Below are 144,179 nucleotides of genomic sequence, written 5' to 3'. Positions count from 1 at the left end.
CTGTGCCAGATGATTTCTGCAGATGGGAGTGTGGAGGGTGGCCCAGTGTCTGCAAACTCTTCTTTTACTCTCCTCCCTCTTAACCCTTACTCACTTGGCAGGATGAGCAGATGGCTTGGGAGCGGGAGTGTCATGGCCACCAAGTAGAGGGGGGCTGCTATGCACTGGTTGTGGTGTACCTGCTAGGCAAGGTATATGTGGCCACTGCAGGTGACACCAGGTATGGAGGAGAAGGGCTTTAAAAGTGGCTACAAGGGACCATACTCTCTAGGATGGGGGGATAGAAGAGTGAGGTGGTGGGGTTCAAAGTCAAATATTGGACTTGGCATGGTGGCACATGCCTGTAATCCCAGAAACTCAGGAGGCTGAGGTAGGAGGATCACAAGCTCAAAATCAACCTCAGTACTTTAGTGAGACCCTATATTAAACTGGGTCTCAAAATAAAATCAAAAGGGCTGGGGATGTAGCTCAGTGCTAAAGCTGCCCTGGGTTCAATCCCCAGTACTTTAAAAAAATAAAATATAATATTTAAAGAAACCCCAAAGATTGAAGGAGCTTGGAGGACCATAGATATAAAGAAAGGCCTGATATATCCACAAGGAGAGGAAAGATGGAGTCCTGGATAAGGGGTCCTAAGTGGAAGGCCTTTTCCCTCTGGAATTATCCATGAAGGGGGCTGAGGAGAGCCAGGTCTTTTCTGTCTCTGGGCAGGGCCATCATTGTCTGGAATGGTAAAATCATTCCAATGTTCCGGGAGTTTACCCCGGAGACTGAGCACCAGCGTCTTCAGCTGCTTGTAAGTTGGAACCAAAATTTCTACCCCCATTGTTTACTGGTTCTTGTGCCTCTCTGCACTCTTGTCCCTGAGAATACCCCCCCCAACCCTACTCTCTCTCTCTCTCTCTCACACACACCACCACCACCACCACCACCACCACCAGCAAACACAGAACACTCCCTACTGGGAGCTTCTTGGGAAGGCGGCTGTGTGGGCTGTTGAGTGCAGGGCTGAGCCCAGGGGATAATGCTACAGGAAGGAGCCTGAGCTGGCTTGGAGCACCCACTGTGGCCCCAGCTGAGGAAGGAAGTAAAATCATAGGTGGGGGAGGGAACAGAAAAGGCCCCTGGGCTCTGGAACTGGACTGCCTGGATACTGAATCCTGGTTTGTTGTTCTCTGCTAATTATGTGACCTTTGGCAATTCCTTAACCTCTGTGTGCAGTTATAGTTCCTAACCCATGGGTTGTTTTGAAGAGTAACTGAGTTAATATGTGTATCAGAATAGTGTGTAGCATGTGGAACTATACTTAAAGGTCTGCTATAATAAATAACATCTAGCCAATACAGTGTGGTGCACCTGTGATTCCTGTAACTCGGGAGCCCGAGGCAGGAAGAGCATAAGTTCAAAGACAGCCTCAAAAAATTAGCAAGACCCTGTCTCAGAATAAAAATTAAAAAGGGCTGGGGATGTAGCTCAGTGGTAAAGCACCCCTCAGTTTAATCCCCATTACTGCAAAAGAAGAGAAAAATAACATAATCTATATATTGTACCAGGGTATGCTGTGAGTGCAACACCCTCTGGCCCTTTGCTCTGTTTGGCCATTCTCAACCCCAGGGCTTCCTGAAACCAGAGCTACTGGGTGGTGAATTCACCCACCTTGAGTTCCCCTGCAGAGCTCAGCCCAAGGAGCCCGGGCAGAGGATGCTGTACTGGGACCAGAACATGACTGGCTGGTAACACTTCCCTCAGAGCTGGGTCGTTCCCATGGCAACCCAACCAGTCCCTCACCAGTAGCAAGATGGAAGCTGAAGGCTGGCCCAAACTGGGAGTTGGGGAATGGGGCCCTTCTAAGGGTTTGTGTGCTTGTGTGCAGCTCCTAGAAGAGAGGGGGCTTTGATGCCTAGGTGATACATCTACTCCCCCCCTCCCCATGGCTACAAAAAGATCGAGCTGGAGGACCTCAGGTTTCCTCTGGTCTGTGGGGAGGGCAAAAAGGTAAACTCCACAGTAGAGGTGGGAGAGGGCAGGAGGACCCACCACAATTTGTCTAGGGAGGTGGAGGTTCTACCTGAGGGTAGGTGTGGGAGGGCTGTGTGGTTTCAGAGAGCCTGGCAGAGGACTAAATAGAAGTCCCCCTCAATGTTTCCCTCAGGCCCGAGTGATGGCCACTATTGGGGTAACCCGGGGATTGGGAGACTACAACCTTAATGTCTGCAGATCCACCCTGCCCATCAAGCCTTTCCTCTCCTTCTTCCCTGAGGTGAGCTGTATGGGGGCCTCCTTAACTATACCTTCCCTCCTCTGTGGGTCTCAAGCTGGCTTTCATTCAGGGTCCTATTATCCCCAAGCTCCCTGTCCAGCAAACCCCACACCTCAATCCTCCCTATACTCTTTCCCCACCAGTTTCAAGTGTATAACCTGACACAGTATGAGCACTGCCCAGACGATGTGCTAGTCCTAGGAACAGATGGCCTATGGGATGTCACCAATGATTGTGAGGTAGCTGCCACTGTGGACAGGGTGCTGTTGGTCTATAAACCCAATGACCCCAGTAGGTAGGGGTTCCATGGCATGATGGTAAGGGGATGGCACTGGCAAAGGAAAGGGCAAAGGGAAGCAATGCTTGGTGACCTCATGTGGGCCTCTGTGTCTATTTTTTTATATACATGAATGTGCACATGTGCTCCTGGCAGGTATACAGCTCTGGCCCAAGCTCTGGTCCTGGGGGCCCAGGGCACCCCCTGGGATTGTGGCTGGCATCTCTCTAACAACAAGCTGGGTTCTGGGAATGACATCTCGGTCTTTGTCATCCCTCTGGGAGGGCCGGGCAGTTACTCCTGAGGGGCTCAGTCCATCACTCCCACCACCATCTAGCCTCTCCATGCTTACCCTCTCTCAGCCCAAATTCTGCAGTTGCCTCCCTTTAGTGGCAGTTTAACCAAAAAAGGGATATCTACTAGACCCAGAATTACAGCTCTTGGCAAATAAACCTGGTGGATAAAGGTGTGTGTCTTTATTTGCTTTGATTAGAAACTGAAAGTTAAGGAAAAGTTATGTGCCATGGTGGAAAGGACATCAGAACAGCCCAAAAAATGAATTTTTTTCCAGGTTCTTCTTTCTGCCCTCTCCTCTCCTCAATCCACTCACTTGCCCTGAGTGTTCTCAGACACTTCTGTAGCTTCATCCATCTGCTGATGTTTCTTCCATGTTGGGGTCTCTTCCCAAATCTTTCCTGAGCTTTAGATTCAAACATACCAGTCATCTCCCAAACATTTCCATGAAAGCCCACTGGCACTTCACCTCAACACATCTCAATCCACTATTTTCCCCATAGCATGTTTCTTCTCTTACTTCATCTTCTCAAAGGGCATCAGCTTGGCTGCTCAAATTAGAAATCTTGGAGTTGGCAACCCTTTAATTTCCTCTTCATCATGCTAATCAATAACTAATACCATCATGTGCTATATGATGACAATGAACTGCATTTATGATGGTATACAACATATAGCCTTGGTGTGTAGTAGGCTATGCCTTCTCAGTTTGTGTAAGTACACTCTATGATGTTTACACAACAATAAAATTGCCTAATGATGCATTTCTTATATCCCCATAATTAAGTGATGCATAACTGTATTGTTGAATATATACATTTATGTATCTGTGTGTGTGTGTGTGTGTGTGTGTACCTTTTCCCACATATCTTCACTCCCACTGTCACCTCCTTAGTTTTTCATTATATTAGTTTCCTAACTCTAGCAGCTCCTTGCTGCACCTGAGTAAAATTCACAGTCAACTCCTGGGCATGGCATATAAGGACCTTCATGGTCTATCTCCTGTTTCCTTCTCCAGCCTCATCTTCCGTCACCTTCACTGTCTTCTGGGGAGTTCTCATGACTCTGTAGGCCTGCAGTAGCTTCAACTTGTTATTTAAAATATACACATCAACCTAATTTGAATTCTTCATTTGTTCTTCAGGGCTGGGCATCCCACAGCTAATGCATTCTCTCCACCCCCCAACAGCAAATGCCTCCTGTATGGCCACCTGCAAGAGTTGTCCATATAGGGAGTGGCAATTAAGAGCAAGGTCTCTAGAGTCCATTGGTTTGAATTCTAGGACCAGACCCAACATCAACTCTGCAATCTCTCTGAGCCCTCATTTGTTTTCTCAGTAAAATGGAGATAACACTACTAGGCCATCAGGTTATTATGAGGACTGAAATACTTAACGTACATAGAGTCAGGTTCCATAAGAGTTAGATATCTTGAGATTGTCTATATTCCTCATTTAGACTGTAAATTATTTGAAGGCATAAATCAATCTTCAGCACATAGCTCTCACTTCATATGAGTGAACTATTGAGTGGATTAAGAGGCCTGGGGACCAAACTGGTCTTGAACTCAGTTTGCTCATTTACCAAATGTGTTGCCTATACTTCAGATCTTTAAAGTCTGTAAGACTTCTAACATGCATCCATTCGGCAAATATTTCTTGAAAACCGATCATTTGCCACACACTGTGCTAGATGAGGGGAGGGGAAGACAGGAGGAGCACGGTAGCCATCAGAAGACAGCACCAGCATTGTAGTCACACAGGCCTGACTGTATAAATTCTTGCTATCAGAAATCTCAAACATTTGCTAAGCTGCATCTTCAAACCTCAGTTTCCTTACAGGCAAAAGGTTATGGGTATACTTCCTCTGAAAGGATTGTGACAAGTATTTAAAAGGTTGAGTTATGTAGTTCCTAGAATACACAAGTTAATAAAATGTTGATAGATTTTCTCCTTCTTTGCCCACCTCCTCAGTCATTTTTACAAGGAAGATCTACATGTAGGTAAATACGGTATGTAACAAATCATAAGAGGCTAAGTGTCACTAATGGCACAATAATACAATAGGAGTGGGAACTGTATTCTCGGTTGGTGATCCAGAAGCACTTCCAAGAGTACCCTTGGAGAAGTAGGTAGGAATTGGAATCAGGGAAATTCCAGGCAGTGGAAGGAAGGGAATACGAGGCAGAACAGTGATCTTGGTCTGCAGGTCCCAGAAGGTCCTGGAGGACCTTCAGACTAGGAATGAAGTCAGGCTATGCTTGCTCCGCAAGGATTCTAGTGGCAGAGAGTGGTCTTCTGCACACACCACATCCCACTCCATCTCCCGCGTGGGCTCCCGGGTTTCCCTGTCCTGCCTCCCGCGACCGCCCAGGTGGGGCAGGAGCAGGTGCTGTTTGGCCGCGGGAGGGCAGCAGCTGCCCTCCCTGAGGCCACCCCAAGCGCCTCTCAACTTTCCCGACGCCCATCTGCCCCTAGGGGCTGGAAGGCGGGGCAGAGGCCGAGTCCTCCGGGGTCCCACCCACTCCGGTCACCGCCCACTCCTCTGCAGTCCTGGCAGCTCACTGCGACTCTCCTTCCAGCCTCTCCCCCAGCCCGGGACAGGCGCCCCCAATCCTCCAGCCGCAGCCAAGGCGACCTGTGGCCGCCTGGGGCTGGGGCCGGTGATGGGCCAAGGGCCGCCACCGGGCCGACCCTCCCCCTGCTGGCCCGCCCTCCCCGCCCTGGCGCTGAAGGAGGGCGGGGCGGGCCCCGGCCCCTAGGGTCAGTCTCAGACTCCAGCACCGGCCCGCGCACCTGGAGGCGATAGAGCGGAAGGTACTGGGGTCAGGGCAGGGGGAGAAGGGTGTCCCAGTTCCCGGGAGAACACTTTCCTCCTCTCCACTCGCAGGGAGCTCAGGCGGGGTAGGCGAGGGGGCTTTGGCCGGAGTGCGGACCGCGTTCCCTCCCCTTGGAAGGGCTGCGCTGGGGTCAGGCCTGCTGGGCTCCTCCCTGAACTGCAGCGAGGGGCCCCGGGAGCGGCCTGGCAGGGGCTCTCTTTTGCTGAGGTCCAGAACAGAGCCCTTTCCCTTCCCTCCGGGCTTCCTTGAGTCTCCTCCGCGGAATAAGGGGGCGGCCTTGATCTCCCTCCCTGGCTAGCCCAGAGGCCCTGGCTAGTCCAGGCTGGATGGCCCAGCGCGGACCTGGCCTGGGCTGCTGGGCATGGGCTGGGAGTTCTCCCAGGCCCGGATGGTGGAATGGCTCTAATAAGGGCACAGTGTGACCCTTGGGGGCTGCCACTGCTCGGTGGAGGTTGGAGGACGCTGCCATCGACAGTCCTTGGAGATTGCCTGGGGTAGGGGAGACCCGGAAGGATCCAGCCCGTGTGTGTTAGTGTGTTTGTTCATGTGAGTGTGTGAAGAAATCTACCCTCCACACTCCCCAGCTAGGCTAAAGATTTATTTTAGGGGTGTCGGCTGGGGAGTCCGGGGCACAGAGTTCTCTCAGTTCTGGCTTTAAAGTTGAGAAAGAGATGTCACTGAAGAGTGAGTCTTTCCCAAACTTCAGGGGGAGTGAGCCTGGTAGGAGGCCCACTGGATCTTCAGGAAAATCAAGAGAATGAGCTACATATCCACATATCTTGTCTCAGGGGAGGAGCCAGAAGTTCCAGGCTCCTCCATTCCAGCTCCACTTCAGTCTCTGCGTGGGGTTTAGTTGCACCTTTTAGGGTCAGTGGGGCAGTTCCTCTGTGGCAGTCTCTCACAGGGAACTGTTGTTCATGCCCTCTTGCCTTGGGCCTTGTGTCCTGGCCTGGCCCGGGCTGCTTGCTCTTCTGACCCAACCAGAGCCTGGAGGGAAAGTCTTCTGAGCTGTGGGTTCCTGGTCACTTAATTCTTGCCCTTGTCCTGAAGTTCTGGCCTCTGCCTCCCACCATCTGGTGCCAGTTGCCTTGCTGGGGGATGGCAGTGGTGCACTCTTGCCTAAGTGACTGGTAGATCAGTAGTGATTGCTCTGTATCCGCACTGCCTGGGTGGGAGTTAACCCAGTCCGTGTTTACACAGCTGAATGAGTTGAACTAATGGGAGTAGGTGGGGGAGTTGGAAGAAATCCTAGAGTCAGTCACCTAGGTAGACAGGGATGTGCTGGCAGGGCACATCTTCCCTGTCATTTGCGGAATCAGGAAGAGCCCCTTTGTGATCTGGAGAGTGGCTCCTATAAATTCTCAGTGACTCATATCCTCTTCCCCCACATCCCAGTTTTCTGAATGTGTAAGTGGAGGAGAGGGAGGGGCCACCTAGCATCCCACTGTAGAAGAGAAACAGCCTGGGGCTGGAGTATCCTGCTTCCCAAAAAGCAGACCCAGGCTATATAGTGTGAAGTGGTGGGATGCAGGAACTAGAAGAGCTCAGCCCAGCATGACAGGATGTGGGACTGAGGAAAACCTAGGTTTGAGGCAGAGATCAGGTTACTTACCATACTCTGTGCTCCCTGCCTAGTTGGTGCAGGCACTGGTCCTCATTTGTCATTTCTTTTGTGGCTCCTCCCAGCCCAGGCTCTAGCTCCCTCGCTCTTCCCAACAGCCTAGATTTCATTTGAGCTCCAGAGCCCACCCTCTCTTTCTCCCTGACTGCAGCGCTGGGGAATCTAGCTGGGTTGAGTTTGGCTTCCCTCCCTGGGGAAGGAGGAAGTGAGGGGAGCTGTGAAGGTGTGATGAACTGCAGGTGTGATTAACTGCTTGTTCATGTGTGTTGGTGACTAGGGACAAATGCTAACACTGGGAAGCTGACTCCTTGCCCTGAGTCACAGGGAGGGGTGGGCAGGGCATAAAAGTGAGCTGGATAGAGGGAGGAAGGGGCTGTTCCAGAGTGGGTAAAGGTGATTCCCTAGTGGATTATTCTGTCGCTCTGCTGTGGTGGATGAGTGACTCCCTATAGTGTAGTCATTGTCCCCTACTGAGGGCGGAGTAACCTAGTGTTGCCACCAGGCCCAGGATGAAGTGGGGAGGAAGGCAGGCTGCCTGAATGTGAGTTGTGGGCACTGCCTGGACTGAACCTCCTTTGTGTGACTCCAGGCTTTGGGGACCGACCGGGTGGGATGGGTCAGAGAAGCTGCTGGCTGCTGCCTCTGTCTTTTGTCTGGGCTTTCCTCCTCCTGCTCTTCTTTACACATCTGAGGTGACATGTAGAAAGGCAGAGACTCTGAAGGCATACATCCCTGCTTTGAGTGCTGTCCTTGACACTCTGATTATCTAACCCTTAGTGTTTTTCCTTGTTGGTCAAAATGGGAAGTGCACCATTCACCTAAAAAGCCACTGGAACCTGAGGGAAATAATTTTTGTCAAAATACCCAACAAAGAGAGGGCACCTGGGGGCTTTATAAATATTCCTTCTCTTACCTATCAGTCACCCAGTAAGTGGTTCTGCTAGTATCTGGTTTTGTACAGGGACTCCTTGTTTGTGACTAGGCAGGCATGACTCAAGCTGAGGGACAATCTGTTCTAGATTACACCTTAGCAATTATTAAACCTTAAATGTATCAAAATCTTGTTACAAATGAAGTCTGTCTCATGACTCCAATATGCAAAGCAGATAAAAGCTGGCTCTTTTGGAGGCATCCCTGAACACCTTGCTGAATGTTTCCCCTCAGTTGAGTGGACAACATTGAAAGTCATGTTTTCTGGTTCCCAAGTGGGTTCTTCCACCTCCCACTGCTATATTTTAACCCATTGGAGAAGACCTGTCCCTGCCCCAGAAATTAGGAATCTTAAACTCTATTTCCTACAGAATTGGTGCTTGGCAAGAATGTGCCGAAACAACCCCCTTTTCTGTTTTCTCTTTCTTTGCCCAGGTTTGTGAAGAGGTTTTGGAGGCCACAGAGCAGTTTCTGGACTACTATTTTTTTTGTTTGTTTGTTTTTTCTCCCAAATCCCTAATGCCTCTTGTTTGCCCATCCCAGCCATGGCTGCAATAAAAAAGAAGCTGGTGGCTGTGGGGGATGGAGCCTGTGGAAAGACCTGCCTCCTCATCGTCTTCAGCACAGATCAGTTTCCAGAGGTCTACTTCCCTACTGTCTTTGAGAACTACATTGCAGACATTGAGGTGGACGGCAAGCAGGTAAGGCCAAGAGCCCTTTTCCATCCTGCCTTAGAACCCTGTTCCTGGTCACGTAGTATGTCCTTCCTTACCACCCACTCACATCTTTTTTTTATTTTCCTGTGGGAACAAGTAAAATTTGAGAAATGAAACTGCTCTTTTAGAAAACCTGGATATAGTCACATGTGGTGTTACATGCCCATCATGCCAGCTACTCAGGAGGCTGAAGCAGGAAGATTGATCACAAGTTTGAGGTCAGTGTAGGCAACTTATCCAGACCCTATCTAAAATAAAAAGGGCTGGAGTGTGGCTTATTGGTAGAATACTTGCCTAGCATGTGTGAGGCTCTGAGTTAATACCCAGTACCCAAAGAAAACCTGGATATATTTTTTGGTTCTACCACATACTCACTTTGTAATCAGGGCCAAATCCCTTTGCTTCAGGGTTTAAACTCCCCACCGCCACAAAATGGTGATGATGGCATGACTTACCCCAAAGGAGTGTGAGGATTAAAGTGGTATTCATGATAGCAATTCATTTGAGATCACAAAAGTCAAACACATTTTAGTGATTTTTGTGGGAGAGGGATTACTAGGGGTTGAACCCAGCAGCACTTTGCCACTGAACTACATCCCCAGCCCTTTTTACTTTTTTAAACAAATTGAGACAGCATCTTGTTAAGTTGCCCAGGATGACCTTGAACTTTTCGATTCTTCTGCCTCAGCCTCCCTCATTGCTGGTTTATAGGTATGCACCAGTACATCCAGTTTACATCTTAGATCATTTAAGAAAAACTCATCTGAGTTTGTTGTGACTGTGATTAATATGGTGCCTGGCACACAGAAGGACCAGTGGTTTGAGAGGATCTCTGGGTAGCATGTTGGGGCCCTTGGGGTCAGCTATGCATTGCCCGTTTGTCAGGTGGAGCTGGCTTTGTGGAACACAGCAGGGCAAGAAGACTATGACTGTCTGTGGCTCCTCTCCTATCCTGACACAGATGTCATCCTCATGTGCATCTCCATTTACAGCCCTGACAGCCTGGGTGAGGACTTTGAAGAGAGGAGGTGGAGACCCTTTGGAGTCAGCCATTTCTGAGGCTGTGGGGATGGAGTCACAAGGGCCACTCAGGCCCTGCTGGCTCTTTTGTTGTGGCATCTCCGGTGTTTGGAAGGGCTTGGGGGAGGATACGCTACAAGGGATGGAGTTTTGAGGTATGAAGGAGACCATCAGCCTCAGACTTCTATGGGAAGGAAGACCAGGGCTCACGTGCTAAAGCTGAGGTACCTGTTGGGACATGTCTGTGCAGAAAACGTTCATGAGAAGTGGACTCCGGAGGTGAAGCACTTCTGCCCCAACATGCCCATCATCTTAGTGGGAAATAAGAAGGACTTGAGGCAAGATGAGCATACCAGGAGAGAGCTGGCTAAGATGAAGAAGGTGGGTGGGGCTACGTGATGGGGAACTTTGGGGAGGAAGGTGCCCTCTGAGGGGTTTCAGGCTGGGGCAGAAAGGAGCTCTCTCTCCAGCCAACTGTCCTGTGTTAAGCAGTGATAGTGATATCTACCTCTTTCTTTCCCATGTGTGTGCCCTGCTAAGAACCAGAAGAAACCTCAGTATCAAATCAGATGATCAGAGAATGAAGTGACTTGTCCAAGGTCGCTTGGCATTTTCATTTATTCCAGTTTATTATTCTGTCTTTGGAATTGGGGCTACTAAGATGAATAAGGAAGTCCTTGTCCACAGGGAGACAGGTTATGTTTCACTTGGGGTATGCAGACTGCGCCATCAGGGTACCTGGGGAGGAAGGGCATCATCAATGTCTGAAGAAAGGCTTAGGGCATGAGGGAGCTGGCTTATTCAGGGTCTCACTTAGTGGCCCACTGACCAGAGGAAGAGTTTATTACAGGAAGCTGCCAGGGTATGGAATAGAGACTATCTTGAGAGGATAATTATATAAGGCAGGTATTAAACTGGGACGGCAGGCAGAGGATGGGTTCGAGGGGTGATGGAGAAGGTAGGTCATTTAGGAGGTAGCCGACACACATTCAGGCAAATCATATGTGTACCATAGGGTCTGCGACTAGGTGGGAGAGGAGGGGCTAGTCTGGGAACAACTTTGAATGTAAACATGAGGTTTAGATACCTGCCTGGGGCAGCCAGGGCCTGGATGCTTTGTGGGCTCAGGGCTGGAGGAGTTACTATACTTATGGGTGATGAGGTGAGAGGTGCACCTAGCCACCAGCTTCCTCTGCCTTATCTTCTGTCTTCTCAGGATCCTGTTCGATCTGAGGAAGGCTGGAATATGGCAAATCATATCAGTGCCTTTGGCTACCTTGAGTGCTCTGCCAAAGCCAAGGAGGGAGTGCTGGAGGTTTTCAAGATGGCCACTTGAGCTGGCCTCCAGGTCTGCAACAATAAGTGCTGGAGGGGCTAGATCATTCTCTAAGATCCCCACGGCTCCGGATGCCCCTTTCCTTCACAGGGGCTTAGGGATCACCCACCCACACTTGAGCTCCACCCTTAGGACTCCATGCTGAAGGCTCCTTTTTCCAGTTCCCTCTTGCCCAGGACTGCATCATTTCCCTAGCCCCCAGAATGGTGGCGGGCCTGCCCTCCCTCCCTGTCCTCTGGGAGCTGGGTCTGTGCCCTGCCTTTCTTGAGCAGTCCCTCAACCTGCTGCCTTGGTCCAGGGGTAGGGCTCTTGCTCCCTTTGGCCTTCCCCAGAGGATGGTCACACACCAGCACTTTATATACTTCTGGCTCAGAGGAGCATTTCTAAGGTTGGTGGATTGGAGTTTCTCCTTTGGGCAGGGGCCTTGTCTCTGACTGCACTTGTTGGGGGGCATGAATAAAGGCCACAGGTTCCAACACATTTGTGGCAGCTTTCTGTTTCCTTTGTTTGGTTCCTATCTTGGCTGCAAGCCCAGAGTACAATCTCTCTCTTCATTTCCAAGTTGCTTGCCAGACTGGCCCCCTGTTGGCAAAGGCATGACTAGGGTGGAAGGGTGGAATCTTAGAGCAGAGATGAGATCATGCCTGGCTCGGTCTGTGAGACAAGTGAGGAGCATGGTCTCTAGCCTGGACTAAACTTAGAAAACGGTCGGTGGCTTCCCTGCCTATTGAGTTTTCTCCCCTGGACATGGAGGCTGTGAGGAGATGTGGCCTTGGACTGGGTGTGACAGTCTCACCCTCTTGCATGTCAGCTTGGGGAGAAAGGAAGCTGGGGCCAAGCTGAGGTGACATGATCAAGAGGCTTTTGCATAGAACAAGATTTTTTTTCAGAGTTTTTCTTCCTCGCCCTTCCCCCATAACAATGCTAACAAGCAGCTTGATGTGTTATTCTTCCCAGCAGGGGAAGGGGTGGAATGGCTGGTTTGTAAACACCCTCCCCCAGCCTTCCTGTCCCTTAGAGGGGCAGCTCAGCTGGGTTCTGGTTCAGGGTTGGGTGCAGCGGGCTAAGGCTTGGCTTGGTGTGAGAAGGCAGGCAGCTGTGTCTTCAGAGCTCATTCCTCCACTCAGGCTCCACTTGCAGGGACAGGCCCCCTTCACTCTCCTGCTCCTGGTGGAGGTAGTCATGACCATGGGGCCCTAGAAAGAAAGGACGTATGCTTTGTCTTCTTTACCTTCTCTTTCACCACTGTCCCCTGCCTGGCCCACCCTGGCCCAGCCATACCTGAGATAGAGGGGCTGAGCCTGCTCAGATCTTGAAGTAAGTTCTGTCCGTTCTATAGGTCCAGTTGGGCAGGAAAGGGACACCCTGTATACACTCCATTTTCTTTACAGAACTCCAGGAATCTGTGGGGTACAGAGGTGTTGGCACACAGAGCTGCGCAGGCCTGGATGAGGAGTACCATCACAGGCTGGAGGCCAGGCCTGGGCCTGCCACATCTGAGCCTTGGTTGCTAAAGCTCTGAATGTCAGCTCACTTACAAATAAGATGGAGGTTTTATGAAGATTAACTGATCCTGAGGATTGAGCCATAAGCAGGTACTAATAAAGATATACCTGCCTAAGCTGGGACTTGTGGCCACCAAGAGGGATTACAGGGCAGCAATGCTCAAGCTTTCCAGTCAGGGTCATGGCCCAAGGGAAGGGGGTTGCCCACTATGATGAGCAAAGCTTTGGCCTGGGTCACAGCCATGTTGAACCTCTGGAAGGAAGAAGAGGTGTGGTCATGGGAAGGAAGGGCCAGAGGAAGGAAGAATTCCTGCCACACCCACCAGCCCTCCAACCTTGGGGTTCTTAAGGAAACCCAGGTTAAAGTGCACAAAAGCAGCTGGCTGCTTTGCACAGTAGAGATCAGGACCACACTGTGTTCTTGGCCTTGGAATTCTTCCATAGAGCCCACCTAGAAGAGATAGAGGAAGAGCATGAGAATAGGTGGGTTCAAGGGGAACTTAAGGGGAAATGTCTGCCCCATGGAGCTTGAGCTGCAAGGAGGGTACACTGGGCAATTGTCGATCAGTGGGCGAGTGCCACAGCCCGGCTGGCTGGGCAAAATAACCAGGGGGTGACGAACAACTTGTGTACCTTGATACAGCAGGAGTAGGAGCCGTTTATTGTAGGACAGGAGTGGTATTTATACATTCCACACAGCTTATCTTAATTAGCATAAAATAGATACAGCAGTCAACCAATAAATAATCTCCAAACTTAATGGTTCGCTGGCCTTACTTCACAAACCACTCCCTCTGGCATTTTGCCAGGCGCCATCCAGACTTGTTTACAGACTCTAACATTTCTCTGGCAAAATGCCAGGTGATATCCTGACTTGTTTACAGACTCTAACATGTGAGTGCTGCCACAGGGGACAGGAGGCATGCTGTGGAAGCACAAATCTCAAGATTGAAGCCAGCTCTGGGATCGGGCCTGTAAAGCCATCAGAACAAAGCAAACAGTGTTGCAAAGAACACAGTAACCACAAACAGTGTTTCTGAAACTTTCTGGAGATAATCAGCAAGTACTTGTTAAGACTATAGAACCTTGGGCCCTAACCCAGACCTCCTGATCAGAATTTTTCAAGGCAGAGGTCTCCAAATCTCAAAAGAGTAGGTTTCAGGCTTGTACCTGAGGAGATGTAAAAAATACTAGTGCCCTGGCTCAGCTTCCCCCCATAGCAGTGTTAATTGGCTGGAAGGAGCCCTGGCAGTTTTAAAAGCCCTCCAAGTGATTTTTCTGTGTACTAAGAGCTTCAAATCACCACCTCAGAGCAAGTGGTAAGCTACTGAGGGTGGAGATGAGGCAACAATATCACATGACAGGCGGGAGTAGGCTGTGGCATTTGGACTTCATTCTTAGGGCAGGTTTGAGTCTTTGCCCTATCACAGTGATGTGGGAGCTTGTTAAACATGCAGGCTTTCTGATTCCATGCCAGAACTATAAACTGGAGCTCTGAGGAGCAACAGGCTGGAGAAAAACCCAGTTCTGTCCCAAGGCAGTGGAGGTAGGACAGGGACATGGGCCAGACTAAAGCAGTGGCATAGGAGCTGAGGTCTCTGATTTGGGAAAAAGAAGGGTACAAAGGTGAGAGTGAATGTGGAGTAGTGTGTCACCTTCAAGTCCTTTATGTCATCCAGTCCCCAAAGCTCCCTGTCAAGTTTGGTGATGCAATAATGGCGTTTTTTTTCACCTGGAGGGAAGGGAAAGGCATCTTTTTCTTATTGAGTCACCTCAATTCAAGAGGAACCAGGCAGGAAGGAGGCCAAGGAGCTAGGGAGCAAAGAGGGAGGAGGCAGCTGACCTCTGCACTCTTCTGAGATATAGGGCCAGCAGAAGCCAGAGGTGTTCGAGAGGTATCACCTGGGGGAGGACCCATCCTTGCTGGGAACTGAGGGCCTGACCTGCTTCCAGTATGGTGAGATGATTCCAACACTTGGTGGGCTCAGGCGGGCTTTCTTCTTCTTAGAGGAAGGGGCCAGGAGCAGCTTCAGGTAGGAGGTCACCGTGGCAGCTTCTTCAGGGTTGGAGAAGAATGGGCTATTGCCCTCACACTCATCTTTGCCCATCACACCATGAAAGATGATAGGAAATCCCTGGTCACAGGGTCAGAAGAAACCCTCAGCTGGACTTCCCTGCTTCCCTTCCCTCCCAGTCCAAAAACCTTGCAGGGAATAAGGAAGCTCAGGCCAAGGTGACAACTGGAGGGAACCCTGGTGTCCAGTCGAGCCTTTTCCTACCTTCAGTAAACAGTCAAGATATGGGGGTGGGGGCCTGAGCCCTGCTCTGTCCAGCCTCACCTGTTGAGGCAGACCCTCCCAGCAGCAGATGCACTCTCAATCCACCACATCTGCACAGGCCTGCAGCTCTCCATCATAGTAGAGCTGGTTGGGAATGTCCAGGATGGTGGGATGGGACCTGGGAGGAAGGAGGGAGGGAGAGCTAGACCAAGACCTGCATTACTTTTGTCCTGCCCTGGGGGGACAGGTTTTAGGCCCACACATGACCATCTTGCTTCCTGCTTCCTGCATAGCAGGACACATTCACCTGCAAACTCTCCTGCCAGGCATTGCACACCACATAAAGCAGAACTTGTGGGTCTATAGGGATCTAGTGACCAGTGAAATTATTATTATTTTTTTCAAATTACTTTTAAAAACAAAGATTTGCCAGGCATGGTGGTGCATGCCTGCAATCCCAGTGGCTTGGGAGGCAGAGGCAGGAGGATGACCAGTTCAAAGCCAGCCTCAGCAAAAAGCAAGGCACTGAAGCAACTCAGTAAGACCCTGTCTCTAAAAAAGACAAAAATAGGCCTGGAGATGTGGCTCAGTGGTCACATGCCCAGTTCAATCCCTGGCACACCCTACCCCTCAAAGAAAAAAAAAAAAAAGAAAAGAAACCAAGAAACTAGGGACTCAGCTTTCAATTTTGCCAGGGAAGGGCAGTGCAAAAACAATGTATCACTTCCCATTACCCTTATTTGATATAATATGTTAAATCCAAAAATAAAAGAAGTAATGACACAATAACATTTACTTTCTGCAACTGTCCTATATGGTACTCATCCAAGCATTTTTAATGTCTAAACTTATTCAGTAAAAGAAGTATATAAACAGGGTGTGGTTCTGTGTGCTTGTAGGTCCAGCTAGCCATTCAGGAGGCTGAGGCAGGAGGACTGCCTGAGGCCAGCCTGGGCAACAAAGAGACTCTTAAAAAAACAAAACAAAACAGGGCTGGGGATGTAACTCAGTGGTAGAATTTTTGCCTAGCTTGTGTGAGAGCCTGGGTTCAATCCCCACCACTGCAAAACAAACAACCCTGCCTAGCCCTCTAATTTGATAATGTTTATGAAAAACTATTCATTTTCTCATTTCTCCTTGCATTGCTTAGAAATGCCATCTGAGACAGACATCAGAAACATCCTTGTGTCTGACCACCCCCATATCTAGATAATCTCACTAGTACAGAATGAAACCACTAGCTAAAGGAGGCCTCTGACCTTCCAGTCTATAGTCCTTTCTGCATCACAGAGGTGCAGAGCACCAGTAATGAGGAATGCAGACCAGAGCCTCCTGCTGGGGCATAGTGGGTGCAAAGGCATGAGTTAGCAGTGGAAAGAGATGAGGGTGTGGGGATACCTGTAGTTGCGTAACAGCTTGGTTATGAACTGAGGGTCATAGCCATCAGGGCCCTTTTTGTACAAGACATTGTAGGTGAGCAGCCGTTCCAGCAGCGAGTACCCCAGCCCATACTTCTGTGTCAGTGGGGACCACAGCAGAGGTCCCAACTGTTGCGGGTCTCCAGCCAGCACCAGCTGCCCTCCTGAATTGCCTATTTCCTTAACTTCCATCAGTCCTAGAAGGCAAGGGTGGTATGAGGAGAAAGGTAAGTGGTGGGATCTCCCCATGCAGGGTGGCACACCTGCAGCCCACCCTGAGCCACTCACGTGCTATGGCCACCAGACTCTCAGGTTCCATGCAGTGGCCAGCATCATCAATGAAGATGTGTGTGAAGTGATCGATGGGAAACTGGGCCGACACCAACCTGGGAGGTGTCAGGCCAGGCTGGTCATCCCCAGGCACCCAACTACCAAACCTGAATGCTCACCCAATCTGGTCCCTCACTCACCCACTGAGAACCCTTCCCCATCTTCCCAGCCCACTACCCTTTTATTTACAAACACACTCCCCACCTGCTGGCCGTGATGAGAGTGGTAATTAAGATGAGGTATTCCTGCAGTTCCTTCTTGGCAGGAAACGCATACTCCCCCTTTTTCGCATCCCCATTAAACTAGGGCTGTGGATTGTGAAGCAACATGAGACATCAGCTTGGCTCTACCAATTCCCACCCTCACTCTGGCAATGGGCCACTTTATAGACAAGGAAACTGAGGCCTAGGGAGGGTTCTCACCCACCCAAGGGTTAGGATCCAAGTCTCCCTAGTTTTCTGGTTTACCCTTAGTGTCTCCCAGACATCTGCCATCCCTTGACCCTCTGCACTTCCCTTACCTTAATGTCCTCAGGTACCATGTGGATGTCCCTGCTTGAGGCCAGGAGGCAGTAGATGGAGCTGGGCAGGTGGACCCGGAGCCGCTGACAGAGAAGGTCAGCACCTGAGTTGGACAGAGCACAGGCTAGGATATGAGCTTCAGGCAAGTGCTTCACCACCTGAGATGCGGACAGGTAGAGTGTGGGAAGCACCTTCACAAACTCTGGTGACTCACACTGGGGCAGTGCAGCATCTGCCTCCCACAGCTAAGGGAGGCAGTGATATAAAAGACAAGTTCTATCCTGGAGCCCTGCTACTCAAATTAACACTTTGACGTGGGACAACAACTGCAATAAACACACAAGTCTATGAAGACCAAAATGCAAAAGGTCACTCCAAGAGCCACACAGTGCCCAACCTACCGAACAGTGCTCAACAGCCACATTGACTCTAGCACCCCACCTCTAAAAAAAATTGTAGTTGTAGATGGACAGAATGCCTTTATTTTATCCATTTATTTTTATGTGATGCTAAGGATTGAACCCAGTGCCTCACCCATACTAGGCAAGTGCTCTGCCACTGAGCTACAGCCCCAGCCCTCCCCACCTCCTTTTGATGGCTGCTGAGAAGTAAGAACTTTCAGGGTGATGAAAGAAAGCAGAATTTGGCCAGAACCATTCCACCTGGGGGAGTCAAGGAAATAGGTCCCAGGTTTATAATCAAGCCTCACCTGCTTAATGGCCTCCACTAATGTGATGGTCTTGCCAGTGCCTGGAGGCCCAAAGATGATGTAGGGGGCTAGACGTGTGGTGCCCATAACAATGTGCTTTGTGGCCTGCAGATGCTCTGGGTTTGACTCCAGACTCCGGTCATACAGCCTGGCAGGGAGGCCAGAAATCCGAACTTCAACTTATCTAGCATCCCAGAGGCCTCTAGGACTCCATCCCCAATGCCCACAACCCAACCAGCCTTGGAGTCCCCTGCCCTCAGTCTCACTTGAGCTTCGCTTCTGAAGGCAGCAGCGGGACCCCACGGGAGGCCACAGGAAAAAGCATGGACCACAGCAGCCAGCGCCCTGTCAGTTCCAGGGCCTGATGCTGGAACCACAAGGGCTGGCGGTTTAAGGTGAAGTTCACCTTGAAGGTCAGCCCATCCACAAATCGGCTCAGGAGGCTTTGGATAGGGAGAAAGGTAGAGGAGCTCCAGTTAGGTGGGCCAGGCAGTAAAAAGCCAGGACCTCCCTCCAACTTCCTCTGCTCCACTCCCTCTTTCCAAGACTTCCATAAAAGCTCTCTCTAGCTCAAAGTTCCCTGGAAGAAAAGTCCCTGCCCTGTGCTTGGGATCCACTCATCTTAGGAGAAAGCCTCTCGTCTCCCCTGGCCTGAGGGAGAAGACTGAAGAAGCATTCCCCCCACACCCACCTCATGGAAAACCTCAGTTTGACACAGTCCAGTTCTACCTTGTGCACGAAGCCCTTATAGGTGATGGGGTCCTCCTGGTGTGTCTCAGAGGACAGAAGGGCAAACAGGTGGTCTCCCCACAGAACTGAGGGACAGCTCTCAGTCACACCAGGAACCTACAGGGTGTAAACTTTAGCAAGCTTCTGTCCCAAGCATGGTCACTGAAGGACCCAACCCCCAGGCTCTCCAGACCTCTGAGGGATGAAACCTGAGGCTCTGGCCTTCTAACCCAAGACTCAGAGAACTGCGTTTTCCCTGTTCCCCTTCCTCTCCCACCAGACAGGAGTTGTGGGGAGAGGAAGGAGACAACTTTCCCAAGCTGTTCATAGGTGCAGAACTCCAGGGTGCTAGTTTAAGACCTGGCAGCTGCTTCCCACTCTACTCAGCTGCCCTCTCATCAGCTCAGTTCTATACTGCCTTTAAAATCTTGTTAAAACTCATCTTCTATAGTCATCTTGCCCTGATCATCCTTGTTCTCTCTTCCCACCTGCATTTGTGTGCAGAAATTCATTCTCATGGGTAATTCTGGTCTAAGGTACACACATTCAAAATCTGTGAGCTAGAAAGGGCCCTAAGAATTATCCAGTCTAGCTCAAAGCTTTTTAGATAAGGGAACTATGGCTCAGAGAAAGCAAGGCTCTTGCCCAAGATCACACAGCGAGTAGTAGCAAAGTCTAGATTAAAATCCCAATGTCCTTCTCTGACACCATTTTGGACAAAAGATGCCCACCCTACCCCTTGCTGACCTCTCTGGGACAGGAACCATTTCATCCTTCTTCTAGGTTTGCCCTGTATTTAGGAATGGCCTATACAGGTTGGCTAACTTGAGCCTGCCCTCTCTGCACCTGATCTGAGCCCCAATCTCCAGTGTGAGCAGGCTGGGGTTCTGGTTGACAGGTTCCCAGGTCATGGGCACCGATTCCAGGTCATAGTGCCGGATGTCATGCTCCATCCGCAGCTCCTCTAGGTACAGCAGCAGAGTTTCACCTCATAGTTCCTCCACATCAGGGCTGTCTCCAGCTGGGCCCTGGCAATGATGTTTGGGAGAGGAAGTGGGAAGGGCAGGAAAGGGACAGGTCAAGCACCCCCATCACCAGGAGTATCTACCCTCTCCCATTTGCAACTAGGAACACACCAGGAAGCAGAGATGACCAGAAGGACAGAGAAATGGATGGGATAAGAGGCCTTGAAAAAGGGAGCCCCAACTCTTATTTCCTCTGATGTCCTTGACCCAACCTCAGACCTGACTTGAGTATCCATGGTAAACCTTATGGTGGAAACATTCTCCCCCAGATCCTCCTTCCATGACTCACACCCTAACCTCATTCAAATGTCATTCTCTGTTCAAATGTCACCTCCTCAAAGAGGCCAGGACTGACTGCTCTCTGTAAAACATCACCAATTCATCCCCTTGTCCTGCTTTGGTTTTACTTTAGCATTATGTGAGTTATTCAAAGCACTCACAACAATATGGAATGTACAATATAAAATAAAAGAAATGATCAGTGCTCACTGTTCCCCACCAGAATGGGCAAGACCCATTTGGAACAGCACCTGGCAAGTGGGCATGCTCAGCCAAGGTGAAGGATTAGAGCCTGGGAGGCTGGACAGACATCCAAAGAAACAGGAAGAGGCCAGCAGGGAGAGAGAAGACGGGAGTGTGGTACCGAGGGGAGGCACTTACTTTATCTCAGAAATTTCTTTTGGGGCAGTGAAGACACTTGTTCCCTGAAGAAGGATGGGGAGCAGCTGCCTGAGGTGTGGGGGTGGGTAGTCTGTCCCCAGTGCCATACTTAGCTTCAAGTCATAGCCTTTAGTACTGCAGAAGTGGGGGGAAATGCTGTCATAAACATTGAACTTGTCACCTTCAAAAATCTGGGAATGCCCCTCCATGGAGGATGCACAAGGACCTCTGTGATGCCATTGCCAAAGGGTGGTCGGCAGCTTCTGCCCAAGGACATGGAGCTCACTAGCTCATGGGGCTGCTCTGTCCAAGGCTGGACCAATTTTGGAAAACCCAATACTTGGAATATTTAAAAAATATTATTTATAATACATTTTCATTATTAAAAAAGAATCTGGCAAAAAAATTATAATAACATTTTTACCATCCTGGGACAGCCAATGTTAATTTTGGGGGGTATGCAGGCTTCCAGATTATATTATATGTGTATATATATAGTTATTGTTTTGGGGTACCAGAAATTGAACCCAGGGGCACTTTACCACTCAGCCACATCCCCAGCCAGCCCTTTTTAATTTTGGTTTTGAGACAGGGTCTCAGTATTTGCTTAGGGCCTCACAAAGTTGCTGAGGCTGGCTTCAAACTTGTAATTCTTCTGCCTCAGCCTCCTAAGTCACTGGGATTATAGGCATATGCCACTGCACCTCGCACCTATATATTGTTAACAAAAAGTGAACAATTATCTAACTGTGAAGGTCCTACAGTATTTTGTAACTAGCTAGCTATGTCGAAAGGATGTTTACACATGAGTCAACTTGCATGACATGTCCAGCATAGGAAAATTTATGGAGACAGAGATAAAGTGAGTGGCTGATAAGCACTGAGCAGGTGAGTAAGTGATAAAAGGGTGGTAGCTGAAGGGTATTGGGTCTCTCCTTTGGCATAATAAAATGTTCTAAAACTGACTGTAATGATGATTGCACATATCTATAAACATACTAAAAATCACTGACCTGTATAATATGCGAATTATTTCAGTAAAGTTGTTTTAAAAAATAGAGAGATCTGGGTGTGGCAGTGCATGCCAATAATCCCAGCACCTCAGGAGGCTGAGACAGAGGATCAAAAGTTAAAGGCCAGTCTCAGCAACTTAGCAAGACCCTGTCTCAAAATAAAAAGGACTGGGGCTATAGCTCAGTGGTAAATTGTCCCTGATTTCAATTCCCAGTACCACAAATTTTTGTTTAATTTAAAAAGAGAAGAGAGGGGGCTGGGTAGAACATGGGCTTAGCATGCATGATTTTTATCCCCAATGCTATGAGAGAGAGAGAGAGAGGTGTGTCGGTCTATAATGGGCTGCCTGATAATCCATTACACAGTGAAAACACTTCTTAAAAAAAATGTTTTCATACTGTCCTTGGACCTGCTACTCTCCTGAAATTTGCTTCCTAGGCAAAAAAAGGTTCTGAGCCCAGAGGAGGGTCAGGTCTTTCTCCTTCCTCTATCTGGTGGGTCAACACAGGGTTTCTAGTGATACAGGTGCACTTGAAGGGAGTCATGGGCTTCAATTGTGCATCCAGATGGCTGTGGGTGATGGCAGCCAAGAAATGGTAAATGTAGAAAGTGCTAGCTCCTTCTGAACCTGACTCCCCAGGTCCCAGCAGCTCCCAGAGCACCATGGCTGGGAAGTAGCCCACAAAGCTGGTCTTACAGTGCACATGCAACTCATAGCATTCACCTGCAGGAAGAAGGCTGAGTGAATGGGAGGGGGGAGGAAAGGCAGGGACCCTCCCACCAACATGCTGACCCCGACACTCACCCAGTCGGCCCCATCCCGAGAGAAGACCACTGGACAGCCAGAGTGTGTGCTCCAAAGCTGCAGCCCTGCTAGGACAAGCCCTGCCCACTAGAGTTCTTCCCTTTGGAAAGCTACTCACCTGGGCCCGGTGGGCAGGGAAGCTCCTGGTCACCATCGTAGAAGGCAAAATGGGGTGTCCGGCAGAGTAGAAATAGGTGAGTGAAGGTAACAGGTTATTTTCCTCTGTTTTGGAGCCTCAGGGTCAGCACCTTTGTGCAGTTCAAATCCAGGTGGATAAGGAGCTGCCCCTCTCGTGTTTCATGTGGCCCCTGGACTTACATGTCTACCCCATGCTTCCCTTGAAGATACTCAGCCCTGGGTAGAGTGGGAGTCAAGGGTGGGGGCCAGGGCAGGAGCGGCCTGGGCTGGGGGATGCCCTGGGGAGAGTGCCAGCCATGCTCCCACTAAGCCCCACACCTGCTTCCCCCATTCCTTAAGGAAGAGGCCTCCCCACAACCTGAGCAAACTACTCTTTTCTTGGCTAGACAGCCCTTCCCCCATGCCCTGAGCACCCCTCACCAGCAATTGTGTGTGCATGAACAAACACACACATGAATACACACCTGTTATCAACGTTCTTGGCTAGCAGTGACTTGCGGTGCTTGCTGATATCTGAGCTCAGCTTCATTCTCCTCTTTTCTGGGAGCCGCGAGTCAGTTCAGCAGTTGAGTTTGAAGAACTTGACCCAAGTCTTGGTGACGTAGGCCAGATTTGCAATCTTCATTCCATACAGCATGAAGGTGAAGTCAGGGGCGGGAATCCCAAAGCTGCCAGAAGAAGAGGAGACAGGTAATTGAGGAGAAGGCAGGGCCAGGAGACGGGTGTGGGGGGAGGGGGGGTCAAGGGTCTCTGAGGGTCATTCTGTCCTGGACACACCAGCTCTGCCGCAGAGCAGGCTGGGGTTCAGGGACACAGAGATTCAGGCTGGGGACAGGAGAAATTTTTAACGTCTTGAGGCAAGGCAATGGGACTTCCCAAGGCAAAATAAAACTGGTTTAAATAGCACATTGTGGGTTATGCACTTCTGAGGAGAAAACCCCACTGTGGGCTGTTGATTGGGAGGACTTAGTGAAGAGACATAAAGAAACAGATTTTTTTGGAGGGTGGGGGTGGGGAGCGAACTTTGGGACAGGGAAAAAAACCCAAACAACAACAACCAAAAAAAAAAAAAACAGTGGAAAGACTTAAGGCCAATGGGGAGCCAAATAAGTTGATTGAGAGGAGTAGATATGGGGTCCTGCCTGTGGGTGAGAGAGGGGATGAGAGAGAGAGTAGAGATGTCCAGAGTGTGGGCAGCATGGCTGATGAGAGAGGAGTTTCACCCGGAAGTCAAAGGGTGCAGGTGGGACCCAAGCAGGAAGGGAAAGATCAGATAGCTTTGTGCCTAGAGAGGTGAAGACAGGGAAAACTGGTCAGCGGGACAATGACCTCAAGGTTCAGCGTCTGGAATTCAGTTTAGTCAACTCAACAAGCACTTACAGAGGTCTATTAGGTGCCAGGCAGTGTGCTAGATGCTGGGGGTTCCAAGATGCAAGAGGCCCAAACCCTGCCTTGAGAAGCACTTAGTCTGAGCCAGAGATTGCAGTGTGTGACTGCAGTGCAACCTCTGAGGCTCCCAGGGCAGCCTAGGGGAGGGGACAGGTCTCCCAAAGATAAATGGGCACTACCCAGGCAAAAGAGGGAGGGCACAGTGAGTCAAGGTGAGGGGTGTGACCTCGATACTTGGGCCGTTACTGCTCTGGGAGCCTCGCTTCCCTCCGTTATGAAATGGAAATGACAAGGCTTGCCTCTTTTAAAGGTTGTTGTGAGCCTCACCCAAGATAATAGCATTGCGGCAAGCCACTTAGCCCAGCACCTGGCAAATAGGAGACCTCAGGAATAGTGAGTGATGATTAGTATCACATACAGTTTGGTTGCACTAAAGTGAGAATTGTGAGGGGAGTGGCAGGAGGCAGCAGAGGTAGGCAGGGACCAGATCAAGCATTTTTGACCCTGAATGCCAGAAGTCCTTCACTCCCCTTTCCTGGTACACCCCAGGAGCCCAAGGACACTCCCACGTGTGGTGTACTTGATGGACACGTTCAAGATCGAGGTGACAGACACCCTCCCTTGATGTTTTGTAGGGATGGAAAGCAAATCTTCATTCCTAAGAATTATGGTAATCCCTATTAACTCTTGAAGCTAAATCAGCATGGTCACTTTCTAGGGCATATGATAAGATTGCTGATGGCTAGGAACAGTTCCCTGGTGCCCCCTGCCTGTAACTCTGCCCCTATCCTTCACCCCAGGCAAACGAGAGCAGTATCATTCAGAAAACTGTGAATTGGCTATAATTTGTTTTAAAAAGATAATCATTTGAAAGCATAATGGAAAATGATCAATAAATGTTAGCTACTATTATTAGTATTTATATTAGTAGTAATAGTAGTACTAATAGTGGCAGTAGTAGGAGTAGTAACAGCTTACTTTCAGCCCTGATCAGAGACTACCCTGCTGTTACAGAACCACTGCAGTTGGTGGGTTTTAAGCAGGGGAGTGGCAAGAACATATTTGCATTTCAGATCACTCTGGCATCAGGATTGGAGGATGGATTTGCTGGAGGCAAGACTGTAGGTTAGGAGACCAGTTAGAAGGAGGCCATTGCAATTGTCTGGTTAAAAGAAAAAAGGCCTCAACAAGGTAGTAATAGGAACAGAAGAGGGGCCATATCCATCAGATTTAGAATGTCAATTAGCAGAATTAGGTAACTACCAGGAGGGACAATAGAGGTTGGAAAGAGGAAGGAGTCTAGGATACCCAGATCAATGGCTTGGCTTTGGGAAACATCCCTGAGACAGGAGGCAAAGAAAGGAGGAGGAGGTGGTGGAGGAACAGACCATGACATTTGGATTTGGACATGCTGGGTTTGAGATTCCTCTGGTCCAAAGGCAGCTCTGCCTCCATGAGTCAGAAATTGAGAATTCAGGCCAAAGTCAGTGTCAGTGCCTAATGTTAGGGAGTCCTCAAGTGGTACTTATGACCCAGAAAGTGTTTGGGATCTTTCCAGGAAGGAAGGGAAAACAGAAGAAACCCTCAATAGAGGGAGGAGAATCAGGAAATTTCTCAAAATTATATGTCAGGACCAAATGAGGGGACCAGTAATAAAAGAACTGGAATCTAGAGACCATCAGGAACTTTACCCAGGGCTCCTGAGTCTTTTAATCACCAGGTTCATGGGTTGGGACACAAACTAAAATTCTTACAAAAGCCAGGTATCTTAACACCCATAGCCCCAGCCCACAGCGTCTGCAGTCCCATTTCTGAGTCATTCCTGTAGGAATGACTATATGTCATGGTGTAAGAAACCAACAGTGCAGGCACTTTGAAATGTGGCTTTGGGCTCCTCAATCAGTGCTGGGAAAAAAGGGGGCTTTGTGGGACTGAACAAAATGGAAACAGCATGCCTGCCTTACAGGGGAACAACTGCTCCCCACCCCCAGCCACCATGTGGCCAGCAGAGGACAGAGGCCCAAGATTATCTGATCTTCTGTCTTTTGGGACAAGACAAAATTGAAATTTTAATGTGAAATTTATTTTTGGAAACTTCTGCATGAGCACAGAGGTATACAGAACTCATATTTACAACTTCTAGTATCAATGTGAGCCCTTAAATACTTTTCAAATAATTTTCTCTTACTCCTTCTCAAATTAATTTATCCCTGGTATAAAGTGATAGCCATTGTTATTATTTTTTAAATCACAAACTTAATATTATTGTTTTCTTTTTTTTGGGGGGGGGGGCTAAACACTAAACCACATCCCAAGCCCTTTTTATTTTGAGACAAGCTCTCACTAAATTGCTAAGGGCCTCACTAAGTTGCTAGCTTTGAACTTGTGGCTCTCCTGCCTTACCCTCTTGAGCTGCTAAGATTTCAGGTGCATCTGGAAACACATTATTGTTGAAACCCCCACACTTTGTGTTACATACATCTAGTCACCTAGGTTTCTAGGGATAACTTTCTAGCCAAGACTGAAAACCTTGGTTTTTAAATTTATTAAAAAATACACATTTTTAGCCAGATACTAAAGTTCAATTCCCACTACCCTCCAAACAAACAAACAAACATTTTTTAATATTAAAAAATATTTTGTATGTCAAGAAGTAGGATAAACAGGGCCTAAGGGTCTAGCTCAGTGGTAGAGCACTTGCCTAGTGCCCAAGGGTCTGGGTTACATCTCCAGCAATGAAAAAAAAGTAATATAAACAAATTCAACAGATAAAAACCAAAAAATATTGAAATGCAGTTGACAAAGGGTTAAGTTTAATTTATAAACTGACAAGGTGAGCAATTCGATAGAAAAATCGAATATTTAATTTGAAGAACAAATTTAGGTGACCAAAAGAGTATGAATATGCCCCAAATGTAGAGAAATGCAAACTAAAATAAAAATGAGATCTTGTTTTATTCCAATTAGGCTGATAAAAGTGAAAAACAGTTCTAATATTACTTGCTATTATGGTTTATGGAAAAGTGAACTGATGCATTGCTGGTAGAAATGTAAAGTATTATGAGCTTTTTGGGGGTAGTACTATGGAAACATTTATGATCAATAAAAATACAGGGATCCTAGCCAAGCATGAGGAGAACTAGTAGTCCCAGTTACTCCTTACCTTGAGGGAAGAGGATCACTGAAGCCCAAGGGTTTGAGGGCATCCCAGTTAAATAAAATAAAATACAGGTATCCTATTAAAAAACTAGATTAAAAACAAAGCAAAAACAAATATATATATATATATATATATATATATATATATATATATATATATATATATATATATATATATATGTATTCTTAAGATCCAGAACCCATTCCTAGGAAAGTATCCCACAGAAAGAAAAATATCAATGCGTAAGACCACATGCACAGGTATACTGACGTCATCCACATTTATTTTCATACTGGAAATGAAACCAATGTCCATTAATGTAATGGTGGCTGACTAACCTGTAAACACGCACACTGTGGAATATTATGCAGTCATTATGAAGAATGCATCACAACCAGTCACACAGCTAAAACTTTAAAGGATGTCAACAGCAAACACTGACAAGAAACCTGGGGCTCTCATTGCACTGTTGGTTGGCATGCAAAATCGTACAATCACTTTGGAGAAAGATATGATGGTTTCCTGAAAACTAAACATATACCTACCCTGTATGACTCATTAATTCTGCTCCTACATCTATCTCTAAAAGAAATTACAATTTATGCCCACAAAACAATTTTATTTGTTCAATATGTTCATAGCAGCTAGATTCAAAATAACCTCAAAAAAAGGCAGAACTGGGGATGTGGCTCAAGTGGTAGCGCACTCACCTGGCATGCGTGCAGCCGGGGTTCGATCCTCAGCACCACATACAAACAAAGATGTTGTGTCCGCCAAAAACTATAAAAATTAATATTAAATTTCTCTCTCTCTCTCTCTCTCTCTCTCTCTCTCTCTCTCTCTCTCTCATAAAAAAAGGCAAAAATAGGAACAGATACACAATACAGAACTCATTTATAATCATTCAATGGAACTCAGTGAGAAAAGGAAATACTGGTACACACATCATGGTGAATCTCAAAAATATTACCCTTAGGGGCTGGGGTTGTGCCTTAGCCCTAGAGCGCTTGCCTCTCACATGTAAGGTTCTATCTTCAGCATCACATAAAATAAATAAATAAAGATACTGTTTTGATCTACAACTAAAATAAATAGATAGATAGATAGATAGATTAAATAAATAAAACCAACTGATGATTAAGACAATGAAATTGGATAACAACAAGAAAATATTATGCTGAGTGCAAGATGCCTTACACAAAAGAGTACAAAGTATAAGATTCTATTATATGAAGTTAATTAGTGGGAAAAATCAGAGCAAGGGTTGCCTCTGGGTGGGTAAACGTGAAGACTGACTAGGAAAGGATATGAGGGACCTTCTGGGGTGAATAGATGCTCTGTATCTCCATCTGGGGGATTTAAGTGTTACATTCTATGAGTTTGCAAACTCTGTCCACTTTGCTGAATGTAAATTTTACTAAAAAGAAAAAAAGTGGCTCGGTGGTAGAGTGCTTGTTTAGCATGCAAGTGGCCTTGTGTTTGAACCCCAGTGCTACAATTTAAAATAAAAAAGAAGAACCCTGATGGGCATGATGGTACACACCTGTAATCCTGAGGCTCAGGAAGCTGAGGCAGAAGGATCCCAAGTTCAAGGCCAGCCTGGGCAACTCAACAAGACCCTAAGCAACTTAGCCAGAGCCTCTGAGTTCAATCACACTACGAAAAAAAAAGAAGAGAGAGAGAGAGAGAGAGAGAGAGAGAGAGAGAGAGAGAGAGAAAGGGATTGAGAGAGAGAGAGAGAGAGAGAGAGAGAGAAAGGGAGAGGGAGAGAAAAGCAGGGAGAAAACCACAATAAAATTTGAACTCTCAATGATAATCATGCCTATGTGTTAAGGGGAAAATTATAGTTATAAATTACTTAGAAATGCATCATGAAAGACTAAGATAGAGGGATAGATTGATAAGCAGACATGTAAAATGCTAATTAAGAAAAGTGAGGCATGTGCTTATAACTCTGTAGCCCCAGCTACTAGGAGACTGAGGCAGAAAGATTGCAAGTTCAAGTCTGCTTAGGCAATTTAGCAAGATCCTGCTTCAAAATAAAATTTTTAAAAAGGGCTGAGGATGTAGCGTAGTGGTAGAATACAAATGTGCAAGGCTCTGGGTTCAATCCCCAGTACCAGGAAAAAAAAAGAGAGGTAAGAAAAGCAAAGTGAGATGTTGAAAATATGCATCACATAATCCCTTTTTATTCTATCTTATTTATTTATTTGGTAGTGCTGGGACCATATCCAGACCTGCATGCTGGGCAAGCACTATACACCAGAGGCACATCTGCAACCCCATAATCCCTTTTTAATAAAAACAATGATCAAAAAAATACCCTGGTTGATACTACCTGAGTGTAGAGTAGAATGTGAAAATGGAAATGGGATGTGAGACGCTGAGAGGCCCACAATAAAAAGCATATATGAGGTTCATAGGTGTAAAATAAGTATGAATGCATAAGGAGATAAATGAATGGTCAGTCACCAAAAGTGTTAAAACAGCACATTTAAACAGGACAAATGCCTAAGATAAAATGATAAAGGCCTTCATCCCCTCACTGCAAACTGCTTGCTTAACTGAGAGGTAAATCAAACAAATTTCATTTTTTGTACATATATAAAAATAGATTTTTTTACACACACACACACACAATGAGATTATACATCTACCATACTATTCTGCAGAAGACCTCCACCAACATGGTGCCCTTCCATGACCCCACCCTTTAGAGGCTCTTGGTTCTTTTGAACAGCTGCAGAGGAGAGCAGGATATAAACACATGTGATGTGTTTATTTCTGCAGTAATACACAGTTAAGCTGCCTATAATTTTTTGGATTTTCAAAACATTACAATCATTATCCTTGCACAAAAATCTTTGTACTTACAGGCAAATATAACCAACAAATTCCTTGAAGTAGAACTCCTGGGTCAAAGAGACTTTACAACTTAGATAATAAGTTCTACCAAGATGCTCTCTAAACAGATTGTACAAATTTCTGTTCTAACAAGAGTTTGAGAATGCCCTTTTCCAAGTCTCTAATCCCAGAAATTTTCAATTTGTAAAATTTTGTACATTCTGGTAACAAAAATTGGTAGCTTCTTTAAGTTTGTATTTCTCTAACACTAATATAGTCAATGATCTTTCCTTCTGCCTATCAGTCATTTGTATTTCTTCTGCAAACTGCCTGCTCATATCCTTTGCTCATTTTTTGAGGACTTCTTGACTGTTGTCTTTACCTCTGGCTTTGCATCCCTTCTCTGACTCATCCCCTAAATAGGCAGGATCATCAAACACAAATCCAATCATTTCTTTTCCCAATTCACAACTCCACACTCTACAAAATTAAATCTAACTTTTTTTTTTTTTTGGTACTGGGGATTGAACTATTGAACTCAGGGGCACTCAACCACTGAGCCACATCCCCAGCCCTATTTTGTATTTTATTTAGAGACAGGGTCTCACTGAGTTGCTTAGCACCTCACTGTTGCTGAGGCTGGCTTTGAACTCCAGATTCTCCTGCCTCAGCTTCCAGAGCCGCCGTTTCATAAGACACACTCAGATCTTCCATGATAACAATGATAAATACAACATACTCCTCCTCCTCATGAACAGAAAACTTTTCCGCCCCACCCACCAGTACTGGAGATTGAACCCAGGGGCACTTTACCAAAGACCTACATTCCCTACAATTACTGACAATGATGGCATACTATTCCCTCTTACCTATTCTCCTGTAAGCATTTAATGAGCATCTACTATATTCAAAGTCTATGCTGAGAACTGAAGGCAGATGCAAATATGCTCAAAGATAGAAAATCTGAAGTCAGACAGAGGGCTCGCCTGTAAGCCTAGTGGCTCATGAGGCTCAGGCAGGAAGACTGCAAGTTCAAGGCCAGCCTCAGCAAATCAACAAGATCCTGTCTCAAAAAATAAAAAAAGAGCTGGGGACACAGCTCAGTGGTAAAGCACCCCTGGGTTCAATCCCCAGGACAAATGAAATAAATAAAAAAAAGAGTAGAAGGGCTGGGGATGTGGCTCAAGCGGTAGTGCGTTTGCCTGGCATACGCAGGACGCTGGGTTCGATCCTAAACACCACATAAAAATAAAAAATAAAGACATCGTGTCCACCTAAAACTAAAAAAATAAATGTTAAAAAAAATGAGTAGGAAAGTTCTCTTTAATCAAAACAGAAATCTCTCCTCCTGGTGGGCCGGAAGGGAAGGTCTACAAGGTCTATTTTTCTTTTTGGAGTGACAAAGGAGAATAACATTCTTCCCTTGACAGTCTGTAAAAAATTCAAGAATATAAAAACTACCTTGTCCTCTCTGTTTTTTTTTTTTTTTTTTCTCTTTTTAGGGCAAACGTTTCTGTTTCTTTGACTGGGTCTTATAATAGGATATGAACCTCCTCCTCCTCCTCCTCGTCCTCCTCCTCCTCCTCCTCCTCCTCCTCCTCCTCCTCCTTGATGTACTGAAATTTTATCTATCCTTCAAGCCCGAGGTCATTGTCACCATCTACATCACATTCTAATATTTAAAGGGAGTACTATCTTATTTGCATAAAAAACAAGTGCATACAATATATCACTGAGAGGAAGAGCAAAACAGGAGAGCCCTGGATTCTACCCCAAGCACTGCAAAATAAATAAATAGTGCTCATGGTAGTCTCAGCTACTTAGGAGGCTAAAGGCAGAGAATGACTTAAGCCCAGGAATATGAGGCCTGCCTGAATTGAGACCCCATCTCAGCAGCAACAACAGAAGCCTAAAAATTACTTTAAAAAATCCCCCAATTCACCCATCCATGGTTTTCAGTTTGCAATCCAACAGAGCTGGTTTTCTCCCTATAGTGAAACATATTGTCTATCTTCAGTTTAAAGTGTCAAAGACTCTCCTTGATGAAATGACAGCCAAACTCCTCTGAACCCTATTCTAGACTATCTCAGTTTTAGCTACAAGTCTAAGTTGGCTGAGTGAGAATTCTCTCACACTTGATATAAAATCACACTTCACAGCTGAAGATCAGTTCCTTATTCTCCACCTTTGATATATAAGTATTTGGTCTGCCTTTAATAAGAATCCTATAGGTCATTTTACTAAGATTCCCACCTCTGCAACTCTTGATGTTTCCTCTTGGTAAATTCCTATACACTGACCCCTTCATCTGCTCACTGACTATAAATCCCCAGCTGTGCTTGGCAGTGTTTGAAGATGAGATCGGATGTCTCTCCCCTTCTGCAACAGTTCTATTGCCAAAGAAGTAGCTAACCTGTATTTAAAGCCATGTACTTTGTGAAAACAAACTAATTCATGTATAGAAAGTATTGATATGAAGTGATCCAAAGGTAATTGCTTTCTTTCTTTTGTTTTTATACTGAGGATTGAACCCAGGGGAGTTTTGCTCCTACATCCCCAGTTCTTTTTATTTTTTGAGACAGTGTCTCACTAACTTGCTGAGGCTAGCCTCAAAATTGCCATCATCCTGCCTCAGCCTGCCGAGTTGGTGGAATTACAAGTGTGGCCCAAAGTGTGTGGCCTCCAGCCTTTTACTATCTCTATTATCATTCTTTTAATTTTATCATATAGCATAGTATATTGCATAAGTTGATATTATATGCATATCACAGCCTTTATTGCTCCCCTTGGGATTGTGTATTTTTTCTTCTTTGAAATCCCTAAAGTGCCTAGCACCCTATGAGGGCATGCAGCAGTCCTTGTCATTTTTGTCCCTTCCCCAGATGATGCTCACACCCATTAATATTCCTCTAAAAACGTGACATCCATTATGAAAAACAATATTCCAGATATGATCTATTTGGTCAATATGAATCCCTACCTCCTCGCCCACCCCAAACCGTATTCCTATTAAGTCAGTCTAAGACCTGCACAAAACCATGGCAGCCTTATCTCACCCATCTTGGCCTTTCCGTCGGCTACAATGCAGTCTTTTTCAGGAGACTGTTCTTAAGCCCCCAATATTATTTCTGTATTTATTTGTACAATTCTTCATATGCATTCCTGTTAAACTGTTTCTTGGTTTTCTGCCCAAGGCAGCAGCCTGTTGATAGAGGTGTTTTAGAGGTGGTTTGACAGAAGTCTTTTTGATTTTCACTTGGGTGGTAACAGGAAAAGGAGACCAAATACCTTTAAGCCATAGGGTAAAAGGGGCCTCTAGGAGGCTGTCCCTGGCCCTGGTCTCCGTGGAGAAGCCACAGGTGCTAATGGAGGTTTGGTGCCTACATAGTTTGTCCCCTTTTCTCTATACAGGGCTCACTGAGATTTTCCTTCCTACAGTGGGTCTCCCAGACAGTGGACTCCCAGGACCGCAGCCCCTCAACACTCAGGGGGCGGTGCCCGACAAGCCCCCGCAGGCAGACAGCGCCTTTCCTGCCCTCACATGAGGCTGGGCCCCTAGGCAGGCGCCCCTCCCCCACGGTGAGCACTGTGCCGGGCCACCGACAGCGCATGAGCACTGGACCCCGTTCTGGGCCAGGTCCGGGGGTAAGGGGCGGGCTGCCCTCGAGGCTCTCCATGGAAACTCCGCACAGGGGCCTGACCCTTGAAGAACGATTGGGCTCTGGGCGGGTTTGGGACCTAAGTCAGCTGCAGCTGGACTAGGGCAGATCATCCAGCACCTCCCCCAGACTGGCAGAGATGTAAACCAGCATGCCAGCCAAGTGGTTGTCACGCCCCCTCCCCCATATTCCCTGCTCTGGCTTAGATACAGGGAGGAAGGCATGAGTCAAAGAAGTTTGGGGTGAAAGAACTAGGAGTCTCTGAGATAAAGGTGCGTTTATGTGGGAGAGAGGGACAAGGGGTTCTGCCAGGACAAACAGTCATTTTCTTCACCGCACAGGCTTCATTATGTTGAAAGGCTGGTGATTGTTACCCTTGAGCCACATATTTGGGCACTTAATTACACTTCAGTCTGTATTGCTCTTTAATTGCTAGTATATTTAAGTAAGGGTTGCCCCTTAAAAAAAAATAAAATTAGGTCCCTGAGAGAAAAGTACATAACATAACAATGTTAGGCAATAAATGGTTAACAGCAACAGCTTCAGTACCAGGAAAAGAAACTGTTTAGAAGAATAAAGGGGTGGAGCTACCACCAAAACAAATATAACAAGCCTTTTGCGTGTTTATCCTCTAGAAAGAAATAACAGAAACCCACAATAGGATGGGATAATGATAATTAAATAAAAAAATAAATCAAATATACAAATACACCATAAAGAAGTTCCAAATACATCACAGCTTGTGTTGTTCTCAAGTAGTTTTCCATAGGAGACCACACAATCTAACCTAGTGTGAGGAAATGTCCAGAACCCAAGTCATTCTCCAGCTCTGCTAACCATGTACCTTCTTCCAGGCCAACAGTATAGGAAAGCCAGGAAAAAGGAATAACAGGCTTTAGCAACAGGAAATGTAATGTCAGTGAGAATCAAACCACAAGGATGGGGAAGATTAAGCAGGGGAAAACATTATGTTGTAGAAATTGATTATGCAAAGTAGAGAAAAACCTGGGAGTGCAGCCAAAGATTTTACCCTTTTTTTTTCCTCCCCCAACTACTCGGTAAAGCCCCAGAGGAGTACGGATGATGAACAAAAAATTGCTATTGCTTACCATCTCAAAAACTTAACCTACTATCTACCATACCCAAACCCAAGGTCTTGCTCAATTCTGACCAGCAAATCTAAGTCCCCATTACTTTTGAACACATAACCTTCTTTCTCTGGGAAAACCTATCTTCTGGATGTCCTTAATTCAATTGTTTTGTAGTTAAAATTGGTAAAAATTTTGTTACTATGTGGCTTTGTTACAGTGGAACTTTTTAAAAATCAGTTTCATCTGGAAAGTCTACTTCAGGTGAAATTGTAATTGTTATTTTCACACAGGGGGCTCTAGATGTCTAGAATGTTTTTTGTTATAGCACAGATCACTCTACTTCAGGTGAAGGAAAACCCCACCCACAAACTAAATGGCCTCATTCAGGGTCAAATATTACCTTCTTAAAACTAAAACTGGGGGCTGGGGTTGTGGCTCAGTGGTAGAGCACTTGCCTATCATGTTTGAGGCACTGGGTTTCATCCCTGGCACTGTACAGGCTTCATTCATTAAAGGCTGGTGATTCTTACCCTTGAGCCACATATTTGTGCGTTTAGTTACACATAAAAATTAAATCAAGGTATTGTGTCCATCTAAAACTAAAAAAACAAAAACAAACTAAAACTGAGTGTCACCAGATTAAAGGACTTTTTCAATTTTGAAGCATGCACAGAGCACTGAGGGCACTATCATTTGGAGGATCCCAGATTCATTGTAATATCATTTACATTGCACAAGCCAATGATAGAGAAACCTCAATAACTGCCACAAATACATAATACTGAGGTGAGAGGTTTTCAGGTCAATATAAAAACCCACCACATGGAAAAATCCAGACAGCTTCTTTCATTAAGTTTTCACTTTTCACATCCAGCTGCTGCAGAGCCTTCCTTAAATCTATTTGCACTTCAAAGTAGTTACAGTTTATTTTAGTGAGTCCAAACAGCACTGAAGACAGTTTGAAAATTAACTTTGGCAAACATTACTAATGGAGTAAATCTCCTAATAACACTGCTTTGCAGGTAGAAGCTTTGTTTTTTCATTATTCGAACTGTTACTTGGTTTGAATAATTCAGAATTTATTCTCCAATCTTTTTCAAACTATACTCCCTAAGGCAACTAGAAATAGCTCTTAAACCTAAAATACTGAAATTGGTCAGTCTACCATAGACCAAAGGAGAAGCTGCAACAGTTGAGCCTCATTGTTCCAGGTTCCTGTATTTACAAACTCATGTATTTAGTAAAATTTATGTGGAACCCAGTCTGGCTCACATCATCTTTCAGTAATCTTCTGGTCCTTCATGGACATGTAGAGCAGTGGAACATTGGCAAGTTCCCAGTTACACACGTTCCCAACTGAGGCACAGCACTGTGATGCTCTTCCTTGTTTTAGCCCTCATATTATAAAAAGTGTCCTTTTCTGCCTGTTTTAGCCCTCATATTATTAAAAAGTTGTCCTTTTCATGAAACATTTGATGCTTTTTTGCCACTTTGTGCTTTTTGCTGCTTAAAATGGTCCCAAAGGATAGTGCTGAGTACTGTTTAGTGTTCCTAAGTACAGGAAGGCTTTCCAGTGAAAATTCCTCAGATTAGCTTTATTCAGGCACAAGTCATAGTATTCACCCATTCCAAGTCCACAGACATTATAAAATATAACTACTGTGAATAATGAGAATCACCTGTATATCCATATACATAACAGAATACTTTTATCATTGGTACTGTGGATTAAACCCAAGGGAGTTTTACCAGTGAGCTACATATGCAGTTCTTTTTTTTTTTTTTTTGACAGGTTCTTACTAAATTGCTGAGATTACAGGCATGTACAATTGTGCCCAGCAACAGAATACTTTTTTAAAATATTTTTTTTAGTTGTAGGTGTACACAATATCTTTATTTTTATGTGGTGCTGAGGATCAAACTCAGAGGCTCACATGTGCTAGGTGAGTGCTCTACTGCTAAGCCACAAACCCAGCCCCCCAATCTTTCTTTGATTTTCCTCAGGGTAGATTGCCAAACAACTTGAAGGTGGTTATGAGTTTCTGATTCACTTATAGTTTCTTTTTATTTTTTGGTCAAAGGGATTGAACTCAGGGGTACTCTACCACTGAGTCACATTCTCAGCCCTATACTGTATTTTATTTAGAGACAGGGTCTCACTCAGTTGTGTAGAGCCTCGCTTTTGCTGAGGCTGGCTTTGAACTCTGGATCCTCCTGAGCTGCTGGGATTACAGGCATGCACCACCATGCCTGGCATCAACTTGGTAGTTCTATATAGAAATTTAAATTAATAAATTGGCATTCAAATGTATAAATTGGTCTTTTCTGAATTTAGAATGTGTCAAAGTTTGCCAAGTTATCTCATGAACTTAGATGATTCTAGCATCTAGAGCTTTGGTTGATTATAAAACAGAACTGGCACTAGAACTAGGCAAACAATAGAGACAAACATGAAGGCTCAGATGAAACAAATAGCCTTCAGCAGTGTCATTTCAAACCCAGATATAGAGGTGAGGCCTCATAGGAAACTCCTTTATGGAAAGATTTGGCCCAGGATACCATAGGGTGATTTCATCAGTGTGTGCTAAAACAGGCACAATTTAAGCAATTATTCTGCTGAAGAAGGTTAAGAAAGTCAGGGGGGTCTCTGCATGAGTTGACAAGGGGGGGTTGATTTCCTAGCATTTACACAAGCAACGGGTTTTAGATAGCCTGAGATTTCAATTTTTAAAGTCTTTCTGGAATAAGGAAATCAATAAGATAGTTTGGATAGGCTGACAAGGTTTATCAAGTTAAAGGCAAGAATGTTTGAAAGTGTTTGCAGCACAAGAATGAAATACATTAAATGTCCCTCAAAAAGGTGGGAATTTGAAATGACCTTGGGTGGAAGGTGAAGAAAATCCCTCTGGTCCTCTGTTGGGAAACAGGATAAAAAGTCTTTCCCACAGGTCATCAGTAGCTAAGCCAGACCCGGAGAATAGGAAAGCAGCATTTAAAGTTAAGGCAATGTGAAATATTACCCAAATTCCATTATGCCATCCATAATGGGTAGAGAAGATAACTTTTCCTTTTGGGCATTAATATAAATCTCAAACAAAACCTTTGACTCGCTGGTAGCTTTTGGGTAGAGAGTGATCCCTACTTTGCTAACACATACAACAACAACAACAAAAAAGCTGTCTTTCCAAGTCTTTGATATTTACTGCATTTATAATAGTTGAAAGTAGGGCTCTTTCTGCAAGCAACCAGAAGTGATCTGTAAGAATGATTTCTTACTCAGGTGACCTAGAAAATCTTACAAAATCATCCAAGAGATTTAAATCTGCATATTCACTTTAAGAATACCATTAAACTGCTCAAACCATCAAGGATATGACTATTCAAAAAGCCATCAAGTATCTGAAAGTTGTCACTTTAAAGATATTCTGGTATTACAGTGAAGTTGGTAGGTGTGCTCAGGCCAAACAGTGGGGCTGAACACAGGGTTGGTGGCCCAAACAGAATGAAATTTTGTTGATATGCTCAGAGATACAGAAAGTAGCTGGGTCCAGTTGTGCACACCTGTAATGTCAGAGGCTTGGGAGGCTGAGTCAGGAGGATTGCCGAGTTCAAACCAGCCTCAACAATATAGTGAAGCCCTAAGCAACTCAGTGAGGCCCTGTCTCTAAATATAATACAAAATAAGGCTGGGGATGTGGCTCAGTGGTTCAGTGCTCCTGATTTCAATCCCTGGCACCCCCCACAGCATCCCCAAAATGCAGAAAGTAATGCTGAACTTTAGGTGAAGATTCTTAGATCACTGAACAGATCCAGGTGAACAAAGCACCCAACATGTATTGCTGCACACCAGAGTTCATGGTCAGATTAACCTAATTATAAACTTTACTACAGAGATGAAAAGGAACAAACTATTCCTAAATCAAAAGAGGAAGTTGTACAGAAGAAAAACATATCCCAGAAGAAATAATAGAAAGTTAAAACAAGATCAAATACATTGAATTTCTTATCTGGAGAAGAAAGGTTGAAGAGATGCATCGAAAAAGAGAGAGGCTCAGTCACTTTTAGAACAAAATTGGAATATTTCTATTGAACTACCGGATACAGAAGATAGTGTGATATGAATGGATAGTATGAATGACAAATAATATAAATATATTTTATTTGAAATAAACAAAAATTCTTACACAGCATTCACTTGGAAATAAACTCTTGCTTGACTGTATTACTGAGCAAAGACAGAGCTGAAGCACAAACACCCATCTTATTTGACATGTATTTGGAGACAGGTAGAAAGAACTACTTGGATTTTAAAAAACTGACCTTCCCTTAAGGCCTGCTCATAGAAGTGTAAACAATGTAAATAAATCCACCATTACCAGTTGTCCTATCATATCTATGTCACCTGTGTTTTCTGAGATCAGATACATACCTGCTAATATACCTGGGAAGGGTTGCTATATCACAGTTACACTTTATTTCTTGGCAGGCAGGATTGAGGAAGAGTAATTTGGAACAAGTTTTACATCCTATTTAGAAAACACTAGTATTCCCTTAAATAATAGGTCACAGTACAAAGATACTGCCTGGAAGTTATCTTTTCACTTTGGTTCATCTTACGTTTTTGTGATTTACAGAGTTGATTCATTTGCCTAGAGTATAATCCTGCCACAAAGTGTTAAAGCATAAGATATGTATTATTTCTTCAGCATCTGCATTTTCAAGTTTTATACTCTACTACATCCACAGTATGTCCGTAGTTCTTGGATACTTAAAAAATAATACATGAATAAAACTCTTCTAAAAATGCAGATGTCTATAACTACAATGGTACTAAGTGGGAAGAAGACAATGAGGGAATAAAGAAAGCAAACATATTTTATGGGCAGGCCTTGCGCCAGCAGCTTCCAGTTACCCACACCAAAATTGACTGGAACAAGATACTCAGCTACAAGTTTGGCAAAGAAATGCAGAATACTTAAAGGCTGACTGTAGGATTCTTCAGTATGTAGAAAGAAAAGGATTCAACATGTGGTCATATGATAAATAAGTGATTTATAAACAAGAGTGATATTTTGCCAGGGCTTTCAAAGTTAACAGATTTTTGTAGCCTCATGAAATACTGTTGAACCTATAGCATTGACTTCATCTTTTTGTGTTCTGTGCCTTGTATTTTTCTGTTATCACTGCATCTACTTGTAAATCTTTTTTTTCCTTTTTGTTAATTCTGCTACAATTAGTGTTGAAGAAAGATCCATCTATCCTGGGGTCATTATACTCTTTAGAAAATTTTCCTAGCCATGAAGTTCTGTTACTGATTTAGACAGATAATATGCTTAGTACTTTTACCCTTTGCTCCAAAGCACTTCTGGTATTTCAGTGCTATTGACTGATCCACCAACAGCCAAGGAGGCTCTGCTACAAATTGTAGCTAAATGGAAGACACATTCATCCTTCTCCCTCTGACTGCTTTGATCATCATTTATAGCATCTCATAACTATAGTTTTCAAAAGTTTGAACTGAGGCTTTTCAAGTCCATTTGAGGGGGGCAAAGGAAGTTTTCTGGAAATTCCATGACAGCCAGCTTCTCTGGGGGGCACTCATTTTTAAATTAAAAGACAGGATAGATTATATTATTCCTAGTGAGCTCCTCTTCAATTTCAGAAGTGAGCCAAGAAGATAATCTATATTGTTTAAACTAGAGCTATGGTCTCTTCCAAACTTGAATTTCAAGCAGAATGCCAGATTAAAAGGTCTGACTGAACAGCACAGGCATTCAAGTTAAAAGGGAGAAAGGTCTAACACATATATTAACAGAAAAATATGGCACTAGGATCTATAAAAAATTCGTTCCAAGTCTTACCTGATATTCATTTTCTGCACTCTCTATGTTTTTAATAAACTCCTTGGCAGTTTGGACTTCATTCTAATGGAGAAAGAGGAAGAAAAACCTGAATGAATTATTTGGTTCCTTGTTTATTGGTTGAGTACAGAAAAAGGGGTTCTCTGCCACTGAGTACAGCCCTTTTTCTAAATTTTTAGACATGGTTTCACTAGGCCATCAAGGCTGGCCTTGAGCTTGCATTTCTCCTGCCTCTAGATTCTGGAGTTTCAGGGATTATAGGTGTGTGTCACTGAAGCAAGCAGTGCTTATATATTTAAAAATTTATTTATGCTGGATACAATGGCAACTCCAGAGGCTAAGGCAAAAGGATCAAAACTGCAAGGCCAGCGTTGGCAACTTAGCAAAACCCTGCCTCAAAATAAAAATTTTGAAAATAAATACAAGTGGCTGGAGATAATAGTTCAATGATAGAGCAAATCCCTGGCCTCAATCTCTAGTACCACAACAAACAAGCAAGCACTAAGTAAAAAGATGCTTAAAACTTGATCCATATTAACTAACTCTGGTATGATAATTCCTAGTTTACCAGCATTCCAATGAATATTACCTACTTGGATTCTTAGAATTATCCTGTGAAATAGATAGTTTATTATCATCACCTTCATTCTGCAGACAAAAAAAGAATCCTCTCAAATGATATGACCAAAATTATACAGCTTTTGAATGATAAAAATAGAATCTGAATCCAGGTCTTCACCAAAACTAAGAACCAGACAAACAAACTCCATGTACTTTCCAGTCTATCACAATATGGCCTGAAAAGGTAATTACTGTGTCTTTGAATCTTAATGCCCTGAAAAATATTTTTGCTTTAAGATGAAATAAACAGGGGTGGGGTTGTAGCTCAGCAATAGAGAGCTTGACTCACACACAAGACCCTGGGTTCGATCCTCAGCACCACATAAAAATAAATAAGTGGAATAAATGTGTTGTGTCCAACTACAACTAAAATAAATATTTAAAAAAAGATGAAATGAACAATGCTATCAGGGCCACACCCCAGGACCTTGGCTTGCTAAGAAAGTACTCTGCCACTGAGTTACATTCCAGCTCGATGTCTGAATTTTCCACTCTTTTAAAAAAAAAAATAAATATTTTTTTAGTTGTATATGGACACAATACCTTTATTTTATTTGTTTATTGTATGCGGTGCCAGGGATCAAACCTGGTGCCTCACACATTCTAGGCAAATGCTCTACCATTGAGCCACAGCCCCAGCCCTGCCTTTTCCACTCTTACTCTCATGCTTCTACAATACAGTTTCTTAGAAACTTCATGATGTGCAGTGACTTTATCGCCGTGAGGGTTACAGACTCTATGAAGCTGATATGAGAATCCAGCTGACTTTTATTAAGGCAGATATTACACAATTTGCGAAGACATAAATTAATGTTAATCTTTTATTTATTTATTTATTTATTTATTTTTATTTATTTATTGCTTTGGAAAGTTATCACCCACAAAAAAAAAAAAAATGTTTCTATTGCTCGATGTTGTGGTGCATGCCTATGATCCCAGCAACCTGGAAGGCAGAGGCAGAAGGATCACAAGTTTGAGGCCAGACACAGCAAGGCCCTAAGCAACTTATCGAGATGGTGTCTCAAAAAAAGGGGGGTGGGGTGGGGATATGATGCAGTGGTTAAGTGCTTCTCCTGGGTTCAGTCCCTAGTGGGGGAAAGGGTATACTCATACATTACTGTTGGGACTGCAAATTGGTACAACCACTCTGGAAAGCAGTATGGAGATTCCTCAGAAAACTTGGAATGGAACCATCATTTGACCCAGTTATCCCACTCCTTGGCAATGTTCCAGAGGACTTAAAATCAGCATACTAGAGTGACATGGCCACATCAATGTTCATGGCAGCTCAATTAACTAACTAAGCTATGGAACTAACCTAGGTGCACTTCAACAAATAATGAATGGATAAAGAAAACTCAATACATATACATAATGGAATAATACTCAGCCATGAAGAAGAATGAAATTATGGTATTTGCCAGTAAATGGATGGAACTGAAGACTACCAAGCTAAGTGAAATAAGCCAATACCAAAAAATGAAAGGCCAAGTGTTCTGATATGTGGATGCTGACTCACAACTGTGGGGGTGGGGGCAGAGGTTCACTGAATGGGAGGAGGGAGTCGGCTGGGAATAGGGGAAGGGAGGAGATTTAAGAATGGGAAAGACAGTAGAATAGATCGGACATAACTTTCCTATGTTCATATATGAATACACGACCAGGGTAACTCCACATCATGTACAACCATAAGAATGGGAAGTTATGCTCCAGGTACGTATAAGTCAAAATACATTCTATTGTCATATATAACTAAACAAACAAACAAAACAACAACAAATAATGGATGGATTGCACTCCAGACCAAAACAAAACGTTTAAAAGTAAAAAAGACAAAAGTGAAAAAGACATCAAATATTGTATACTCACCAAAACAGTTACTAAATCTTATACATCTTTATGACTAATCAACTGAACATTGCCATCTTCATAATAGTGAACTGTGTGAGGAAGTATTTGATCAAGTTTATGTTTATGTTTAGTTCATATAGAATCCTATTACTTAATGCACAGATTCATGCTTTAGGCTATCTTTTAAGTTCACAATCCATGTTTAGCAATTCTGAATAATTAACACAATCAATGATAATTCATAGTGGTATTAAAGTAAAATTCACAGAATATTTAAGTTTAAGAATTTTTTTTTAATATTTATTTTTTAGTTGTTGTTGGACACAATATCTTTATTTATTTATTTATATTTTGAGAAAGGGAGATAGATTGATAGAGAGAGAGAGAGAGAGAGAGAGAGAGAGAGAGAGAGAGAGATTGATTTATTTTTTAATATTTATTTTTTAGTTTTCAGCAGACACAACAACTTTGTTTGTATGTGGTGCTGAAGATCTAACCCGGGCCACACGCATGCCAGTTGAGCACACTACCACTTAAGCCACATCCCCAGCCCCATTTTTTATTTATTTTTATGTGGTGCTGGGGATCAAACCCAGTGCCCCACATGTGCTAGGCAAGTGCTCTACCACTAAGCCGCAACCGCAGCCCAATTTAAGAATTCTTTGGGCTTGATGGTGTATGCCTGTATTCCCAGTGACCTGAGAGGCTAATGCAAGAGGATGAAAAATTTGAGGCCAGTATTAGCAACTTAATGAGACCTTGTCTCAAAAAAATTAAAAGGGCTGGATATAATTCATTGGTAAAGTGAACCTGAGTTCAATATTGTACAAAAGAAAGAAGAAACAAAACCTCTTTCCTTACCAGATAAAATTTAACTTCAAACAACATTTGTGTGGGGCTGTAGCTCAGTGGTAGCATGCTCACCTAGCATGCATGAAGCACTGGGTTCAATCCTCAGCACCACATAAAAATAAAGAAAATAAAGTCCATCAACAACTAAAAAAAATATTTAAAAACAAACAAAAATAAAAACAAAAAAAAATTTGTGTTTTTGATTCCAGGCACTGGGCCAGACATTGTGACGACAAAGATAAAAAAGATTCCACTTTAGAAACATTAAAAATAATAAAAATCATGAAAAATTAGTTTCTTTCTTAAAACCAAGGAGTTTTAATGGATCCTAATACTTAACACGTGCATGAGACATGGCCATACAAATATCATCAATATGCAGGAGGTACATAGATCTGACTGGCAGTAAAAACCTAATTGGGAGTTAAAAGAAAATCACTGAAAACCAAATATTTGATGGGAAATTACACTATAAAAATAAGTGTGACATAGTCTAGATGCAGTAGCACATACTTGTAAACCCAGGAACTCTGGAGTGTGAGGCAGAAGGATCTTGAGTTCAAAGTCAGACTCAGCAATTTAGCAAGGCCCTAAGAAACTCAGCAAGACCCTGTCTCTAATAAAATAAATCATTGAATTGCTTAGAGCCTTCATTTTGCTGAGGCTGGCTTTGAACTCTAGATCCTCCTACCTCAGTCTCCTGAGCCACTGGGATTACAGGTATGTGCCACTGTGTCTTGCTAGGCCTAAATATCTAAAAGTCTCTTTCAAATAATTTCCATTGTGACTTTTAAAAGATAATAAAAATGAAATAAGCCTTCTCCCAAAGTGTGACCAGACATTCTATATTAAAAAAGTATATATGTATAGGGCTGGGGATATAGCTTAGTTGGTAGAGTGCTTGCCTTGCATGTATAAGACCCTGGGTTCAATCCCCAGCACCCCCCTTCCAAACACACACACAAGTATAAAACAGGGCTGGGGTTTTGGCTAAGCAATGGAGAGCTGGCATCACACATGTGAGGCACTGAGTTTGCTCCTCAGCACCACATAAAAAAAAATAACAAGCAAAGAGTATTCTCTACATAATTATCTTTATCAACCCAAAATAGATCTCTGTTTAACTACCTCCCCAGGAAGGCTTTTATTTCTACTCACTTCCATCCACCTCTCTTTGCATCTGCATATAATTTAGTACTTATTTTAATTCTAGAAAAAAGACCAACTTGCATGTTTATTTTAAAATGTGAAGTTTTATTTATTTAGGCAGTGCTGGAGATTGAACCCAGGGTCTTATGCATATTAGGCAAGCACTGAGTCATACTCCCAAACCAAAAATGTAAACTTTTTATCATGATCAATGAACATGTTGGAATCTTACCTGAATCTTGAGTACTCCAACCACCTAGGCTGTAGGTGGTGTAATAGTGAACTTCCACTCTGATTTCCAACGACCATTCCTATTAAAACATACACATACAGTGCTGCAGAATTAGAAAGAGGCACAAGAAATAGGTGATTTACCACTGAGGACATAAGTTGAAAAACATTTTGAGGGGTTGGGGAGGAGGGGACGAGTCATTTCCAATTTGATAAACCCAAGGCATACTCAAACCTAAGTCTGGAACCAAGTGGCCTGACCATAATCATTTTCTAAATCATCTGGATTTCCACTTTTCCTTAGTTTGCTTTGAAGTGATCCATGCCCATCCTGTTCATGGTAGGCTCTTCTGAAAATGGACAGGCTGCTGAGTTACATAATCAACTCAAGTATTACTAACACTTACCCAAGTAAAACTCAATAATTTCAATTTCAACTTTATATTAATCATTTGTTCTCACTCAATATAAAAGTAGTTTTTAAAAAGATATGGCTATAGAATCTTAGAATTGGAGCTGGGTGTGGTGACACATTCCTTTAATCTCAGTGACTCACAAGACTAAGACAGAAGGACTGCAATTTCAAGACCAGCCTCAGCACCTTTGTGAGACCCTGTGTCAAAATAAAAAAAAAAAAATAACAAGAAGTATAGATGTAGCTCAGTGGTAAAGCACCCCTCAGTTCAATCCCACATATTGGGGAGAAAACAAAACAAAAAAACAAAACCCCCAAACCAAATTAGAATTGGAAGGAATCTAAATAATGTCTAAATTCATAGATGGAGAACTAAAATCTTGTAAGTAAAAAAATGTACCCTGCTGAGGCAGGAGAATCAGAAGTTCAAAGCTACCCTCAGGAACTTAGCAAGACCCTCAGCAACCTAGTGAAACCCTGTCTCAAAAATAAAAAGGACTAGGATGTATGATAAATTAATAAATGTTGGGAGCAGCAAATGAATTATATAATCCTTGATCTGTCCGGCGATGTCCCTCCTGGGAACTCTCTGCTCAAAGGCCTAGATTTGAGACTGCCCAGCTGCTGTGGCAATGCCCTGTTCAAAGGGAAATTCCATGCTAGCCAGGGACTTATCAGTTCTTAACCTTGGGTTCTAATTACAGCTGTTCACAGTTGGAGAATTATGGGCACAAGCTGATAGTTCTAATTGGGTTGTTTATACCCTCCACTTTGGTTCTTTTTATCTTTAAGAAAATTTCTCACAATGAATCTTTTTGATGTTAAAACCTATATAATAAACATGCTGAACTGGCTCTGGGTTGTCCATCCCTCATCAGGGGATGGAGAACCATGGGGCCCCATCTTTTTCTCTATTTGTCTTGTCTTCATCTCCTTATCACCTGGTCTGGTATCTGAATTAACTGCTGAGCAGTTTGCAGCAAAAAAAAAAAATTCTCAAAATAGATAAAAATTGCTGATTTCTCTACAAAATAATTAGATGGAAACAAAACAGAATATCTATTTCTTGCCAGAAGTTTTTAGGCTGAGACTGGTGTCTTTCAATACATGCAATAATAGTCTGTTGCCCATCTATACTTTTAGCATAAACCTATTGGGGAAAAAAATCAGACTAGAAAAACATAATTAATCTAAATAATATACAATGCACATAAGCAGTGTGTTAAATCCTTGAGACAGATAGAATAAGCAAAACATAGCACTCACAACCAGATCCTGCTAAATTCTTAAATATATATATATATATTTAGTTGTAGGTGGACACAATACCCTTATTTTATTTTTTAATGTGGTGCTGAAGATTGAACCCAGTACCCCGTGTATGCTAGACGAGCACTCTACTTCTGAGCCACAACCCCAGCCCTAGATTCTGTTAAATTCTAACAGAGACAGAGGTACAATGAATAGAGGAAAATATTGCTCCTGGCTTAGAGTTTAATGGAGGTGCCATTTAAGCTGAGCTTTACAAAGCAGATAAGATTCTGATAAGCAGAGACTGAGAATAAAGACCAATAAACAGCTCAGGCATGAAATCAAGGATTTGTTAAGTGAATGGCAATTAGGTCATCAGGTTAGAGGGTATGTGTAAAGTAGACTAGTGGGAGAAAGAATTGTAGATTTAGACCATACAGTAGTATATATAAGTAAAAACTTTGGATCTCATTCTGCAGGAAGCAGAAAGAGAGTAAAACAACATGACCAAAACTATTATTTTGGGAGATTATGACCAGCATTATTATTTTTGGAGAATGACCAATACTGTTATACAGGAAAAAATGGAAGAAAAGCTGGAGGCTGGTAAGAAGACCACATAAATTAATTTAGGTCATAATCTAGGGTATTATCAAATGGTAATGAAAAGGAAGGGTTGCAGACAGAATGCATAAGTTTAGCAATATATTGTAACTGAAGGGTTAAACAAACAAACAAAGTATTTGTACATCTGGATAACTAGGAAGATGGTGGTATCAGTAACAAACTGGGAAATCTAGATGGAAATGTCTAGCCAGTAGTTACAGAAACACCAACTCTTCCTTACAGTAGAAATAAATGGAAACAATTACTAGGGAATGCAAAGAAGCCATCGAATTTTAGAGTTCACATAATGTTTTCACATATTATCTTCTATTTGCTCTAATAAAACTGGTAAAACTACAACAAAATAAAACAAAAGGCATGTTTATCATCCACAAAAGGTAAAGCTGAAGTTCATAAGGGTTTCTGTCCAAGGTCTCTTAAGAGAATAAGTGGTGAAGACAAAACCCAAACATATTGTTTTTCTAACACTAAGTCTGTGTTACTTTCCCTATATTTAGTGGGCTATGAACTTTCAAGAGTATTTTAAAAGTTTTGGGATATTAGAAAATTAGAGACAAAGTAAAAAGAATTAATTGGTATTGATAATAGCAGTCTAAGCAAAAGATCATTTCTATTTTCTGGGCTCAGTATGAAACAGCCACAGAAGTCAAGGACCACAAAAATGGTCACTGGATCAAGTGATTCAGGAACCATTAATACTGTCAGAGAGCACTTTCTATAGGATGGAGACTAAAGGAAAACTCAAAGGCTCATAAGTGGATAAGTAATGAGGACATGACACTAGTAGGGAAAGAAGGCCCAATGATTTGGAGGGTAAGGAAGAAAACAGAGGAGAAACAGCAAGATGAAGAGAAACAACTCAGAGGTATTATCATGATTAAAGTTTTATCTCAAGTAAAGAAAAAATAAGAACATTTCTAAGTAATGAGAATTATATAAGAAGAGAAAACAAAGTCATATGAAATTGTCTTAAAGTACACAGGATAGTATAAAACCAAGAGTAAGAACCTTTCTTTCTCAAATTCAAGTATAACGGAAAAGTTTTAGAAAGAAAGAAAGAAAGAAAGAAAGAAAGAAAGAAAGAAAGAAAGAAAGAAAGAAAGAAAGAAATCTACCATTTAGGCAGGCCTTACTTTGTGCCACTGTTTTAAGCATTGTAAATGCATCATTAACTCATTTAATCTTCACATCAATACTATGTGGTAAGAAATAATTCCATTTTAAATGAGAAAACAGACATAGAACTATTAAGTCATTTACCTAAGCTCACACAGCTAGTTAGGTGGCAGGGTTAAGACTCAAACCAGTTATTAAAGTTTAAATGTAAGTGCTCTTAACTAACTTTCTATATTGCTATTTAACTCATCATCATCACATATTTAAAATAGTCTAGTTAATATATTGATTTTGAGAATTGCTTAGAGATTAGATTTTCAGCATTCTCATTAAAAAAAAAAACCTGTTAGTTAATACATGTTAATTAGCTCAGTTTAGCCATTCCACAGTGTATACATATTTCAAAACATCATGATTTTATTAATTCATGTAAGTTTAAAATACAATAATAAAAAATTATTAAACATTCTGAGGCTGGTGATACAGCTCAGCTGGTAGAGTCCTTGTTTCACATGCACAAAACCCTAGGTTCAATTCACAGCACCACCAAAACAAACAAACAAACAAATAAAAAATTAAACATTCTATACATATTTTTTCTTGTCACAATATTATAAAGGGGAAATCATGTTAGAGCCAAATTTATCAGTTAGAGCCCAAGAGATGGTAAAAAATAAAATAAAATTACTCTGGGTTTCTAAAGTTTATTTCAAAACAGTTTTGATTATCTAGTGAAAAATATATTAACTATGCAGAAGTAGATTTTTATATAAATGCCTATGCCAAAAAGACACAAATGTGGACAACAAATCTCTCAACAATTTTAACATATTTCCCTAAGTCTAAGTTAAAGTATTTAAAAACTTAATTTTTGATATAAGGCAATTTTTTCATAAGTAAATAAGATAAATATGAAATATAACATACAGAAATTCAAAATTATTATGCATTGTGATTTTATAAAGAAAATTTTCATGTATTTATACTCCTTTAAAAAATGATTTAGGGGGCTGGGGTTGTGGCTCAGTGGTAGAACGCTTGCCTAGTATGTGTGAGGCACTGGGTTCGATTCTCAGCAACACATATAAATAAATAAATAAGTGAATGAATGAATAAATAAATGCCCACTGACAACTAAAAAAATATTTTAAAAAAGATTTAGGGAATAAAATACAGAGACCATAACTAAGGAAGAAGTGATGTTTGGTTGGCCAAAATTCCCAAGCGAAATGGTAAATGTAAGAAATATAACACTTTGATAATGAAACAGGCAGACAGATACTTAACAGTAGAGAAGCCGTTGGAATAATGATATTTCACATAGGCTCTTAAAGCATTGTCACAGGATTCTCTCCAAGACTTCAAACCTCCATCTACTTCCTCTCATTGAAGGTCACTTGCTTCTTTCCGTAAGTGATCAAACTTAAAGGAAATTTTGTTTCTTGGATCTAAAAATCGGCTATTACCCAGGTCACCATGCTCTGTAATTAAGACCTTCCAAAGAAGAATTAAAATTATGAGTAACTATAAAAAATATAGTTATCACATTTTGCAAAACAAGTAAATAAAATTGAGGAAAGCAGTTTTTCATTAAGTCAAATTTCTCTTTCATATTGATTTTTCCAATTCTCATTTTTATTCTTATGAAAACATTATATTTATGGTAAGTCAACTTTATCCTACAAATTGCCCCCCTCCTAAACACCCATCATTTCTTGGTTGGTCTAATAGTTATGTAAGTACTTTTGAAAACTTTAGTATTCTTTTTTCTATATTTTATGAAAAATTTTCAGAGTCATTATACTGAACATTTAAAAATATATAAAGGTAAAAATGTCCTATGTCCCAAATATCAAATTCCTAAAGGAATTTAAAGTAGCCTACATTTCAGTTTGAATGCTTTTATTTCCCCATTGAATAAAAATGTCTCCTGTTATTCCTACCAAAAAGAATTATAGACAGCTGGAAAACCTTTAAGTTCTTTTGATTTTCTCTCTTCATATTAGGGGCAGCTCTCTCTCTCTCTCTCTCTCTCTCTCTCTCTCTCTCTCTCTCTCTCTCTCTCTCCTTGTCAAAGATAACAACTAGTATCAGCAGAAAGAGAAAAGAATTTCCTAATGTGTAGAATATTTTTAAAAACTTTGAAAATCAAGACATAGATTTATTCAGCACTTAATTCATACATCTGCTTTGGTTTCTATCATCTCAACTATGTGTCAGGCATAGTCTATCTAATGGGTGTATTTTTTTCATATATTTTTTGGATCTTTTGAAAATATGTGAAAAGGCCATTTATTGGGCATGTAAGCTGGAAATAAGCCTACTTTCCTTTGTGAGGGCTCATAGTGCTCCACACACTGGTCCGGATATTTGTGGTTCGGAACACCAACCACAACCAGCCCCATCACCATGGTAACCTGGCCACCCTCACGTGCACATTGTGTTCCTTTTCTTTCTGATTTTTGTCAGTGAACTTTTAGCCCATTGGATGCCACTTGTAAGTGTGTTGCTTGCTCACTGAATTATAATGGCCCTCAGCTAAATTTACTAGGTAACAGACTATGCATAAAAGGCTTTCTTATGCAATAATAATGTGGAACAAATTCTGTGAAACTGGTCACCAGAGGCCTCTTTTTGACTTTGTCACCACAACCTCCTTAGCTCTTCAGTGGGCTTTGGCTGGACCGAGTGAGCCCACAGCCATTGAGTACTCTTCTTCCTAAAACGAAAAAGTAAAGTGTGTGTGTGTGTGTGTGTGTGTGTGTGTGTGTGTGTGTGTGTGTGTGTGTGTCTGTCTGTCTGTCTGTCTGTGGGTATTTTTGTATAATTTTAAAAAATCATGGATACTTTGAAGTCAATTAATACTGCCACCAGGTTAAAAAATCCCAGCAATAAAGGTGCCTCTGAAAAAAACATACTACTACACAAATCATACAGATGCTTTTTTAAGTAGGTGCTACTCAAGTTTTATAATGTTGCTCACTGTCATCATATAACTATGCTGAACCCTTTTTTTGGATATAAGAAATACCATAAGTAACATTCCCTATTATATATTAGGTGTCTTATCAGTACTTGTTAACTGAATGCATGTATTTTCTTAAACTTTTATGGCATGGTATTAAAAGGATATTAGTACCAATGACCAAGAAATAAACAAAAAAATCCCTGAAATCTTTAATAATCTCATAGTTATTTTTAACATTCAGTTGGTAATTAAATTCAGCCTACAAAGAAAAAGCATGAAGTTGACTCTTTCATTTAAATTCTCAAAATTTAGCACAACATTCTCCCTCATATCTGGATCATGTACCCACTATGAAACCAACGAATACCAATTAATGAATGGCTTATGATTTAGGATTTACCATTTTCTGAGTGGACCTTCCTTGAAAAAAGTCAGTGCAAAAGCATTTAACATTAACAAAGTATTATAGCCTCTTATATAAGTATTAAAATAAGTCTTAAAAGACCTATAATGAACTCCCTTCCCTCACTGCTAATATTAGTTATTTGTATGTCCATTCTGTTTCTTGATTTAGTACCTCAAAAGTTTATCAATCTTGTGAATTTTTCCAAGAATCACCTCTTGACTGCATTGATATAAATTGTATTTTTTATTTATTTCTGCTTAATTTTTATTATTTCTTCTGTTTTTCTGTTATTTTGCTAACTTGCTGTTCTTTTGCTAACTTTCTGAGATAAATACTTAACTCATTGTTGTTTAACCATTCTTCTTTAATATGAGCATTTTCTCAGACAACTACTTTTGTTAAAATCAACAGATTTTATATTTTTAGTTGCAGAATTTGTAAGGAAGAAAGTAATTTGTAGTTAATTCTATTGTGCCTTGTGATAGCTGATTTTAGGTGCCTAGATATTTGGTTATATATTGTGTCTGAGTATCTGAGGGTTATTCTAGATAAAATAAACATTTAAATTGGCAAAATTAGTACAGCAATATACCCTCTTCTATGTGGGTGGCCTCATCTAATCTACTAGAGACCTGAATAGACTTAAAAGAATGAGTAATAAAGAAATCTTTCTCTGTTTGTATTTGAAGTGAGGTGTCAGTCTTCTGCATTTGGATTATGACTCTCACTGGAACTCAGATCATGAGCTCTCAGGAGAAAGCCTCAGTCTGGCCTTCAGACTCAGACTGGAACTATATAATTATAGGTCTCCAACTTGTCCAGTACAGATTTTGGACATCTTAGCCTCCATAACTGTATGAACCAATTCCCTTATAGTTAATGTATTTTTAAATGTCTCTATTTGTGTGTGCATACTATTAGTTTAGCTTCTCTAGAGACACCAGATTAATACTCCCATACAAGATACACCTGTTATACAGATAAGTTATTTGAATTCATGAAAAGTAAACTTTCATTTTTATGTACCAGCTACAAAGCTAACAGATAAAATTTTCAAATAATAGCTCTTATAATAGAATAAAATATCATGTACTTTGGACTGAATCATCTAAAATAAGAAGACTCCTCAGGAGAAAATTATACTATTAAGAGAAATTGAAGTTCTAAGAACAAGATACTATTTTTGTGATTATCAGATTTAATATTTTCTGAAGGGCTATGTTAATTCCCCACAGGAAGTTAGCAAAATTACAATCAAATCAAGCAGCCTGTATTGACAAGATAATTTTTAAAATAACATACGAAATTCAAAAGGTTAAGAAAATCAGTAACATAATCTTTAAAGAAGCACAAGTATTTGCTTCTCTAGTTGTTATCATTTACTACAAACCTGCAGCAATTAATGATATTTGCATAAGGATAGAGAAATAGATTGATGGAAAAGATGAGATTGTTCAGAAGCAAGACCATTTATACCCTTGGTTTACAACAAGTGACATTAGAGTAATGGAGAGTGTAGACAATGGAGAATTGGGGCAAAGTGGATGAATGATACTGAACAATTAAAGACACCTATATGGAAAAAAATCAACCTCAATCCCTACTTCATATTCAAAATACAAATCAATACTTGCAGGCTTTCATACCTCTTAACTAAACATATTTATTAAAGTTCTGATAATGTAAACATATATCTTTATGACCTTAGGTAGAAAAAAGACTTCTTAAATAGAACACATATGTTACTAATCATACAGGGAAGGGATAACACACTTTAACCACATTTAACTCAGATTCATCAAAAGCCACCTCAAAGAAGAAAAAAATTAACTTTCAGAAGTGGAGATGGATGTGACACATATAACAAAATTATTCATATCCAGAATATATGTAGGACACCTAAACCTTCAATAGGAAAAAAGGTATCAAAACCCTAATAGAAGAAGATGGGGGTATGCATAGGGGATACAGCTCAGTAGTAGAGTGTTTGCCTAGCATGAGCAAGGCCTGGGTTTGATCTATGTTGTACAAAATAAAGAAAAAAATACAAGCACTTCACATTTAAATAGCCAATATACATACGAAGGTGCTCTAACTCTTTAGGAAATAAGGAAATGCAACTCAGACAATATTGAAAACTATTATCCACTAACCAGTCAGCAAAATTATTATCAAATATTGATGATAATTTGGAGCAATAGGAACATTCTTACACTGCTGTTGGAGCATTAAATGGCACAAATTCACAATTTCATACATACGTGAGTCACATGAGATTCTATTCAGCAACAGATCACATATATGACAGTGATCCCATAAGATTATAATGAAGCTAGCCAGGTGCAGTGGTGCACACCTACAATTCGAGCTAATAGGAGGACTGAAGTTTTGAAACCAGCCTAGGCAGCTTAGCAAGACAATGTTTTAATTTTTTTAAGTAATAACAATAAAAGGCTGTACATGTAGCTTGGTGGTAGAGAATCCTTGGCTTTAATCCCTAGTACCACCAAAAAAGATTATAATCTAACTGAAAAAAATCCTTAATACATAATGAAGTCGTAGCTGTCTTGACATCAACATGATACTCATGTGTTTGTGGTGATCTTAGTATAAACAAACTTACAGTTCTTCCAGTCATATCAAAGTATAGCACATACAATTCTGAAAAGTGAATAACATTTGATAATTATAATGAGCATGTATGTTATTCATTTGTATATTTGTTCTCCCATACTTTTTTTTAATTTTGGAGTCTTGCTACTTATTTTAAAAGTGCATAACCAGGTGTGGTGTTATCCACATATAGTCACAGCATTTTGGAAAATGAGAAAGGGGGATTGCTAAAGCAAAAAGATTACTTTAATCCAGGGGATTGGTGACAGTCAAAGTAGGACCCCATCTCTTAAAAATCAAACATGGCAAGTTTACTATAAAATAATATGCAATAACAGGCCACAGTGGGCCACAGTATGTGATTATCTAATATTATCTATTTCTGTGTATGTATTCTTTATGATGTTCAAACAAGGACAAAATCACCTAACAATCTGTCAGAATGTGTCTTATCATGAACATATACATATATATTCTTTACAGTTAAGCATTTAATACAGTAGACATTGGTCAAATATGGATAATGCACATCTACAATGTAGCTCCACTGAATTGATACAGGCTCTAAAGAGTATAAAACACAGGCCAGAGTTAAAATATTTAGTATAAAAATGACAATTATCTTAATTTTTTTAATCCATCATGTGTTGCAATGATTATATATTTATTAGGCTGAATAAAATATATCATTAAAATCAACTTTATCTCTGTCTACTTAATTTTAAATGTAGCTTGGAAAAAATAAATTATATATATATATTTCACATTATATTCTATTACATATCACTATTTGAGAGACATTACTTACATGTATACTTGAAGACATGCACCAGGAAGATTGTAAGTAACATTATTAGTTATAATTCCCAAACTGGAAATTATTACTAGAGTGTAATAATATATTGTGGCATATTCATACAACATGTAGCAAAAAATAACATTAATAATAAAAACATGGATCTATCTTCAAAATATTATTAACATAATGAAGCCAGATTAAAAAAATAAAAACACATATGATTGAACTCATTCTAATCTCTTTAAAAAGTTCAAAATCAGACAAACCTAACTATGGTATTTAGGGACACCTTATTAGATGAGAAAATCATAAAAAAATCAGTGACTACCATAAAAGTGGGGTATCTTTTAAAGAGATATGCTGAGAAAATTGCTGACAGTGTGCTAACTTCAACACACACCATGCTCAGTGATGGTTAAATACTGGTGTTCTGTAAATTGTATATTTTTTATTTATATACATTTTCTGATTGGGTTACAATTCACCATAAAGAGGACTTAAAAAAGAATCATCAGGCACAAAAAAAAGAAGGGTAAAGTTATCAATAAAATAAGTCTAAATGGTCATTCTAGTACCCAGTTCCAAGAAAAAAGGACAATTTTCAAATTCTGTAAGGGTATAGCAGAATACACCCATAACACCAGGTTCTCAGAAGAAGAATGAGGTAGGAGGATCAAAATTCAAGGTCAGAATCAGAAACTCAGTGAGACTCTGTCTCAAAATTAAAAAAAAAAAAAGTAAAAATTAACAAAGAGTTTGGGATACAGCTCAAGGGTACAGTGCTCCTGAATTAAATGCACACACACACACACACACACACACACACACACAAACACAAATATAAACACTGTCACAGCTTCAGAGACAGAGAACCTCCTCCAAGACTGGGGGTTAGGGAGAAAAAAGAATGGATGATATACAAGTAGCAGTGAAATATTTCCAGATTTTAATAGTAATACTAAAAGCTAAACAACACTAATTTCCAAAACAGAATTCAACATTCAAACAAATTATCAATGACTTGTCATAGTAACATACTCCTATATACACCAAGGTAAAAAATCTTATCTCCCATATATTCTTTCTCATTAAGCTTATGTGGGTTCTGCTATTGTAAAATGAATATAAATATTAATAAAAGAAAAATCTGGAATATAAGAAATGAAGAAACCATTATGGGAGAATGGCCAAAAGAATGCCCAGAATGAAATGAAGGAAAATTACAGGATGAGAACTATTTAATAAACAAAAATATCACCAGTCCACATTTAGGTCAGAAAAATAGAAATATCACCAGTCCACATTCAGGTCAGAAGGCCCTGGAAGAAACTGTCTCAGAAAAGAAAATTGATACAACGACTGAGGGAACTAAAAATCTTGAGAGAATATTTGGAAAACTGGTAGAGAGTTTGAGAATCAAAACATAGAAAACTATACAAACAAGAAAACAAGGTAATTTTCTAATCAAAAACTTCCTCCAGAGCCAATCTTGAGCAACTTAAGAGGTATAATACCTCCAACTCTTAGCAGGCACTACAAACGTGCATGTGACAATGTCCCAAATAGCGTAAAACTGAATATAATCTAAAGTACTTCACCAAAAATTTCCCAAGGTTTTTAAAATGTTTCTGTGGGAATGTATATTAATTCTATTAAAAATATTAATAAATTAATAGAAATTGGTTTTATACTTCAAAAAAATGGTCAAATTTCTTACACACATTTTATAAGCAAAAGGTATACCACAATTGTTGAGTTCTACAATATAATATTTGCCAAGCACCTAGAAAACAAGCACAACATATGAATGCTACCTAATAGGACTAAAGCAAAGGACAAGGATTAGATGCTAGTCTTGGTTTTGCTCTAACATATCCTGAAGAAGAAACAAATATGTACCTGAACATGAAGATGATTTGTCAATACTACCTACACGTAAATACTATTTGCTACCACAAAGTAGTAATGGGCATATATTGCTTTATGTTTGCCAACAACATAGACCTACCTGGTAACTGAACTCACACTTCATGATAGAAGTACTATCTAAGCATTTCTCCCTTTGCCTTTAATTCAGGTCAGAGTTCATTACCACCACTCAGCACACTTCTACATTGATTTTGTCTCCTTACAGAATTGGACTACACATGTCAGAAGATCAGTTTAATACTTTAGAACCTGGTGCACCAATGAGATGACAATCATTCCACCCAGTGTTTTAAAAAGCATGGCTTAAAATTTGCCCTAAGGGAGCCAATGTCCACTTTTAAGAATCAGGACATTAGAAAATCTGAAATTCGGAATGCCTGAGAAAATGTTTTTACCTTTAAAACACACTACTGCATTCATTTTCTAGGAACTTAATGTATGAAGAATTATATTCCAGGTGCAGTCTTTTTCTCTCCTGAATCCCTCCTGGGGACAACATATGGATCGCAGCAGAGTTTGAGAAAGGACTGCGACCTGAATCCAGTTTTATGACCACAACCAACCCTTCCTTCCAGGACCCGCCAAAAAATCAAAACAAATCAAAACATACCAAATCGAGAAAATGCCCTCCAGGACCAACAGGCAGCAGAGTCCCTGCCGCCAGCCACAGGGACATGGCTGAGCCTTGGCTGAGAGCAGGGAGGACCCTGCTTCCTGTATGACTTCAGGGACGGACAGGCACCCCGCCCTCTGTGGGCCAGCCAGGTCCCTCCCCCAGGTCTCTGGTGGCTGCCGGCCCAGCACTAACCTTCTGGAGCCCCAGGACCAGCAACCCCCACCATTTCTGATGGTTCTCTTTGCTGAAGCTTTCCGACCTCCGCTGCACCAGTTGCATGGCCAAGGTACCCACAGTGGAGCTGGGGCAGCCCGTGGGCCAAGCCGGGCCAGGATGGTGGCCAAGCCGCGGCAGGCCGGTGGCCAAACAGGCAGAGCGCAGGCCACATGTGTCGCAGGCCACCGCCTCCAGCCTGGGTCGTGACTGTGGCCAAGGAGTTCAGGGCTTCTTCCTGCGCCCAACTGGCCCTCGCCTCCCAGGAAGCACGGGAACCCTGAACTCCAGCCGCCTGCAGGGCCCTCTATTATGCGGAGCTGGGTTTCTCTGACTCCTGCTTTTTCTGGGCCCCTAGCCCCACCAGTGTCCCTCGGACTTCACCTCCTTTCTTATTCCGCTGCAGGCCACGGCGGGCTGTGGGTGGAAGCAGCAGCTCCTCTGCTCCTATCCCTTTCCCTGCACTCCAGACAGGCAATGGCCCACCTGCGTCACCTCTAGAGGGCCAATGCCACAGACTGAACGCGCAGAGGGCAGGAGCATGCCACCAGGACATGCACAGCATGAACCCCCCTTGGGCAGCCACCCAGAGCTTTGGGGAGAAGCCAAGCTCCAGGGCGCAGATGCAGAGACTCAGCCCACGCTGCCTGGAGAGGCCCCACATGGAGCATACCTGCAACAGAGCGAACCAGGCTGTGGCCAGACTGAGTGTGGCTGTGTATTCGGCCTCTGGGGAACTTTTCAGGGACTGTTTCAGACTCAAGGAGGATAAGTGCTCTGGGCCCCATGGCCAGTTCTGCTGTGGTGTGAACTGGTCAATATAATCAATGCCATAGGCATAGGTTATAGACTATAGGAATAAGATAAGATGATATAGAGAAGGAACGGTAAGACATAAATTCATAGACAAGTTCAAAGGAGTAAGCCTTAGTAGTGAAATCATGTAACTATAATACATAGCATTTAAACCAAAGGATATGCTCCAACAAGAGAGGCTTAATTTAAGACTTATGTTTCAATTCCAAGATCTGGTGGCCCCTTGGTTTGGGCCTTTGTGAAAGGTGGCACATTATTAAGGGAGAAAATATTGAAGGGATTTCTCCCACCTCAAGTAAAAGGAGAATATAGAGGGGAGGGAGGAGGAAAAGGTGGAGGAGGAGGAGATGATGATGATGATGATGATGATGATGATGATGGAGGAGGAGATTGGTATTTCCCAATCTATTTTTCAAACCATGCTTCCAAACACCTCAGGACTTTTTACTAGGCCTCATCTCCTGAAGATTTGTTACAATTCCCTGTACCACCCTCGGACCAAGATTTTGTATTACACAGAACTTTTGGGAACACTTATCCAAATTTTAAGTCAAGATTACTAAACTCTTGAGTAAAAAATAATTATGATATTTCTAAAGTTTGAAGCTAACACAGAGCCAGATGCTGGATCATGTAGAAACATTATTACATAGAAATGTACAGATCAGGCATATAAATGTTAAAAGCTTCTCTTCATTAATTTAAGCATCTGTGAACAATCTCTGAAGAGTAGTAGTTTTTCCACTCAATGAATAGAAATCTCAAGGAAAATTTCTCTTTCAGACAATATAGGTATGGAGAAACAATATAGGTATGGATATGTGTCCTGAGGGCCATTGCAAGTGAGTAATCTGTACATTTCCGTTTTGGTGATGGAGTGTTCTGTGTACTTTGCCAGTAGAATGTCTAACACCATGAATCCCACCTTCATTTCCTCAGATCCTAATCTTTTTGTGCAACCAATTCTTTAGTGAATGCTCAAAAAGGGCATATATTATTAAAGCCTGCATCCAAAGATCACTGTGAGAAGTGAAATAGGCAAGTGCTCTGGATATGACTTGAGATAATAGTAAATAGCAACACAGTGTATTCTTCACAGTTAGGATGGTGATTGTGATAATCATGATTTATGAAATTTCTCTGTATAATTATGATAACAGATTATTGTTTGGCTGCATAAGAATAACATCTTATTTTGGAGCACATTGCGATTGTTTTGTTACACAATTCTGTACAAATATTATTCAGAGCTTTATCCAATTTTGAATTTTATGAGTAGCTGAGACTAATATTTATATACCAATCTTTTTGGGCTGATCAAGTGGCCAAACTTTGATCCAGTCTTCTTGCTTCCTTCCCAGGAGACAATCAGAGGAATAGGAAACACTAGGAAGTGTAGAGTGGAAAAGAGGACATTAGAAGCAGCCCTGCACAGGGGCTATGTCCAGTCTCCTGGGCCACTGTATGGGAAAGGGACATGCCTGAATGAATATGGAAGTCCTATTTAATAATGGGCATGAAAAAAAGTAAAGAGTGTAAGGTAACTTGGTGATAGGGAGTAAGGAAAATAAGACCTAGAAACATACTAGAGCTACACCATGAAAGGTCTTGAATGCCTGCTGGAAAGGGTGTTATTCAGGCAAGGGGTCTCACTGAAGGTCCATGAGCCAGGGAGGCTTAGAGGAAGGTTGTTTCAGAAGGGAATATTAAGGGAACTTGTGAGTGGACAGGAGTAGTGATGGGAAGAACTACTTCAAGCCAAAAAGTTTCTGCATGTGGCTTTTCTGGTGATGAAGCCCCACAACAACCACTGCTGAGTTTCTAGTTCCTGGACTTGAAGAGATATTCTGATGTCATTGACCTTGTGATGTGGAGAAGTGAAACTAAAGTATATAGATAGTTGTGGCTTCATGGGAAAAGTACTGGGACAAGGATTGGAGAGACCTGGCTGGGAGTGTCCTGAGTTGGAAGATTTCCCTCTCCTAGGTTGTTTTTTTTTTCCATCTGGTAAAACAAAGCAAGCGAGATGTATTAGGTTGAGCATTTTACTCCAAACTAGGAGCACTAGGAAAGACTTAAAATACAGCTTCAAGGGGTCTGTAAATTCCTGAAGTTGCATAAAATTTGGTCTATAGCTTTCCCAGTTTCTTTGCTCCACTGAAATGCCCTCTGCTGGAGGTGAGCCTTCTTCCCCGATTTTCCATGAATTTTATGTGCTCTTCCCATAGCACAGATCACACCCAGTATTGATGTTTTTTAACTCCTCAGAGACCATAATCCCTTCTCAGTAGGTGTACCTGTTTGCCCCCACTTCTGACTTTAGAGCTCATATACACATGTGTGTGAATCTGTAAATTTAGGGATGGAATTGAGTTCTGTCTAGGTAGGTGCTATGAGCATCCCTTTCTCTTTCCATTTGTTCCCTTTTAGCTCTTTTTCTGGTTTGCTGTATACAAATGAATATTGCTCTGTAGTTCTAGAATAATGAAGTAACTGAATTTTGTAGGCCAAGCAGAAATTGCTTAGGGACCTCTTGCTAGTTGATTTTAAATTGCATTCTCATTTATCACTCTATTTAATTAAGTGGTAGTTCATTCTCAGGACCCTCATCCTAAGAATCTTCCTCAATATCATATTTATTTCACTCTTGAATCTCCTAACATTTGGAGAAATAAAATGTTATTATCTTTTCCTAAAAAGTAAACTTAGGGCCTTTGTGTCTGCTGCTGCCCTTTGGAGCCACTTAGTGGTCATACATTTCCATGCAGTTTGCCTTCAGCTGCTGTAATTAAGCTGGAAAGGCCTTCAGTTTTTTATGCTTCATCACTAGCTTGGAGTCAAAAAATGAACATGTTTGAAAACACGCAATCTCACAGGTTGTCACTCAGCTCTTCTGAAGTCATTATTTCTTTCCTCTTTTGAACTATCATGCCTTCCATGGACAAGTCCTTCAGAACTGAATAGGGTATGGCCCCTTCCCTTGAGGAAGTTAGAGTCTAGCATGAAGAAAAATAAGTAATTAAACTATTATAGATAAAAGTTCTTGTAGGTATGCAGAAATAATTAAACTCCTTGTTATTATGCAGGTAAAACTATAAATCCCTCCATGATGTGTCTGACAATTTGTGCCTTAGGTTTAGTAAGTTAGCCAGGAACTTTTCTTCACTAAAAAGGGAGTGGTGTGGCAATGATTTAGCAACTATGAAATGATGAATCCACAAGGAGAAGGATGCCCTTGGGGAGCACAATAGAGTCACTGATTTATGCTGCATTGGCAAAGAGGTTTAGGTAGGAGCCTCCATTGAAAAGAGATCTATGTGAGAGGAACCTGTTTAGATGAGTAATTCAGAACCTTGGTCCTGCAAGTCTCTGCCTCATGTGTAAAATCTTCTTACATCCAGAAGTCACAAAGAATTAGAGACAAACCCTTTAAAACCCTTGTATGAGTATCAAAACTACCATAGTCTTAACTGCATCACAGGCACTGTGCTAAATTGTTTACTTATGCTCTTATTTAACCTATGTGATAACTCTAGATTTCTAGTATTTTTATCCTTCATTTTACAGATGAGGAAATTAAAACTCATAATGATCAGATAAATTCCCTTCTACATGTACAGCCCTTAAGTGATATCACCAGAACTAAACTACAGGTCTATCTGCTATCCTCCTGGTGAATGGGAGATTACAAGTAAATCTAATACCAAGAGATGTGTATAATGTCATTTTAATGATAGAAAAAAATGCCCAGGTGAAAGAGAGAGAGCTCAAGCCTTTAGCCACACAATGAGTTATTTGCTGATCTTTTCAGAAATGTAGCTAGGATTCTACCTCTTAGTCATTTCTTCTGCTACCTACAGACTTTCATGGTTTTAGCAGGAAGCTGGCTCATTTTTCCCCTGGTAATTGTTTCATTGTGTTACCAGGAGGTAAGTTCACCATTTTCAGATGAACTAAGTGCCACAGTGCCTCTGAGTGCAACCCAGAGGGAGATCCAGTGCCTGTCTACGACAAAATGTCCTGCAGATTCCTGGGAATGAGTCAGAAATGGCTAAGGTATTTGCCTTACTTGGTTCATGAACTCAATAGTTCTCAATTTATCTTGTTCAATGTGAGTGTGGAGAGTGAATGTGAGAACTCTTGGTGAAATCCTTTTTTATATTTAATTTAGAGACAGGGTCTCACTGAAGTGCTTTACTGAATGAAGCATTACCCTATTTCACTCTGGAAATTTATAGTGTCTGGTGAATAGGGCACAATTCCCAGGCTAGTGTTTGATGTCTTTCACCATTCTCAGCTTTCTATTTTTATTTTCCTTCCAGCAATCGTCAATTCCCTTCTGCTGGGGAACAGAAGATTTCACAGACATACTCCTTCTCATCCCTAAGGGTACAACTACAGAAGCGATTTGCTATATCTAGAGTGCCTAATTTGTTTGTTTCTCATAAATGTTGTCCATCATCTAATAACATTCTTCAAATATTACTATTAAGTACCAAAAAAGACATTCAAATGTTTCTTCAACATTATATGTATTTCTCTATCATTTATTCCACAAATATAATTCAGTGCTAACTCTGTGCAAGTAATTATGCTTGGCATTAAATGTCAATATATAGTTCACATTGGAATTATGATGGAAGCCAGAAATGGTGGCATACACCTGTAATCCTAGCAGCTCAGTAGCCTGACACAGGAGGATCACAAGCTCAAAGCTAGCCTCAGCAAAGTGAGGCACTAAGTAACTCAGTGAGACAAAGTCTCTAAAAAAGATAAAATATGGCTTAGGGGATGTGGCTTGGAGGTTGAGTGGCTCTGAGTTCAATCCTGCCTCATCTCCAAATATCCCCAGGACAGAAATATCAAATCACCCTTTTTAGTGAAGCACTATAACTCTCTTTATTCCTGTCAAGTGTCTTGTCAGAGTGATACTGTTGGTGTATGAATGCCAAAGGATCCTGGCTTTGATTTTTTCTTTCTCTTCCCCTTAATCAGATTTCCCTGTTCTTTCATACATGACCTTGTCTTTCACCTTTAAAACAGCAGAACTCTTCCTGTTCCTGAAAATAGTCAGCAATGGCAAGCCCTTGGGACATGGCCCGCTGTTTGTGGTTTAATGGCTTTAATATTATGTTCATAGGAAAGGAACTGGGAAACTGTGTGGTGGAAATTTGATCAAATTTGGGGGAAAAAAAAGCAAATGAAGTTTTCAGAGCCAATCCTACAGAGATGGGTAGAGTCTGTAAACAAGTCAAGATGGCGCCTGGCATTTTGCCAGAGGGAGTAGTTTGTGAAGTAACACCAACAAGCTATTAAGCATGGACATTCCTTATTGGCTAACTGCTGTATCTAGTTTATGTTAATTAAGATAAGCTGTGTGTAATGTATATATACCCCTCTTGTCGTACAATAAATGGCTGCCACTCAATGTATACATGTTTTTTGTCACCTCCCAGTTATGTTGCTGCAGCCAGACTGCAGCAAGAGATGAATTCCACTCACAAATAGAAAAAGCACTCACTTGGTGGTGCAATAATGTATTTACTGATTCCCATTCCTATAACCAAAACACTGCCTTTTGTTCTTAGAATGCTACACAAAATTTAAAGAGAGAAAGCAGGATGGCTATACGTTTAGTTGGTAGTTTCACAACCCTGTGTGGCCACTGTGATGATGACATTGATGATGGTGATGATGTCAATGATGATGATTTGCATTCTGATTACAAAAAAAGTGGTTCAAACAGGTTGAGACTTTTTTTTCTTATCAGGGATTGAACTAAGGGGTGTCTAAATGCTGAGACACATCTGTGTAGGGCCACATTAAGTTGCTGAGGCTAGCCTTGAACTTACAACTCTCCTGCCTCAGACTCCCAAGTCAACTTGCCAGCCCCTGAGAAGGGGACATACTGGTTTTCCCTGTTCTCTCCTTGAGAAGATAAAACAGACATGCTATCCCTCTTCTCCCTCTGAGAGACAGAAAAACAGCTTGCCTGTCTTTTTTTCCCAAGAAACAAACTTGCTTTCTCTAAGATCAATGGATGCTTACTATATCAGTCAAGATTAAAGCCACCCCTAGTGTGCGGCCACGATTCTAGCGTATAAAATGTTACATTCAAGGAGGATTTGGGGCTTCTCTCCACCCTTACTGCTGCTGTCACTCTCTTTTTTGCAGAACAGCCTTGTCAGCTCCTGATAATAAACCAGCTTCTTATCCCAGGTGTGTGTGATTAGTCCTGCACAACCATTGTATCTGGTTTTCAAGCTCTTAGAAAGTGGCTGCTATTACATAGAGATGTATATATGAGTTATATCCATACATTAACTTTCCTCTGTATTCCTATGCTGTTAAAAATATTATTCTTCCTTCACATTCAAATTCACATGTTAGCTCCTCATTGAAGGTTTCCATGACCTTTCAAAAGTAGGAAAACCTGGGCCCCAGAGTCTGGCAGTGTGGTCTATCTTGCTGACTTTTTTCAGGGCTCATTCTTTTGGGCCTCCAGTTGCCCAAGTGCACCTAGATGAGGTTGGGCTGGGGAGGCTCCCAGGACCAATCCGGCCTGGCAGTTGACCCTTTCATTTTTACCATGGAGTGGGCTCTTGATGCTGAGCACGAGACCAAGTCCTTTAGCACTCACTCCTGCATTTTCATTTTCTCTCCCTTCTCCAGGACCAGCCTTGATTTTCCTTGCTGGCCTTCTATGAATCTGTACAGAATGGAGCCAGAGCTAGATAGCTCCCATACCATCTCACTAGGGGTAAGATCTACAGAGTGTGTGCCCATCAGGTAAGAGGACAACAAGGGGCAACTTGGGGTGAATTTTATAATAGTAAACTTCCTGAGCAGGGAATTGGATACAACTCATTCTTTGGGGGGTTGCAACTTCAGTCACCTAGAAGGCTGTGGATTAGCTGCCCAAGGGTCAGGTGCCATCATTTGTGCTGGAGATGGAGCTTGCTTCATTCACCAATATATATTTATTAAGCACCCTACCATGTGCTAGAACACGAGTCATCTTTTAAGTGTACACTGGTGAACAACAAAGGTTTTACTCCTTTGATTTTCATGCCCATCGAGAATTGGCGAGAAAAGTTTCTGAGTTATCACAGCTGTGTGGAAGAGGGGGCTGGGGGTCACACACCTTTTCTGTCGCCGATCTCACTGCCCTTTAGATCCACCAAAAGTTGATGAAGTAGATTTTTCCAAGATGATGACCTCCTGTTTCCTCATGTCCAGTGAGGAGGAGGGAACTGGGCTATTTCTCTCCTAAGTCCAAACATCAGTCCTGGGTCTGGTGCCCTGTGGAGACGCAGTTCACAGTCTGGTGTGCTTTATCTCCATAGGATCTGAGACTCTGCATCTCTACACTGCCAGATCTCTGCAGGGCTCAATTCCTCCCATGTGTGGCGAGTTGCTGTTCTGCGGGCAGGGTTCTGCGCATGGAGGAACTCGGAATTTCTCGAGTTATGGACTGCGTTTTTGACCTGCCGCTGTTTAAATTCCTGTCACAGGCTCCATGAAGCTTAAATTTGTAGGTGGGGGCTCCTATGAGGGGGAGCGTCTGTTCACTAAATCAGGGTCATGCCAGCAACGAGTTCTCCTCTAATCCTCCATCCAAGAGTAGTTTGTTGAAATCAAACCTGCCTGTTGTTCTTAGAGGAGAAGACCCTTGTGGCTCATCCAGTGGTGTTTGTGTCATGTAGCCCCTAAACTCACATCTACCAATGCCTGAGCAGTTGAGTCTGATTTGCCATCAAGCATGAAAGAAAAGGCCAAGGTGATTGTGACCACTCTGCATTCCATGCCTGTGGGAATTGAAGTGCCCTATAGGAACAGTCCCCTAGGTCTAAAATGTGTATTGACTAAATAGATCAGGGGTTAGATTCTGAAGGCTGACCCTCAGGTGGCACCTACCAATTCATGGTCCAGTGACCCTTGTGGTGTGTGAGAGGAAGTGGGCATCTGCAGACCCAGTGGCTAAATAGGGGCATGCAGTCCCTCAGAAAAGCTGATCCCTACTCCATTGCTCTGCCTCTAGGCTCAGATGTGGCCTGGACCAGTGCTTGAAACAGCAATGCTTCCTCTTTCTTAGGAGAGTCATCCCTGGAAGGTGAGAAGATGAGATGGAAAAGTCACTATACTTTGGGATTTTATGGCTTTACTAATAAAGTGCATGTGTAGAAAAATTCAGAGAGAAATCATAGGAATCTAACAGTGTCATGTCTACCCTGGAGCCATAGGACATGATCCTGTCTTGCCTAAATTTCCCCTACTGGGAAAAATATTAAAAGCAGAATGACTGAATTGATAAGGTAATCTATGTAAAAGAAGGAACGAACCCAGCCATATGCTCAAAACTTATAAATCAACCTTTATTATAGACACTTCAATGCCATTTGTTAGACACTTCAATATTTTACATGATTTTCAATGTACATTGTACCAAAATTTCTATAACTAAGTAACTATGTACATAAAAGTAATACTTCCTGTTTCACTTTGCCTCTCAGAAGCAGCAGATTCACATATTTTGTGAAAGTAACATTAATAAGTTAACTGTTGAGGACCAAACTCTAAATGTGCTTACCTTCTGAAACAATGATAACCTCTGATCGGAACATGTTACACAGGTAGCCATTTGGCTAATATCTCCCCTTCAGCTTTTTGGCTAAAGAAATGTACTTTGAGATTTTTTTAAGGACCTTATTTGTTTCAATGTAATTTTCAGTGAATTGGCACTCATAAGATGGTTAGCTACAGGTCTCAAAGTGAAAACTCACCCAGGTCTAGGGCTAAATCTTACGTAGTCCACACCCAGTTCCATCTGGGTGAGGGAAGGGTGCAGAATTAAAATGTCACTATTGAAAAATGCACAGCTCCCAACACCAGCAGCCTTTGCCTTAATAAAAAGCCTCAGCTAACAATCCAGCAACATGAACAAGACCACATTTGCTTTTAACAAAAAGTGAGGTTCAGAGAAGGAAGAAAGACTAACTGTTCTGACCCATGGTGTGTGTGGTGGATTAGCAACATTCACTCCATCTATCCCTAGGCACCACTGCAAGGGTGAAGTGGAGATTCTCCTCCATCAGGCTGACTGGGCTCCTGGCCATGCAGTGCACTTGGCTGTGTGCTGTCTGCTGTCTGTGGATGTGGGCTGAGAATTTTGGGCATGCTCCTTGGAGTAACTGTCCATGTCAGCATTGCAGTCACTGCACACCAGAAGGCCACTGGGTTTTGAAGGAGAGAGCAAGCCAGATCAGAACCACTTCTAGCTCATCTCCATCCCCGCACAGGCCACCCACTCAGACCCATGTGAGGTCCCGCTCCCCCACCAAACATCTTCACAGAAAAGTCTGGGGACATGCCACATTGTTAGTGGAGATGAGTCTTTCATGCTCACATGCCCATGATCAAGCAAATCTCGTACTTAGAGAATGTACATTACTTTGATCACAGCCAAAAAAAAAAAAGAAAGAAAGAAAGAAAGAAAAAGAAAACAAAAGCAAACCCCAACAGTTGAATTAGGTACCATGCAGGGTTAAGAGTTTTCTGAAAAACTAGAAATTTAACCTCAAAACAGCCTTGGTGAACAGATACTAAATCTCTCTATGTTGCTTATTATTCTGGAAAATTCTTGCTCTGGTTTACTGTACTATAAATAGTATCTAAGAGACACACTCTTCTAGAATTAAAAGGACACCAGGCCAGACCTTCTTGTTTATATACTAAATACCAAATTCAGAGAGAGTACTAGATGGAAATGTAGGAATCTCCCCTCTTCATTTAGTAAGTAGGTCAACCCAGATTTTGATTTCAAAAAGGCACTGCTTTTCCTGATGAAAGCATCACCTACCCATCTCAGGTGGACCAGGTGTCCCAGTAGCTTTCACTGTCAATTTTCCAGGGTCCTTTACTGTACCTAACACAGAGCTTGGGCTGCCTGCATGTGATACTGTGAATATCAACCTCTGGGAAAAGGCCTGAATCTCTCAGACACACAATTGGAACAGACTCCCCAGTTTAGAAACTGCTTAGGAAGTCTCAATAAGCCTTAGGAACAGAATGGACAGAGTTGATGCTACAATCTTTCTATCAAAGATGGGTTATTACTGTGCAACCACAAAGCTGGAAATGGGCCTGTTTTCTAGTAACATTTTCCCAGCAAGCAGTCCTTCAGCATCTGCAACCATGTTAGAGGAGCAGCTCTCACAGGCTCAGCCTTCAGCCCAGCAAGCGCTCATAACTTCCACCAACTGAAACAACGACCTCTGTAGAGTGCTCTCCCTGTGACACTGAAATACAGAGTATATCTGGGTACTGCCCCTGGACTCTCATCCCTTGGTATCCATGAGGGGCTGGTGCCAGAGCCCCATGCAGATACCAAAATCTAGGGATGCTCTAGTCCCTTGTATACAATGACACATCATTTGCACATTACGTACATATATCATCCCATATAAGTTACCTCTATATTAATCATCATGATTAGTAAAATGTAACTATATACATAGCTGTTGGACTGTATTCTTAGGGAATAATGATAAGGAAAAGAAGGCTACATGTTCGTGCAGCTCCTCTGCCCTGAATATTTCTAGTGTGTAGGTACTAGAATCCACAGACACAAACAGCCAACTGTGCAAGCAGTGGCTTGGATTCAGGGCCTGGGTTGTCCCTTGCAACTGTTTTTACAGCAGTCCTACCTTATCCCGACTGGGAGACGCATTAGTAATACCAGGCAGTGACTTTCCTGAGACACAGAATGTTAAAACCTCTGCAGAATTTGACAGACCAGGACTGAGCCAAAGAGCAGAGGCCTTGGCAGGGCAGCCACCTTTTTCACCTGATGCTGCCCATCTAATGCCAGATGCCTGTCTTGTGAGGAGCCTAAGCAACTCAGTGAGACCCTGTCTCTAAATAAAATATTAAAACAGGCTGGGAATGTGGCTCAGTGGTTAAGCTCCCCGGAGTACAATCCCCAGTACCAATAACAGAAAGAAAGAAATGAGACTCATTTCACATACACATTCACACACAGTCACTGTCATGATAAGGAAAGACCCAAATGGAAGGAAGAGATAGAAATGGTGAATATATTTGTAGAAAAGCCAAAACATGTACGCATACATATTTCAATACATAGACGAAAAATTAGGAAAAGATGTACTTCACAGGCCCCCAAAATGAAGTAGGGCTTCTACTTTTGACTTTCTGCATTTCTGAAATATCAGATTTTCTTTGAACCAACATAAGTTGTCTCTCAGTATTTGTGTAGGTTTGGCTCCATGACCCTCCTAACCCATTACCAAAATCTGTGGAAGCTCAACACTCACATAAAATGGGATAGACTTTGCATAGGACCTACCTACAACCTCCCATATAATTTAAATCATCTCCAGACTACTTATAAACATCCAATAGAGTGCCTACACAATACTTCACTTGTGTTCATTTAGGGTGTTATGTAGGATGTAGTCATTTCAAGTTTTGCTTTTGGGGAGTTTCTAGAATTTTTGATTTTGAGGAGTTTCTGGAATTTTTGCTTTCTAATTATTTTTATTCTTTTTTAATCTCTGGAGGCAATTTTCTCAGAGGTCTGACATCTCTTAATCTTAAAGCAGTTTTGAGGGCAGGTAGGGGCCAAATCCGTTCCAGTTTCAAGACGTTTGTTGGATACTCAGTATCAAGGCATCAATAATTATTGGTTCCACCAGTATAATTAGAGGAGCAGAACAATCAGTTCTTCCCCCAAATCCCAGAAAGCATCTCCAGTTGTGGGTGCTCTCAAGATCTGGGAAGAATGTAGAGACACTGTGAGGAGCCTTGCGTTACAGGGCAGGACCATGGTGCGGGTGGTGAAGGGCCTGGCCAAGGGTAGAGGGACTAAGATTTGCAAGAATCTGAGGCAGGGCCACACTCCTCAAGAATCCTCATCCCAGCCCCACTACCATGAATCAGGCGATTCGGGGCACGTGCAAGGCAACACCTACCTCAACAGCTCCTAAGAAGCGGCTCAGGCAGCAGGCGGAGGGGCGGTGACCGCAGCGGCAACAGGCGGTGGCGGCAGCAGGAGGAGCAGCAGAGGTGGCAGGAAGCAGGACTGAGGGAGGCGGGGCCTTGGCAGCCAGGGCAGCCGCAGGATGCGGGCTGCTGGCAAGTGGGGCGGCAGCGGCTGAAGGCTGGGAGGAGGCAGCAGCTGCAGGTGGAGCAGCGGTGGTTTAGGCTTCGGCAGCAGCAGCGGGCGCGGGATCATGTGGAGCGGCGGCGGCACGCGAGGCTGCGGAGGCAGCATTGGCGGCAGGAGGGGCGATAGTTCCAGGGGCGGGAGGCGAGACAAAGGTTGCAGCAGGCGAGGCGGAGGAGGTGGCGGGAGGCGGGGCCTTGGCAGCCGGGGCAGCCGCAGGATGCGGGGCGCTGGCAAGTGAGAAGGCGGCAGCTGAAGGCGGGGAGGAGGCAGCAGTGGCGGGCGCGGGTTCATGTGGAGCGGCGGTGGCGGCACCGGAGGCTGAGGAGGCAGATTGGCGGCAGGTGGGGCGGTAGTTTCAGTGGCGGGAGGCGAGGCAAAGGTAGCAGCAGGCGGGGCCGCGGTGGCAGAACTGGAGTCGGTGGCAGGCTGGGCGTCGGTGGCAGCAGGCAGCGAGGTACCACAGCTGCAGGCAGCGGGGCGTGGGCGTCAGGCGGCCTGGCGTCTGCAGCAGGAGGCGGGACGTCCGCAGCAGGAGGCGGGGCGTCGGCAGCAGGGCTTCCTTGGTGGTGGCGTGCAGGGCTTCATCTGTAGTGACAGGTGGATAGGCAGCAGCCAAGGCAGGCCGGTCAGAAGCAGCGTCAGTGGCGGCAAGTGGGTCGGAGGTGATTGTGGAGGCAGTCGGGTGGGAGGCAGAGGCAGCTGCGGCAGGCAGGTCAGAGGCATTGGCGGCAGCAACAGTGGGAGTGGCGGTTGCGGTGGCGGCAGGCCTGTGGGTAGGTGGGGCGCTGTGGCACTGCTTGTTCTGTCCTGGTCTGTCAGGGCACAGGCGGTGATGTTCTGGTTTCTGCCACCGTGTCCCTGCAGTATGGGGTGGAGGAGACCCCCTGACATGTAGTTCCGACTGAGTGGATTGGTTCCCAAAGGACTTCTTCTCTGGTTGACAGAAGGATGAGGTGACGGCCCTGGCCCGCTAACAGCTCACAGCTGAGGATTCCGCTCTTGGGGAAGCTGCACAGCCGCAAGTGCTCTGTTCAGAGGGTGAGTTGGTGGTGTTGGGTCTTTCTGTCGTCCCTTGGCTCCCCTCCAGTGTCCCAGGTGGCCGCTACCTGGAGGCACAGAGGAGGGTGATGGTCACGCTGGCCTACACCTGGGTCACAGCGCACTTTCTCTCACACTCCCACAAGTGGGCATGGAGCCAAATGCACGGGGATCCCAAACTTTTGCAAAACTGACTGGAGACAGACCGAAACCTCCCATGGGGACACAGGCCCTGGGACACTGACGAGGGGAAACACACTCTCCAGATCTCACAAGCAGAACTTGTTGGATTCCATCTCCTGCCCTTGCTTGCTTTAGGTGACCTGAGTTTGCAGGGATTCCCAGCCAAGCCCTAGGGAGCAGGGTCCAAAAGGGTTGTGAGTAAGGCACCAGGTATTTAAATACTTTACTACTCCAGAAGAGTCTTGGCTCCAACACTTTTGGAAATTGGGTACTGTCACTCCATCTACTTAAATCCTAGTGACATGATGAGTGTAGTTACTGGTGGTATTCGCCTTGTAGATTGTAATTAGAAACATCTTTGAAAACTTTGAAAATGTTTTGCAGATACATATTTGTCAATTTGTTTTCACTTTGCGTCTGTCAGAAACGAATGGAGGACTATCTACTATTAGGTAAAGAGGAAAATAAAGGCAAAGTTGACTTTTTTTTATTGTTGGTTGTTCAAAACATTACATAGTTCTTGATATATAATATTTCACACTTTGATTCAAGTGGGTTATGAACTCAAATTTTTACCCCATATACAGATTGCAGAATCACATCAGTTACACTTTCATTGATTTATATATTGGCATACTAGTGTCTGTTGTATTATGCTGCCTTTCCTATCCTTTACGATCTCCCCCTCCCCTCCCCTCCCCTTCCCTCTTCTCTCTCTACCCCCTCTACTGTAATTCATTTCTCCCCCTTGTATTATTTTTCCTTTCCCCTCGCTTCCTCTTGTAAGTAATTTTGTATAACCCTCATTACACACAGAACAAACTTCTAAACTATTATTGTGCACACCTAGTATTTCCCCCTTTCAACTCTGTTGAAAAAGTCTATGCAAGAAAAAGTCTGTGTGATATTTTATAGTTGTCATGTTTTTTAAAAGTACCCTCTTGAATTTGCTTTTTACTGTGTTTTATTTACTTTGCTTCTCACCTCTACAAAGGCTTGGGTGTATTTATGATAGGTTTTTAGCAAACTGATTCTAGCTCCTCCCATTTGTTACAAAACCTTGGAAATCATTTTCTTTTCTACAGTGTTACAGTGAGGCAAATTAATTTAATGTTATGACTGTATGGATTGTGAATATTGTAATTCTTATTATTTGCATTTACTATTTCTTTTCTCAAGAGAATTGCCTATCTAACCTGTCAGCTCCCACAAGTCCCCCTTATGTTTTGGACATTTTCTGTATAATTATATTCCTTGTTTATTTTGTCCACAACAGTGCAAACTTAATGAGGGAAGATTTCTTGTTTATTATTCCGCAGAGCCTGGGGTAGGCATTGGAGTAATTTTTGAATGACCAAACTTCTGGAAATTTTGCTACAAAAGTTTCATTAAATTATATTAGAGTTGAGCAAGTTTAAATCCCCAATAAAAGCAAACAAACAAATCCAAAAAATAACCTCCAAACAACAACAACAACAATGTGGGTACAATAGAGTGCTAAAGCTAGTAATGAGTATGTTGCAGAGAAAATAGCATAAAATATTTCAGCTTTAATATAGATTGAATGGAAAATGATTTAGTGTTTTCCTGAGCTCTAAGTAAAAAGATAGTACCAATGCATTTATAAACATTAAGTATTTATCTTAGATTGTTTGTTTGTTTGTTTGTTTGTTTATGCCAAAAGATCAAGTTTTCTAATGGTAATCCAGGATGGAGTTTTAAATTTAAATTCTGAAGTTGAAGACACATAACATTTTTTTTTCTCCTAGCAGGTAGTGTTTTATAAGATGTTACCCATTCTATTTGGAGAGCACCAACAAGATTTATAAAGATGACATTTCCAATAGCTACTTTGTGAATTTCCAAATTTGGGATTTTTCTGGGCCGATGGACTTTTTTGACCCAACCTTTGACAGCGAGATTATATTCAGGGGAACAAGAACATTGATATATGTTATTGATGCACAGATAGTTAGAAATAATTATGTTTACTTGTCTTCCCTGGTGGCAAAAATATGTAGAAACAATGGAAAATTGTTCATCTTATTTTCATTTGTTTGCATCTCATTTCTTTACCACCAGATTCCATAACAGTATTTGATGCAATTGCAGAGGTGCTTTTGGAACAGGCATGTCTTTGTAATTTGAAAGAATCATTTGGTTAGGAGGTTTACTTTACATCCTGAGCCCTAGTTAATGAACACTTAGCATTGGCTTTCCAGTAAATTTTGCTACACATTACTATTAGCTATTATAGTAGTACTACAACTAATCAAAAAGATCCTGTCAGTGCCCATAAGATGGACTATGAGAAAAAACTGAGTCAATATATACTAGAGTGATTAGTTTCCTTGAGTGTCCAAATTGAATTTAGTCCAACAAGCATTTTTTGAGGGCCTACTGTGTGCCAGAACGTCAGATGAATGGTACTTGTCCCTATTCCTAAGAATCTTACTTTTCATAGCTGATATATTATTTAGGAATGCATTCTGAGTAGTAGACCATATATTGGGAACTTTCACATACATGATCTAATTTAATCTTCACAACATTGTGAAGTTAATATTGTAATTCCTGTTTTTTAGATGAGTAAACAGAAATTGCAGAGTTGAAGCAACTTGTTTAAAGTCACACATCTATTAAATGGCAGAGCTGGGCTTGCTTTAAAAAACTATTTAGAAGAATTGTTCATTTCCCCTTTCCTTTATATTATCAGTATTAAAATTTGAGGCATTAATTTGGGATTTTAATTTTTTATCTTGAGAAATGGAAGAACTAACTATTAGCATATTTGAATACTTGGATATTTCCGAATAAATAGTGTAATATATTTTCTGTGTTGGGAAAAGAGTTAGTTTGACACTTTCTTAACTCCTTGACCTTTATAAGATTCTTTTTATAAAGTGATTTTTCTGACTTACAGGATAACTACAGGGAGAGTTCAACAAGACTTCACATTACTGTTTCTAAAGTCTACAGAGTTGAGCCTAGGGTTGTGGCTCAGAGGTAGAGTGCTCACTTAGCATGTGTGAAGCCCTGGGTTTGATCCTCAGCACCACATAAAAATAAATAATTTTTTATAAAAGGTACTGTGTACAATTAAAATAAATAAATAAATAAATATTTTTTTTTAAAAAAAAAAGCCTAAAAAGTTAAACCAGACATGAATTTTGAGGGATTTATTCCCAAAGTTGATGGTCTGTCTGATTCTCACAGAATAGAAACAAAGAGGGACATTCGTCAGAAGGCCAGTAATGACCTTGCAGATGCTGGGCTAGAAAAAAATCCATGTTAGGTAAAAATATGTATATTTGAAATGAGATCCCTCCCTCAAAAAACAACATGTGTGTTCGATATGAGAGCCCTGAAGATATATTCCCATCTCTGTCATTACAACCTCATAGCTTTCTGTTACTGATAGGTTCATTCCTAGTTCTGAAATATTCCGGTCTCTTCTTTGTTGAATTCCAAGCTATCTTGTAACCTTGGTGAAATTGAGAAGTTATTTTTCTTTCTTTTCACATTTTCCTGGTGATTGAATTCATGTGACATGTATCCATTGGTGCTTTTGCTCCACCCCCAACCTCTAGTTGCCTTAGGCAAATAATCTCTTGTTATGTTTGTGTTAAAGTCTAGCTTGAATTTCCATACTATCTTTAATAGTAGCAAGGGTCTTTTGTAAATGTGGTACACTTTCAAGTCTGGACTGATTCTAATATTTCTTAGTTTTTAAAAACTTTACTTTTATGAAACTCTATCCTTTGTGCTAGGTGGATTTATTCTATAAGTTTGCACCCTTTTCTTTGAAATAGTTGAAAGTGTGCTTATTTATAATTATTTAATTAAGAAACTACTGTTAAAGATCACCTGCTAATTAAGATTAATGATTTTGAATTTGCTTTCTTTAAGCATAGAGGAAATAACTTTGCCCATCTTATTTTTTGTGATATTGATACAAATGAGCATTTAAACATACCAAAAAAATGTTCTTTAATGATAGTAACAGATTACTGGGGAAGCAGAGGAGCAACCCAATGTAGTAATTATCTTATCCTGAGTCTGTTATGGTGTCTTCCCTATAAGCTCAATAATGTTCTCTGGGCCTCAGGGTCCAAGAGCTTTTAGTAACTCCCCTAGAAAACCATGCAAAAAAGTCTCATTGACTTCTAGTTTGCCTGGATTAAATTTTTAAATCATTTATAGGAAATTAGTGCTTAAAACATAAAATTCAGTGCTGAGGTTGTGGAGCAGTGGTAAAACTCTTGCCTCACACATATGAGGCACTGGGTTCCATCCTGAGAACCACATATAAATAAATAAAATAAAGGTATTTTTTCCATTTACCACTAAAACATTCTAAAAAATAAATTCAAACTATCTTCCTCTAAAAAGTATCCTCCTTTCTTCTCCCACTGTAATGTGTTTTGTTGTTGTTGTTTGTTTTGGGGAGTTTTTTCGGTATGGGGAAGTTAACAACTGAGCTTCATCTGCAGGCCATTTTTGCATATTTAATTTGGAGAGAGGAGCTACCTGAGCTTCTTAAGACCTCAATAAGTTGCTGAGCTGGCATTGAACTCTTGCTCTTCCTGCTTTAGCCTCCTGAGCCATTGGGATTACAGATGTATGCCACCACACCCAGCCACCAAATGTAATCTTAGCTTTATATTTTTGTATTCTTATTTTGAAGATTAAGTTTAAGAAAAAAGGATCACTTCTCCCATCCCAGTAAATTTAATATGTATCTATTATATTTTCCAAACATTAATTTGAAATTATTCAGTGTTCAGTGTTTTCTTTGGCTTTTGTGTTATGCTAGATGTTGACATCAAACTGTAAATCTTTTGTGTTATACTGATTGCCCACATAAGAACTTTCTGGTAGCATGATCACTCAAATCAGAGATGGATTATAATTATGTATAGCTTGAGTTTGGATAATTTTTTGTTAAATTTTTTGGTGATCTCTTAGAAAATGATTCACTTAATCAAAGAGGAATAAGAAAAACATTTAACATATGCAATTATGTTAGTAAAATAGAGATATAATTCAACTTTTATTCTTTGATAATAGAAGTGTTTCTGGAACAAGTACTATTTTTGTTTTGGTATTGTGTTGTACAGACTTATATGTTATTTAATAATTTTTGGTCTTTGACTTTTTTGCTAACTTTGATTCTTAAAAGATACTGAACACTTCCACAATTTTGTTTTTTCAAGAATTCAGGTATTGGAAAATCTTTTCACCAATGTATACATTGCTGCAGACAGTCCCCCCACGTATATGCGGTATTATGAACTTTGCTGTGTCATGATTGATGTTGTAATGGATGTGTCTTCTATATATGGGTGAGTTATATACATAATTCTGCAAGACTTCAGACACGTGGAATAATAGCTCTATTTGTTGATCAAATTTCTGAGGCCTCTGGCATGTACTATATAAAATTTGCTTTAACTTGGAGCAAGACTTCTTTTAAAGCAGACTGATGGATCTGACTCTTTGAAATAGCTTGTCAAAGAGCAGTTGTAAAATGTGATGAGTGCTGACTTACTTATCTCTGAATGTTTCTTCTACCATTATTTAAGGGATTTGCACTGTGTCTTCTCACTACTGGGACTTAACTAGATCAAAAACTGTTAATTTATTTAAATGTCAGAATGACAAAGTGCTTTATTAAATGTTTGAATCTTAATCTTTTAGGAGCACATAAGTAAGGTAGTCAGAATTCTAGATGTCAGAGGACTTATGCATATAAAAATTTAACCTATGCATCTGAGTTTCCAAAATAAATCTCTGAAATATGAAATATGAGCATTTCCCATATGTTTACTCACAAAATGAAAGACAGAAAACAGCAATTTTCTGTAATAGGTACAAGAACCAAAGAAAATTGGGGTGAATAAGTGGTGTTTCAAAAGCCAATGGCATTCTGTGAATCTTCTGATAGCCCTGATTCCTTTGTTATATTAACATGAATTCCCAAGATGATTTTAACTGCTCTTTGGCTTCTAATCATTGTGTCCTCTGTTCATGTTCTCAGATTTACCTATGATCACATCCATCATTTTGGTCTGATTCATTGGTGTTTTTCTCCAGCTAACTCTGGACAGGAGAACATATTTATCCTTTTTTTCAGTGCTGGGCTTAGAGCTCCAAACATTGGGTGGAATACATACACCACGTCCAGTCCTGTCTTATCCATTTGAAAAATATTTTTCAGATTTTGATGGAGTTTTATCTTTATTTTATACATTTATACATGGTGCTGAGAATTGAACCAACTGCCTCACACTTTCTAGACAAGTGCTCTACTTCTGAGCCACAACCCCAGGTGTCTTATCCATTTCTGACCCACCTATTCTTATTTCCATTTCTTCTTATTCACTTTCGTGATTACTTGTTCACCTTGTTTTTTTTTCTATAATGAAAATGAGACATATTACCCATTATATTACTCACTCCTGTAGAGAATCAGATGTGACTGCATTACTATTACTGTCCTTGATGGAGTCTGCCTGCAAATGGGATATTTTGTCAAGGTATAGGGAGGTAACAGCAGACATGCTTGAAAAACGAGGTGTCTGCTGTCCTTGGGAGGGCCTACTCGAAATGAGAGGCTCCTTCAAGGTTTAGATAACAGCGGATATGCTTGAAAACGAGGTGTCTGCTGTTCTTGGGAGGACTTGCCTGCAAACGGGATGTTCTGCCAAGTGGGCTAAGAGGGCACTGAGAAAAAATTTATTAACTGTTATAAACAAGAACAGAGCTCGGCATGCTCCAGGCTGAGAGTAGATTAGTCATGAGAAGCGGGCCACTTCTGATTAGAAAATAAAACTTCTGTATGCTATGTTTAATTAGCTGAAAGACCTGATTTATTGCTGTTGGAAGGCTGTCTTCTGTGTTCATAATACTATAAAAAAATTGCTTGTATAGAATAAAGGACTTTTTTCTGCTGCTGCTTTGCTTACTCTACTTTTTCTTTCTTTCTCATGCTGCCCTGCACGTGAATTACTGCAGCAACTCCTATTTTTTTTTTTTTTTGGTACTAGGGATTGAACTCAGGGGCACTCAAACACTGAGCCACGTCCCCAGCCCCATGTTGTATTTTATTTAGAGACAGGGTTTCACTGAATTGACTAGTGCCTCACCTTTGCTGAGGCTGGCTTTAAACTCATGATCCTGCTGTTTTAGCCTCCCAAGATGCTGGGATTATAGGCATGTGCCACCAAACCTGGCTTTCTCATTTCTACTTTTAAAAATGGATGAGTAGAATATTTGCTTTTTCTTTAAGACAAATAAAATTTCATAAGACAAATATTTTACAATTTGAAAATCAAATTTAATTTTAAAATTTATTTAGTAAGGCACATAATGAGATATAGAAATCATAATGAACTTCTAAATAAAATAGGATACCACTTCACTATTCACAACATATTCTGTACATGCAGTTTGACGAGCTTAATTGTAGTTAATTTGTTTATTAATTGATCCTGGATTTACATTTTTTGAAGGGGAACTGCATATAATTCTGACAATGTTAGCTTAATAAATGAAGTAGATGTTAGCTCCTGTAGGTCTCCCTTTGCAAGAATGAATATACCATAGAATATTTAGTAGAGCATATTTCTTTTAATTTTTATATTTGGTCACAGAAAGGGAAAGAATGTGTTGTTGAAACTTGGTATGCATTTTATCTCATGATGTCATCCAGAAGCTATTCACTTCATGATTTGAGTACTAACAAGTTGCCTTTTCCTTCCCCTCTTGTTTGCAACCTGTAGGGTATGCTGAATCTAAATCTTGTTCCTCATGGCTATGACCTTTGAACTTCTGCTTGGGTAAGAACTAAGCTTCAGATAATCATATTTTCCTGAAATAAATGTGAATTAGAGCCACAAGAAGACCATTTCATATAACTAATTAAAATTAAACATGCTGGGAGCAATAGCACATGCCTGTAATCCCAGCAGCAGAGGAGGCTGAGACAAGAGAATGGCAAATTCAATCCCAGTTTCAGCAACAGTGAGACACTAAGCAACTCAGTAAAACCCTGTCTTTAAATAAAATACAAAATAGGACTGGGTATGTGGTTCAGTGGTTGAGTGCTCTTGAGTTCAATGCCTGGTAATAAATAAATAAATAAATAAATAAATAAATAAATAAATACATACATACATACATACATACATAGATATAGTAGCAATTCCAAATGTTAGAAAGGATATGTATCAACTATAATTTTTTGTAATTACTAATGAGAGAACAAAATAAATTTTGTAAAACTGATAATTTCTTATAAAGTTAAACATATACCTAAACAATAAATCAACAATAACAGTTTTGGGAACTTACCCAAGAGAAATGAAAACATATGTCCATGAAAGACCATTCTGGAATGTTCATAGTAGTTATATTAATAATAGCATAACTCTGGAGAAAACCCAAATGTTTCTGGTAGAAGCATGAATAAACAAATTGTGGAATGGTCACATAGTCGAATACTACCTGGCAATTCAAAAGATGGGCTCAAGAGACATGCAATGATATTACTGAGCTGCAAAACCATGTTGAGTGAAAGCAACTGGCATTGTTTATATCATGTAGCTCTGTAAAAATAAGAAAAGTATAATACACACAGAGAATGTGAGCCTGCTGAAGTAAGAAATACTGAAGAACTAATGAGTTTGGCATGATGGCAACAGGGAGATGGGCTGATGTATGCTGTTGAAGGCCAGGGTAAGGGAATGGGAATTGATCGGACACTTTTGGTCTTAACTGGTTATTCAACATGGGGAGGTGGAAAGGAGAGAGTTGCCTCAGAAGCACAGCTTCGAGGTTCTCCCTAGACCTGAAGCAAGTCATGGCAATGAGGAGATTCAATCACATTCATGCCTGCTATAAAGTAAAATTTAAGAAAATAAAGAAAATGATCATATTCATTTTGTATAGTATTTCCTTCTCCAAGAGTCTATTTCAACACTGTGCTCTATCCATCAGATTAGCATAAGAGAAAACAATAGTTTCTGCAGAGAAAACTAGTTCACAAAATTTAATGGATACCAGATATTCTTTTAGAAAAAAATTCAGTGGAGACTATAACACTATAAAATTATATGCAGGGGCTGGGGATGTGGCTCAAGCGGTAGCGCGCTCGCCTGGCATGCGTGCGGCCTGGGTTCGATTCTCAGCACCACGTACAAACAAAGATGTTGTGTCCGCCGATAACTAAAAAATAAATATTAAAAAAAATTCTCTCTCTTTCTCTCCTCTCTCACTCTCTCTTAAAAAAAAAATTATATGCAAAACTGCACCAAGAGATATTTTATTCTCATATGGAGAGCAGAAAGGCTGGGAAAAAGGAAATAGGAGCAAACACTGTAAGAAAATACAATCTTGAATTTCTCTCTATTGATGGCAGGTGAATGGAGCAGCAAGGATGCTTCTCCCTGAGGACCAAACTTGCAGCAGATATATACTTGCTACTCAGTCTGTGGCCCGCTGCCTATGGGCTGATGAGAGGGGATAGTCAAGTCACATTTACAAGGCCCTAGCAGCTGGGATTAGAAACTCCTCTCTGTGATCTAGTCAGCATCTAATTCAAGTCCATTTACTGACACAAAAATATCCTTTAGAGGTTTCTATTGATTTTTTTTTCTTGCAAATATATGTCAATGTTTAAGTTGATAATTTTCCACTTATCCTAATCACCATTAGTTTTCAGATAAAAAATATTTTAAGAAGAATTTGCTGTTAACACTATAGAGGATAATGTCTGAACAACAAAGATTTTACAGAAATCAATTTAGAGCCCTTGAAGTAAGTTGCCCTTGACAATCTATCTCCTGCAGACAGTACAAAGCAGTATGCACTGAAATGTGCCTCTTGTTCCACATGTCATCCTGGAACATATCCTGATTAGACTGTCATCCTCAATACAATTTTAAAAAGCCCTTTCAACCTCTTTCTGCCTTCTCTTAGCCATACTAAACTTACCCTTAAGTTCTCTAGGAGCCCAGTACCAGTTTCAAGAGTGGAATTTCCGCATTTCAGGGTTTGCTGAGTCCAAGTTTGTTTAGCTGAATTTCTGCATCATGTGGTGGTGATGGTAGTTTCACTTAAGTTAACACTGCAGTCTACTATGCAGAGCAAAACATGACTCATCCAGCCTGAGAGGGGAATAGAGCTGTGCATCTGGTTGCAGGTCTTTCAGATGCAAGAAAATCAGTCCAGTATGTGGTACCTGTGAGACTACCCTTGGATGGTGGAGCCCACTCATCTAAAATCAGATCCCTGCCAGGGGATTACACCACACATAATTATGCCTCCAAATGGGAAATTACAATCACACAAGGGGACAATCAGGGTTCTTAATTGCACATTACTTCAAGTTTCCCCCATTTCCTCCATTAAGTTTGCTTGTCTCCATAGATTCAACCCTAAAAGGACACTGAAAGAGATTTGGCTAGTTTTAAAAGAAATTAAATTGTATACAAAGAAATGTAACAACTAGAACAAAACTACAAATCTACTCTCTCTTCTGTACTGCATAAGGGTTCCATAGAGGCCATCTGAGTAGCAAGCAATGACACTAACTCAAAGGCAGGAAGGAGGCAACAGATATTATCTAGTGGGACACTTCAGACCAAAAGTGGAACAATTTGGATAGAAGCTCCTCAATATGGATGCCCTTTGAAACATCTGGGGAGCTTTTTAAATACCAGCAGAAATATAGCTAAGAGCCACCTATAACCAAGGGGAAAAGTGGGGATGGAACTAATTTGCAATTTGTTGAATTTTTCAATTGATGTGATAGAAATATCACACAGTAGTAAATTTTAAGCTACCAGGATGCCAACTGAACACAGATTTGGGAGAATTAGAGCCAGGACCAGAAGGTTGCAGCAGATCACTGAGGAGTCAGGACCTCACCATGAGACTCTGCTTTCCATGGAAGGGTGAGGCCTGAGCGAGGGGACAGGCAAGTCTTCCCACAGGTGATGATAACAGGCAGCCAGTTTGAAAATAGCTACCCTCCTCCAATTTATTCCTTCCAGATTTCTGCTTGCACCTGTCATCACACCTGTAGCAACTGCAGGTCAGGGCCTTTCCCTTCAAACACTGCTACCTTAGGATAATGTGCTTGGTGGAATTCTCTTCTTTTCCTCCTGCTGCCTTACACTAAGTTGCTCAGAGAGGACCTGGTATGGATGATCTCCAAAAGAAGATCATTTATCCAAAAACAAATTTTAAGATAGCATTTGAGACTTTGCTAGGTCATGAGGAAATGGTTTAAACCACCCTTCTTCACTTCAAGAAGCTTCTAATCTGGAGGGAGAAGAAGAGGGATCATCAGTGTCAGGAGAGTCAGGGAGAGAAGTTCAAAGGAACTTTGTTGAAGATGCTGTTTAGCTGCTAACCCCTTGTTGCCTCTGTTGTAACAAACAGAAAGCTAAATGCCATGTGAAGGGCAGTACTGGGGATCATGGTGGCAGCTGTGATGGTGGTCTGAACTACCAGGGCTATCTGCTGTGTCATCTTCAGAACCATGTCTAGAGTGGCTGCAGGCACAACTTTTGTCAAGGGCCCACAGCAGATAGTTGATGACATGGAGCTGCTCTCAGAGAGTCAGGAGAGGACCTGCATGGGGGAATGGGGTGTGAATGAGGGCGAGGTGTTGAACACAGCACTACCAGAGAGCTCTTTAACACTGTAATACGACTCCTGGGGCCAGACCATTTACCCCTTTTATTCCAAAGAAAACACTCGTGCACAGAGGATGAGAGGAACTTCCTGTTGGCACCTCCTCTGTCAGCTTTGTGCACACAACTCAGCATTCAGTTGGGTGTCAGATGTAAGGCTTTGGGCAAGAGCTGTAGGAGCAGAGGGTGATGGCTTGCTAGTCAAGGGCTGTAGCCAGCCTCATTTTGCACAGGTAATACATGGGTCATAGGTCAGGCAGAGCTCTCAGTGAAGTGACTCAGGAGCATCACAGACTTCTCCTTATCTGAATCCTCCAATTGCACATGTACAAATATGTTGTTCTCCTTGGAGCTGTCTGAGCTCTCTTCCTCTGTTAGCACACCCATGGGACTGGAGGAAGAGCTGGAGTACTAAGAAGATCTGCCCTCCTGGGGCATCCTGTTTACAAGCTGCTCCACCTCCATCTACCTCCACCAACCACAGATCTGCAGCATGGCCACCACACCCACCCTCCACAGGCCCAATGTGTCTGGTGGGGTAAACTAGGGCCAGTCCATTGCTGGTGACCAAGGTCAAGGCCAATAAGTTGAGGCCCAAGGAGTCTGACTTCCCTTTTTCCAGCTCCAGTTGAGTCTTAAGATTTTTTTTTTTGCCCTCATAATGAGGAAATCATACTTAGTAAGGCTCAAAAAGTTCACTAAGGTGAGCTTCTAAAAGACAGCATAATACTTGTGTGAGTGCAGATTCTTAAACTAATCCAAAATTCTGTTTTGCTCCTGGGACTGAGGGGCCTGAAGACGAGAGGACATAAAAGAATTGCAGGTGGGGTGTCCTCCTGGGCCTGGTAGACCAGTACTGAGCAAGCGCCTCTGGTGTGGGAGGAGTAAGGCAAGGTAAAGGGTGTACTGGATGAAGGTTGCAAGTGGTGCTGCACTCAGCTCTGGGAGGATGGGATGCTGGCCACTCCAAGAAAAGCCTCTCAAGACTGAAAAGGTTTCTGATCTCCAATTCCCCCTCCCCCCAGCTGTGGTAACCAAAAACTTTCTCACCAGCTCTCCGTGGGCAATATCAGCCCAGTGAAACTGAGAAGGTGCCAGATCTCCAACTCCCTCTCCCCCATTGTGATAACCCCAAACTGTTCTTACCAGCTTTCAGTGAGCATGGCTATCAGAGGGAATGAGTCAGAACAGGTTGCCATTTTTCAATTCCCTCTCTCCACAGCTGTGATGACTTGGTGACTACCCAACACAAAGAGCGCTCAGTTGACTAGACCTAGGGGACTCTTCCTATAGGGCACTTCAATTCCCACAGGCATGGAATGCAGAGTGATCCCTCTCTCACCTTGGCCTTTTCTTTCATGAGCATGGGGTGGCCCAGGTGCCGCATGTCCAGAGTGAACCCAAGGATGTGGAGAAGAGTCCTAGTAATTGAAGCCAGGTGAGCAGAAGTGAGGGGGATAGAGACCAGGAAAAACCCTGTTGAGAGCCACAGCTGAAGGGGCCCCAGCAAATTTCCAGCTGCCAGCTGATTAGCTCCTCTGTGGTGATGCTCATTGGGCTGTTTCCCTGCCCTTTCAGACCACGGAGCTGCACATTGGGGGACTTTTTTTGGCTCTGCCCATGCGACCCAGCCAATCAGCCTCAAAAGCTGGAGGAGTGGGGGGTTCTGAGGCTTGTGGGAAGCCAGTGGTGGCAGTTGGGCTCTGAGGGAATTCCTGAAGAGCTCGTGTGGTGCGGCATGTGTGTGTGTTCTAAAAATAAAGTTTGTTTCTGCTTGACAAGTGGCTTGTGAATTGTGCCCAGCAGGATTGCGGCATTTGGCGGCCCATATGGGGAACAACTGAGGGTAAGTGATAAGGTAAACTGCTCGCCCCTGAGGGCAGGGCGAGAGGATGTGTAGGCATTTTAAGATTCTTCTTTCATTTTGTTTCGATTTTGTTTTAAGTTGTCTGTCTCTGGAGATGTGTGAGATGAAAGAAAAATCACTCACATCTGAGGAAAAACTATTTGCATCTGAGGAATTGATAGAGAGAAAGGACGGATGGACATTTCAGGAGGATAGAAAGGATGTTAAAATGATTTTCTGTTGTTCCATTTTTGTTTCATTCTGTTTTGGTTTTGTTTGGCGTCATCTTGTTGGGTTGTATTATAGTAGAAATATGGGATCAGAAATTAGTATAAAACAAACCAAAAGAGTGTTAAGTAAATTATTAAAGGAAGGAGGCACCTCAGTAAAATCAAGAACAGTCAGGGCATACATTCATACAATACAAAAATGTAGCCCATGGCTTTTTAAGGAGGAGTTGTTAAATATAGCACAATTGAAACATCATGTTGAAGATTTAAGGGAAAAGGAAAAGAAAAACCCAGGAACTCTGCCAGTTGGCACATTGCCATTGTGGGCATTGGTATCTTGGTTGCTTAGTCCAAAGCCTTCAGTTCAGACAATGGTAGAGGAAGGAGAAGTCATATTGATTCAAGTAAAACAGAAGGGGTCTCAAGTTAGTCCAACAGAGGAAAAGATTCAAGTAAAAGAGAAGATCTCTCAAGTTAGTCAGAGGGAAAGATTCAAGTAAAAGAGAAGGTCTCTCGAGCTAGTCAGACAGAGGAATAAAGTTTAGAGCAGAAAAAGCCATCTGGGGAAAAGTTACAACAGGTGCTGCTATTAACACCTTTCTTTCATCAGAGGGCATAAGTGCCCAACAGCACCACCTCCATATGCTGGGAGGCCCCCAACCCCCGTAGTTAATAGATGGGATCCTGAGACAGGACCTCAAATATTAGCATGCCCTGTATTTGAGCAGGCAAAAGGGTAGCGAATTCTCCATGCTTTAGATTTCAAAACAGTGAAGCAGCTAAAAGAGTCTGTAACAACTTATGGTCCTCAAGCACCCTTCACTGTAAGCATGGTCGAATCCATTACCAACTTGAACATGACGCCGGCAGATTGGACTAGTATGTGTAAAGCTGTGCTAAATGGAAGACAATACCTGTTATGGAAGGTTGCCAATGAGGAATTTTGCAAGGAGACAGCTAGGCGAAATGCAGCAGCTGGTTATCCTCAGAGAAATTTAGATATGTTATTAGGAAAGGGACCTTATGACCTTATACACATATATGCAAACAATCTATTGATTCTATTTTTTCTAATGAACCTTGACTAATACAGAGAGAATAGAGGGAAGTAAGAAAACTAATTTGCCAAGTGCATGAATCACTCTTTCTACTAGTTATTTTAATTCCCCAAGAATTCCTAGAAACTAAGTTTAATTATTATTGTAATTTAAGAGGAGAAAAACTGAGTCCCAGAGAAGATAAGAGGTACTTTCCTGTGTAATAGGAAGCCATGCAAACAACCTATCATGACAGTCTTCATGCCTTCTGCCATTGTTAGATAACCTGTCTCTGAGAGGCACTGGCTAGGGAAACTTGTATTAACCAGAGACAGCACTATGCTCCAAAAATAAGAGACACTCTTTGGATTAGAGAAGGGCAAAAATAAACCTCAGAGTTATTGTTGGTAAGCTGTGATTGTTGCTGTGGTTTTATTAAGCAATTTTTTTCTGACATTGTGCCGGTTTTTAGAGATTATGAGATAGTCCCCCATTTTAAAAACAAAACACACACACAAAAAATTTCTTTATTCCATTAGTGAACTGAGAATGGTTTTTATTTTCTTTCAAGTTTTTTGCCCAATTTTCTTGATGCAGTTCCCACATTTGTAAGTTTCACTGAGTCTAGACTAGGACAAACCTTTGTCCTCCAAATGGAACATGTTTTTTTATTTCAAAGTCTGTGGCCCACGTGTACCTTGGGTAAGCACAATGAATGAAAGAGTTGCCAAAATTATAGTATCCTAGGGGAAAAGCAATGTAGACTAATTGTACTCTCTAAATAGTAAAATAAGGAATAGGCTTCTTTGCTCAAAGTCAAGATTATTTCTATATATCTCTAGTATTTAAAAGTTCCCAAGAAAGCATCCCAAATTTATTCTTAGTACTATGGAATATGGTGGGCTTAAGGCACCACACTAGAGACAGAAATGAGTTTGAGTGGATGACATCTTATTAAATAGAGAGAAAGAGTATTCTGATGTTAATATAAATGGACACTTTGATTGATTTTTTAGAGACCTCTCAAAATATTTTAGATGAAAACATGAGTTAGTTAAAATATGATAATAAAATCAATTCTTTTGTACATATTTATGTCACTATATTTTTATTTTGGAACTAGTTTTAAGACTGAACTTAAATTTTATAGCAATGAGTTATCAATTTCTTGTTTCTGCTATTTTTTTCTCTTTTGTATTGATCACCAGCAAAACACAAGCTTGCAAGAGGAAATGTCAATATTTCAGACTAAGCACAATGGAGGCTACCCCTAACTTTTCTGACCTTAAATTCAGAAGAAATGTATTTGATAGGAAATATAGAAATCAAAAGCAGAAAAAAGAAAAAGAAAAAGAAAATTAGCTCAACTGGGCTTAAAATCTGAAAGTAGTATTTAAAGTTAAGAAATAAATTTGAATGAAATACATCTTAGAATAAAAGCAAAACCAAAATTCCAGTGAAGAAACCAAACCATATATGTAAGATGGAAAGAGTAACACAATTCATTTGAAAAGCTAAAGTTCTACTAGAAATGAGATTAGAAAGAAAAAGAAGATGTAAAATTGATGAAAATGAAAATAGAAGATCTGTGAGATCTGAATGCTGTGAGAGTTTCATTTGGCAGGGCAGAGGCTCCTCCATTGCCTTCAGGTTGGATGAGTCCCCAGGCCTTTCTCACAAAAGAGTAGTATATGACCAAGTCGCATATTGTGATTTCCTCATTTCTCTCTAAGGATGACACTTTCAAAAAGTTCCTCCTTAGCTCTGTTATTTGGAAGTTTTTCCCAGTCACCAAAACTCAAAATAATTATTAATTGGAGAAACTGTTTTTCTATGAAAACAAATGCTGCTCTTTGATGATTTTCTCTATTCATGTTAGTTTTATTGTTTTTACAACTTATTGCTATCTTTCCCCTTATTAAACATGACTATTTGTTTTAATTAATTTTAGCATTTACATGAAAGAATACTTTGTATAGATTTATTTACTCATTGTTTTGACCTTAATAACACTCTCTGGGAATAAACTTGTTTCCCTTATTTTGTTATTGTTGTTGTTTTTACAAATGAAATTATGCTCTTTTTATGCATGGTATTATATTTGAAGAGAATGCTAATGCAATAACGAAGCCATAATCAAGCTAATTCACAGCCAAAAATGTTGTTTAAGCACCCACCAATATTGTGACTTTCTTTTAAGCTACATTTTTATGCACTTTCTTTTGTTTGCTGTTATTTCTAAGGTCTTAAATTTTCAACTAGACTATAAAATCCTCCATGATAGGGACAGTATTTTAATGATTTTATGACCTCCATTGATACTGGTATAGTGCTCAGTAAAATGTGCATTTGAATGAGTGTGTGTTGAATTGATACAGTTCTTGAACATGCATATAATTGAGTCATGTGACATCTCTGAGTTGCCAAGTTTTGAGTTAAATGGTACTTAAATGAAAGTACCTAGCTTCCTTAAAAATGATAAGATTCTTCTAAAATCTGATCATTCCTAATTCAATTTGTTAAAAAAGATGCATATTTCAAGAGCCAACAAATTTAGAATATCACTTATTCAATTGCATTTTTGCTATTTGACTTTAGAAAGCTTAAATAAATCTTATTTAGTATACAACTTTTCTTTTTGGAAAAGAATATACATAAAGAGTTAGTACTACATGCGTTCATTTTTGGCAAGAATTCTTAGTATATTGGCAAGGTTCAGGTGTTTCTTTTAAGATGTTTGTATTTCTTTAGAGCTTCACAACAAAAAATAACAATATGTGAATTATGTGAAACTGAAGTTCATTCTGTATGTTATGTATAGATTTATCTTCTCATATACTAAAATATTTACCATCCTCAGCACATTTGTACTGGCTCTGGTGCAATGTAAACCTTTGGAAGCTCTCAGTTTTTCTAAACATTTTTTAAATTTTTTTTTGTTGTTGTTCTAGCTCAGAATTCTTTTTGTGTGTGTGAAAGTTCTTGACTTAGAATTTAAAAAATGTGTAAGAATTATAAAAACTTTCAGATCCATGTTGTTTTAGAGATTTATTGGTTAAAAAATAACTTTTTAGTACTCAAAGCTACTCTTTTTTCAATATTTATTTTTTTGGTGTATATTGACAGAACACAATGCCTTTATTTTTATGTGGTGCTGAAGATCGAACCCAGGTCCCACCCGTGCTAGGCGAGCAAATCCCAGCCCTCAAAGCTACTTTTTTTATGTGAGGTTGCCTGTGTGTTTCTCTCTTTCTCTCCTTCCCTCACTGAATCTTCATTTCTTTGTTATCTATTTGTCAAAGCCATCAGACTTCCATCTGTTTAATAAAAATAGTGTAAATGAAACCTTAGTTTTGGTATAATTATGTTGGGACCTCTGCTGACCATGGAAGTGCAATCACTGGGGAAAATGAAATCCCCAGTCTTGTGATTCTGGTTTTGTGATTCTCCATGTACATAACAGAGCTTGAGAAATGGCTTCCATGTAAGTGCCTGAACGGCCCCAAGATATAGCTTCCACAAACACAAAGAATAACTTCCCAGCAATGGGGCACACATACCTAATGGGGTATTATTTATGTAACTAGGGTAATGGGGCTCTATTTCTGTAACTAGGGTAATGGGGCTCTATTTCTGTAACTGGGGTGTCTAGGCTACCCCAACCTGGGGGACTCTCTGATCTCTGATTGGCCCCTGCCTTTGCCCCTTCTCCTTCTCCTCTCTCTATATAAGACTTCTCCCTCCACAATAAACTGAATTGCTGTGCCAACTCGGCTGACACAACTCGTGACTCAACTCCTGACTCGGTGTGATTTTTGCCAGGCAGGGTGGCAGGCCGGGTCGTGACACTCACCCTCTTGCTCAGCCCAGAGACACTCACTAGCTGGTCTAGTGATTCTCCTCAACCTCTGTCAGAGGGTGGTCCGACAGCTGGTGGCCTGTGTAAGGAAGGGAACTTCACTGATGAGCAATCGGGCAACTGGTGAGTGTACCCCCACCAAAAATGGGTAAGGATTCTTTAAAAAACAATCCCTCCCTTCATTCCCTCCGAGTCCTCCTTAAGAGTAGAGGTCTCAAAATTTCTGACACTCAGGCATACAAGACTTGGGAGACTCTAATTAAAGCAGCTCCCTGGTTACCAGTGAGTAATTTATTTTACTGGGAGACCTGGGACAAAGTTGAACAACTGATCCAAAAAGCCGAGGTTAATCAGGGTGAAATTCCTCCTGTTGGAGTTTATCCAACCCTATCTGCTCTCAAGGGTTGTTTCCCTCCATGGCCCATTAGGCCACGTCCAGAACTGGAGGCAAAGATCCCAAAACTAGGGAAGGCACCCGGATCAACATCTCCTCCCCTTGAGGGACCTAACCGTACACCTTCAGCTGGAGCCAATCCAGAAAGGAAAAAGGAAAATAAGGAGCCCAAAGGGAGCCAAAACAAAAGGCCCCTAAACCCCTTTGATGCTACTCTATGGGCCCCTAGACAAAAAATTCTCTTTATCCTCCATTGCCTAGTTCTGAGTTTTCTCACAATCCCTTCAAGTCATCCACCTGTACTCCTGGTGATTTACATTGGACTCTTCCTCCACTGTACCCAGACACGGGGAGGGCGGAACCTAATGCACCACCTGGCCTAGAGCCATGTCAATTATTTTCTGTTAATATTAATCCAGGTGGTAATCACCCTGCAGCCTGGTATCCCTGGGACCCAAGGGATCTTAAGAAACTAAAAATTGCAGAGCTTTGGCCCGGGTGGTTCTTCCTGCCCTGACAATAAGCAGCGAACTCCATGTTGTTTGCGTCACATGATAACCATGCAGTGCCTGGCCGGAAGAGCGGGCTTCCTGGTCCCTCTTTCCACACTTTCTCGTGGGCTTCCAATTGATTCTTTCACAGTCACTCAGACAGGACTTCCAGTCCCGCCTTCCAGCCACTAACCTGTACTTCCTCTTTCAGATTGCTACCAGAGCTACCCAGAGCCTAAATTTTTAAAAAATGCGTACCTGTAAATGCTAATGACAGATCATTTTCAAACAAAACTTAATTCCACAGGTTTATGTGTTACAGCCCTAAATTTAAGTTAATTCTAAGTTAAATAACCTAACTTTTCTTATAGTTGTGTTACTAAATAATCTATTAATAAGAGATATCTAACATGCTTGTTTGTATTTCACTTTAATTTTGGAGGTTATGAGGATGCATTTGCTGGCCACAAGAACAAAGTCAGCAATATTCCTGTGATGACCAAAAATAACCTAATTCTAGTTCCTGACTATAAAAAATAAATATGTATACACAAGGATTTTATTTCAGTTACATCAAGTGACATCACATAAAAGAGTGCACTCCTAGGTAAAAATAAGTTAAAATGAATCCAAATATTTTTTAAAAGCCACGTGGTTACATAAAGTTAATACAATTATAAGTTATGTCCTTATTCTTAATATAATCTATAAAATAATGAATACATGTTTAATTTTTACTTAATATATATTTGCCTAATTGTTTTTCTTCAACAGGAAACTCATAATTTATATATTTTATACATACATTTATCAGATACTCTGCCTTTTCAGTTACAGATATTTGAGATAAATATATTTACTATAAATTTGCTTTTAAGTAAAAATCCAATCTTCAAGTAGTTTCTAATTCTCAAAATTATTGTTCAAACTGATAAGATAATAAACAAATATAAATCTGTCTACAAAATATCTAAAAATTTTAACTATATTTTCATTAAAATTTCTTATCAAAGTACAATAATTTGTTTATAGATTCTAAGGTTTTCAAAAACTGTTCCAAAGTATAACAAGAAAAAATCCTAAAAGAAAAAGAGGCTTCAACAAAGAGAAAGCACACTTTGGATCCTAAAAAGAGGAAAGAAATCATCTTTGGGTAAAACATGGTCTTTACATTCTAGATTTTAATGATAAAAATATTTTCCTAAATTAAAAAAAAAATTATATTATTATCGAAACAGATGATATAAAAAGTTAGAACAATTAAAAAAAAAAATATATATATATATATATATATATATATATACACACACACACACTAGACTGACTAAAAATTTTAACTGATTAATTCAAGGATATTTCAAGCTCTTTTCCTAATTTGACTATACTGATTTGAGCTAAGATTTTGTCCCTATTGACATGATAAATACCTATTAAAATGTAAGTTTCGACACACTAGACAAATATTTTACATTTTTTTCTTAAATTGTAAACTAATCTTAACTTAATAAATTAAATCATATATCAAAAAAAATTTAAACCAGTCATCATGCCCCTTTTTACATGTTCCCCCACTCTAGACCAGCAGGGTAAATCCCCAGGGTCTAAAACCTAATAATCTCTGGCAAACTGTTGTCACACATTTTCCCTCTTTTAAAAAAAACTAAAGTAAATCTTCCTATCAGTGGACACTTTCTCTCATACCTGTTGGGCTACTGCCCATGCAGGCAAAAAAGTTAAACATGCCATAGATCATTTCTTACAATGTTTTATAACTCTTGGCCTTCCTGATCAAGTAAAAACTGATAATGGTCCATGCCTTGTTAACAAAACCTTCAAGGAATGCCTTCAGCAATGGCACATTGGCCACATCACTGAAATCCCTCATAATCCTCAGGGACAAAAATTGTAAAAAGACATAATCATCTTCTAAAGTCTCAACTAATAAAACAAAAAGGGGGAACCCCCCCATGATCAGCTGAAAATGGCCCTGTTTACTCTCAATATTTTAAATTTGACCAAAGGTGAGCATTTCTCACCTTTCCAAAAACATTGGACAACAACTGTCCCTTATCAAATGATCCAAGTCCGATGGAGGGGCCCAGATCCCCTTATTACAGCTGGACGAGGATTGGGCTGTGTTTTCCCCACTATTGAACAAAAGCCTATTTGGGTCTCTGCAAGGGCCTCAAATATTGTCCCCCTCTAGCAGGGGACCCCGATGAGACTAATGAAAACCCAGAAGGCCCTTTGATTTTTGAGGATATTCTTCTCTCTTCTCTTTTTCAGGACCCAAGATGAATTTTACGATATTAATTTTGCTGCTCCTGAGAAGTGTTCTGATGATCAACGCTGGATTCGGTGATCCACATCAAGCTGAAGCCCTTTTACAAAGCATCCAGGGCGACCCCTTTACAGCTTTTGCTATCCTACCATCTGTTCCCCTCTCTAATTGTTATGCTACTCTTAAGACATGTTCAAATGGAAGAATATCAGTTACCCTCATACAGGGAAAACAGGCAGGATGTCCCCTAGAGTCCTTATCCAATGTTTGCTGGCAGGCCCCATAGGTTACCTCTATTACTCCAGCTACAAAGGATCCCCCAAATTTCCCACAGGATTGCTCACCCTCAGGGGTCTTCAAGGCCTATACCTATGTCTCTACCTCTTGCTATGATCAGGCAAGCTTATGACAACAAAACTCAACCAGATACTGATCAGGCCGACCAAACTCCAACACAAGGGCCATTCCATGTCCCTGGCTAACAGACTCCCCTTCCAAGACCTATTGTTAGACTTTCCTAATGCACATAGGAATGTCAGATGGCAGTGGGGTACAAGACCTAGCCCAAGATTATGTGCAAAAAAAAAAAAACTATGGAAAAAATAATTGAACTCCAGGGTCCCCCATTTACCACCCTCTAGTTCTCCCAGCAATTCAGGGAGAGTTATTTCTTGACCCTAAAACACAATCTATCTTACAAGCCACCCTCTCGCTGCTTAACACAACAAATCCCAATTTAGCAGAAGATTACTGACTTTGCTTAAAACCAGGTCCATTACAGGCCAATGCTATTCTTATTAACTCCTCACAAACTGAGATCTATTGCCTATTCCTGTCCCCGAGGTCTGGAGTCTATTTGTCTCCTTTTTCTCCTCTGGTCACATGTTTTAGATCTGATCCTTTTCCTGATAATTCCAGTAACATAGATGTTGGCCAGATACATTACTTCTTCTGCCAACACAATAATACCATCAATGGTACCCAACTCTGCCCTCCTAATGGTACTGTTTTCATGTGTGGGGGAGAAGCTCTAAGCTTTCTCCCACAAAGTTGGACTGGACTCTGTGCTCCCGCCATCCTGTTGCCTGATGTTACAATTGTTTCTAATAATCAGAGCCTTCCTGTCCCTACATTAGAACACATTGGGGGGAAAACTAAGAGAGCTATCCAAGCTTTTCAACTCTTCTTGAGCCTCGGAGTAGTCACTGGGGCTGGAACCGGCATAACACTGTTAGGGACCTCTTTCCACTTTTATAAGATTTTATCCCAACAACTGACTGATGACTTACAAGCTGTAGCAAGTACTTGGACCTCCAAGCACAATTAGACTCCCTAGTTGCAGTGGTTTTACAAAATCGCAGGGGACTTGACCTCTTTACTGCCGAGAATGGAGGATTATGTCTTTTCTTACAGGAAGAATGCTGCTTTTATGCCAACCAATCAGAAATAGTCCAAGATAAACTAAAATGGCTACAAGAAGACCTCAAAAAGCAGAGAAAAGAATTACAAGCCAACTTCCTCTGGATGGGGCTACATGGGTGGTTGCCCTACCTCTTTACTTTCCTTGGGCCCATTCTCTTGCTGCTTCTCCTCTTTACCTTTGGGCCCCACATTGCTAATAAGGCCATTCAATTTATTCAAAGTAGGATAGAATCAATTCAACTCATGACTGCTCAGGTACAATACCAGAGACTCACACAAACAAAGCACCCATAGCCTTCTAGGGGTCCAGCAAGTCCCTCCCCTCAATCATCTCCTGAGGCTAATGACGGGTGAGATCCAGTTGCAATGGTACCAACCTAAGACAGGGGGCTGGCACTTTGAGGTCAGTTTATCCGATGACTGGTAAGGACCATATACGGTATTGGACAACCTAAGAGGCCAAAGGAAAAGTTTTCTAGTCACCAGGTGAGCTGTAATGTACTCAGTGATGGGTAAGATCTGATTGCAGTGGTACCAACATAAGACCGGAGGTTGCTGCCTGAAGGGCAGCTCATCCGATGATGGACCATGTGCAGTATCGGACAACCTAAGACAGGGGCCTTACCCACTGGTACTTTAAAACAAATAAAAAAGGGGAAATTGTTGGGACCTCTGCTGACCACGGAAGTGCAATCACTGGGGAAAGAAATCCCCAGTCTTGTGATTCTAATTTTGTGATTCTCATGTATGTGACAGTTAGAGCTTGAGAAATAGCTTCCATATACGTGCCTGGATATGGCTTCTGCAAACACAAAGAATAACTCCCCAGAAACGGGGCACACATACTTAATGGGGTATTGTTTCTGTAACTAGGGTAACGGGGCTCTGTTTCTGTGGCTGGTGTGCCTAGGCTACCCCAACCTGGGGGACTCTCCGATCTCTGATTGGCCCCTGCCATTGCCCCCCTCCTTCTCCTCTCTCTATATAAGTCCTCTCCCTCCACAATAAACTGAGTTGCTGTGCCATCTCGGCTGACTTAACTCCCGTCTCAGTGTGATTTTTGTCAGGCTGGGTGGCGGGCCAGGTCATGACACTTACCCTCTCACTCAGCCCGGAGACACTCACTAGCTGGTCTAGTGATTCTCCTCAACCTCTGTCGGAGGGCGGTCCGACACTCTTTAGTCAGTGAGCAGGACATTGGCCGTGCAGCTGGCCCGCGTCCCCTGGAAGGTGCAGCCAACCTCCTGTTCCTGAGTCCAGCAGCACAAGATGCTGTACATTGTCATTTTAAAGCACTGTATAAAGGGGATATTTGGGCCCTGTCACTTTTTTTTTGTACCAGGGATTGAACCCAGGGTCACTTAACTCCTGAGCCCCCTCCCTAGCTGTTTTTCTATTTTGTTTAGAGAACACATCTCACTGAGTTGCTCAGGGCCTTGCTAAGTTGCAGAAGCTGGCCTCTACCTTGCGATCCTCCTGCCTCAGCCTCCTGAGCTGAGATTACAAGCGTGCACCACTGTGCCTGGGGCCCAGTCACGGTGGATCATGTTTTTTCTCCTCTGAAGGATCATTAAGATCCAAGCCCAGATGGAGGGGGATCCACAACAGTAAGGAGGCACTCAACCTCCTGGGGAAGATTGGCACCGAGAACACTCTGAGATGAGGTGGTGGCCTCCTGGCCCCAGGTGGAGGCTGACCAGAGCTCAGGCTATCTCTGGGCCTCCAGGTGTGACAAGACCCAGGACAGAGTGGCTTAGACTGCTGAGCATCTGAGGTGGCTTGTGAAAGTTTGATTGATGAGAGAGGTCCCCCTTGTCCGGCAGCTGACACTCCCTCTGCAGGAAGTCACTAACTCTGCCACAGTCCTCTGGGACAGGAGATGGACAGAGCCAGAGCCTGGGCTCTCTTGGGGCCTTGCCAGCCTAGCCCCTCCCCGGCCCCTGGCTTCTGTTCAGATGCACGAGGACCTGGGGCTCTCCAGACCAGGAAGTATGTCCCCAACAGTCTGTGAGGCCCTGGGACCCATTTCCTCACCCCCCATGTGTCCCTGGGGTCCAGCTGAGCCTACAGCTGAAGCCACCTTGGCTGGGTGGTGGCTTCACTGACTTTTTACCTCTCTGAGCTGGAGAAACACGGGGCCTTGATTTTGTTAATTTATTTTGACATGGGGCTGAGGAGCAAGTGCTAGGCAGGCACCAAACCACTGAGCCCTGTCCCCAGCCCTCTTTTGCATTTTATTTAGAGATAGGATCTCGCTGAGTTGCTCAGGACCTTGCTAAGTTGCTGAGGCTGGCCTCCAACTTGCCATCCTTCTGCCTCAGACTCCAGAGCCCTTGGGAAGCCACTGTGCCTGGCTTGAGTAATTTCTAGACTAGGGTGAAGATGTGAAGACCAAAACTTATGTTACACTGGTGGCCTCCATGATGGGGCTGTGACTGTGATGTTCCCAGTCATGGAAACTCTGTCCTTTGCTGGTTCCACAACAACCAGTCAGAGCCTGGAGGGGGTCCAGCTGGCAGAGTCCTGCCACCCGTGGACCTGTGGGGGGAACTTTGGGACCAGCTGGACTCCTGGCCCAACTGTCCACTGCAGGTCCTTGGTGCAGCAGCTGACTCCAGCCAACCTGCTGGCCAAGATCAATGGGAAGGACAGCATCCAGCGAGAGCCCATGGAGGAGAACATCCAGCTGTTCATGATGCCAAATCCTCAACCAAGATCCTGGATGACCAGCAGGACAAGTCCATGAAGGGACCCAGGTTGCACTCCATGGAGACTGCGTCCCCACGAAGACAGCACACACAGCCTGGGCTTGGCTTCCCTTCTCCCATGAGCTCTGCGGTGTGGTTAGTTCTGTCTGAAGAGCTTTTTATTTTTTTTAAATTCTAACTTTTGGGATTGCTTTGGTGGAATCCTCCCTCTGCTGAGGTGTTCTTAAATAAAATCTTAAATGTTATTTGGATGACACCACCCCTCCCACCTCCCCCTCTCCTCCTCCTCCCCCTCCATCTCCCTCCCTCCCTCTCTCTCCCTCTTTAAAACTTTCTTTTTAGGGGCAAGAAATAACTGGGATTAAACCCAAGGACATTTTTTTTTCAGAGACAGGGTCTCACTGAGTTGCTCAAGGTCTTGCTGAGTTGCAGAGGCTGGCCTCCAAACTGTGATCCTCCTGCCTCAGGCTCCCAAGCCACTGGGATGACAGGTGTGTGCCACCGTACCCAGTTTGCCATATCTTAATTATCTACTATTGTTATATATATATATTTCTTTCAACATGGCTCAAGGCCAAAGGTGTGGGTTCTGGGCACTGTCCCCAGGAAGGTTGCCTCTGTGTCCCCCACTGTGTGCTTTTGGGATTTCTCTCAGGTCAAGCTCACTTGTTTCAGGGTACAGTGGGGGCCAGGCTGAATCCTGAGCTTCACGTCCACCTCTACCCACAATCTCCTCATCCACTCCATCCCATGTCCCACATCCTGGCAGCTAAGGTCCTGCCCATGTGGGGGATGCCTCTGTGTGCTCATACACACTGTATTCAGCCTATTGAGAAGGAACCTTCTGGAATGGCCAGCTGCAGGGGCTGCCCCCTCCCTCTCACTCAGTGGTTCTCTAGCCCTGAGATGGTCAATGATAGGGATACACTGAAAGGACCAGGAGTCAACAGAAGGCTCTCAAAGGCCCAGCTGGACCAGCCTGAGCAACCAGAGAGGGTCGTTCTGGGTTGTCACCCAGTGCACAGTGACTAGACTCACACTGACATCAAAGGAACTTGGTCAACACAGGGGGCTGGGCTCGGCCACCTGTGGGTTCCAAGTCAATGAAGTAAATGTGCAGCCCAGGACACTGAGCACATGACGCTGCCCTCCACAGGTGGATAGGAGAGGAGGGACCATGTGGGTCTGAAGCATCCCCTCAACCCAGCCAGGAGGTGGCTGTCAATGCCAACTGGATGCTTCAACAGCAAGCGCCTCGGCAGACACAAGGGTATGGTGGACTTCCCATACTCAAGGTCCCGGTCAGGTCATGAGCTCAGCTGAGGGACACAAGCAGAGCACCCTACCAGTCCTCCCCCAAACTGTTGAGGTCACCAAAGACAAGGGCCATTGAAGAAAAGGTCACAGCCCAGAGAAGCCTCTAGAGATGGGACAATAAGGCCCCTGGCTGGGATTTTAGGACAGAAAAAAGGGCATCAGGTAAAACGGAAGGCAGTGGGTGCAGGTGGTGACTGGGTGCCAACTACAAAAGATGATGGGTGACACACAGGAACGCACTGCCACCATCACACTGCTCTGCATATCTAAAACTATTCTAAAATTTTAAGCATGTCCCCCCTTGTAGCACTGGGCATGAAACCCAGGGCCTCACATGGTAATCAAAAGTTCCAAGAAGGCGTGTGCAGTGTAGCCGGCCTGTCATCCCAGCAGCTCTGGAGGTTGAGGCAGGAGGATTGCAATTGGAGGCCAGCCTCAACAATTTAGCCAGGCCCTAATCAACTCAGCGAGACCTTGTCTCTAAATATAATATAAAATAGGGCTGGGGATGGTGGTCAAAGTTGAGTAACCCTGGGTTCAATTCCTGATACCCCCTGAAAAAGATGGAAGCCTACTGGCCATGAGAGCCCAGAGTGCCCTGGGCTGCACCTCCTCCCTTGGTGCGTGTAACTGGCCTCACTTGAGTCCTGGGTATTTGGAGGTCACTGCATGTCTTCAAATCTGACCTCTAAGAACAGGTTTTGCCGCAGTCCCTCCTCTGACCCAGGCCCCAACCTTTTCCAGGAAGAGACCAGAGGCCGCAGCGACAGCAGGCCCCAGCTGTGGGTTGGTACAGAGGTGCCCTCGTGACCAGAGAGGTGTGTAGTCTTCTCATTCCTCCTCCTCAGGTGTCGGGGAGGTGGCAAGCTGGATCTGGGCAGAGGTGGCCCTGGGTGGGCAGGTTGGGTGGCCTGGATCTACTCTGACTCCCCGGCCACCGGGCCTGATGGTCACATTCATCTCCCAGAGGCAGTTTTTCGCAGGGACCCCTCGCCCACCGTGGGGGGGGGGGAGGTCTCCCTCCATTATGAGCAGGACACAGCCCAAGCAGAAGCAGGGAATTTGTCACATCTTATTGCTCTGACACGGCACCTAGCGGCCATGACAGCACCCGCCTTTTTTTGCACCATTTCAGCTCTAGCCTGAAAAATGGTTGTGATGTTTAGGTGAAGTCAGGGGGTTGGTCCCCTGAAGTGTTTGAATTGGTCACAGCTGGGCCCAGGCTCTGGGGTGCCTCCCAGTGCAGGATTGGGTGGCCCATCAATCCCAGGTTCCTGCAGGCTCTCAGGGGCCCCTGTGGGAGTTAGAACCCAGGACAGGAGGGGCTTTTTTCTTGACACCACGCACTGAACCCAAAGTCCCCTTACCCACTGACCTCTGTCCCCAACCCTTCATATATTTATTTAGAGCCAAGGTCTCACTGAGTTGCTCAGGACTTCTCTAAGTTCCTGAGGCTGGCCTCCAACTTTCAATCCTTCCCCCTCAAACTTCCAAAATGACGGGATGACAGGTATTTGTCACCCAGCGGGGCTCCTTTCTGTCCTTGAGCCTCAGTTTTCCTATCTGTAAGATGGGCCAATAAGATAAGGGGCGATAAGATGAGCCAATGTGCACCCACAGATTGTCCGCTCTGTCACCTGCTGTCGCCGTCACCATCATGCCACCTGCTTGCAGGTCTGTGCTTTCAGCCTCATGTGATTAATGGGGACACCAGTGGCCTCGAGGAGGGAAATCACAGGGTGCGGAACACAGGGGACGCAGGGCAGATGGGGGCCTGCAGAAGTGCAGGGGGACCCCTAGGACTCAGCTCCCACATCAGGCTCACCCAAGGACCAGAGGGACTTCAGCAGGGTTGGGAGCAGGAGCACAATGACAACCAGGCAGGCTTCCTGACCCCCACCCCTACCTGTAACAGACTCAGCCTCTAGGGCCACCATAATTGTCCTTTGCAGACCCCTTTCCCGACTGTCCCAGCCATTGGAGAACCCCAGGTCCTAGACGGGCGCCTGTCATCACAGGCTGGAGGCTGTGGCTAGAGGACGGCAAATTTGAGGCCAGCCTCTGAACTTAGCAAGACCCTGTGTTAAAAGTCCAAAAGGGCTGGGACGTGGAGCAGTGGCCAGCGCCCCTGGGTTCAGTTCGGTCCGAACCCCAGGGGTGAATCCCACACCCACCAGACCCTCACTTGACAGCCTAGGGGCAGCTCTGGCCACCTACCGCCTGCAGTCTTCACCTTAAGAGGGAACTTTTCACACTCAGGACGCGGTGGCGGTGGCAACAAGCTGCCAGGGGCCCCGGGCTCCGGCGCATCCCACCCAACTCCGATGCATTCCTCCAGGCTACCGGGTGACCCCTGAGGTGACCTGTCCCCTGGGCAGCGTCCCTGCAAACCAGTGACTCAGCGTTCGACCAGAACCCAGCGCAACCGGCCGGGGGCCACGGAGGTCTGTGGAGACCCGCAGTGGCAGCGCCGGCCACCGGGTGGGTGACAGCCGCGCCCTCCATAGAGGAGCCCAGCTGCAAGCAGGGAGGAGGTGTGGACCTTGGCCCGGCTGTGTGGGCCTCAGGAGACTTGCAGCAGAGATGCGATGTCGCCTCCTCGCAGTTCCCGGAGGCTCCGTCAGTGCCTCAAAGCAAAGCTTGGACGGCAACCAGGAGGCTGCAGTTCCGGGGAAGCACTTGCACAGTGGGGTCCTGGCTCCGCCCACGCCCCTCCCCAGAGGCGTGACCACTCCACACTCCCTTCTGCACCGCCCACGCCCCGCCCACACCCCGCCCCCGGAGCATAGCCACGCCCCGGTTCCTGCACCGCCCACCCCCCCATGGCCACTTCCCCCGCCACTCCTGGGCAGCCCACTCCCCGCCCCTGGGGCGTGGCCACACTCGCCCCAGTTCCTTTGCCACCTGCTCCCCATCAGGAGAGGAGCGGAGCCTGGGGAGATGCCCGTGGGGGAGCCCTCTGGGAAGCCAACATACCTGGTAGATGTTCAATGGCATAGGGGAGGGGGACGCTTGGAACGTCAAAAGGAGCTTGGTGCCGGTGGGGTGTGTCTGTCATCCCAGTGCCTCAGGAGGCTGAGGCAGGAGGCTCGCCAGGTGGAGGCCAGCCTCAGCAACTCAGCGAGGCCCTGTCTCTAAAGAGCTGGAATGGTTGGCAGGGAGGCTACCCTGGGTTCAGTCCCTGGGACCACAACCCAGGAAGGCACAGAAAGGATTCTCAGTGGAAGTTGCCCTGCTGTGCTCACCCTCGGCCTCTGGTCCCTGACCAAAAGCTCCCCAGGCCTCCTCTCTGGAGACCCCCAAACCAGATCAAGGTGTCTGTCTGACATTGACTTTGAGACTTATCAAGTGCAAGGCTGAAGAATAGCCATTGAGCCTGAGACCCGCCATTAGGCGTTCCTGTAATCCCATCAACCTCTGCGCTGTCCATGCCACTTCCAGTGTCCTGCTTTTTGGAACTGCACACGCAATTCCTTGGTCCCCGAAGACTTCAGGATACATGCTGTCACCCAGTGTTCAGCACATTCTTTTTAATTTGTAGGGACTGGAGATTTAGCCAGGAGTGGGCGATCACAGAGCCACATCCCAGCCCTTTTTTTTTTTTTTGAGACAGGGTTTTTCTAAGTTGCTGAAGCTGGCCTTGAACTTGCAATCCTCCTTCCTCAGCCTCCTAAATTACTGGGATTAAAGGTGTGCACCATGGGGCTGGGGTTATGAAGGCTCTTGACCAAGTCCTTGTAGGCACGATTCTTTTCAGAATTGAGCAGAGAGGGCATGTGTCAGGGTTTTTAGCCCCCCCATTTTCTCCTAACCTGTTGGAGAAATGGGGAAAACATACCCTGACTAGGACAAGCCAAGAGAGGCAAAGGTCCACTGCCTGCCCACACCCAGCCTTCCCTCACTGGAGGACAATCAGTCACTCCAGGGAGACCAGTCAAAGCAGAATCTTATTTATTGAGGAAGTACACACAGCTAATATACCACACAGGAGCCAATCAGGATAAAGGTCAGAAGGGTGGAGTGAGTTCACATGTCCACCCATCCCATGGTCTGTAAGAGAAGGCACGAGCTGTCCATGAGGGCGAAAGAGTCCTGGACCTTCCTGGAGGTGGTATGTTTTTTCCGTCACCACACACAGCAGCGCCTCCTGGCTGTGCCAGGCGTCATTCCAGCCACATGTGTGGCCCCAAGATGGGAAGCAGGCAGCAAGTCATGCACTACAGGCATGCACCTGTTCTGGCTTCATGGAAACTGCTAGACCTTTCCTGATTCTGGTCTATTTGCTTCTCATCCAGGTTGTAATGCTTCTAGAAAGGACAGATGGGTGATGTGGCCCCAGAAGTTTTGGGGCAAGGAGTAGGTGGGTGCTGGCATAGTTAGGGCACCCCTGGGAGCCTCCAAGAAGATGCATTGGTGGGTGTGGTGGATGCTGAAGCTCAGGCCGGTGTTTGACGGCCCTTGGACGACAGCCCTTGGATGGTGCTACATACTCAGGCACCAGCCCTCATCAGGAAGCTGTGCGCTTCACTTGGCCACCAACCTGGAAGCTGAAACTGGAGGCTCATGGGTATTATGCATGTGAGGATCAGGCCAGGCCAGAGTGCAGGTGGGGGTCAGCGGTGGAGGGAGTGGTGGGAAGGAAACCCAGGGGTTAGGAGCCAGGGGTGGCAGCTGATGCCACCAGGACCCCTCATTTCTGACCTCAAGCAGGTCCCTGCAGGCAAGGGCCTGGGGTAGGCAGAGCCTGGATCTTGGCCTCCCAGTTGCCTCCTGGCCTCCTACTGCCCTGGCCTTACTTTTTTCACCTGTAAAATGGGGACCAGCTGCTTCCTCAGGGGCTCCATGGTTGAGCAGGGACCACATGGAGGAAGCGGTGAGCAGAGTCTGCACCAGGGGGGAAGAGTCACTTGGCTACTGAAGATGGCAGCAGAAACTAGGGGGTGTTTGAAGGCAGGGCCTGATCCTCAGTCCACCCCCCACCCCCCACACACAGGTTACCTGAAAATGGGCTCCAACTGCTCTGCTGTGAGGCATATTTGCAGTGGCCCCAGGCACAGCCCCAAGTCCCCAGGGCACAGAGAAAAGGCCCAGTGCTTCCCAAGGCAGGAGGTTTCTGACTTGGGGTTTTGGTTTTTTCTTGTATCATGGACTGAACCCCAGGACTGCGGGACCATGGAGGCTAACCCCTGCCCTTTTTATATTTAGACACAGGGTCTCATGAGTTGCTGAGGGCTTCACTAAATTGTTCAGGCTGGACTCCAACTCATGATCCTCCTGCCTCAGCCTCCCGAGTCATTTGGACACAGGCATGTGCACAAGGGGATGCTCCCAGCAGGAGGAAGGCCAGGCTGCAGGGCAGCATGTCTCTGGGGATGAGCTTGAGTGGAAACAAGACCGTGAACAAGCAGTTTGTAAAAAGTTGCCTTTATTTATCTTTTAACCACCGTATCTCAGTTATGCCATTTTGGCATCCACAGTGATTGTGCCCTGGAAGCTGGGTCAGCCCCTTCCCACCCACCCTCTGTGATCACTGCCCATGGGCTGAGAGCCCAGGCCACATGGGGCCAGCAGGACCACAAACTCCTCTGAAGTCTGGCACTCTCCAGCCACAGCCCGAGAGCCAGGGACTGGGCCTGCCTTCCAGAGGCCATGAAGTCCCCAGCGGTGGCCTGGGGGGCCCTGCCCTCTAACAGGAGCAGGAGACGTATGGCGGTGGCCTCCATGGGCTGAGAGATGGCTGGTGGTGGGGCTGCCCTGCTGGGGACTAGGTCTAGCCAAGGCCACATGGGAGAAGGTGCTGGGACCTGGGTGGGTCAAAGGCCCCTCTGGTTCTTGACCCAGGTCTCTAGGTACAGTGTGCCACCCCTACTGAGCCATGAAAGGGCCCGTGCAGAATTGGGGCACCCTCCCGAGGAAGCCTGCAGCTGAGTCTGAGAGGGGCGTCTGAGAACTCTGGAAAGTTCACCAGCTTCATGTCTATGTCACCTGTCACTTCTGTCTCAGACACCAGAGTATCTTCCCATGTACCCCGAGTCCCTGACTTTGAGCTCAGGCCCTGAGCCTGAACCTCCCCTCCTGGCCTCTGAGTGCGGTGGAGGCTGAATTTGGTGGAGGCCGAGAGAGCTGGTGGCATCCCACTGTCCCTTTACTAGCATTTGGTCCCTAAGTACAGTCAGAACATTCTAGAAACACAGGGAGAAACAAAAGACATCCCTTCCCAGGGACGCAGGGGCAGCTGCGCAGTGAGGATCCACCAAGGCTGACTGGAGTTTGGACAATTGAACTTGGCAGGGTGGTCCCCTGAGGGCAACGATCTCGGCCAGGCAAGGGTGGAGGTGGCAACCCCAGGCCTCCCCCAGATGAGGACAAAGCTGCCTGGCCACAAGTTGGCCGTGAGGTGGCAGGGATGGCGGTCCTGGCTCTGTCCCAGCATAAGGCTCATCTGGACACTTGGTGGAAGAGCAGCTGCCCACTGCTGGGCAGGGAGCTGTTTTATCCTGAGCCCAGGGGATCCAATGCCCCCCACGGCAACAGTCTGCACCAAGAGAGTGCCACTGCTAGTGATGCTGAGGACATGCTGGTGATGCTGAGGACATGCTGGTGATGCTGTCCATTTCCCCAGAGGAGGTGAGAGCCGATGGCCGACCATCCTAAGGCCACACACAGAGATTTTGTGCTTCCAACGCAGTCAAAAAGCCACCATGGAGACCAGAGACACCACGGTGGTTGCACACATCACTGAGGGTGGGAGGGGAGGCCAAAACCAAAGTCAGACAGAAAATGGGGACAGTGCTCCCCATCCCTGTCAAGGCTGCAGCTGCCAATGCTAGAAGAAGGAGAGGAGCCCTGCTGAGGGTGGCTGCCCCATGGTGAAGAGGAGGGGCAGACATCAGCCAGACGACAAGGTCCCCACGCGACACAGCACCACTGCCCCCGGCCACCACTGCCTTCCGAGGCACTGCCCAGTGTCGTCTCAGGTCCTTGGATAGGCATGGCTCTCAGAAGAGCAGGGTGCCCATGCTTCCCAACTCACTTGGCTCCTTGACGAAACTCTCAAAGGACTGGGAGATGTTGGTGACTGCCAACAGGATCCCCGTCCCCAAGCCGATGGTGCCCAGGAAGGCAGCCAGGACTGAGAGGCCCCAAGACACAGGCCCCCAGAGGCCGCTGCCATGGGGATGTACCTGGGGGAGGGCAGGTGGTCAGCCCCAGGCCACCACAGAGCCTCCAACCTGGCCACCAGTCTTGCCCATGACTGAGACCAGAACCTCAGGAGGCCCCACCACCTCCCTTAAGTATCCTCTGCTAACACCCCACTAATGCTATGGGACCTAGTCCCTGTTAGGGGACTGTGACTAGTCCAAACTGAAAGGCTGCTGAACACAGTGGTCCATACCTGTCACCCCAGTAACTCAGGAGGCTGAGGCAGGAAGATCACAAGGTGGAGGCCACCCTCAGCTGCTTTACAAGGCCCTAAGCAGCTTAGTGAGACCCTGTCTCTAAATAAAAAATAAAAAGATCTGGGGACATAGCTTAGGGGTCAAGTGACCCTGAGTCTGATCCTCAGTAAGGGGGCTGGAGGGCTGGTTATGAGACCCAAATGCTGATGATGTCTATCGAAATGGCCACTGTCCCTACCAAGGACTCATAAGCAACCAAAAATTTGCAACTGTGTCTTTTCCCATGGTTGATTCTTTCAGGAAAGGTCACCAATTGAGAACCCACAGGAGAACCTGGGCTGCCACCTGACTTTGTAGACAAAGCCCTTTTCATGGTGGCTGCTGCCGAGTGGCAGAGGAAGAGCTGCGAAAATGGCAGAGGGCACCAGGGAGGTTGGGGGCAGCCTTCAATCCAGGATGAGGTGCAGCTGCAACGGGCACTCCTTCTGCCCCAAACACCTGTGCCCTGGGGCCTCCCCCACCCTCCATTCTCTCCACCCCAAGGTGATGGCCACCCTGGCACATCTAGTCTCTGGCCTCCTCTCTGCTGTGGCCTTGTCTGCTGGAACTGACCTCCCTGCTTCAAACACCACCATCCCTCTACGGCTCTGCTGGCCTCTCAGCCACATCCAACATCTGTCTTTTTTCGGTCTTGGGGATTTAACCCAGGGGTTCCCCAACCCTGAGCCCTGTCTCCAGCTCTTTTTTGTATTATATTTAGAGAGAGGGTCTCACTGAGTTACTCAGGGCCTCACTGAGTTCCTGAGGTTGGCCTCCACCTTGCCATCCTCGTGCCTTGGCCTCCAGGCATGCCTCAGAGAGCCTGGCGCTTCAGTTCAGATCCATCTGGAGCCCCACTCTGTGCTCAGAGCCTGGGCACTGCTCCTGGATGCCTAGGGCAGCATTCCACTAGCATGAGCAGAGGTGAGGGTCCCCTGCTGCCAACACCATCCCTACAGAGCCCCATGCTGGGTCACTAGGCTGCATGCACCTGGCTCCCTGCTGAGGGCGCTAGACATCTTATTCCATGTCCCCAGCATCCAGTACTTAGCAGGTTCATAAATATCCAATGACACAGGGACCTTGCCTACCCTGTGATCTGAGAATGAGACACATGGACACTGGAGACCACAAGGTCCACTGGTGCTCGAGGCCCGGTAGCCGCACCTGCTGACTGGGGGTGGGTACTGCACTCACTGGTTGAGCTCATGCACCATGGATGTCTCCCGGTGGCCCCACATCACCATCTGCTGCTCCTTCAGCTGCTTGACCACCTGCATAATGCACAGAGCAGAGGATATGTTCAGAGGTGGTTTCAGAGGGAAAGGTCTCAAGCTGCTGGACACTTAAAGGGCAATTTCTGCAGCTCTACATCTTTACAAAGACTTTAATGCCCAAAATCCTGGGATGCACCCCTGTCAATCCAGCAGCTTGGGAGGCTGAGGCAGGAGGATCGCAATTTGGAGGCCAGCCTCAGCCACTTAGCAAGGCCCTGAGCAGTTCAGCAAGACCCTGTCTCCAGATGAAATCTAACAAGGGCTCAGAGGTTAAGTGTCCCTGGACCAACAAGGTGCCATAAGGAGACCAGACAATGTGTGATTTTCCACTCTGGCTTCAGGTTCTCAGACCTGCTGCTGATGGCTGAGCTCCATCCATCTGTCCTTAACGCTCTGAACTGTTTCACCAAGGTGGGTGGTCCATCTGCATGTCACAAACCACCACTGTGACAAAGCAACAAGCCGAATGCCACTTTAAGAACGTTCGTTCATACTTACATTCTTGGCAGATGAGCTCAAGACCTCGACCCAGATCTTAGAGAAGAAGGCAAAGATCCCAGCATGAACATGAGGTACACTACCACATGGACAGGGTCCTCCAACACGAGGCCAAAGGACTCCAGCAGAGATAGGTAGTAACACAGGCCACAAACTGCATAGGTGCAGGCGGGGCCTCCAGAAGACGTGTCCTTGGAAGAAGGAACAGAAGGTCTGGGACGCTGCGTCTACTGTACCTGAGCTTCAAGATGAACCCAGAGCAGATCAAAGACAGTGATTGCAGCCGGGCACAATGACACACTCCTGTCACCCCACAGCTCAGGAGGCTGAGGGAGGAGGATGGAAAGTTGAAGGCCCTAAGCAGCTCAGTGAGACCCTGAGTCTAAATAGGGGTGGAACAGGGCTCAGAAGTCAAGGGACCCTGGGTTCAGTCCTTGTTACAAAAAACTTCCTGCACAGAATTTGGGAAAGGACACAGGGGAGGAGATCTGTGGGTGAGACACTTGGTCAGGAGCAAGACACACAGATGCGGAGCAACAACACCCAGTCTGTGGCCAGGAGAGCCTCCTTGGGAACATCTGACTGACAGACCAGGTGCCCAACAGACTGATGAGCAGGTGCCCGCTGAAGCGAGCCGACAGGATCTGGGAGATGATGTAGAGGTGGGGACCAGGGCGGACTGCAGGACAATCGGGACATTGGAGGTGAAGAAGAGCTAAACGGGGTAGGTGTGGTACTGGCCCTGGTAGTGTGCAGTCTTGATGGGAAGGTCCATCTGGAAGCCCTGAGGACACAGAACAGGGCACTCTTCACTGCCTTGCTGTCCCCTATCGTCCAGAGGTACAAGAAGTGGCAACAGCTCTGGGGACCCGACTTCTGACACTGCTGGAGAGCACCTGCCGCTTCCCTCACAACCACTGTGTGGGTCACACACAGAAAAAAGACCAGAAAAACTGGTTTCAAAATGTACTCAATGGCCATTCATATCTAAACAGAAAAAAAAATGAAAAAAACAATTATGCCAAAGCCAGAGACAGTGGCTGTCATCATCAGCAGCTCTGGAGGCTGAGGTAGGAGGACTACAATTTGGAGGCCAGCCTCAGCAACTCAGCAAGACTCTGACTCTAAATAAAATATAAAAAGGTCTGGGGATGGGGCTCAGGGGTTCAGTGCCCCTGGGTTCCATCCCTGGAACCAAAAAATAAAAAATAAAGAAAAATAATTGCAGACTTCTTGGGCTCACGTTGGACACACCTGGAAATGGATGACCACAGCAATGACAAAGATGGAGGCAATGAGGTTCATGAGGTCAGGGAGATTCTGGCAGGAGAAAGCCTCACTAATTGCTTGGACTTTGTCTGTGCACGTGGCACAGAGATGAAATAGTGCAATGATGGCGCGCTCAAATTCCATACCTGTTGGCAGAGAAGAACCCAAATGTGAAGGGAAGAACAAAGGGCTGAACCCCGATGGGTTTTAGGCCTCCTCCTGGCCAAAGCAGAGTCAGGAGAACAGAATCAGCCAGGAGACTCAACTGGTAGACTCACGGCACCACAGTCATGGGGTCACTGTTTGGATTTTTTTTTGGGCATCAGGGATGGAACCCACGGGCCCTCGGCCACTGAACCCCAATTCCAGCCTATTTGTATTTCATTCACAGACAGCATCTCACTGAGTTGCTGAGGCCTTGCTGTTGCTGAGCCTGACCTCCAAGTTGAGATCCTCCTGCCTCAGCCTCAGCAACAGGTAGAAAGGAGCCTGGCCTGAGGAACAGGCAACAGATCATCCCAGGACACTGCAGCAGAGGGCGACAAGGTCCAAGCAATTCAGAAATTGTGTGAGAATGACTTTAGAACAAAAGGACAGTGGGAAACACTGTCACCATGGCCCCTGATGCCAGTGCTTCCCTAGACATGGCATCTGTGGGCAGAGTGGCTAATGGCTGGGAACTAAGATGTCCCAGTCTCTCCCTGGGACAGCATTTTCCTGTCACCTCAGAGTTGGGACTGCAGGACTTGCATCACCTTCTGGATGGCCACTCAGATGGGCCATCTGTCCTGAAGACCACATGGACGGGATGTCTGTGACAGAAACACTATCCTAGCTTTCCCTGGCCCCTGGCATCCCCATGGTGGTCTTCTGACAGCCCCTCTCCCTGCCACCTCTGGCTGTGTGGATCAACAGCTGATGTCCCTGTGGTCAAGAATCTGGAGACATTAAAGCTTGAGCATTTTGTAAAGGAGGAAGTGAACCCAGGGGGTAGAAAGCAGGGACTTTTCCTGGCTGTTCTTGCTACCAATGACCTCTCTGAACTCCCCTAACTTGCTCCAACCCTCAAACACACCAGCTCATCTCTGCCCCAGGGTCTTTGCACCTGCTGGGTTTTCTAGATGGGCCCATAACACTCTTCCCCAGTCACCCCATCTTCCTTCTCTGCTCTACTCTGACCCGGGACCCTGGCATGACACTGATGCTCCCATGTCTTATGTTATCTCCCTTTGTATTCTTAGCACCCACAGAAGCTCCTGGTGCTTAACATCACCTGCCTGACAAGTGTCAGGAATGAAAGGTGGGTCACAGCAAAGTCAGGGTGAGGGCCTTAGGAGCCTTCTGAATGTTTAACATGGTCATTTCATGCAAATCACTACCTGCTAATCTCTGTGAACTGGATTAATTTCATGTGCTAGTGTTGCCCCGGGGGCGAGAGTCATGTGGCGTCTGTACTGACCACCTCCCTCCCAGCCTGGACTGTCCCCCACCTCAGTGAAGAAGGACCAGCTGTGCTCTCCACCCTAGGGGCCCTTCCACACCCCACTTTCCAGGTTGCAAGCTGAGCCGTGGTGGCACTCCTGGTAAAAGGTGGCCCTTCCAGCTGCAAGCTACCTGTGCCTGCTCCATCCTCTTCTTGCCCATCCTGGGGGTATCCCCATGGCTCCACCATTTGGGCTCCTTACAGCACCACTCAAATCCCCCCAGGTAGTGCTTCTTCCCCAGCCAGTTTCAAGAGTTGGCCAAGGGCAGCCACCTCCATGTCTCGGTTGTCTGTGGCCTTCATCTCTCACTAAGTCCTAAGGCCCTCACTCTGATGTCACACTGGCTGGCTCAGGCTGGATGGCTGTGCCACTTCCCCAGCCATTTTCTCAGCCTGTCTCTCAGGAACAGCAAATCATTCCTTCCAAAGCTGTACCCTCACTCACTATCCTGCTCCAGAGCAAAGTGATCCTTTGGCTGGCTGCCGCAGCCCAAGCCTTTGCTGACTGGCCCCCTGTGGCCAACACTGCTCCCGCTCCTTTCGAGTGCAGCCCCCCCCCAAAGCCAGGAGGTGTTGGCTGACACTCCGACTCCTACCCAGCTTTTGCCCCCACATCCACGGCTGGGGCCCATCTGCTTTGCACCCTCAGATCCTCAATTCACCTTAGATTTTCTGAAATTGTAGGAAGAGTCTGGTGTCCCTTTGCCTACTCTACTGTAAGTGTCCCAAACCCTCCTTCCCATAGGATCCCTCAGGCACCCTGCAGAGACCAGTCTGCAGTTTTCTCAATTTGATGACATGGCACTGGAGGCCAAGAATAAGCTCCACAGTCAATTCCAAGAAAACACACAAATGCACACAAATATTTTCCATGAGAGAGACTTCCGAGCAAATAACAGATTCAGGGTTCAGAGGCCAAAAGAAAAAGAAAAGAAAAAAAGTCAATTTCCCCTCTCCTAAGAAGTCTCACATGTTTTGCAGTTTTTATTTTATTAAGACTTGTAAGCCAGGTATCATGGTGCATGCCTGTAATCACAGTGGCTCTGGAGGCTAAAGCAGGAGAATTGCAAATCAACGGCTAACCTCAGCCAAATTGGGGCTCTAAGCAACTCAGCAAGACCCTGTCTCTGAGAAATGCAAAAGAGGGTTGGGGACGGGACTCAGGGGTTAACTGTACCTGAGTTCAATCCCTAGTGCCTTCCACCCCAAATTGGCAGTACTGCGGATTGAACCCAGGAACAGTCATTCTACCCCAGCCTTTTTTGACACAGGGTCTCACTTATTTGCCAAGGCTGTCCTTGAACTTGTAATCATCGAACTAACTGCTCCTTGCCTGAACAAGTGGTTTGGTGTAGCAATTTCCTTTTTAAAATCTTATTCAATAAGAACAACTGCTACAATATGTGCAGATGATTGCCCAAGGATATTCACTTCAATGCTACCTGTGACTGAGAAAGGACTGAAATGTCCACCAAAAGACAATTGGCTAAAATCAACACTTCTTTATCTTTGCAGTGCAGGTTCCTGCTAAGAAATATGAGGCAGGATTACTCTGTGGCAAGTTGACTGTCTTTGAAATATTTTTATAAGAGGTGTTATTATTATTATTATTATTATTATTATTATTATTATTATTATCATTATTATTATTATTTTGTACTAGGAATTTAACCCAGGACCACTTAACCTCTGAGCCCTTTTCCCAGCCCTTTTTATTTTATTTAGAGACAGTGTCTCACTGAGTTTCTTAGGGCCTCACTAAGTTGCTGAGGCTGGCCTCCAACTTGTGATCCTTTTGCCTCTGCCTCCTGAGCTGCTGTGATGACAGACTTGAGACTCTGTACTCAGCTATATTTTTAAAACTTTGCACACTAAAAATTCAGAAGACATGTTTCTGAAACAGACATTTTCCCCCAGAGGAATACTCTGCATGTATGAAAACTTCCTGCAGAAGTGCCCCACAGGAGGCAGGGCCATTACCTTGGTTGGTGTTGATGGTGGTGGGGTTGAAGGTCTTTCCCAGGATGGTTTCACAGATGTTGCTTGAAATGGAGAGGGAGAAGGCAAAGCCCAGGCTGTACCCTTTCTAAAGAAGGTCATCCAAAATGAGGACGATCAAGCCCACCACAAAGAACTGCAAAATTGAAATAAATAAATTAATAAAATGGACTCTGCATTACTGGCCTCAGGGCTCTGGTTCCTTCCATCTTCAATGACTGGGCTCTCTGCTATGAAGGCCAAATAAGAGACCCTTCTCAATCTTCCTCACGGAAATTCAGAAGACAAAGCCAGGGTCTTTCGATTCTTTATTTTTTTTAAATCTATTTTTTAGTTGGAGATGGACACAACATCTTTATTTAATTTTTATGGGGTGCTGAGGATGGAGCTGAAGGCCTCGTGCATGACAGTTGAGCCTCTACCACCGAGTCCTAGCCCCAACCACTACATTTTTTTGTTTTTGTTTCTTAATTGTTTGGGGTGTGCAAGTGGACAGCATGCCTTTATTGATTTCAATATTTCTCGTTGTAGATGGGCTCAGTGTCTTTATTTGATTGATTTCTTTTGGGGCGGTGTCCAGCCTCCAACTCGAGGCTTCACCCTGCTCAGGCTCAGTCTCTAATCCTGAGCCCAGACCTGAGCCTGGCCTGGCCCCATCTCTTGCTGAGTACTGCTGATGAGAAAGAGGGATGGTGCAGTCACTCAGGAAGTGGCGTGCAATTGGGGGTTCACCTGAGTGGTGATCACCAGGCAGATCACAGCGCTCATCTTTGAGGCATCCCTATCCATGCCCGTCATCACATCCATTATGGACTGGCCAATGGTAACAATCATGCCAAACAGTAGGATCCCAAGAGAACCCTTAGCAGAGTGTGACAGGAACACAGATGACAAATACTGACACTGCACCCGGGGACTTGGTAAGGATTGTCCAACTGTCACATGTCAAAGTACATGAGAACTCAGAGGCTATCTAGTGAAAGCACCTTTGGGTTTTTTTGTACTTTAGGGATTGAGCCCAGGGCCTTGCAGATGGTAGGCAAGTGCTCTACTAAACCTCAGCCCAGTCATCCTAAATTCTTTTTTGTAAAAAATGATCTTGAATTTTTAAGATGGAAAAACATTTTTAAAAATTATCAAGTGTAAGGAGAAAACTTCTGGGTCTGTAGCTCAGTGGTAGAGACACTGATTTCCATTTCCAGGTTTGCAAAAAAATAATATTAAAAACAAAGAGAGAAAGAGAAAAAAAACACCTGATTTGGGCTTTAGAAAAATACTGCAAAATTTTTTTTGTTTGTTTTGCTTTTGGTACCAGGGATTGAACTCAGGGGTACTCAACCACTGAGCCCCATCCCCAGCCCTATTTTGTGGTTTATTTAGAGACAGGGTTTCACTGAGATGCTTTGGGGCTCCCTGTTGCTGAGGCTGGATTTGAAATCAAAATCCTCCTGCCTCAGCCTCCCGAGCTGCTGGGATTAGAGGAGTGCACCACTGCACTAAGCCAAGTATATTTTAAAATGTCCAAAATAAAAAATTAAAAAAAGAAAACCACTTATTAGTGCTTCAGAAGAATGATTCATTAATTTAAGACATTGAATAATTAATGAAGTACTATTATTTAATAATGCATTACTTAATTCATTAATGATTAATACATTAATACATAAATATATTCTACAATCTTGATTTGTGTCTGAAACTCACAAATTTAAGTTAGATGGATTTTTCACTCAATTATTTAACCTTCTAACTTAAGAGCTCTAAGGCATGCTGTATGGAAGATGGCAGAGTAGAAAACTGTAATCATTGTTTTCTAAATAATACATTCCAGTTAACAGAGGCTAGGCTTGGCTGACTCTGAGGCTGGTCCCCATTATTGGGACTGCCTATCATTTGAAATGGCCAATATTCTTAACCTAGTTTAACAGCACATAGAAACTGAGACTGCAGAACTATTTTCTAAATTTCTTCCACATCACAAAACTAATCAACAGCAGAGCTGGACTGAGAGGATCACCGTTCTGCTCATTAAATCCTTTTAAATGCAGGAAAAAAAAATAGAACTTGCTAAATAACTACCATGCGCTAGGCACTGTGAGAGTATTATTCAGTTTAATCATTTTTTTTTTAGTACTGAGGACTGAGCAAAGGTGCTTCACCCCTGACCACCTTCCCCAGCCATTTTTTAATTTTATTTACAGACAGGGTCTCACTGAGTTGCTTATGGCCTCACTAAGTTGCTGAGACTGTCCTCCAACTGGTGATACTCCTGCCTCAGCCTCCAGAGTTGCTGAAATTACAGGCATACTCCACAGCACCAGGCTTTGATTAAATTCTTATAACATCTCTGAAGTAGATGTCACCTCCTTCACGAGGTATGGAAATCATGGCTGGTGAAGGGGTGACCTCCATGCCCTGATCCTTCAATTTTATCCTCTGGGGCATTCCTGCCCTCCCCTGCCCTGCCTGGCCTTCCCCCATACCCAGCACCTCCCAGAAGTGCTCTCTCATTAACAGGCCATGGAGCACCTACAGGGTTGGCAGGCCAAGCACACAGGCCAAACTGGGCTGTTTTAATGCTCCTAATTTTAGGGCCAATTCTAATTGTCAACCAGACATCAGAACTGTACCCTTGATCTTTCTTATATTTCTTGGCTCCATTGAAGAGGGCTTGGTCTTTTGGGGTGTCACCCACTTCAATCATCTTGGCACTAGCCAAGAGTGCATGATGAGGCCCAAGGTGACAATTGCAGAGATACCCAGCTACTTGAATGTGCATAAGGAAAGGGGCAGCCACAAAGCCCCTGTGAGCCCAGGAAAGCAAGACATCATTTAATAAAATGAACCTACAGAATTGCATGCGACCCCCTTCTCCACAGGATGGGCTTCAGGTTTCTTACAGCAATTATAGAATAACTCCCCAAAACCAAAGATTAGAACACAACTGAGTCCCTCTGTTGAGCCTGTCAGACCCCGTGTCATTCTGTTTGGAAAGTCACATACCCCTCAATAGCCTGCTGCATTCCCATCCCCATGGACAGATCCATTCTGGCTGGACAGAGGTCAGAGAGTCCCGTCCTTCATCAGTTCATAAAACTGGAGAACATTCCAATCATTTTCTGAGTCTGCAGATGGGGCTGGCACAATTGGATCTAGTTGGGAATCAACCTTCCCTTTCCATCATGTTCAGATGAGCTCTGATTCTGAGTGACTGGAACCTCATTGGAACCCCATTTTTAAACCATGTCCATTAAATGTACCATCAACATACACAAGAAAATCATTTCCAGACCCACCAGTGACTGGTTAGAATCGACCCTCCACTGTCACTTGTGGTTTTGATCCGTATATTTCACCCGTAGATATGAAAAAGACATAGCTGAGAAACCAATGAAAAGTTCTAGAGAATATTCTAGGTGGACTCACCATCTCATTTCAGGGATTTCAAACACTCTAGTTTTTTCTAGTTTTCAGAAATTCTCAAGCAGAGACTTATCTTGTTCATCCAGGTTTTGTATTGCATTCAAACCCAACTCCGAAGAAGATGGTGTTGCCCAAGCTGAATGCACTGTTAATCAGGCTATTCGACATGGCACATGCAGACTTTCCAGGCCACAGAGCTGCCCATCCTCTGAGCTCCACCGAAAGGCTGTCATTCAACTAAATGGTGCTGGTCCAGTAGAAAAGAGGCAGAGTGAGTCTGAGCCTCCCTCTGTTGGAGGCCAGAATCCCTCACATCCAGTAGAAAGGGTTCACAGAATCTGAGGCCATAATACCAAATAGAAGATCTGGGAACAAGCAGAAACCAAAAGACTGGCACTTGTGTCCCCCCTCTTCCCCATGCTCCAACACCAGCACAGGAGACTAAGAAGATGAAGAAGGAGATGGCCACCCACAGCACCTTCTCATTCAACTGGATCTGCAGAAGAGACAGAATCAGAGGACTCAAAGTTTCCCAGTAAGTCAATAAAAATGGAGTCCCACAGATCCTTTCTCTGATCACCAAGAAAGGCCAACGAGGGCTGGGGTCACAGCTCCACGGGGAAGCACTTGCCTAGCATGAATGATGCTCTGGGTTCAGACTCCAGCAGAACTTTCCCCCCAAAAGGAGAAGAAACCAAACCATGCACCAAGCAGAGCCCTTTCTGCGGACAAAGCCAATGTGAATATGTCCGCAGGTGTCATGTCTGGGAATCCTCATATTATACAATATCATGATCTTCCCTCTGCTTAAGTGAGTTCAATGGCAAAGCTTTGCTCTTAACCACTGACATGAATAGTTTATATCCTCATGGTGAGGCAAGAGGAAGACAAGTTCAAAGCCAGCCTGAGCAAAAGTAAGGCACTGAGCCACTCTATGAGACCCTTTCTTTCCATAAAAAAACAAACTAGAGCTGAAGATATCTCTCAGTGAGTGGTTGCTTCTGAGTTCAAGTCTAGCGAATAAATAAATAAATAAATACATACATACATACATACATACATACATACATACATACTTTCTGTTGTTGATATTTTTAAAATAATATTTTAGTCTTTATTTTATTTACCTCTTCTCTGATGTTTAGTATTTTTTTCTACTAGTTTTGGGTCTGGCTTGTTCTTGATTTTCTACCTCCTTGAAGTTGAAATCTTGGTTGCTTTCTTTTTTGATGTAGGTATGTACTGATCTAATCTTCTTTAAATTGCCCCTGCTCTATGCTATAGGGTTTTCCATTTTGTGTTTCTATCATAATTTTTTTCTTAAGAATTTTTAAAATTTTTCATTCTATTTGCAGACACACAGAATGTTTCTGAAGTTCCTCCTTTTGTAGGTTTACAGTTTTATTCCATTGTGTTCAGAACAAAAAATATTTGAAATGATTTTTTAGCTTCTAAAATTTGTTAAGGTTTGTTTTATGACTTAACCTAGTGTCTATTCTGGAGAATGTTGTTGGTGCTGTTGTGAAGAATTTGACTTGTTTTGTTTTTTTTTTTTTTTTTTAAAGTTCTGTTGAGTCCATCTGCTCTGCAGTGTACTTTAAATCCTGTGTAAATAAAGAAGAAGAAACAGAAGCAAGGTGCAGAGGCAGAATGACATAATGGCAGAAATTCTCCTTGTCCAAGCTGCCAGCTTTACTTATAGTAGTAGGTTACATTAGGTCACTGGATTCAGTATTACATTATTGTTCATTGTGCCATTAGGCTACAGATTTAGCAACATTATACAGCTTCTTTGTTAGTTACCTATTAAGGTTGCAATGTGCAATGTTAGGTCCATTGTTTAAAGTCCATTGTTTAAAGTTACTATTATGTGGACAGCTTTAGGTGCTGCAGAGCTTGACAAAACACTGTGGTTGTCTAAAAAGAGAGTCCCCCCAGGAGCTAAGTTCCTAAAGTCAAGGTTGAGGCTGATAAGATTCTAGCAAAAAGCTTCCTCATGCAAGGCATTGCCACAACAGCTAGGTATTGAACATGTATTAGTTATCTTGCTAGTTTCTGAAAGAAACTGCTGAATATTCCAAACATAGGAAACAGGGTGCCTGTTACCTCCTGGGTGTCTGCTCACCAGAGGAATGCTGTCCTTATATTTCTTTTTTTTTTAATAGACAAATTTATTTTGCTTGGAACACGGCATATATATTTTACACATAACATCTTTGCTAACCAATTCCTGTGTCTCTTTTTTGATGTTTTGGATGAAAAATCCATCCATTTTTTCAAACACTGTTATCAGAAGTCCTCTATTAATATGCATTGAAGTCTCTCTCTCTCCCTTTAGATAAAGTAGTGTCTGTCTTATGTCTATGTGTTGTAGTATTATGTGATTTTATATTTATACTTATGATGGTTTCTTGCTTAATTAAAACCATTTGTCATTATATAATGACTTTTTTTTCTATTTTTACTTTTGGTATTAAGGTCTATTTTTTTGTAATATAAGAAAAGTTACTTCGAATTTTTATTTCCATTTTCTTGAGATATCTTTCTCTTAATCTTCACTTTTATCCTATCTGTTTTTTTAGAGGTGAAATGAGATTTTTATAGGCAAGATATAGATTTTGTTTTGTTCTATCTATTATAGAACTTTATGTCTTGAGAATTTACGCCATTAAGGTGGTTCTTGACAGGTGAATATTTACTAGTGTCATTTGAGTTATTGTTTACTACTTGTGCTGTCTGACATTTCTTCCTGTCTTACTGTCTTCTATTTTTGTTATCTTGTACTAAATAGATTTGTACCACAACTCTTTGAGAGTTGAAAATTAAATGAATATGTAAATCTAATTGATATAGCATGTGCAGAATCAAATAATTAAAAGGTCTGAAGAGGCTTAGGTTTCTTACCTGTGATAATATCTACCCTCCTGACAAATACTATTTACTCTTTTATGTTTGCATTTTTTTGCACATTATTATTATTAATAGTAGAAGTAGTAGTGTGATTTTATTAATCTTTATACATCTTAATACTATGCTTTAAAGAAATATGCATTTATATAAAAATATGTTATAAGTAAATAACAGTGATTATTTAGGGATAATAACACTAACCTATAAATCAGGTGAAATAAGAAAAATCTGATTTTAAAGCTTCATATAACAAAACAATAACATTAAAATCAGAAGAAATTAACCTTTTGGTTATTGGGGTAACTAGATATGATTGAAAAATTAAAAGATTTTTTGCATAATTCGATTAAATTCCAACTGCATTAAAAACTAAAGTCAGCTGGGTATGGTGGTGCACACATGTAATCCCAGCACTTCATGTGGCTAAGGCAGGAGAATCCCTTGGTATTAAGGTGTAAATTTTGTGATATAAGAATAGCTACTTCTGTTTAATTTTTGTTTTCATTTTCTTGAAATAACTTTCTCTTATTCTTCACTTTTGTCCTATGTGTTTCTTTTGGAGGTGAACTGAGATTTTTCTAGGCAAATTATAGATTGTTTTTGTTCTATCAAAAATCAGTACCTTGTGGTGGTTGATGCTTTTTGAAGTGCAAGAATCTCACAATAGATTTCTTGGCTCCTCTTAAGTAGAAGGGAATGGGGAATTGACATCTCATGGAATCCTAGCAGGCAGAGCAGGAGCTCACGCCTACAGGGTGTGATGTTCACCCCCAACTCTGTCCAGCCAGCTGTCTCTGCCCAGCATTGACTTAGATGAGCCATTTGGAATGGGAGTCATACTAGGGGTGCTGGGATTTTGATTTCTTCATTCGTAGCTTAAAATTTTTATAATGAGCACCAATCCTTAGAAATAAAAATATTAAAGACTTTTGAGGGGAAAAGTCCACTAGGCGTCCATCTAGCTGTGGGGCCTGCAGTAGTGTAGAGAAGGGAAGCAGTACCTTTCCAGCCTGCCAGGTGCCAGGTGCTGGCTGGACCAGGCGGGTGACAGAAGGGAGCCTCTCTGCTCACTCTCAGGGGAGACTAGTCAAAGCCACTTGGCCACAGGTGTTCTGGAGCCCTCTGAGGAGGGGAGAACTGCACATCTGTGACCAAAACCTGGCATGTAAGTATCATCTAGTGGGTATATTAGGGACAGTCACACATGATTCCCTTCTGGAAAAAGAAAAAATCAAAGCAGATTTTTTTTAAAAAGCCATTTTGACCACTGGAATTTAGAAATGAGTTCTCTGGGCTCTGCAGTGAGCCAGTCAAGCCTGGGGCATGAGGGCACTTGCAGTGTGCTTTGAAGCTGGCATGCAGCTGGTGGGCCAAGGAAAGGGCAGAATCATTGTGATTATTTACAAGTCACACCTATTCTAGCTGGTCAGAGCCTGTGCCACTCATTAGGAAACATTCTGAATGCCACCACTGCTCTTGTGTATTCCCTCTTTAAGCAAAACTAAAAAGCATTAGCCTTAGCATTTCCCATACGTGCATTATGTGGCATTTGTGTAGGTTTTTTCTTATGTCTCGCCTTCACAATAACTGGTAACACAACACTGCAGAGTCCATGTGACCCTTTTGCAGATGGGACAACCCAGGGAGAACTTCTGAAGGCACAGTTTCATCAGAGAGTGAGTCAGACAGGAACTGATCAGCTTGTCTTAGTAAGAGCACAGACATCTCCCTGGTCCCCAGATGTGGGGAAGGGCTCTCCCCCGAGGGCAAGCACCGAGACTGGCAAGGCCATTTGTTGGCAGGAACTCTCATTCATTTCCAAACAAAAATAGAAGGCTTGTGGAAGGCTTCTGGAAGCCACAGTGCCCATGGACAGCTCCCATGGCCACGGCTCCATGTCATGATAAAAAGCCTAGTTCACCTGCCAACAGTCAAATGGGTCTTTTGGTTTTTCAGAAAACATTGTCTCCAGACAGGCTGTCCTGATGATTCACCACCTTAAATATGGTGTCAAAAAGAACCTGGAGTCCCTCGCATAATCACTCCTAAAGTTGTCACTCAGGCCTCATGGCCCACAAAATTGAATGCTCCCAGGATAGAAGCCCTTGATGTATGGGCCACACAATGGCTGTTTTGTGGGTGGATCATAAATATTACTGCTATTGACACAGCCCTGAGGAACACATCCTCGAATCTCTACACACGAGTGCCCAAACCCTTTGGGGTGGTGCCTCTGACTGTCACCACCCGCTTCTCTCTTTCCTGAACTCCCTCCTCTGAGTCCATTCCTTCCTTTCACCTTCAAAAATTAGAAATCGATAAATGTTCTTGACAAAGATGCCGTTTGGCTGAACCAAACACCTTGATGGCCTGTCCCTTCTCTTGCACTCGGCTGACCCCAGCTGGCCCTCTCGGAGGCAGCCTTGTACACTGGTGTCTTTTAGTGTATGCTGGGCAGAGGCACAGTGTCTAAATCCAGCTGGGCCCACAGCAGATGTGGGTTCAGGAAGCATGCTCACTACAGCCATGTGCTGGAAAGATGCTCAGCTGGGCACCGGCGTAGCACCCATGTGGTACCCACGTGGCACCCACTCTGCTGCAAATGTGAACACCAGCTGCACAAGCTTGTGGTTCCCCTAACAAGAGTGGTTATTTTTGGCCATGTGTAATGTGAGCTCATTGAACACACATTGACCTTGACAGTTTGAAATGGCACTTTTACCTATAAGTAGGTGAGTGTGATGAGGATATTGGATGAAAATAACAAAAACTAAATATTATTAACTGCATGTAATATGCAGGCCAGTGTACAAAGACTACCTGTAATGTCTCACTTAATCCTCAGAAAACTCCACTAAATAACTGGGGTCCTGAGCGTGATTACACCAGACACCACTTTCCTTTGTCCATAGCACTTTCCAACCGCAGATAGCCACACGATGAGTGCCCCTGAGTAAAGATCAGCCAGGTAGTGGTGTTAATAGCCACTAGACAAAGAGCACACAGCAGAATCATGGCCTTGTGTGGCCTCAAGACACTCAGCCTGCACCAGCAGGGAGGAAACAGGATGATGAGGTAGGTGACAGAGAGTGCACCTCACCCAAGCTGCAGGCATCCACCCATGGGGGTAGCATCCAGTTCTATCCACAGGCCTCTGCTCCAGTCACCAAGAAACTGATAGCCTTCTGGGGACAGGGGCAATGCTTGTAAAAGACTGTCTAGCTGACCTGCATCTTGACCAAAGGCCACTAGTGTCACCGAGCCCTTCATTCACAGCCATGAAGTTGTTGGCAGCTCTTCCCCCAAGTTCTGCTCTGTCCCCACCCTGGGACATGACCCTGTGAGTGACATCTCAATTAGCCCAGCACCTGAGTCATGTGACCCAATGAAAGACAATGTGATCACTGGTCAAAGAGGGCTGGAGTGCTTTTGGCAAAGTCTTGTTTAGTAATAAAAAATGCTGAGAGTCAAGAACAATGTTGCCTAACAGCAACAGGACAGCAGCCCTCTCCTCACCTGCCTCCTCACACATTATTACAACATGCTAAAATTAAAGTTCAGCCAAAGATACTCTCTGTTGCAAATCCTCAAATCCACCAGCATCAGGATCCAAGCAGCCATAGACTCTGACAATGATCATGGCTGGATTTCAATACAACTATATGTACAAATCAGGCACCAGGCTGGATTCATCCTTTTCTCTGCACTTGCCCAGCCCTGTTCTCCACTCCTGCTCTGGTCCCAGGCCCTGACAGGTAAACACATCTTGCTCCCCAGCAACTCTAGAAATTGGTGCCTTCTCTAGAAGAGACACGAAGCTCTCTGCTGAATTCCACCCTCGAAAGTTTCAGGAGGCTTTGGCACCATAGGGAATTCAGGGCTAGAGTTGAAACATTGGACAAAGGGCAAGGACTTGAGTGAAGATATTCCCCAACTGTGGCCCAAGCTAGGTTGAGCTGGAGAATCTGCAGCAGAGCTCCCAGGGAGAGGGCTGTAAGGATGCCTCATTTCTCCCTGACACACACACCAGCCACCTCTGTTCCTTAGCAGCTGATTTCCTACAAAGTCATGCCTCCACCACACCAAAATGTGGATCACTGCTGACAGGATCACAGAATTTTCAAAACCTCAATGCCCTGGAACTTGGATTCAAGCACGGGCTCCATTCATTTATTCGACAACCATCAACTGTGCCAGGCCTTTCTATAGGTGCCAGAGAGACAGGGGTGAATGAAACTGACAAGGATCTCATCTTCTGGGGAGAGAGTCAGTAGATGACTCCAGATATGGCAAGTGGTGAAATCTTTGAAGATCATGAAATAGGAAGACATGGACAGAAACAGAAGAGCAGGGAGTGGCTGAGGGCTGCACAAACCAGTGTGATCAGGGAAGGTGCCTCTCTAGCAGCCAAGGTCCAGGAAAGGAACCAAACCCAGGGAGAGGCAGAGAACGTGTGTTTCAGGCAAAGGGCACATACAAGGACCTCAAGATGGGGGAATAACAGTAGATTAATTAATGAGCAGGGCTCTCATCTGCAATTGGCTCAACTCTGGTATCGAACTTGAGTGAGAAATGATCCAAAGCAGCCACAGATTTCCCCAGAATAGCTGTGTGTGAGATCCCAGCAGGAAGTTCAACTCAGTGCAGAATTTACTTGATAATTTCCAGGACAGAAGAGTATGGAGTGCATGGCCCTCCCACAGACCCTCAGCACCCTCCTTTTTATGAACTGGAATATCATCAATGACTTCATCCTCAAGTGTGGTCCCTGGGCCTTAGTTGTGAAACGAGTTTCAGTGAAACACAGGGAAAATACCAGCTGCTTTCTGACCCATGAAGCAAAACCACAGGCAGTTTCGTGGGCTCTGGGATCCTGAATAAGTTCATCTGGGCAGTTGCCAACAAGATTCTTTTGGTCCACCTCCATTTCAAAGTTTGCCAATCCCAGCCCACCTGGGGACTCTCAAAGCAAAGCCAATTGATGAGGGGCTGGTAACTGGGCACACAGAACTCTGTCCCAACACACACCCTACCATACATTTCAATATAACTATCTTCCCTCAGCACATCACATGGTCCTGACATGCACAAAAATGAAGACAATAAAGGATGCAGGCTCCCCAAGAAACCATTCCACAGACTCCAAAAATGAAAAGGGATTTACACACAGACCTACATAGTTTCCAGGAGGTACCATGGAAAGCAGATAAAGGAAATGCAATTTAAGAATATTTTTCTTGTTTAAACAACATGTACCAAGTGAATGCGAGAGAACAGATGACATTCTGCTTCATGACATTAGAGTAATCAAAGTATATAGAGAAAACTTCTCTGTTCCTCTTCTCCTAAAGCCATAATTGTGTACCATTGCAAGAGGGACGATGCCCACAAAGGTGGTATGGCTGATAAAGATCTCAGAAATTACCAGCTCACTCATGAAGTCCTCGATTGGGTATACCACTTGCCAGGTGATTTGCTGGGTCCCAGCCAGACCATTGCTGTTGTTGATGCCAAAGTCCCACTTGTAGGATCCCATACACTGAGCCATTTACTCTGGAAACAAACACATATTAAAGTTCAGATTGAAGCACTTAACTTAGCATAATGTGAAGAATGCAGTAAATGGCCCATTCCCCTTTGTCAACCAAGGAAATGATTGCCACCTTTGATTCACACATGGCAGTGTTCAAAGAAACTGGCCCAAAGCTGCCTGTCTGTGGCCCCATCTCAGGATGAGCTTTCAGGATTCTCTGTGGACAGAAGGATGCTCCTTATTGAATGAGAAGCTGCAATGGATTCTTTCCCAGAACAAGGTGACAGTTCCCTCCCCTGTTCACCCGAGGAGGGAGGTGCCAGTTCCTCAGTGAAGGCCACCTTACAGCCCACATCAACCACCTCTGGAAAGGCCCATTGACCAAAGATCAGGCAAACAAGTTCTGGAGATGAGAATGTGGGCCTATCTTTGGAGGAGCCTCTGTTGCCTAGGTCCATGTGCTAGATGGCTACTGGCACTGTGGGAGCTACTGCTACTGAGCATTCCATCCAGTGGGACAGAGAGCTGCAGGATGGGGACCCATGTAGGGACCCCTTGACAAGCATCTTCACAGCCCCGGGCAGTGGTCCAAGCACAGGCTTTGGAGTCAATGGCTTCTACCACAAACTGGCTGTGGGACCATGAGAGTTGCTTAATTGGGCCTCCACTCAAAGAGCTGTCAAGTGGGAATAATGACAGATGTCCACTTCAAGGACTCAGGTTTCTAATTTTTGAAATGTTGTTCTCCTTAAAGACTTTAAAAATTATTCCTAGCTCCTGATATATATATATATACACACACACACACACATGTATATGAATATGTATATATATACATGTATATGAATATATATGTGTGTGTGTGTATATATACATATATGATTTTATATAAGTCTGTCTATATGTGTGTTTGTGTGTGTGTGTGATTTTAACAAATTCTTTTTTTAAATTTATTGTTGATTGCTCAAAACATTACATAGTTCTTGATATATCATATTTCACACTTTGATTCAAGTGTAACAAATTCTTTACATAAAATAAGGTATTGATGACCAAATCACACAAGATGTTCCTGAGAGACAGACTGACCCTTCCCTGTGTTCATTCACTTTTCAGTGAGCCCTTTAACACTAGGAGAGGAGAAGCTAACACCAAACGGTGGTGAGGAGGGGGCAGCTGCACTGTCAAGGTGGAGAGGTGCTGCATGGCCGGATGAGGACCAGCTGGCAGCTGCCTCCTTCTTCTCAGCTCAGGTGTGAAGTGTCAGCCCACTGGGAGACACAGCCTGATGCATGCCACATGACCCATGATGTGCTGGCTGTCTTAATCAGCACTGTATTTTGGTTCCATGGCCAATGGCTAAATATCATCAAAAAGCAACTGGGTTCGTCAAATTATTTGACAGGGTGGCCCTTCCCTCTTTCATTAGTGATTGCTTTCGTTTGGATCTGGGTGGTCCCCAGAGGCCAGGTGTTGATGAGGTTCCTTAGCCTGGTGTTGATGGTTTGGGGAACGTTTGGGGACTTTGCAGAAGGCTCTAGGTCATGGGCCTTAAGGGAGGCTGTATGAAGCCAGCTCCCTCCTCTTTCTCCCTTGTTCAGGGCAAGAGTGAGTGGACATTTTCTCCATACTGTGCTCCCTGCCACAGGGTGCTAACTCACCACAAGCCCCCAAACCTGACCACAGTCTGAATCCTCTAAAACTATACCCCAACAAACCCCTTCTCTCTGCATGTTGATCTTTGCTCCAGTAATGGAAGCCCGCAAACTGTCACCATGTTGTCTGGATGATAGCAGCAAAGAAAAATCCCAGAAGGGAGCTGGGGATGGATTCCAGATTTCCAAACATGGTCACATTTCCCAGTGCACATTGGACCATGGCGACAGCATGGGGAGGGCCTGTCCTCAGGAGAAAGCCTTGTCTTTGCTTCTCCTCTTCCCTGTGGACAACAGAGCCTCCCTCTGCCCCAAGCACAGTGCTCAGAAGAGGAGGGCTTTGAACTATGGGTCCTGGTGACTCACCTACTGAGGTCTAGGTCCAACAACCAGTAAAGGCAGGGAAACACTTGCCCCCACTGGCCAAAGGCACATTGCTTCTATGCAGAGAGCCATGTCCTCTGTCTTGTTCCCTTGGCTTCAGCTTATCTGTACTGAACCTTTCCAATTTGCTTCTTTTTCTAATCTTTTGTCTTTTGGCAACACAACCCTTTATCTTCTGGCTTCATCTTTATTACTGACATTCCCTCAGGATTAGTAGTCATTACAATATTTTAAATTAAGACCTGCACTTCCCTCGTAATTGTGTGCATCAGGGCACCTGACACAACATGTGTAATTCATATTAGAGAATTTCAGGCAGTTTGTACATTATGTTCTATTAAAAACTCAGTTCTACTCAAGGTTGTCACAACTCAGAGATCACAGCTTCCTGCCAGATGATGTGCTGAGATATATTCAAAACATTCCTGTTAGCAGAAAGTTTTCTCCACAGGCATGTGCTTCACACCTCATTTGATATCACAATGCAACTGAAGGCATAAAAAGAATCAGTTATTTATTTATATTATGGAATGGATTCTAGAGGGATACTAGATAAGCATAAAATATCACACCACAGCCACAATCCCTGCCCTTCTTCAGACCTAGGGAGAAGGGTGGGGCCAGGAATCTGTCAATCACACATCTCTTTCTCAGTCACTTCTAAGAACTTCAAACTCTGCTCTCAGAAGACAACAGTGACAACAACCTCCAAGAATTTGTGTGGTTCTCTGCATTTGAAACATTACCATTTGACCAAATATTTCAACAAAATCCATTCTGCATGGAACCTGGACACCATCACCTACCCAGTGTCCCAGGATGCAGGGACAGATGGCACCCACAGCATGCTCTGGGGGTATCAGGACCCCTGACACTGTGGTGACTGTCTGGCTCATTCTCACTCAAGTCCCCCCATCAGAGTCCATGGCCTCCAGATCCCCTCCCACCTTCCATCCCAGACCTTCAGCTGAGGTTGATGGGAACCCCTGACTTCAGGGATGGCTATGGCAGTTGCTTAGGGGATCACATGATCATAGTTATATCCCCAGGGCCATGGATGACCAGGACCTCTGCTGGGCCTGTCTGGGAAGAAAAGCTTCTATCAGAGTGACCACATCAACAGATGGATGCAGATGTAGTCAGTGTCCACTATCCTCCTCAAGAATGGAGAGCACCTGAGAGGTGTACAACCATGGGAACATGGGGACAGGCTCTGAGTAGAAGGTTAGAGCCCCAATCCAATGCTCCTGGTGCCCGTCCATCAAAAACTCAACCTGCCTGAAGACCTTCATTGTTACAGGACCAAATGGACAAAACCACCTGATAAACCAAGCACCGGAGAGGAACTTTTCTACCAGGAATACGCACAGCAGTGCTGTTTGTTGTGGTTTGGGTCTGGAAAGTCCCCCAAATTCTTATGCACCTAAAGGCTTAGTCCCCAGTGCAGAAATGTTCAGAGGTGGTGAAGCCAGATTTAAAATTAGGTAGTCAGTGTAGTTAGGTAAATCGGGTCTAATATCAAAAAAAATCTAAAATGGAGGTTATGTTGAGAATGAATTTATGGAAAAGCTGAGCAACTCTCGGAATATTAATGAAGCCCAGAAAACAGTCTGCAACAGATTTGAAGACAGCCCATCCAAAAGAAAGTTAATGAAGCGCAGGAAACATCCCCCAACAGATTTGAAGATAACCCATCCCAAAGAAATGTTAATGAACATCAAACTTTACTCAGAAATGCCCAGATTACTTCTTTGGTCCACCTGTGTCCCAACCCTTCCCAAAAAAAACTATAAAAAGGGGAACACATTCAACCTTCCATCACCAAAATCTATAAAAAGGTGAACACATTCTCCCTTCAACTGATTCCACCTCTTGGATCCCCTTCTTCCTCTGGGAGAAGTCTTTTCTGCTGTTTTTTAATAAACTTCTAATTTTCCACTCTGACCTTGCCTTGGCATGCTTCTCTGGAGTTATTTCTCAACATTGGGGAAGCAAGGACTCGTCACTGGTCAACAGTGGAAACAGTGGGGATCATAGGAAATGACTCCATCCCCAGGTGCTGACCTCCTCATTGGAATAATGCACCAGATGGATTGAAGATAGGAATGGATTATTGGGAGTGGGACCCTGTTGGAGGAAGGTTATCACTGGGGATGTGGCCTGAGAAGGTTCCTCTCATCCCCAGCTCCTGCCTTCTCCACTCCCAAGGCCTGGGGCTGAGCAGCTCTCCCCACCACACCCTCCAGCCATTATGTTCTGCCTCACCTCAGGCACAGAGCAATCTCTTTGGTGAACCACGAACTGAAGCCTCTGAAATGGTAAGACAAAGTAAATCTTCTTTACTCAGAGCTGCAGGGGGTCATGTATCCTGGTCACAGTAATGAAAAGCTTCATCACACACTGTGCAAAACAGAATAAAGCCACAGCCCTTGACAGACACCAACTCTGAAGAGTACTATCTGCCCTCTCCCCTCTTCATTCCCTGATGGCAGAGACCATCTCCCACTACAAAGCCCAAAATACTACCCAACAGTTACTTCCCAAGAGCACCTGCTTCTTGGGCAAAAGCAGAGATCCCATGACTTACTGTTGAGCTCTTAAGGGAAGACTCCCCTAAAGACTGATTGTAGAAGAAGACACTTAGAACAAGTCCCACTCCTTTTCAACCCGTGAATATTTCTGGGTAAGTTTTCAATGACTGAAAGAGCTGCAGCCATTTTGTGACGATGAGGAGATGAGGTAGAGGATGGTGGTCAGTTCTCTGGCTGGATTGGAGTAGAAGGACAGAAACACTGAGCAAACATGTGGTACCACTTTGTCACCAATAACAAGACCAAACAGATTTGAATTGCTTGGGATGTGAGATGACAAAATTTTTTGTAGCAGCCATATGCAGGCAGATGATCTATTACTTGCAGCTGAATGCCCTGAGCTAATATTAACAACTCAGGAATTTGATGTGATCAAGAATTGGGGTGCTCAGTATTTGGGTATGTTCAGGATTTGGGGATGCTCTGGATTTCAGGTGCCCAACATTTAGGGGTGAGCAGCAGATAGACATAGATTTCCAGAGACATTGTGGTCACCTGAGGCTGCTAGAATGAGATTGAAGGGAGAAGTGTCCAGATCACCCAGACAGTGGTTCCTAACAGGCTTCTGACCAGCACTTATCTGAGGCCCTTTTTCCCCTGAAAGAGCAGGCATAAGGAAACACCAGCTGATGCTGTCAGGGTCACCAGGAAGAGGCAGCCACACCATGCCACTTCAGGGAACAGGCTGTCCCCACCACTCACACACCCACCAAAGATCCTGTGTTTGTGGTCCTCAAAGAATCTAATAGAGAAGAAAGGAAAGAGAAAAGACTATGACAATGCAGCGTGACAGAGCAGTTGCCTGAGGGGCTCATGTACCCAGATAAGGAGCTGATGCCTCATTCGGGGTGAGGCCTGAGCCATGATTGTGGCTGCATAGCTGCCACAGTAATTAACCTGAATAACCACTGAAGATGCTTGCCCCACATATGGGACAGGGCAGGGGCCGGGACTTCAGGCAAGGGATCTGGTCATCCACAAGTTTTCCCGATGCAACATCATCAGTGAGGGCCTCTCTCTGCAGCAGAGCTGAGCACAGCCCATATACCTGAGGTTCGAGCCCCAGCTGGAAAAGAAAGGCTGCCCCCCAGCAGTGCCAGGAACCTAGCTTAAGACCAAAGACATGCACCAGTCCCCAGGTGTGACATCAGAAAAATGACTATTTAAGTGGAAAGAAACAATGACCCCCTCAGTGGAGCTCCATCGGTCTAGACGCCACCACCAGCCCTGGGTTCCCACACAGTACCCAGTCTCTCAACTGCCTTGGGCCTTGGACCATTCACCTGCCCTGGGTGTCTGGTGGCCCATGCAGGCCAAAGTGACCATCATCTGGGTGCTGCTGTGGTCCACTGCCTACTGGTCTCTATTGCTGGTTCTCAAGGCTGCGATCTTCACACCTTCTGCCACCTTAATTCTGAGAGGTAGGAAACAAAATGTATAATAAAACATCCCAGGACAACTCCATAGGCCAACACGACCCTATAAGGGGGAGTGTGGGCATACTGTCCTCTCCCCAGGAGACAAGAAGAACACTGTGAGTGGCTTTCCTCTGAAAACAAAGTGTCCTGTTATTTTTATGAGTTCCTGAAATTCAGAGGCCAAAGCTTTGGCCATTTCCATTAATTTTCAATTTAGTCTGAGTTTGGACAGGTCACTTCCTGCCACTGGGATTCATTGGGTGTGATAGGCATGTGGGGAAGTAGATGGACTCTGCCCCTCACCTGCAAGTGGGAAACAGTCACCATGGGATGGGGAAAGCCAGGTGCTGCCACATCAAGGACCCAGGAGGCCACTGCACTGAGCACTCAGTGATGGGGAATGCTCAGCAAAGCTCCCGCAGTCTTTCCTATGAACAGAAAAAAGGAATGCCAAGGGCAGACGAGGCCCATGTGCAGGAGTCAGAGAGCAAAGACATGCATAGGGAGTTCATGTTCAGCACTGCTGAGACCTAGGGAGCCAAGATGCCCTCAAGATTAATCATCAGACCACATACGGTCCAAGGTGCTGCTGGTTAAAACAAGATGAGCAAAAGTGAAGATATCGTAGACAGTGACATGGGAGGAATGATCTACAGATCATCTGATAAGAGCTAATATCCAGAATATGCAGAGTGTTCTTTCAAATCAATAACAAAAAGACAAATCATGCAAAAAAAAAAATAGGCAAATGTCTTGACTGCATAATTCTACAAAGAAGACATACAGATGGCCAACAGGTACATGAGAAGATGCTCAGCATCATCAGTCATTGGGAAATGCAAATCAAGACCACATTGAGCCACCACTCCACACTCACTCACTGGTTAAAATATGACATAAAGGAGGTGGCAAGGTCCTGAGAGATCAGATCCTCACATGTTGCTGGTGGGGATATAAAAGGCACAGCTGCCATGGAAACAGTTTGCCAATTTCTCAAAACGTTAACCTAGAACTACTGTAGGACCCACATATGCTTTCCCTCGTTACAAAACTAGAAAGCAAAAAGGAAAAAAATCTGGGGAGGGTCTCATGAAAATAGATGAAAAACCAGAAGAGGAGGGAGTGGGGAATGAACTGGACCAAATCATGTTTGCATACTTATGGATGCAAGAGGTCCCCTAATATGTATAACAATTAGTTTCTTATAAAATGACTACAGGACCAAGCAATCCCACTCCTAGGCTTAGAGTCCAAAGAATTGAAAACAGGAACTCAGTAAAATACACATACAAACGTGCACAAGAGCACTGTTTGTTTGTTTGGGGTTTTTGATTTGTTTTGTTATGGTACCAATGATTGAATGTAGGGGCACTTAGTCACTGAGCCACATCCCCAGCCCTTCTTAAATTTTGTTTAGAGACAGGGGTTGCTAAATTGCTTGGGGACTTCCTAAGTTGCTAAGGCTGGCTTTGAACTTGTAACCCTCCTCCCCAGCCTCCCAAGCCACCCAGATTAAAGCTGTGCATCACCACCTGGCCAGTGCTGTTTATAATGTGCACAGTGGGCAAGAACTCAAATGTCCATTGACTGTTGAGGAAAAACTAAAGCATGGTTCATTCATGAACTTGGAGTATTACTGAGCTGTTTAAATGGCTGAAAATAGATGTATGCTCCAACAGTGCCCATCAAAAAAATATTCTATGAAGTGTGGGAAATTGAACATATTGAGTGGTATGATTCATACAGAAAGTGAACCACAGAGACAGAAATGCAGATCAGTGGTCTCCAGGGTCTAGGAACAGCAGGGGAATTGGGAGGTACTGTTTAGCTAGTGGGTACAAACTATTTTTTTTTTTGTTGATGTGCTAAGTGCCACTGAATTGATGGCTTTAAAGTCGTTAATTTTAGGTTACATGAATTGTGACTCAATCTTTCAAAAAAGAAAAAAGTTTGCGGAGGGGACAGGTAAATGACCCACCATAATTCCATGTGGATGAAACTTTAAAAAATTTCTAAAAGGATTTGTCAAAATTCTAACCTTTGTATGGCCCAAGCGAGCAATGCTCTTGTAGCAGAATTTGAGGCATTGAAGGATGGAGCTTGGGGGTGGTATGAAGCTCTTGCTGCTGCCTGCCCAAGGAACCCTGCAGTGGGACTGGGGACTCAGGTGTGCCTCTCTAACTAAAAAAAGGAAATGCGGTATTGTCCCCTCCAGATGCTCCCTGTCCTGCTGCCCTCCACTCCTGTTGCTGTCCCCTTCCTGACATGGATCCCTCCCCAGCTGCCCTTCTTTCCTGCCTCCCTCTTCCTTATGCCCCCTCTTCTGCATCCCCCCTCTCTCTCTGACAAGTCTGTCCCCAGACTCCCAGCTGCTTGGCTGCCATCTCTTGTTCCTGGCATTTTCTGAAAAACCTCGGCCAGGAGAGATGGCATCCACTGGAGACCCTCACAAATCTTCCCTGACTCTTTTGTCCCTTTTCCTGTATCCTGTTGGCTTTTTTAATAATGTGCACAGGTGGCAACAACTCCAAACTTTCCAGTGGGTGAGTACAGTGGTCCCTATGTGCCATAGGTAGGGATCACTTAGGAAGCCTGTGACCAGGACTCAGTGATGCTCAAGGCTGCCAAGCACCTTCTCCCACTCACTGTTTCCAACATCCCCTGACACTTAAGAACTTTTTGGGATCAAGTGCTATGCACATAGCCCAAGGAAATAAGAAGGCACAGAGCTAAGGTTGGACTGTGAGTCTCAGATGGCATGGGCCACAGGCCAAGACCATGGACACACATTCCCAGGACCAATTTAACAGTAGGAAAATGACTTAGTAACCAATGACAACATGCCTCTGGCCTTCTGCTACAGGCCACTCAGCCTGAAGACTCTCATAGATCCATGGCACCCTCATCCCACTGGGTGGCAGGCATGCTTTCTGCTCCCATTTTCCATGTAATTACACTGCTGAGGTGTCACTGGACAGGCTCTTATGTGGGTGGCCAAAGAGAAAACTGTCCACTTCAGCCAGCAAAAGTAAAGATGGCTCATATTTGGAGAGCAGATGCCACCATCTCTACTGGTAGCCAACAGGCAGGAGAGTGAAGTCAGTGCATCCACTAGATCAAGGCCCCATGACCCCCGGGAAAAGCACTCATGATCCAAATGCAAAGGCACCACGACCAACCCAGGTCACAAGTGAGAACACCATGTCTGGTGTGAACAGGACAGCAGCATCTGAAGGCCCACAGGGCTCTCATGGGTCTGTGTAGCTTCCAGGACCAAACTCCACGGGGGCCATGGCCAAACCAGTGGGCTCTGCACAGACTGCCTCAGGCCCTGCCTGCACCAGGCTGACCCCTCCAGCACAGCAACAGGACTCATTATCTGGCCTCCCAGATGAGAAGCCTGGGGAGCCAAGCAACATGACCAGAAGGTAACCTACTGCAGAGCAGGCCAAAGCCCAGACACTGCCCCTGGGAGGCAGAGCATGGCTGGCCACACAGGGGCCAGTTCCAGGCCCTGGCTCTGCCAGTAGCTAAGACTGTAATGGAAAGTGCTGAGAGTAAAATGCAGTGGTGTCTGGAGAGCTCCCCAACCCCACATCCACCCAGCACCCATGATGTGGCTTTATGTAGAGGGGGGGTCCTCCACCCCTGGAGTTCCTTAAGGATCTTCAGAGGAGGCTTGTTGTTTTAGTGTGGGTGCTGAGTCCAGGGAGTCGTGTCTTTTTGAGACAAAACAGGAAAAGACACAGAGTCATGGATAAGATGAAGAGCAGAGGCTGGAGCACCTTCTCCACCCCACAACATCTGCACTGTGAGTTTGGGCACCCCATGCCCAGAGCACAGATCCCCACTGCTCTAACCACCACCTCCTTGGTCATTGGTGTGGTAGCTGAAGGCCACTTGTGCAGGGCTGCTTCATGAAGTCCTACGATGGTGTTGTGGGATGCAGGTGCAGAGCAGGAAGAGGGCAGATGTGGGCAGGGCAGGTGTGGTGCAAGTAGAGAACAGGTAGAGGGCAGGTCCTGGCATGCATGTTATTATACATATGATGCACAGAGGAGGTGTCAAGAATTTCTAGGGGACAACAACTATGCAAATAATACAACATGGCAGGTGAGGAGGAATGAATGGTATGAGTTTGCCGTGGAGGCTTAAGAAGCCCTAAACACGCCATCCACCAGCCCCCAGGACAGCAGGAGTCATGCAGGATGAAGGAGGCAGTTGGGCCAGAGAGGATCACAGAGGCACTGGGAGCAGGTTGGGGTTCAGCTGACTTCCAGTGAGACCTGGGCAGTGCACCTGAGCTGCTGGGACTTGGCATCCATGTACATGAATAGTAGGTGATGACACTCACCCTCCTTGCCATGATGAATGTTAAATGAGACACACATGTGCCCTGCATGGAGTATTAGAAACTGATCCATGTTAATTACTGATACTTTCTGAACATGAACCTCCAGATACTCCCCAGAGAGGACAAACTCAGCACTTGATCCCACCTGATGAGGTTCTATGGGAACTGCTCTAGGACACCAGTCAGCACCCAACTACCTCTATGAAGTCCCTGGGAGCTGCTCTAAGACCCCAGCAGCATCCCAACCACCTCCCCTGAGGTCCTCTGGGAACTGTTCTAAAACCCCAGCATCACCCCAACCACCTGCTGTCGAGATATGATTTCCTTATACACCTCCTGTTTCTTGGCAGAAAATTCTTCCCACACACCAAGGCAGGGAAAACTCCTCACTTTGGCATGGCAATTCCACTTCTTTCATAAAATATTTTGCTCTAGAGAACATCAAACTCTGAAACCTTTGGACCCATAAGACCTCAGTGCATATATGAAAATTCACAGAAATTTTATGGTGGTTGCAATTGTAAACACACACACACACACACACACACACACACACACACACACAAACACCAACTCTGCTTCATGACTGCTCAAGTTCTATTCATAGAGCCATTTTCAGTGCAGCTCACTACTGAGGTTTAATTGATGCCTCCATTTCTTTCAGGCAGCTGATCCTATTAAATTTACACCTGAGGCTTCTCATGGTCAAAGTGTGCCTGCCACAGCTCCAGATCTTATACCGACATCCATAAAGAAAGAAAGCATAACTCTCTTGCCCATAACAAAAATTCTGGAGCCAAAATTTTATGAGATGAATCCTATTGAGTATACAATTTTTATTCCTGCACCAAGGGCAAAGTTAATCCCATTTTAATCATCCATGAAGGGTTATCAAAGAGAAGCTCCTCAAAGAAGATTGAAGTTATAATTAAAGTGGAGTGCTGTGTATCAAAAGTATAAGCCTGATGCCAAACTATTGACATTTTGCACCTTTCTTTAACACAAGTTAATTTTTTTTCCTAATCACAGTCCTTGGTCCAAATCTTCCTTCAATTTAGGTTATATTTGTTTGGAGCAATTTAAGCCCAGACTCCAACACTGATTCAGCCAAGATAGATATCAAGAAAACCATCCCATTCACAATAACCTCAAAAAAATAAAATACTTGAGTACTAATGTAACTAAGAAGGTGAAATATTTTAAAATTAAAATCATGCAACACTGAACAAATAAATTGAAGAAGACCCTAGAAAATGGAAAACACCTCCCATGTTCTTGTATTGGCAGAATTAGTACTGTCAAAATGGCCATACTACCAGTATAGTAATATACACATTCAATGTTATCTTTATTAAAATGTCAATTTTTTTTCACAGAAATTGACAAAACAGCCCTAAAATTCATTTGAAAGAATAAGATACACAGAATAGTCTAAGTGATACTAAGCACAAAGAGTGACATAGGAGGCATCACAATGATGTAGAGGATTTCAAATCATACTCCAGAACTGTAGTTACAGAAACAGCATCGTTTGGCATAAAAACAGACATGAAGACGAATACTATAGACTAGAAGACAAAGAAATAGACCCGCACACTTACAGCCATTGTATACTTGACAAAGTTTCCAAAAATTTATGTTGGATAAAAGATAGTCTTTCTAACAAATTGTGCTGGGAAAACTGTATATGTATATGTAGAAGAAAGAAACTGGAGCCCTTTCTGTCACCCTTCACAAAAGTCAAGTCTAAATGGATCCAAACCTTAGGAATCAGAACAGAAACCTTGCAACTTCTCAAAGAAAACATACAGTCAATACTCCAACATACAGATGCAGCACCAGCTTTCTCAAAAAACCCTACACCCCCCAAAATAAAACAAGAATCAGTGAGTGAGGTAACATCAAATTAAAAGCTTCTACACAGCGAATGACATGATTAAGAGTGTGAAGAGAACACCTATGGAATGGCAGAAGACCCTGGCCAGCTGCTCCTGTGAGGGAGATCAATACCCAGAACACATAAAAACTCAAAAAACTACCTCCAGAAAACAAATAACCAAATCAGTAAATGGCCAAAATAACTAAACAGACACTTCCCAAAAGAAGAAAAACAAATGACAATAAATATATGACAAAATGCTCACCCGCCCTAGCAATCAGAGGAATGAAAACCAAAACTGCATCAAGATTTCATCTCCTTCCATCTGCATAGCAATTATCAAGACCACAAAGAATTATAAATGCTCAGAAGAATTTTTGGGAAAAGGCGCATTTCCACATTGCTGGTGGAGCTGCAAATTAGCACAATTATTCTGGGAAGCAGGATGGAGATTCCTCAAAAATTAGGAATGGAACCACCATGGGGCCCAGCTATCCCATTCCCTGGTATTTATCCAAAAAACACTAAAATCAATATACTACAATGATGTGGGTACATCAACGTTTACAGCAGCAAAAATCACAACAACCAAGTCATGGAATCAACCCAGATGCCTGTCATAGATATACGAATTAAGAAAATGTGTTCTAGCCCCACAATGGAGTTGTTCTCAGCCATAAGAAAAAAATGAAATCATGGAAGTGGAGAACACTGTGCCAAGGAAAATGAGCCCAGTCTCAGAGAATCAAAGGTCAAATGGTTTCTCTCACATGTGGAAACTAGAGTGAAATAAAGGAAAGAGGGAGCAGAGTGTCCAGGGAAGGTCAGTGGAGTAGAAATAGACTGAGAGGGAGTAGGGGTGGTCAAGGGCAGGACAAGGGAGTGAATTCTGAAAAACCATGTATGTGCATATATAAGTACACCACAGGAAATTTCAACTTTATATGTAAGTACAGAGAACCACTCAATATAAATAAATAGATGAGAAACATCTATAGAGTGGAGAAAGTAGAATGGGGGAAGGGAGGGGGGAAGGGAGTCCATGAGCTGAAATCAAATCCCATGCATTTATGACTTTGTCAGGATGAATGAAACTACTAGAAAGTACTACAATGCTCTCAAAAAAATTCCCTGCTAACAACTCAATACCAATCGGTGTCATCTGTTATATATGTCCTGGCATCATTAAAGTAAAAACTACATGTAATTTCTCAAGTCTCTGCATATGGTCCCACATTTGGTGCACACACAAAAAAGGAACATGGCTTCCATTATAATAAAAAATTCTTATAAATCCTTATACCACCATTCCAAGAATTTTCTTTTAAAGAAAAATGAAGAAAGGAAAGAAGGAAGGGAGGATGGAGTTGGGGGTTGAGGATGGAAGGAAGGAAGAATGTCTGCCCTCACTTAGCCATTGTCCTTGGACAACAGCAGCATCTATCCCACCCACTACTCTGACATCTCTGCCATCTTGGTTGTGTGGGCTCTGCTTACTGGCAGCTTCAAAAAAAATATGCATGCAGTGCATCTTTATTGCAAGTCTTGTGATCCTGGAGGATTGACACATGCCAGGAGGGTGCTTGGCAACAAGAATGCAGCAAGGTCTATAGTTACTCCTCAAGGGAGAGTCATTGACAGTTAACAAGTGGAGAGGAGAAGACCAAGGAGAGCAGTGCTTTATAAGAGAGCAGCTTATACTGCCAGGCACAGTGAAGCTGCTGGGGACTGCAGAAGCCCTTGAATATTTCTGCTGAATTGACCCTTTCAATGATCATATTGGCAATGTCAAATGTGAAGTTAAAAATTCAATATTATGTGACAATATAAAATTGAAGAAGAGTCACAGATGATCTGCATGCTATAAATTCTTTGTTCTGCATATTAGAACATGCAAATTATTAAACCTGTGTTTTTTTTAACATAAGATCAAGTAAACTTATTATAATAATCTGAATTTCATTTCTCAAGGAATACACCCAATCAACATTTTTCTCATTTTTTAATTTTTGTAATTCTTGTGAAATCTTGGTTTCCATTTTAATTAGGCAAATATTCTCTGGGTACAGAATAATTTCCCATAATACCCTTCTATTTTTGAATGGCAATGCTCATGAAAATGCATATTTTTTGTGTGAAAATATGTGAATATTCTATCTTGGAGAAGAAAAGAGCTCTCCCTTCCTTCTCAAAATAGCACCTTCCTTCCTGCCTCTGAGCCTCTGTACATGCTGTTCCCTCTGCCAGAAATACTCTCCCATGGGTGCATGTGGGGCTCACTCCCTAGTCTCCTTCATGTCTGGGTAGGTGTCCCCTTATGGATTCAGCTTACATGACATGTGGAGACATAACAACATGGTTGCTCCAGAGTGCCCCAAGGGGTACTGACATAGGTCATTTCTCAGCACCATAAATGCTGACAAAACCACTGTGTGCTGGGTGGAGTTTGCTGCCAGCCTTGCTAAGGCATGAGTCTGACTGTCTGACATTTACCTAAGGTGACCTGAGGTGGGTTTCAGTCAAGAGAAGTCACCTGCACCCCAGTCCTGTTTGTGGTGTAGAAGACGGGGATGGGCAGGGCCAGGACCCCCCTTCCCCAGCTAGAATCTTCCTGTGAGGGGAACTGAGGCATCTGTGGTTAAGGGAGGAAGTCAGATGATGACCCTCAAGTCAATACCCTGCAGGGGGTAGTCCCTATCTTGGGCATGACATGGCCCGAGGCACTGACCTGCAGCTTGCTTGTATATACATGGTTAGCCCTGAGCTATGTGCCTCTCCTGTGCCTTTGCTGGGGGAAAATACATGGGCACTATAGCATTCACATCAAGTTCAGGAAGTGATCGATCAGTGCACATTATCCCCAGATCTGCTGGGAGGAAAGGGGAACCAGCACATTCCAGCACAGAGGAGCTCACTGTGTCCATGGGCCTTGAGCTACATGCTCAGCCTTTTCTGGGGCCACAGTGTGGACTTTCCCCTTCGTCAACCCCCACTAGCTTTGCCCACCAGCCCCACATCTTACACCATTCTTTGTTTGGGATGCCAAGAACCTGGACCAGGTACCCCCTGGAAACCCCTGCCCATGCACCAGCAACATGTAGACAGCCCTTCTTCTTACTCAGATTTAAGGGACCCACTAGGCTTGCTGTGCCCAGGATGATGGTCCCAGCAGGAAGTGCCCCAGTGGTCCTCCCTGTGCAATCCTGAGCCTTGGCCTCTCTTCTCAGTCTCAGGGCCTCCAGGGGCTGCCCTCACATACCTGGGGCAGGAATCAGTGACCATCACCTCCATTGAGCCCTCCCCCCCAGGCCCCAGTAAGGAATGTCACCAACACTGTAGGGAGGGAGGGATCCCATGGTCCAGCAATCCTCAGATTCAGAAGCACACAGGATCACTGGTGCCACCAGGGATACATCAGAGTTCTGTGCCCACCCTCCAGAGCTGAGACTGAGCTGATAAAGAGGACACATGGGCTTCAGGGGGTGACTCTGCAATGGGCTCCAGGCAGCCCTCACCAGGCAGTGTGATCTGGAGCACATTTAAGGGAATCCCATCATGTGGGAGGAAGGTGAGATCACCTCACAGCCCCAGAGCTAAGCCCAGCCCCAGGCGCAGTGCCTCTGCTCTGGTTAAGGGGAGCATACAGATTCTGTCTCTTTGGCCAACCACTCTGCCTATGATCAATTATCAGAGAGCCCCTTGCATCCCAATAGGGATATGGAGGCTGCCAATGTGTGCCCTGCCGGGTGTGCTTTCAAAATGGGATATAAACTTGAAAGATGATAGGACAGAGTAAGGAGCCCTGAGAGCAGGCGGGGAGATCTCTCTTCACACTTGCCAGGAAGTCCTGGCCCAGTGGATCTTCCTTCTGTAGGTGCCTTCCCAGGAAGCAGAGAACCTTGAGGATGTAAATTTTTTGCCTCTGACTTGGAAAGGGACCAGGAGGACCAGCAGACCACGGGAGCTGAGAAAATGCATCTGCCAAAAAGATGAGCTGGATAGGCCAGAGCACAGCTCCAGGGTAACGCAGGAAGGGATCTGGGTACAGGTGAGGACCCGCAAAAGTACCCTCGCTCCTAGGAGGGGCTGTCAGCTCTGGTCTCACCACTCAGCCTAACTGTCCATCTGAGAAAGTCAAATATGGCAGGTGCAGCTCAGAAGAACTCAGGAACAACACTAAACCATGTGTTTTACTTTGATGTCTATTCACCAAGACCCTGCTACACACCAGGAGTTGACTACCTACTTTTTGCTGTGGGAATGGCCATCCCCAGAGGCACCCAGGTAGCTTAGTGAAGTTGGGACCACACACCTGCCTTGAGGTCAGACTCCAGCATAAAGCCATAGAAATTACCACACCTCTGGCCTTCCAATGCCTCATCTGTAAAATTGGGATGCTGGAAGCAACAGGTACCTCTCAGCATCTCTGCAAGGATCAGGATCTTATGTGCAAATAACTTACTGCAGACTCTGCCAGGCAATCTGTACCACACAGGCTTATGGTGATAGGTGATGGGGTCCAGGAACTGCCCGCTCAGAAGCCATTCCTGTCCACCTGCCACACTTCAGTCACCTTCGTTCCCACCCTGCCTCAGGGACACACAGACCTGGAGAGAATCTCTCATGAATCATCAACAGCTCCTGCTCTGTGTCTCTCCATAAAGAGGGTCCTTGGGAACAGTGCTACCTGCCCAAACCCAGCGACTCAGTACCAGGGCTTCCCAGGGGAGGGGCACCCTGTGCATTCCAGGCAGCTCAGGCTGGGCCGGCTGTACTCCAGCTTCTGGGATTGACATGTGTGGCCAAAGCACAACATCTTTATGGAGAGAGACTGGTCTAAGAAGGAACTGTGCAATCACCCAAGCCAATCAGATTTTTCATCTTCTGGCCACAGTTGATTGACTCACAAAGAGACAGGTGACCAGAACTTGTCAGGAATTGTTGAGCTCATTTGTCCTTCTACAAAGCACTGATTGCTCCAAGTATCCAGCACCTGCCAGAGACTAAAGCCAATAGAGGAACACAAAGGCAACAGATGGACATAGATCACTTTCTGGCCATATCTCTGAACACCTGGATCTAGCCAGCCCCGAGGCTATCCTTGAGCTTTTCAGTTATATGTGCCAGAAAATTCCCTTAAGCCACATTGGGTTGGGTTTATTCTATTTGAAATTGAAAGTTCACTAGCAAAAACAGTTAGGCACTGAAATTTTCACCACTCAGAAGACCAGACAAAATCCACCTGAGGTCCACAGAAGACACACACAAAAGTGTATCCCCTGCAATTCAAGGTAAAATTTAACAATAAATAAATAAATAAAACAGATGGTGAGTGGGTATTTATTGTTCCAATCATTTCTGTGAATACAGAGAGAAAATATTAAGTAAAGGGGATCCATGGAAATAGCCAGAGAGCCTCTCCTGTCAATATTTATCACAATAAGAATAAATATTAATAAACAAAGCTAAGATAGGAAAAATCAATTTATAGCTGCAAAGCAATATGATCTTTTATACAATTAAACTCATTTTGTCTCCAAACTGCTCTTTGTATAATGCTTGCTGACATAAACTTTCAAATGCTCAAGAAAGAACCACTTCATTGTGGTGATTCAAAGTAGTCCATGAGCCAGGGTGAAATGTTGTCACTTTTCTTTCTCTCACTCAAACACACTTGGGCTTTGCCCTGGTGCTCTAGGCACTCCTATCTTTGAAGAGCTGTCGGACACCTGGGTACTCACGCATACCGTGACACCTTCACAGCTCACCTACCATCTGTACTAAGATGGTCATCAGAACTGCACAGAACTTTCTTCCAAGTACCAAATTCATAGGCAAAGGAACACCAACATTGCCTCCTAGAATTTCCAAGAAAAATAAAACAGCCCAAGCCAAACTCAAGATCAACCCACGCAAACAAAAACACAGAACTCCCCCTTCTGTGCCCTTTTAGAAATGACCAGCAACCACTATGTGGACTTCACCAGCCACTGTAGTCTCAAGGTGCTGCTCACATCAAGTGACTGGCACCATAGGATGTGTGTGTCCCTATGCTCCCTGCCACTGTCCTCCCATGCATGTCCCCAGAAGCACCCAGGTTCCTAGCCACACCCCATGCAGCCTCAGGGTGCTCTGCTGGAGCTCAAGCCATCCTACCACACTCAAAATCACACTGGAGTCTTCTGCTTTGGGGCCTGTGCTATGCCCCTTCTGGCAGAACTAGCTGGAAGCCAGTGTGAAGGGAGGCTGGACACAGAGGCAGGCTGATTTACATAGATAATAGGGCTCATCCCCCAGGAACTTGGCTCTGCTGGAACCTCTCATCTGACATCTTTCTTCCTGTAAATCACCCTGCTTCCTGATCATGGGTGCCTCTGGCCCACCTTTAGCTAAATCCCCCCACTGTGCTCTGTTCAGTGTGCACCAGTTGCTGCCTGCCTTTGCAAGGACACTCTAGGCCCTCTGAA

General features: G+C 43.8%; 1 protein-coding gene and 4 pseudogenes across 3 annotated transcripts; 2 read left to right on the top strand and 3 right to left on the bottom strand.

Moving 5' to 3' along the window:
- The window catches only part of LOC143387630 (protein phosphatase 1J-like), a 9,063-nt pseudogene extending 6,222 nt beyond the window's left edge, over window positions 1-2,841 (top strand).
- A 5,925-nt stretch (window positions 2,842-8,766) lies between these two features.
- LOC143387629 (rho-related GTP-binding protein RhoC-like) lies at window positions 8,767-11,293 on the top strand. Of its 3 annotated transcripts, none has more exons than XM_076841918.1 (4): window positions 8,767-8,901; window positions 9,862-9,943; window positions 10,208-10,338; window positions 11,174-11,293. In XM_076841918.1, the coding sequence occupies exons 1-4, from the start codon at window positions 8,767-8,769 to the stop codon at window positions 11,291-11,293; spliced, it is 468 nt and encodes a 155-aa protein (XP_076698033.1). The 3 variants fall into 3 exon arrangements, with proteins under 3 accessions (XP_076698033.1, XP_076698032.1, XP_076698034.1); XM_076841917.1 differs by having other exon boundaries at window positions 8,767-8,922; window positions 9,823-9,943; XM_076841919.1 differs by lacking the exons at window positions 9,862-9,943; window positions 10,208-10,338 and having other exon boundaries at window positions 8,767-8,922.
- Window positions 11,294-12,362: 1,069 nt separating this feature from the next.
- LOC143387639 (helicase MOV-10-like) lies at window positions 12,363-23,090 on the bottom strand (annotated as a pseudogene).
- A 48,358-nt stretch (window positions 23,091-71,448) lies between these two features.
- Window positions 71,449-85,403, bottom strand: LOC143387631 (zinc finger CCHC domain-containing protein 14-like; annotated as a pseudogene).
- A 21,196-nt stretch (window positions 85,404-106,599) lies between these two features.
- Window positions 106,600-117,466, bottom strand: LOC143387627 (protein transport protein Sec61 subunit alpha-like; annotated as a pseudogene).
- Between the last annotated feature and the right edge of the window lie 26,713 nt (window positions 117,467-144,179).

Source organism: Callospermophilus lateralis, unplaced genomic scaffold (assembly GCF_048772815.1).
Source record: "Callospermophilus lateralis isolate mCalLat2 unplaced genomic scaffold, mCalLat2.hap1 Scaffold_83, whole genome shotgun sequence".
NCBI lineage: Eukaryota > Metazoa > Chordata > Mammalia > Rodentia > Sciuridae > Callospermophilus > Callospermophilus lateralis.
Note: the sequence above shows the minus strand (reverse complement) of the source record. Positions and strands in the feature narration are given on the sequence as shown.

Coding starts and splice junctions, on each gene's coding strand:
- LOC143387629 (XM_076841917.1), top strand. CDS start 8,767: ATGGCTGCAATAAAAAAGAAGCTGGTGGCTGTGGGGGATGGAGCCTGT. Junction 9,944..10,207: donor TTACAGCCCTGACAGCCTGG/GTGAGGACTTTG, acceptor ATGTCTGTGCAG/AAAACGTTCATGAGAAGTGG. Junction 10,339..11,173: donor AGCTGGCTAAGATGAAGAAG/GTGGGTGGGGCT, acceptor CTGTCTTCTCAG/GATCCTGTTCGATCTGAGGA.